Source organism: Pongo abelii, chromosome 10 (genome assembly GCF_028885655.2).
Source record: "Pongo abelii isolate AG06213 chromosome 10, NHGRI_mPonAbe1-v2.0_pri, whole genome shotgun sequence".
NCBI classification, from domain to species: domain Eukaryota; kingdom Metazoa; phylum Chordata; class Mammalia; order Primates; family Hominidae; genus Pongo; species Pongo abelii.
Genome location: NC_071995.2, coordinates 62897845 through 63035124, shown reverse-complemented (window position 1 = coordinate 63035124; position 137280 = coordinate 62897845). Strand labels below are relative to the sequence as shown.

At 40.6% G+C, this 137280-nt stretch overlaps 3 long non-coding RNA genes and 1 pseudogene across 4 annotated transcripts; 2 read left to right on the top strand and 2 right to left on the bottom strand.

Annotated features, from left to right (window-relative positions):
• The first annotated feature begins 34409 nt into the window (after nt 1-34409).
• LOC129049143 (uncharacterized) lies at nt 34410-40413 on the top strand. The gene is made up of 3 exons (XR_008511971.1): nt 34410-34576; nt 39378-39521; nt 40106-40413. It is a non-coding gene; the product is annotated as an uncharacterized LOC129049143 (long non-coding RNA).
• A 14395-nt stretch (nt 40414-54808) lies between these two features.
• Nucleotides 54809-121487, top strand: LOC129049142 (uncharacterized). 2 transcript variants are annotated; one of them, XR_010135787.1, is made up of 4 exons: nt 54809-55479; nt 106142-108205; nt 110187-110499; nt 120091-121487. It is a non-coding gene; the product is annotated as an uncharacterized LOC129049142 (long non-coding RNA). The 2 variants fall into 2 exon arrangements; XR_008511968.1 differs by lacking the exon at nt 120091-121487 and having other exon boundaries at nt 110187-114033.
• Nucleotides 72784-98084, bottom strand: LOC100939768 (uncharacterized). The gene is made up of 2 exons (XR_008511970.2): nt 97784-98084; nt 72784-75750 (listed from the first exon to the last, which is right to left on the bottom strand). It is a non-coding gene; the product is annotated as an uncharacterized LOC100939768 (long non-coding RNA).
• On the bottom strand, nt 117529-117621 carry LOC112135993 (U6atac minor spliceosomal RNA; annotated as a pseudogene).
• Nucleotides 121488-137280: the final 15793 nt, after the last annotated feature.

Sequence of the window (137280 nt, the reverse complement as noted above, 5' to 3'; positions counted from 1 at the left end):
GGGCAACGTATTTGCCTCCCTCCTCATGTTCAGCTTGCACAACTGTTGAAATTACCTGACTTTTCTTGAAAGTCCAAACCAACTAGAGGTCCATGGGATGGCCAAAAACAAACAAACAAACAAAAAAACCTACTGAGATGACAAATAATCCACAAAATCCACAGAAGGATTACTAAAAGTTGACTCCCTGTAAGGTGAGTACTCAGCTTCCTGCTCCAGAGGACATGACAATGGCGAGTCCAGCACTGAGCATGGTCCTGAGCCTGGCTCAGGGGCATGACTGGGAGAGAAGAGTGAGAAGAAAGCAGAGGGCCCAAGCCACCTATAACCCAGGAGAAGAACACGCTACATAATTTGAGGGACCCAGAGTAAAAATGAAAATGTAGAGCTCTTTGTTCAAAAAGTATTAAAATTTTCAAGATGGTGACAACAGAGCATGCAACAAACATGAGGCCCTTCTCAAAGCAGAGCTCTGTGCAACTGCACAGTTCCCACACCATGAAGCTGGCCCTGCCCAGGAGCAAGTTCTTAGGTCCATGCATGAGAAGTTTGGGTAAAATAGAAAACATCCTCCTCTCCTTAGGCACTGGCCTCTTCCCTTGCCTTTCTCTTGGCTTCAGCCCCATAGCTGACTGTAAGAACTCAGGCCTTGAGAACGAAATAGTTATTAGCCAACAAACCGGTTATGTCAGTGACCATTTACCGAATTTCTTCTGAACTAATATTGCAAACACAAAATTAGGGAAGAGAGTAGAGGACAAATTGGGGGGACAAGTATTTATTTGCTTTATGTTTTAGTCCAGTCAAATTGTTTGAACATCAGTTCCTGCTTAGGAAAGGAGTTTGTAGCTTTAAGTTTATAGCTCACAAGGGAAAGATATTTTTCAGAATTCTGTGAACAAGCTATTTTAACCCAAAAGATAATTTGGGGATATTCCAACTTATAGTTTCTGCTCTTTATTAGAAGAAACACACAGAAACCTGGCTGAGTTGGGATCTTAAGCCTTGTGACAAAAAATAAATTCATCCCCAAACATGGAAGCTTAATTCAATGAGAAGCCATATGACAGTCTTCAAAAACCCCCAAAACAAATGTCCCAAAGGCCTAAATTAGTCTTGCCTCATTTCAAGAAAACACCCAAAATTAAAAAGCAAATCTGCGATTTTTTTTTTTACTCTGTGAAGATGACCATTTGCTCAGAGTTTGCATTTGAGCCTAAAACATAACACGCTTGAGGAAAGAACAAAGGCATCCCCTGCAGAAGCAAAGTCACCCATGGCACCAAGTCTACTGGGCACCTTGTCGAAAAATGAATCCTTGGCTGTGTCACATGAGCTAAACCTAAGTATTTTACTGGAGTTGTAAAGAATAAGTTTTTGCTTTTCTGTCACTTGAATATTCTGCCCTGGCTTGTTTATTTGGATTCCGTACTACCTCGTTTCTAATCCAAAACCAGGCTGAAGAGGTGCTTCAGGGTAATGAACTGAGGTGGGCCTTAAGGCTACAGTCACCTGGCTCCACATTTAAGCCAATCTTGAAATAAGGATGTGAACACAGGTTATGCCACGACAACCCATATTGATGCAACTAAGGATGTACTACAGAAAATTACTGCAGCAATTGTGCCTTTAGAAGAAAAAGAAGGGTCAGGCACAGTGGCTCACGTCTGTAATCCCAGCACTTTGGGAGGCCAAGGTGGGCAGATCACAAGGTCAGGAGTTCAAGACCAACCTGACCAACATGGTGAAACCCTGTCTCTACTACAAGTACAAAAATTAGCTGGGCATGGTGGCATGTGCCTATAACCCCAGCTACTCAGGAGGCTGAGGCAGGAGAATCGCTTAAACCCAGGAGGCAAAAGTTGCAGTGAGCTGAGATCGTGCCATTGCACTCCAGCATGGGTGACAGAAAGACTACATCTCAAAAAAAAAAAAAAAAGAAGAAGAAGATAAAGAGGAAGAAAAAGAAAATGACCTTTGAAACAGACCATCAGGGTGAAAGTGTCCACCAACGCTTTTAAGTGTGTGTCAAGCCAAGGTCAACATTCCGCAGATGTGCCTTATTGAGAGTCTCTGCAGAATGGAGTAATAGGAGAACTCATAAATTGGCTTTCTGCTAAGGAATGTTAGCCCAGCACAAAAGTAGTTTTTGAAACTTTTTAGAGAAACTCTCTGTGGAAATTTCGATTCACAGCATCTCTGTGAAAGGATTCAGCAAATCTACAGAGAAACTGAGGGCTAGGGTTTGCTGAAGATCACAAAACCACTTAGAAGGAGTAACAGCCCTAGTGTGAAGATTCCAAAATTGTGTCCTAGAAACACTGGTTGCTCAGAATATTAATAGGAGTTAGGTGAAAACAGGATTCTGGGGTCAAATATGTCTAGAAGATGAGGAATTATACTAAGTTGAGGGATGTCTTTACAGCAGCACTCCTCAGAGCCTTTACTGTGTGACTGTGTGCCATCATCTGTCAGAGGGGACTGGTCTGCAGCACCCTCAAACTTACTTCATCAAAGAGACTGTTCACCCTGAATTTATTTGAATGCTGTTTATATGCATGAATTTAAGTGAGCTGGAGTTAATTTATATCAGCTCGTGAGAGAGAATCTTGTTTAATTTTTAGGAAACTAATAAGCCAGTTGTTAAACTCGGCAATTATTAAAAATTAAATTATATGAATACAAATAAATAATTTTAAAAAGAATAATTTAGGAAATTTCATTCCTGAAGCATTTCCCAGAAATAAAATTCTATGCAGCATGCTTTGGGAAGCACACTCCTAGATAAGTAGTTTGAAGTCCTTAAAGTTGGGTCTTTAACGCACTCTTTTTTTCTCTCCAGAATTTACACTGTCTCTTTGAAGCTAATTCAAGGATGAGTGAAACTTGTCACTTATAAGATAAAGAATTTCTGGTATAAAGTAAATCAGTTGTTTTTACATAATTTATTTATCTTACCCCTAAATGAATTGATCTGTTTTTATTCTAGCTTTACTTACACATAGGAGCATTAGAAAACACCTCAATTTCTGCAAACTTAGGTATAAGTTTACAATTTATGGAATTAAACAAAAGGATAAATGGATCCTTATAATGATTTTATTTTTGAGACATTTAAGTAACATCCAACATCTAGGGGGCCCATGTGTGAATTACCTGTCAAGTACTTTTTTAAAGTCAGTTGCCTTTGGTATGCTTTCATGGTGATTTTGTCAATTCCTGATCTCCAGTTGCTTCTTAAATATTACTCAATTTTAAATCAGGGATGGAAGTGGTGATCAGAAAACAAAAGGTCACCAACTAAAGACAATAGGGAGCACAGATACCAGTAAGAACAGCAGATAGGAATAAAGAGACGAACCTTCAACACTTCCTCTCACAAGCTGATGGTTCTTACTCTAGATTCCCCAAAATGATGCACCTTAAGCTAGATTCCCCTTGCCTGTCCCCCTCTCTGGGCCCTCTCTTTATTCCTAACAATTGGCTCTTAAAATGATCTGAACACATCAAGCACTCTGATAGAGATGGAGTAGCTAACATTTCCTTCACTTTGCTACCAAATCTGTGCTGTTCTTGGGTGACCATGCCCTTAAATTTGAGTCTCTTCAAACAGTAATTAACCTTCCCTGGGCACAAAACAGGGTGGCCCTAGCTCAGTGTTAGTGCTAGGATAATAAGGGAATATGTCTACTTTCAGCCTTTGTAGAGCTCACCAGTCAAAGTAATTAATAGTAGTAGCAGTAGTAATTAGCTAATACATGCCATTTGTGTATGCAAGGCTTTGTTGAATGCTCTTTATATGCATGAATCTAAATGAGCTGGAATTAGTTTATATCAGCTCATGAGAGAGAATCTTGTTAAATTTTTAAGAAACTAATAAGCCAGTTGTTAAACTCAGCAACTATTAAAAATTAAATTATATGAATACAAATTATAAAATCAATAAATTACAAATGAATAAAAATTAAATTATATTAATTATTTTAAAAAGAATAAAAATACTGAAAATGAACTTCTTCCTAATTATTTTACTATTATATGAGGTTATTTACATTTATTGTATTTATATAAAGGAAACATTACATCATGGTTTCCAAACCAACTGGACACAATAAGAAATACACAATAGGCATTTAGGGCCCACCTGGATATTCTGGGATGAGCCTCTCTTCTCAAGATCTTTAATCACATATATCCTTTGCTATGTAATGTAATATTCTCACATCCTAGTAATTAGGACAAATGTATCTTTGGAGCCACATTCAGCCCACTACAGTCATCATCATCAATGACCCAAAACCTATGCATTGATTTAGGACTTCAGTAGGATTGCTGTCCTCAAGAAACCTACAGCCTACAGAGAGAGACAGAACTCATACCATTAAGTCAATCACAGGGAATACAAAATGATGCAGCCACTTTGGAAAACAGCTTGTCATCTTCTTAAAAAGTTAAGAAACTAGATGTTTGTGAATAAGATCTTGAGAAGATAGATTTACCATAAGAACCAGCAATTCCACTCCTAGGCTTATACTCGAGAAATCAAGGCATATGTACACACAAAGACTTGCATATGAATGTTCATAGCAGCACTATTCATAATAGCCAAAAGGTAGAAACAGCCCAAATATCCATTAACTGGTGACTGGATGAACACAATATGGTATATCCAAGGAATGGAACACTATTCAGCAATAAAAAGGAACGAGATGCTGATATATGCTACAACACGGATAAATTTCATGCTAAGTGGAAGAAGCCAGACACAAAGACCACACTTTGTTATGATTCCATTTTTATAAAATGCCCAGAAAGGGCAAATCTATAGAGACAGAAAGTAGATTGGTGGTTGCCTGGGGCTGGAGGGGCAGAGGGGAGCAGGTAATGACTGCGAATGAGCATCAGGGATCTATCTGGGGATAATGGAAATGTTTCAAAATTAGATTTTGGTGATGATTGCACCATTCAGTAGACTTACTAAAAATCATTGAAATCTATACCTAATATGGGAGGTTTTCATGGTATGCAAATTATATCTCAATAAAGTTATTTTTTTTAAGTGAATGATAGCCTAAGACCATATATGCAAAGGATAAGTGAGTGATGCAAAGGTTGAAGAGAGGATATGAGTGTGCAGTGTGTATGTGTGTGTTTTAGTCAGATCTAAAATTTTGTTATATTTTCAATTCTACTAATAAAGCAAATCATCAGACATAGCATGGTATTGGGCTGGAAGACAAGCACAGTTGAGGAGAGGACCTGCCCAGGAGTATACAAAGAAAGGTAGGTTTTAGCCCCAGCCTCCGTGGCTCACAAGTCATCCTTTTCTGCATCCCTTTCATTAACTTTCTGCTCATCCTCCCTTGACCTGCAGCCTGGACACCTAGGGGTCCTGTGGCCTAGTGGACTCACTGAGCCTAACTTGGCCTAACACAACACATCACACAGAACAGTGGCAGTAGAACACATCACACCTCTCCATTCCCCCAGACGCAGCTCTCAGCCAGGCTTGCTGGGTCTCCTCCATCGGGTGAGGGAGGCTCTGGGAGACCAGATCTGCTTAGCCTGCTGTGGCCTGGCTCCAGCTACCCATAGCAGAATCATATCGCCTTTCCATGACCCTTTGGAGCCATCCCACAATATTCCCTATGGGTTTTCTCTCAGGAAGGCTGAAAGGAAGCTCTGGGATGTTTGTTTTGCTCTGATACACTATCAACATTGTCAAAAATGTTTCTTAAAAATGATAACTTTCTACATATTTGAGAATCAACCAGGAACCCTAACCTAAACTTTGTGTAACCCCCATACTCCAGGGGGTATTTCTCATAAATGAGAAAAAAATTACTTGTAAAAAGTAAAAAAGAATGAATCCCCCCATCTTTGAGAGTTTGAAACTTTTCAACTAAATAGGAAACATAGTGGAGATGGGCATGAAGTCCCCTTGTGCTGTCATATCTCTCTACATCTCAGGGCGTTGTAGAAAGCAGACTCAAAATAAATGCTTATTGGATTGATTCATTCAAAAGAACCAATAAGTACATTCCTCTTTTCTAAAATTCCAGACTCATATAATCACCAGCCAACTCCTTTTTGGAAGTCAAACAGGAAAAAAAATCATTCATTGAGAAAAAAAAAATGTATAGTTCCTCTAAGAGACAGTCCTTCTGAAAAGGAGCTTATACCTTGCTCTAGGTTGGTGTTTTCACATGTAAATGATTTCTTATATCACTCTAGAAACAAGCAAAAATGCCAGTGGTCTTAGCCTTTCTGCTAAGGTAACAAAGAAAAGTCTTTGGAGATGAAGTCTAGAAATTTTTCTTTCATATAACCACTAGGGATATTTTTGGATCTCTGAAAAGCCTTAAGATAGACTTGAGAAATTAGATACCTACAGTCAAATTGCAGGATTACAGGCTAGGCTTGGGTTCTCAAGTCACATGTCATAAAGATGTGAAGGCCATGATTTGGAGAAATACAGTTTATAACATATACTCTAATAATAATCTTTCTGAGGCCCCAAAATATCATGGTAACTATTTCATAAGGTTGCTAAGGGAATAACATGTGACATGCAGAGACTTGCACACAGAAAGTAGTATCCAATAAGTGGTTGTGTTAATGCTGGTTATTACTCCTTATAAAAAAAGAGGAGGCCGGGCGTGATGGCTCACGCCTATAATCCCAGCACTTTGGGAGGCCGAGGGGAGTGGATCACCTGAGGTCAGGAGTTAGAGACCAGCCTGGCCAACATGGCAAAACTCTGTCTGTACTAAAAATACAAAAATTAGCCAGGTGTGGTGGAAGGCACCTGTAATCCCAGCTACTCAGGAGGCTGAGGCAGGAGAATCACTTGAACCCAGGAGGCAGAGGTAGCAGTGAGCTGAGATCACACCATTGCACTCTAGCCCAGCTGACATAGCGAGACTCTGTCCCCACCAAAAAAAGAAAGAGGAAAGATAAATAGCAACAATCATTTGAAAGGACATTCAATCTCCTAAGTTAGTAATAAGGTAAATTCAAATTCAAACCATTATGAGATACTACTTGCCAGCCACCTTAGCATAGTACCAAATATTAGAAAAATGTGGGCGGGGCACCATGGCTCAAGCCTGTAATCCCAGCACTTTGGGAGGCAGAGGCAGGAGGATCACCTGAGGCCAGGAGTTCAAGACCAGCCTGGCCAACATGGCAAAACCCCATCTCCACTAGAAATACAAAAAATTTAACCAGGCACAGTGGCAGTCACCTGTAATCCCAGCTATTTGGGAGGCTGAGGCACAAGAATGGCTTGAACCTGGGAGATGGAGGTTGCAGTGAGCCGAGATCATGCCACTGCACTCTAGCCTGGGCAATAGAGTGAGACTCTGTCTCAAAAAAACAAAGAAATATGAAGCAATGGGAACACTCATCCACTGCTGGCAGGAATATAAACTGATACAACCAATTTGAAGAGGAGTTACATATTATCTTGAAAAGCTGAATATACACATCCTCTATGAACCAGCAATTCCACTCCTAGGTATACACCCTACAGAGATTTTGCATATAATGCCCCAGGAATCACGAGCAAAATGTTTGTAGGAGTGTTATTTATAATAACAGAGATAAGTACAACCCAATTGTCCATCAACAGGACACTGGATAAGTTACATACAGCAAAAACCAATGAACCACAGCTGTAGAAATCAAACATCGGTGAATTCTGGAAACACAGTACTTAAGTGCAGAAGACTCCAAAGAGTACGATTCTGTTTTCAAAAAGCAGCTGTAGCAAAAGGCAACCATAGGTGCTCATCCCCAGAGCTCTCCCTCTTGCTCTGAGTGACTCTAGCTTCTGCTGACTTTGGGGCTGGGATAGAGAAGGGCTGTCTTTCCCATAAGATGGGAGTGTGTCTGATCTGTACACCTTGCTGTCCACTGGCCTTTCCCAAGGCCCCTGCCTGGCTGCCCCTTCAAGAGTGTGCACACAGCACAGCCTTGCCAGAGTGCTTTGTCTGCAGCCTGGGAGTCAGTACACCACCCTACGGGGCCAGAAGACAAAGCCATGGGCCCAGACCCAACCCCCCCAGGGTTTGAGCACACAGCTCAAGGTTACCGAACTGAGATCTGAGCTCAAGTGAGGGAGGGGCCCCTACTCTCACAACACTGAAAAGAATAAAGTATGGGTTCGTATGCTGGCATGGGAGCTGGGCATGCCCCCTTCCACAAGTGCAGTCCAGGAAAGATGTAGCCTGTTTGCCAGCTGCAGCATCTGCCCAGTGAAGCACCATATCCCAGAATACCAGCAATCTGGGCACAGAAGGCTTAGGACAAAACTAGCTGGTTAGGCCTGCTACCGAGGCAGACACACCAAGAAGAAACTTGGTTGGGGAAGCACAGGCTGGTCTGTCCCCATAGCTGTCTGCTAAGCACAAAACCCAGGGCCTTGGGTGTCACGCCAGCTGCCTATCCTTGACAACACTGCCTTGTCTAGGGATCCTCTGCCCTTGACCCACTTCATCAACAGACTACCCCAACACATACCCTGCTACCCACCCTGACTATGCCAATCACAGAGGACCAGCTCCCTGGGGAGCTGCAGGTCTCCTAGTGACCTAACCTTTGGCTTGAGTTGCCCACAACGTAGGAGGGAACACAGCCTACCAGAGCCCCACCCCCTTGGGGCTAAGGAAATGTGGGTGTGGCACCAGTCATTCAAGGGGGCTCTTCCAAGGCCTTGTTGGAATGAACTTGACAAGAGAGTCATCTCTTGCCCTCCCATCTCCCCAAATGTGCTCCCCAGAACATTGCTGAGAATACAAAAGAGGTGCTAAGATGAGGAAGAGCCTACCTGCTGGCCCTTACTCTTAAGTGCCATTTACTGGATCTCAGTCTGAATTAGACCACCAAACAAAAATTTCTTCAGCACACTTCATATGTGAAACCTAATGCAGGAATCTAGCTACAACTAAAGAACCCATATAAGGCTTAGCACGGTAGCGCATGCCTGTAATCTCAACATTTTGAGAGGCCGAGGTGGGTAGATCACCAGAGGTCAAGAGTTCAAGACCAGCCTGGCCAACATGGTGAAACTCCATCTCTACTAAAAATACAAAAATTAGTCAGGCATGGTGGCATTAGCCTGTAATCCCAGCTACTCAGGAGGCTGAGGCAGGAGAATCACTTGAACCTGGGAGGTGGAGGTTGCAGTGAGCCGAGATTGTGCACTGCACTCCAACCTAGGTGACAGAGCGAGACTCCATTAAAAAAAAAAAAAAAAAGAATCCATACAAGCCCTGGCCCTCTGAAATCACCCAGAAATGAAACCAACTGGCTACATACAACATACACCACAAACTCTCAAGGGAAAAAATATATATAAAAACAAAAAACTCCACCAAAACAACAGCAACTTCAAAAGCTAAAGAAACACCAGCCCTCTCAGGTAAGAAAGAACCAGCACAAGAACTCTAGGAATTCAAAAGTTCAAAGCGTTTGTCTCCAGATGATTGCAGTAGCTCCCCAGCAATGTATCCTAACAAGACTTAAGTGGCTAGAATGACAGAAATAGAATTCACAATCTAGATGGCAAGGAAGTTCAACGAACTTCAGGAGAAAGTTGAAACCCAATCCAAGGAAACCAGTAAATGAATGATACAAGAGTTGAAAGATGACATACCCATTTTAAGAAAGAATGAAACAGAACTTCTGAAATTGAAAAATTCAGTACAAGAATTTCAAAATATAGTTGGAAGCATTAACAATAGACTAGAGCAAGATGAGGAAAAAAATCTCAGAGCTCAAAGACCAGTCATTTGAATCAACCCAGTCAGAAAAAAAAATAAGGAAAAAAGAATTTAAAAAAATTAACAAAACCTCTGAAAAATATGGAATTATGTAAAAAGATAAAACCTATGACCCACTGGCATTCCTAAGAGAGAAGGAAAAAGAGTAAGCAACTTCAAAAACATATTTGTGGACCTAGTCTCCCCAAATTCTCCAACCTCACTAACGAGGTTGACATGCAAATTCAAGAAATTCAGAGAATCCCTGTGAGATACTGTGCAAGAGGACCATCCCCAAGACACATAGTCATCAGACTTTCCAAGGTCAATGTGAAAGAAAAAAATCTTAAAGGCTGCTAGAGAAAGAGATCAGGTCACTTACAAAGGGGACTCCATTAGTCTAAAAGCAGACTTTTCAGCAGAAAACTTACAAGCCAGATAAGAATAGTGACCTACTTTCAGCATCTTTAAATCTAAGAAAAGAAATTCCAACCAATAATTTCATATTCTGCCAAATAAAGCTTCATAAGTGAAGGAGAAATAAAATATTTCCAGATGAGCAAATGCAAAGGGAATTCATTGCCACTAGACCAGGCTTAGAAGAGATCCTTAAAGGAGTTCTAAACTTGGAAAGAAAAGAATACCTGCCACCATAAAAACACACTTAAGTACATAACCCATAGACTCTATAAAGCAACTACACAATTGAGTCTACGAAACAACCAGCTAATAACATGATGACAGGACCAAAACCTCACATGTCAGTATTAACCTTGAATGTAAATGGTCTAAACACCCCACTGAAAAGACAGAGAATGGCAAATTGGATTTAAAAAATGAGAGCCAACCATCTTCTGTCTTCAAGAGACCCATTTCACATGTAACTATACCCACAGGCTCAAAGTAAAGGGATGGAGAAAGATCCATCATGCAAACAGAAAATAAAAAGAAAAGAACAGGGGTTGCTATTCTTATAAAACAGACATGACACCAACAACAGTTTTAAAAGATGAAGAAGGGCATTACATAATGATAAGGGGTTCAGTTCAACATGAAGATTGACCTATCCTAACTATATATGCACCCAGCATTGGATCACCCAGATTCATAAAGCAAGTACTTCTAGACCTATGAAAAGACTTACACAGTCACACAATAATAGTGGAGAATTTCACTGGAGGTTCCAAGATGGCTGAATAGGAACAGCTCCAGTCTACAGCTCCCGGTGTGAGCGATGCAGAAGACGGGTGATTTCTGCATTTCCAAATGAGGTACCGGGTTCATCTTACTGGGGCTTGTTGGACAGTGGGTGCAGCCTACGGAGCATGAGCCAAAGCAGGGCAGGGCATCACCTCACCCAGGAAGCACAAGGGGTCAGTGAATTCCCTTTCTTAGCCAAGAGAAGCCGTGACAGATGGTACCCAGAAAATCGGGACACTCCCACACTAATACTGCGCTTTTCCAACAGTCAGCAAATGGCATACCAGGAGATTATATCCCGTGCCTGGCTCAGAGGGTCCCACGCCCACGGAGCCTCGCTCACTGCTAGCACAGCAGTCTGACATCGAACTGCAAGGCGGCAGCGAGGCTCGGGGATGGGTGTCCGTCATTGCTGAGGCTTGAGTAGGTAAACAAAGTGGCCAGGAAGCTTGAACTGGGTGGAGCCCACCGCAGCTCAAGGAGGCCTGCCTGCCTCTGTAGACTCCACCTCTGGGGGCAGGGCATAGCCGAACAAAAGGCAGCAGAAACTTCTTCAGACTTAAATGTCTCTGTCTGATAGCTTTGAAGAGAGTAGTGGTTCTCCCAGCACGGAGTTTGAGATCTGAGAACGGACAGACTGCCTCCTCAAGTGGGTCCCTGACCCCCGAGTAGCCTAACTGGGAGACGCCTCCCAGTAGGGGCTGACTGACACCTCATACAGCCGGGTGCCTTTCTGAGATGAAGCTTCCAGAGGAAATATCAGGCAGCAACATTTGCTATTCTGCAATATTTGCTGTTCTGCAGCCTTCGCTGGTGATACCCAGGCAAACAGGGTCTGGAGTGGACCTCCAGAAAACTCCAACAGACCTGCAGCTGAGGGTTCTGACTGTTAGAAGGAAAACTAACAAACAGAAAGGATATCCACACCAAAACCCCATCTGTACGTCACCATCATCAAAGACCAAAGGTAGATAAAAACCACAAAGATGGGGAGAAACCAGAGCAGAAAAGCGAAAATTCTAAAAATCAGAGCACCTCTTCTCCTCCAAAGGAATGCAGCTCCTCGCAGGCAACAGAACAAAGCCGGATGGAGAATGACTTTGACAAGTTGAGAGAAGAAGGCTTCACATGATCAGTAATAACAAACTTCTCCAAGCTAAAGGAGGATGTTCAAACCCATCACAAAGAAGCTAAAAACCTTGAAAAAAGATTAGACGAATGGCTAACTAGAATAAACAGCTTAGAGAAGACCTTCAATGACCTGATGGAGCCGAAAACCATGGCACGAGAACTACGTGATGCATGCACAAGCTTCAGTAGCTGAAGTGGAAGAAAGGGTATCAGTGATTGAAGATCAAATGAATGAAATGAAGCGAGAAGAGAAGTTTAGAGAAAAAAGAGTAAAAAGAAACAAACAAAGCCTCCAAGAAATATGGGACTATGTGAAAAGACCAAATCTACGTTTGATTGGTGTACCTGAAAGTGACGGAGAGAATGGAACCAAGTTGGAAAACACTCTTCAGGATATTATCCAGGAGAACTTCCCCAATCTAGCAAGGCAGACCAACATTAAAATTCAGGAAATACAGACAATGCCACAAAGATACTCCTTGAGAAGAGCAACTCCAGGACACGTAATTGTCAGATTCACCAAAGTTGAAATGAAGGAAAAAATGTTAAGGGCAGCCAGAGAGAAAGGTAGGGTTACCCACAAAGGGAAGCCCATCAGACTAACAGCAGATCTCTCGGCAGAAATTCTACAAACCAGAAGAGAGTGGGGGCCAATATTCAGTATTCTTAAAGAGAAGAATTTTCAGCCCAGAGTTTCATATCCAGCCAAGCTAGGCTTCATGGGTGAAGGAGAAATAGAATCCTTTACAGACAAGCAAATGCTGAGAGATTTTGTCACCACCAGGCCTGCCTTACAAGACCTCCTAAAGGAAGCACTAAACGTGGAAAGGAACAACCGATACCAGCCACTGCAAAAACATACCAGATTGTAAAGACCATTGATGCTGGGAAGAAACTGCAACAGCTAATGAGCAAAATAATCAGCTAGCATCATGATGACAGGATCAAATTCACACATAACAATGTTAACCTTAAATGTAAATGGGCTAAATGCTCCAATTAAAAGACACAGACTGGCAAATTGGATGAAGTCGGGACCCATCAGTGTGTTGTATCCAGGAGACCCATCTCACATGCAGAGACACGCATATGCTCAAAATAAAGGGATGGAGGAAGATCTACCAAGCAAATGGAAAACAACAAAAAGGCAGGGGTTGTGGTCCTGGTCTCTGATAAAACAGACTTTAAACCAACAAAGATCAAAAGAGACAAAGAAGGCCATTACATAATGGTAAAGGGATCAATTCAGCAAGAAGAGCTAACTATCCTGAATATATATGCACCCAATATAGGAGCACCCAGATTCATAAAGCAGGTCCTTAGAGACCTACAAAGAGACTTAGACTCCCACACAATAATAATGGGAGACTTTAACACCTCACTGTCAACATTAGACAGATCAACGAGACAGAAAGTTGGCAGGGATATCCAGAAATAGAACTCAGCTCTGCACCAAGTGGACCTAACAGACATCTACAGAACTCTCCACCCCAAATCAACAGAATATACATTCTTCTCAGCATCACATCACACTTATTCCAAAATTTACCACATAGTTCGAAGTAAAGCACTTCTCAGCAAATGTAAAAGAACAGAAATTAAAACAAACTGTCTCTCAGACCACAGTGCAATCAGACTGGAGCTCAGGATTGAGAAACTCACTCAAAACTGCTCAACTACATGGAAACTGAACAATCTGCTCCTGAATGACTACTGTGTACATAACGTAATGAAGGCAGAAATAAAGATGTTCTTTGAAACCAATGAGAACAAAGACACAACATAACAGAATCTCTGGGTCACATTTAAAGCAGTGTGTAGAGGGAAATTTATGGCACTAAATGGGCCATTAAGAGAAAGCAGGAAAGATCTGAAATTGACCTTTTAACTTCACAATTAAAAGAACTAGAAAAGCAAGAGCAAACACATTCAAAAGCTAGCAGAAGGCAAGAAATAACTAAGATCAGAGCAAAACTGAAGGAGATAGAGACACAAAGAATCCTTCAAAAAATCAATGAATCCAGGAGCTGTTGTTTTAAAAGATTAACAAAATTGATAGACTGCTAGCAAGACTAATAAAGAAGAAAAGAGAGAAGAATCAAATGGACGCAGTGAAAAATGATAAACGGGATATCACCACCCCTTTATCATCCCCACAGAGATACAAACTGCCATCAGAGAATACTATAAACACCTCTACGCAAATTAACTAGAAAATATGGAAGGAATAGATAAATTCCTGGATACATACACCCTCCCAAGACTAAACCAGGAAGAGGTTTAATCCCTGAATGCACCAATAACGGGCTCTGGAATTGGGGCAATAATTAATAGCCTACCAATCAGAAGTCCAGGACCAGATGGATTCACAGCCGAATTCTACCAGAGGTACAAAGAGGAGCTGGTACCATTCCTTCTGAAATGATTCCAATCAATAGAAAAAGAGGGAATCCTCCGTAACTCATTTTATGAGGCCAGAATCATCCTGATACCAAAGGCTTGCAGAGATACAACAAAAAAAAAGACAGTTTTAGACCAATATCCCTGATGAACATCAATGCAAAAATCCTCACTAAAATACTGACAAACCAAATCCAGCAGCACATCGAGAGGCTTGTCCACCATGATCAAGTTGGCTTCATCCCTGGGACGCGAGGCTGGTTCAACACAAGCAAATCAATAAACGTAATCCATCATATAAACAGAACCAAAGACAAAAACCAGATGATTATCTCAATAGATGCAGAAAAGGCCTTTGACAGAATTCAACACCGCTTCATGCTAAAAACTCTCAGTAAACTAGATATTGATGGGATGTATCTCAAAATAATGGGAGCTGTTTGTGACAAACCCACAGCCAATATCATACCGGATGGGCAAAAACTGGAAGCATTCCCTTTGAAAACTGGCACAAGACAGGGATGCCCTCTCTCACCACTCCTATTCAACGTAGTGTTGGAGGTTCTGGCCAGGGCAATCACGTGGGAGAAAGAAATAAAGGGTATTCAATTAGGAAAAGAGGAAGTCAAATTGTCCCTGTTTGCAGATGACATGATTGTATGTTTGGAAAGCCCCATCGTCTCAGCCCAAAATCTCCTTAAGCTGATGGGCAACTTCGGCAAAGTCTCAGGATGCGGGGTCAGTGTGCAAAAATCACAAGTATTCCTATACACCAATAATGGACAGACAGCCGGGTCATGGGTGAACTCCCATTCACAATTGCTTCAGGGAGAATGAAATGTCTGGGAATCCAGCTTGCAGGGATGTGGGGGATCTCTCTGGCGAGGACTGCAGACCACTGCTCAATGAGGTGAGGGAGGACACAGGCAAATGGAGGAACATTCCGTGCACATGGATGGGAAGAGTCAGTGTTGAGATGGCCATACTGCCCAAGGTAATTTATAGATTCAATGCCATCCCCATCAAGCTACCAACGCCTTTCTTCACAGAATTGGAAAAAACTACTTTGAAGTTCATATGGAACCAAAAAAGAGCCCACATAGCCAAGACAATCCTAAGCCAAAAGAACAAAGCTGGAGGTATCACGTTACCTGACTTCAAACAATACTACAAGGCTACAGTAACCAAAACAGCATGGTACTGGTACCAAAACAGAGATATAGACCAATGGAACAGAACAGAACCCTCAGAAATAATACTACACATCTACAACCATCTGATCTTTGACAAACCTGACAAAAACAAGAAATGGGGAAAGGATTCCCTATTTAATAAATGGGTGCTGGGAAAACTGGCTAGCCACGTGTAGAAAGCTGAAACTGGATCCCTTCCTTATACCTTATAGAAAAATTAATTCAAGATGGAATAAAGACTTAAATGTTAGACCTAAAACCATAAAAACCATAGAAGAAAACCTAGGCAATACCATTCAGGACATAGGCGTGGGCAAGGACTTCATAACTAAAACACCAAAAGCAATGGCAACAAAAGTCAAAATTGACAAATGGGATCTGGTTAAACTGAAAAGCTTCTGCATAGCAAAAGAAGCTACCATTGGAGTGGGCAGGCAACCTACATAATGGGAGAAAATTTTTACAATCTACCCATCTGACAAAGGGCTAATATCCAGAATCTACAAAGAACTTAAACAAAATTTACAAGAAAAAAATCAAACAACCTCATCAAAAAGTGGGCAAAGGATATGAACAGACACTTCTTAAAAGAAGACATTTATGCAGCCAACAGACACATGAAAAAATGCTCATCATCACTGGCCATCAGAGAAATGCAAATAAAACCACAATGAGATACCATCTCACACCAGTTAGAATGGCGATCGTTGAAGAGTTGGGAAACAACAGGTGCTGGAGAGGATGTGGAGAAATGGGAACGCTTTTACACTGTTGGTGGGAGTGTAGACTAGTTCAACCATTGTGGAAGACAGTGTGACAATTCCTCAGGATCTAGAACTAGAAATACCATTTGACCCAGCCATCCCATTACTGGGTATATACCCAAAGGATTATAAATCATGCTGCTATAAAGACACATGCACACATATGTTTATTGTGGCACTATTCACAATAGCAAAGACTTGGAACCAACCCAAATGTCCATCAATAATAGACTGGATTAAGAAAATGTGACACATATACACCATGGAATACTATACAGCCACAAAAAAGGATGAGTTCATGTCTTTTGTAGGGACATGGATGAAGATGGAAACTATCATTCTGTGCAAACTACCACAAGAACAGAAAAGAAAACACTGCATGTTCCCACTCATAGGTGGGAATTGAACAGTGAGAACACTTGGACACAGGGTGGGGAACATCACACACCGGGGCCTGTCATGGGGTGGGGGGAGAGGGGAGGGATAGCATTAGGAGATATACCTAATGTAAATGACGAGTTAATGGGTGCAGCACACCAACATGGCACATGTATACAGATGTAACAAACCTGCACATTGTACACATGTACCCTAGAACTTAAAGTATAATAAATAATAATAATAGTGGAGAATTTCAACACCCCACTGACAGTGTTAGACAGATCATCAAGGCAGACAACTAACAAAGAAATTCTGGACTTATATTCAACACTTGACCAGGTGGACCTAAAAGAGATCTACAGAATATTCCACCCAACAACCAGAGAATATACATTATTCTTATCTGCACATGGAACATACTCTAAGATTGACCATACACTCAGCCACAAAGCAAGTCTTAATCAATTTTTTAAAAATCAACATCATACCAAATGTACTCTCAGACGACAGAGGAATAAAAACAGAAATCAATAACAAATCAATACTCAAAACCACCCAATTACATGGAAATTAAGCAACTTGCTCCTGAATGACTTTTGGGTAAACAACAAAATAAAGGTAAAAATCAAAAAATTATTTGAAGTTAATGAAAACAGAAACACAAATACCAAAATCTCTGGAATGCAGCAAAAGCAGTGTTAAAAGGAAAGTTTATAGCACTAAAGGCCTACATCAAAAAGTTAGAAAAATCTCAAATTAGCAATCTAATATTGCACATAGAAGAACTAGAAATACAAGAACAAACTGACCCCAAAGCTAGCAGAAGAAAAGAAGAGCAGAACTGAATGAAATTGAGACACAGAAATGCATACAAAGGATCAATAAACCCAAAAGTTTGTTCTTTGAAAGGATAAACAAGATTGATAGACGGCTAGCTACATTAACAAGGGAAAAAAAGAGAAGTTCCAAATAAGCACAATCAGACATGACAAAGGTGATATTGCAACCAATTCCACAGAAAAATAAAACATCTTTATGACACCTCTATGCACACAAACTAGGAAATCTAGCGGAAATGGATAAAATCCTAGAAATTCATGACCTCCCAAGATTGAACCAGGAAGAATTTGAAACCCTAAACAGATCAATAATGAGTTCCAAAATTGAATCAGTGATAAAAAATCTACCAACCAAAAAAAAAAGCGCTGGATGGATGGACTCAGCCAAATTCAACCAGGTGTACAAAGAAGAGCTGGCACCTATCCCACTGAAACTATTCCCAAGAATCGAGGAGGAGGTACTCCTCCCTAACTGATTCTATGAAGCCAGCATCATCCTGATATCAAAATCTGGCAAAGACACAACAAAAAAGAAAACTACAGGCCAATATCACTGATGAACATAGATGAACAAATCATCAACAAAATACTAGCAAACTGAATCCAGCAGCACATCAAAAAGTTAATTCACCATAATCAAATAGGCATTTTTCCTGGGATATAAGCTTGGCTCAACATACACAAATCAATAAATGTGATTCACCACACAAACAGAATTAAAAACAAAAAACCATATGATCATCTCAATAGATGCAGAGAAAGCTTTCAATAAAATCCAACATCCCTTCATGATAAAAACCCTCAATACACTAGGCATCAAAAGAACTTACCTCAAAATAATGAGAGCCATCTATGATGAACTCATAGCCAATATAATACTGAATGGTCAAAAGCTGGAAGCATTCACCTTGAGAACTGGGACAAGACAAAGGATGCCCACTCTCACCACTCCTATTCAACATAGTACTGCAAGTGCTAACCAGAGCAATCAGGCAAGAGAAAGAAATAAAAGGCATCCAAACAGTAAAAGAAGTCAAACTATCTGTCTTCACTGACAATATGATTCTATACCTAGAAAATAATAAAGAATCTGCCATAATAATCTGACAACTTATAAACAACTTCAGTAGTTTCAGGATACAAAGTCAATGTACAAAAATCTGTAATATTTCTATATACCAATAATGTTCAAGCTGATAGCCATATTAAGAATGCAGTCCCATTTACAATAGCCACACACACACACACACACACAAATACCTAGGAATACATCTAACAATACAAGGAGGTGAATGACCTCTCCAAGGAGAACTATCAAACACTGCTAAAAGAAATCAGAGATGATGCAAGCAAATGGGAGAACGTTCCATGTTGATGAATTGGAAGAATCACTATTGTTAAAATGGCCAAACTGCCCAAAGCAGTCTACAGATTCAATACTATTCCTATCAAACTACCATCATTTTTCACAGAATTAGATTAAACTACTCTAAAATTTATATGGACTCAGAAAAGAGCCTGAATAGCCAAAGCAATCCTAAGCAAAAGGAACAAAGCTGAAGGCATCACACTACCCAACCTCAAATTATACTATAAGGCTACAGTAACCAAAACAGCATGATACTGGGATAAAAACAGCACATAGACCAATGGAACAGAATAGAGAACCTAGAAACGAAGCCACACATCTACAACCATTTAATCTTCAACAAAGTCAACAAAAATAAGCAATAGAGAAAGGACTCCCTATTCAATTAATGGTGCTGGGATAACTGGCTATCAATATGCAGAAAAATGAAACTGAATCCTTACCTATCACAATATACAATCAAAATGGAAGAAAGACTTAAATGTAAGACCTCAAACTATAAAAATCCTAGAAGAAAACCTAGGTCTAATATCCAGGATCTACAAGAAACTTAAACAAATCAACAGGCAAAAAACAACCCCATTAAAAAGTGGGCAAAGGACTTTTGAACAAATGAACAGATGCTTCTTTAAAAAAGACATACAAGTAGCCAACAAACATATGAAAAATGTTTGTTGCTCAGCATCACTAATAATCAGAGAAATGCAAATTAAAACCACAATGAGATACCATCTCACACCAGACAGAATGGCTTTTATTAAAAAGTCAAAAAATAACAGATGTCGGTAGGACTCTAAGAAAAGAGGAGAAGGCTTATACACTGTTTGTGGGAATGTAAATTAGTTCAGCCACGGTGGAAAGCAGTTTGGAGATTTCTCAAAGAACTGAAAATATAACTACCATTTGACCCAGCAATTCCATTACTGGAAAAGAAATTGTTCTACCAAAAAGACATATGTACCTGTATGTTCATTGCAGCATTATTTACAGTAGCAAAGACATGAAATCAACCTAGGTGCACATCAATGGTGGATTGGATAAAGAAAATGTGATACATATACACCATGAAGTAGTATGCAGCCATGAAAAATACGAAATCATGTTCTTTGCAGCAACACAGATACAGCTGGAGGCCATCACCCTAAGTGAACTAATGCAGAACAGAAAACCAAATACCACGAGTTCACTTATAAGTGGGAGCTGAACACTGGGTACACATAGAGATAAAGATGGGAACAATAGACACTGAGGAATACAAGAGCAGCAAGGGAGGCGGGCAGGGGTTGAAAAACTACTATGCTCAGTACCTGGGATGATGGTGCAATCAAACTCTAAACCTCAGCATCATGTAATGTACCATGTAACAAACCTACACATATACCCCCTAAATCTAAAATAAAAGTTGAAGAAAGAAAAATAGTACATGAGAAAGTAACAGATGATGTGAAAAATACAGAGCAAGAAAATTTCATTTACACAAGAAGAATAAGTTCAAGTGACCTATTGTACAACATGGTGACTATAGCTAATGTGTTGTCCTTGAAAATCACTAAAAGAATAAATTTTAAATGTTCTCGCCATAAAAAAAAAAAAAACAATAAGCATATGAGGTTAAGAGAGACAGCTAGGCATGGTGGCTCATGCATGTAATCCCAGCACTTTGGGAGGCCCAGGCAGGAGGATCACTTGAAGCCGGGAGTTCAAGGCCAGCCTAGGCAACATAGTGAGATCCCATCTCTACAAAATAAAAATAAAAATTAGCTGGGTGTGGTGGTGCATGCCTGTAGTACCAGCTATTTGGAAGGCTGAGGTGGAGGATCCCTTGAGCCCAGGAGTTTGAGGCTGCAGTGAGCCATGACTGCACCATTACACTCCAGCCTGGGTCATACAGTGAGACCCTATCTCTAAAAACATAAAAACAAAAAATAGAATAAGAAAGAGAGAGAAGGAGATCAGAAATAGCAAGAGGTAAGATGGGGAGGAGCAGTTTGCTTCATTAAGAAGGTGATACAAGCAAAGGTTTGAAGGCATTGAGCTAACTGAGCAGTGAGTTCTTGGGCATGCTAGGCATAGAGAACAGGTGGCGAAAAGGCCCAGGGGCCTTTTCCAAAGGAAAAGTGGGGAGTCCAATGTGGTTGGAGTGGCTTGAGCAGGGGAGGAGCAGGAGATGAAGCAAGAGAGGTAAAGTTTGGGAGTAAGCCTCAAAGGCCATCACCAGGACTAAAGCTTTTTTACTATTGGCAAAATGAGATCCTTCAAAAATAAAAGTCACATCATGTCTCCCCACTGCTTCAAAGCCTATAAGGGCTCTGCATGTTGCCAAGCACAGGATTCGCTGTGATTTATGTAGCAATTTCCCTGTTGTTGAAAGCCCTAAAAAATATAAGTCGTATCATGTCTCTCCACTGCTCCAAAGCCTGTAAAGGCTCCCCAGTGTTAAAACAACAGGGAAATTGCTAAATAAATCACAGCACATCCTGTGCTTGTTCATAGCAGGAGTTTGGAAAATATTTAGAGAAAAAATGAATATAACGGACTGCTATACAACCATTAAGTGTCATAACCTCAAAGAATATTCAGTGACATGGAAAAATACTCATCATACCTATTAAAGGGAAAAAAATCACATGTAAGTTATAGCCCTAATTTTGAATAGATAGGTAGGTAAGTAGAGATGATAGACAGACAGACAGACATGAAGGTAGGTAGGTACATAGATAGATAGATAGATAGATAGATAGATAGATAGATAGACAGATAGATAGATAGACAGAGACAATAGAAAGATAACTAGATAAAACTATAAGGAAATACCATCAAACATGAAATGGTTTTAAGTTGCAAAATTATAGGTAATTTTCATAGTTTTTTTTGTATTTTGTATATTTCTGAATTTTCTATAATAATATATTACCTTTATAATCAGAAGAACACAATAACTGCAGTTTTTAAAGTACCATACCCACATGGTATTCTTTATGACTTCTTTGGCAAAACTCAGGAACTGTGTCCATCGATCAGAATTATTAGCTTCTTTCTTAGTTCCAGGGGAAAATGGAAGGTATTTGATATTTATTGGCTGAATCTAGAAGCAGGCAGCCTGCAGTTCATCAGTGTGGCTGTCACCAGTAGTTCAATAAATCCATTGGAATCACTACAGAAGAATTTCTAATGGGATCATGGAAACAATTTGGCTAGTAGAAAACAAATGATTAAAAAGTCATTACACTATCTACACAGGCGGGAGTCGAATTGCTTAATTTAACCACGAAAGTCACTACAAAAGACCAAAATAATTACAGTGTAAATGGATACCCAAAATAAGGGAGTCATTTGATTTTAATGATACCTTGAGAGAAAATTATGGTTGCAGGGTACATTTGCCAGAACCATGTAAAACAGCTCATTGGCACCCTTATTGGATTCAATTGACTACTGATTCAAATCTGAGGCACCCTATCCCCGTCTTGGGAGCCCCTTCTTGTTATTTTCATTTTAGTGTCTAGATCTGTGTCTTCAAATGCCTGAGGCTCACTTAAAACATGCTGGAGGACAGGTTTCCTATGAGACACATCTCCTTTTAAGTTCCTACAAGGCTCAATCTGTAGCAGTATTTCAGCCTTCTGTAGCTAAGAACATGTTGAACCACCAGAAAAATGTAATGTGGTCCATTGAGGTATAGGGAGTGATAAACAAAACAAAACAAAAAAAAGAGTTCATAAGGGAAGCAAAAGTGGATTTCAACAAAACATTTGAAAAGCTCCCAGAATCTTGCTTTCCCTCTCTAAAGGGAAGGTTCTGTGTACACTACTTCCCAAGGAGCTGAGGGATGTCCTTGTACAATAGTACCTTCAAATTCAAAGTATCCTACCTAGCAAAGGTGGTTGCAGATGTAAATTGTTGATCATTTACTTAATCATGTTAACAGGTATTTATTGAGTTTCTACCATGTTCCAAGTTTAAAGATGAGTAAGACCCGGCATTAACAAGTGAATAGGAGGGAAAGCAGGTAATTCGCTAGTATTCCGTGGGATACATGTGTGCAGAACGTACTGTGGAAACACAATGAAAAAGCATCTGATTCTGGCCTGAGCCAGGGTGGGCAGGGGTGGTCAAGCCTGCCTTCTCTACAGGAAATGCTTCAAGTTAATTCCTAAACAAATTAGACAGGTGGAGAAAAAGGCATTGAGGGTGGTTTTTATAGTGTCCAACAAAAACATTCCAAAAATAAGCTGGCTTTTATTGTTATTATTGTTTTTGTTTTGTTTTTACGAAAACAGTTTTTTCCTCTAATGATAAATGCAATGCAAGGTAATAATAAAATTTTTGTGTTTCACTGCTTGGAGGTAATAAGTATTATACTCCAAAGGTTTTAATCAGGGTTTTTACCCTGTAAGTAGGATTGTCTCATAATTTTTTCAAACAGCCAGGATTCTTATAGGTGCAGTTAACTGAAACAGAAAGCAACAAATTTTTATATGAAATTCACTATTCACTATTTTGATAAAAAGACAGTAGAGTCTCTTCTGGCAAAGGCGAGAGGTGAGTTTTGGTGCTCTTATGATCATATCACTAATAGAGATGCAGGAATGTAACACCCTTCCCTGACCACCACATCCTCATCACAAAATTTCTGGAAAAACCATACTCAGAAGAAATAATAGACACATTGGAACCAAAATCCCACTTTACTGACATCTGTGCAAATCCCTAATACCCCAGTAAAAGGCTTGTTCGGACTCGGAAGCTTAAGTAGGACTTCCTGCTTTCTTTCTCTGTTCCGTCCAATATTTAAATGTTGTTTGAGTGTGATTTCCAGAAGAAAGGAACTGAGACAAAGACAGAGAGAGAGATAGGGAAGGGGAAAGGAAAACAGGCAGTGGTTGTAAATTCCACAAAGTAACTGTCGTCTAGTTTACCCACCCAGATGTTTGCTGCAAAAAGATTAGTCCGGGTATCGCTAGCTGCTGTAACTAACACACCCACAAATTTAGAGATGTAATCCAATATAAGTTAATTTCTCACTTATATTGTGGTCTAAAGCAGATACTCCTGGTGAATGGGTAGCTTTCCTCCACATAGTGATTCAGGGACCCAGGCTCCCTCCTTCTGGCTCTGCCTCTAGATTTTGATATTTCTAAAATCACAGTTCACAAGCAGTATATTAATTTTGATTAGTATTTTAGCTAATGGGAGGGCAGTTAAGAACATGAGAAAGTTTGTTGATTAATGAGAGGAAGCAACATGATAGAGTGGAAAAGACACAGGTTTAGAGACATAAATGATATTAATCCCTAATGTCTACCAAGTTCTGGCTCTGCCAGGCTCTGTTCCAAGTGCTTTTCCTGCATTAACTCGTTCATTCCTCATGACAGCCTATAAAATTGCCTAATCTAGGCAGTCTGACTTCACAACCTGTGCTCTTAACCACTACAGGTTATTCTTTCTCTAAATGAGTTTGGATTCAGGTTCTCCCCTTTAAAACATATGCACCTTTGCACAAAGTTTTTAATTTTTCAGAGCCTATCTCCCAATCTCTAAAATCAGCTGCTATTAGGATTAAATAATGTGAGGTTGATAACATCATAATAGGTGCTCAGAAAATACTAATTTATTCATTCATTCAACAAATGTTTTTAAAGCTCTGACTATGCACAAGACACTATGCTAAGCACTAAAGTCACAATTGATGAATAAGCCTATAAAGTGTATGCCCACATGGAACCTAAAGTATAGTAGAAAATACAGACATTTTAAAAAGCAAATGGATAACTAAATAACTAAAACCAAGTAAGCTCTGTATAACAAAAGTCCAGGGTGATGGACCCAATGTAATCTTGTTGGGGTTGAGCATGGGGTGGGGCGGGCAAAGTCCAGAAAAATGGTTTGGAATCCCATTATTAAGTCTAGGCTTATAGGGAAAGAAACCAATAAGCATGGAAGAGGTTAACCGTTAACTTACTCTCCCTGTGTTTTCAAACAACTGTATTTATTCATTACTAGATTTCTTATTACCTAATTTCTGAGTCTCTTAAAACCAGGATTTATATCACCAATTATTTTAAATATAGAGGGGATTACAGAAAACAGTCGGGTCCTCTGGCTTATCAGGACAAGCCTCCAGGAGAACTGTGGGCATGAACGCCCTCTGGAAGAAATGTTGATAATGGCATGAAACCAATGTTTTGTATTAGGGCCCTGGATTAAGCATCTCAAATAGAAAGAGGGGCCCAAAAGTAGCCCCATACACTTTGGGAAATGCCTTCAGGCAAATAGAGACTTTCTGAGATAGAAAAGGGTCAAGAACACTGGGAAACACAGGGAGCGATAATATGGGTGTGTTGGGGAGACACTGCCACCGAAATATCTTTCCATCCAGCTCTGGGGATAATGGACATAGAATTCCACCCCCTTCCTCACTCCACCACCCACCACAGCAGCAATGTGCACAGGTTCTTGGGCGTGATCTGGATTCATTCGGCAGCAAAAGGGTGACAGTTCAGATTTTCAGTGGCTGTCTTGATTGAAAGCTACAAATCAAAGAAGAGTTTTCTGCTACTATCACTAGAATTGTTACCCACCCCTTCAATTGTCCTCAACCAAGAAGGGTTGGCCAGGGTTGCTTGAAATAGTAATATGACTTACATGGTAAACACTTTTCTGAAAACTACAATAAAGAAGTATCAGGCATTTCTTCTTACTGGTCTGAAAGTTATAAACCAAAAGACATGGATGAATCATCTCAAAAGAACATAATACGCTCTTGAAATAATTGTACTGAACAAAGTATTCTGGGGTCAAAATTAAGGAAAAGGTTATCCTTCCCCATATTTTCCTTTCCCTTCTCAATTCTTCCCTTCCATTTCTGAAGAATTTAGTCCTAAAGCCATTAGGTGGTGCAGACCCAGGTGGGCTCCCATGCTGGTAGTGGGAGGAGGAAGGAGCTCCAGCCCAAGTGTGATGAGAAGAGATCCACACATTGGGGCAGCACCGAGGGGCTTTAGAGCCCAAGCAGGGTGAGGAGGTTGTCCAGATGAAGGTGGCCTTGAGTAGGATGTCAGAGCCCAAGCAGGCCTCCACAGGTGGGGGCAGACCAGCACACAGTGCTGGAGCCCACGTGAAGGGCACGTGGCGTTGGTGTTAGACTAGAAGCAGAGGTATGGATGTGAACTTGATGTTTCCATACGCAAAGCAAGATACAAAAATAAAGATGAAGTGTGTGTGTGTGTTTGTGTGTGTGTGTGTGCATGCACGTGTGTGTGTGTGGCTCTTTGGAGAAATGGCTGATTCCTGGGTTGGCATGGGAAAAAAATAAGATGAGCCTGAAATATCTTATGTCAGAAAAACAAAGAAGTACTCGAAGAATGATGAGGATGTGTCAAAAGGACACAGAAGCCAACTGAAAAGGATACAATGACCAAACTGGGGACAATTAAACGTTTTTAAAAAGAACGTTTAAAAAAGTACATTATAATCCACTAAATAAATAGCAAGGAAACCATGAGTCTATACAGATTAAATTAATAAGTTAATAATTTGATGATGAATGGGATACTTACATAGTCTCAAAGTGCCTATCCCCAAAATACTTACCATTACAAGTAACGATAGAGCAGAGAAACCAGGCACACCCCTTTCTTAAGTGATGTAAATGAGCATTACCAGTCACAGGACAAATCAAATTCCTGTGCCATCTGACAGCATGGAAGGAGAGGAACATGCCTCACTCCTCTGACTCCCTATCCGAAATGAATAACCAAAACCTGATCACGAGAAAACAACAGAGAAACCCAGACTGAGACCATTCTGCTAAATAACTCGCCTACAATCTTCTAAAGTATAAAGGTCATGAAAGTCAAGGAAAGACTGAATGAAGCCGAAGAGGCATGATAACTTAATGCAAGGCATGATCCTGAGTAGGACCGTTTTGCAATAAAAGGCATTATTGGGACAGAAGTTTTGATGGTAGTTAACTTCCTGAATCTGATGGTTGTACTGTGGCTGTGTAGCAGAATGTCCTTATTTCAGGCAATACACGCTAACATATTCAATGATTCATGGCCATCAGGTCAACAACTTATTCTCAAATGTAAGGAAACAGATTCAGGAAAAAAACAAAAAGATTTTTATGCCATAGTTGCAACTTTTCTGTAAGTTTGTGATTGAAAAATATTTTAAGTACACTTTTAAAACCAGAACAAATATATCCTATGGTAACAATGGAATACCTGACAGCAGGGCTCTCCTGGAAATGTCAGGGTGTCTGGAAGCTCAATCCACTGTGGGTTAAGAAAGAACCTCCTGGGGGCAGGTCCTTTGGTCCTTCCAACAGCAGCTGGACCTTTCCACTTGAAGTTTCAGCTTGAAGTTTCTCACCACCATGGAGGTTAGGCCCAGATGATTTACATTTGTTATTAGCATGGTTTTTCCAGGCTTGAATATTCATCCTATGCTTAAGAGAACTGAAAACACACAAAAGGCCAGGCACCTATTCATTGAGCTTCCTTTCCAGGGTGGCGCTGAGATGTTGCCAGCTGCTGACATCTGTAAACTGCGTCTGTTTAGTGGCTCACTGTTCAGAAGCCGATACTTCTGAAGGACAATGACAGATGGTTGGTGCCAGGACACCAGGGGAAAGCAGTTCCTTCTCTTTTTTTCACTCAATGAGTATTTATTAAGTATTATTGTTATGGTCTGAATGTTTGTGTCTCCTCGAAATTCATACATCAAATTCCAAATCCCCAGTGCGATGGTTTTAGGGGGTGCAGCATTTGGGAGGTGATTAGATCATGAAGGTGGAGATTTCATGAATGGGATTAGAGCCTTTATAAAAGAGACCGTAGGCCGGGTACGGTGGCTCACGCCTGTAATCCCAGCATTTTGGGAGGCCAAGGCGGGTGGATCACCTGAGGTCAGGAGTTTGAGACCAGCCTGACCAACATGGTGAAACTTTATCTCTACTAAAAATACAAAAAATTAGTCGAGTATGGTGGCGAGTGCCTGTAATCCCAGCTACTTGAGAGGCTGAGGCAGGAGAATTGCTTGAACCCGGGAAGTGGAGGTTGCAGTGAGCCAAGATCATGCCACTGCATTCCAGTCTGGGCAACAAGAGCGAAACTCCATCTATAAAAACAAAAAACAAAAAACAGGGAGCTTTCTTAACCCTTTCCACCAACCAAAACGCAGTGAGAAGACAGCCATGAGCCCAGTAGGGATTAGGAAGCCAGCCAGGCCTCACCAGATGCGAAATTTGCCACCATTTGAGCTAAGACACTTATTATGAGCCAGACGTTGTGCTCAAAGCAGGGAATAGAGCAGTGAATAAAAACACATCCCCTGTCCTGAAGGGGAGCAGAGCCCAGGGCAGTTTGTAAAGAAAACATTTCTTTAAATTGAAGTGTAACATATACACACAAACACGCACAATGATCATATTGCACAGTGAATTTTCATAAGCAGAACACACCTGTGTAACCAGCCCTCAAATCAAGAAAGAGAATGCTGCCAGCACCCAGGAGCCTCTTCACTCTTTCCAATCACTGCCACCCTCCCAGACTCCAGCTGAATTTAGCCACCCTTCTGACTTTTAACAAAACTTAGTTTTGCTGAAAGCAGTTCACTTTAAAAGGAGATGTAAACTAGAAGAACTAAGTACTGGTTCTTCTAGGACAAAGTTTCTCCTCATGGGGGCCAGGATCCCACAGAGTCAACATGATTCCCCTGTACAGTAACCTGATTCTGCTTCTCTGGAGGGCTGAGTTGCTGATCAGTGGGTGGGAGTTTGTGCTTTGCCTGTCATAGACCTGGATGATAATTCCTGTGTGAGTTCGAGCAGGGCTGCTAAGTACAGTTGTTCGCGGGGAATCCCTACTTAAATCCAACATCACCCCTTTTCCCAGGCCAGATGCATGCAACATGCTGGGACACCATGTGTCCATCTCACACAGGAGCTGAGGGCAGCCCTCAGGATGAGGGCTGTTTGCGTTGAAAAAAAGTGAGTGGAGTGGCGCAGTGGGCTTTACCCATGGATCCAATGGCAACTCATGGGGTTGCATGTTTCTCAGGTGTCCCAACAGGAGCCCGGCCCCTGCTTCTTTAACAGGAGGCCTTCAGGGATGCCTCCCCATGTTCCCAAGGTGCTGCTGCTCCGCTGGGGCTGCTCATTTAAGTTGGCAGATCCCACTTCTGCCTTAGAGACTCTCAGGCTACAGTACCCTTTGATTTGTGTAACATAAAGTCCCACAGAACACAAGAAAAGTAGGTGTACATTCTAAGCTAAGCCAGCTAAAGCATTCTTTGTTCTTTTTAGAAATTTTGAGCCATCGGAGGGCTGTTGAACCCCTCTCATCCTGAGGGCTGCCCAGGGGCAAAGTTCATTACTTAGGGTGGTTGTATAATAGTTTCTTCCTCACATCCTCCTCATTTTGGCCTGGTCCTCCCTGGACTTGTCTTCTCCCTTCCCTTCTTTCTTTTTCCTCTCACTCTATTACTGTTGTTAAGGGTTCCACTTTGGTCTCATCCTTGGCAATCATGTGGAGAACAGTAAGAAAGGAAGCTTTACCCTCAGAAAGAGGCAGGGAAAAGAAGAGGGTTCCTACGGATGGCATGCATGACACATGCCGTTAGCAAATAAAAACTAGAGACACATATTCGTCTACAGAAAACATTTTACATAAAGTTTTCCTTTTAAAGTGAATTTTGAGGAAATTTCCAGAAGGGATGACTAAGAGTTGTGTCGACTGGGAAAACATGAGACAAACTTAAAACTATAGATTATTAAATTTGAGGGTGTTTCCAGAACTCAGAGCATTCTAATGGGTCATCAACCCAGCATCATTTTACAGATGAGAAAGCAGGTCCAGAGATCCTACCAGATTGCCAAAGTTTGCATAAGTGGTTGGTGGCAGGGAGCCACATCTTTAGGCTCCCAACACTGTGCTCTTTCCCTCATGATTCTCCTTGTAAATTGGAAAAACACACAGCAGCTTCATCCTAGGTGTCCTGCTCAAGTGGCAAGCTCCAGCAAGTTGAGAAATTAAGAATTACTGTTTTGTTTGCAAAAGCGTGCATCAGAACTTAATCCAGCCTTCAGAAAACACAATACAAAAGAACCTCTTCTTTACTACCTTAAATTAAGGGTAGTACATTTAGTGAGGTTTTCCTAACTCGCTCATTTGGGAAGTGTTGAAACTTCTCAGAGGAGTACCATCTTTTTGTCTTCTTGTGGTTTGTTTGATATTCATTATCCTCTTTCTTCCCCTATAATCCTTTTCTCTCCCTCCTCTGACTCCACCCCTCCACCCAGTCCCAGTTCCATGTCAAATATGAAGGATCTTAAAGGGAACTATCACAGTCACCAAGGACTTATCATCACCAAGATTGTTCCCATATGGTGTCTACAAAGAGAAAGGGTGAGGCTACAGCTCTTGTGTCCTTAACAAGGATGATGTGGAAGCATGACTCCTTTGACTCCTCATTCCCTGTTCCTGGGATGAGTTTGGCTGACTAGAACCAAGAATTTCTACTCCCCTGGCTTCAGTAAATCTAGTCATGTTTTTTCCATTTCTTCAGCTGCATTTCAAGAGCAGTAGGATTCAGAGATTTGAAAGGCTTAAAGATGTATTTTATCTGATCCCATGCCTACAAAATTCTGCTTCTATTTACCTTTGAGTTCTTGCCTATTCTTACTAACTTAATTGTTCCTTTTGTGTCTATAAACCACATTTGGTTGTGTTTTTTGTTTGTTTGTTGTTTTTTATTTTCTCTTTCTTCTAGTTTGTTAGTTTGTTTAGTTTCTACGATGGAAGAAATTTCATCTAAGGTCCTAATGACAGTTCCAGAACTAATCTGTCATTTGTTTCCAAGATGTTGGAAGAGGTGTCTCACTCCATTCTCACCCTTCAAGCTGGCCTCTCAGAATGTCAGTGGGGATTTTCAGAAGCTTCATCTATTAGCCATGCATTGATCTGGAATCTGAGTGTTTGCTTCTAAAGTGATGTACTGCCACAGAGGTAGGGAGACAAGAAAGGATAATCACAGGAAACATCAGGTTAGGATGGCTCCAGCCATCCCCTCCAACACTATCCATATGGCATTGGTTCCTGAAGCATCCTGTCCTCAGCTACAACATGACAACTATTAGCAAAGTTTTGAGTGTGTTTCTTTTAAAGAAAGAAGTGCTTTACTGTTTGATTTCTTCCCAGGATCTTCATTGTTTGGCCGACTGTGTTTAGAGAAGCCAGGAAAGCCCAGCTGCAAGAAGGAAGATTTGTCTGGCTCTCCTAATTGCTTGCCCAGTTACCGGAGCATTACAGCTCATGCCAATGGCCACACTATTGAAGAGCCAGCCAAAAATGGACATGAAAGGAGAAAGGACACATAAAAGCAATTCTGCTCTAGTAAACTGCTTCATGGCATTCAAGGAGGGGAAAGGCAAACAACTCAAAATACAACCTTAAAATGTGCTCAGCAAGAAACAAACTGCACACTGGGGGCCTCCGGAACTTTGTTCGGATGCAAAGTTCAGTTATACGCTCAATTAATGAGTTACTAGAGCCCAGGCTGAGTTGGAAGAGAATAAATACTCTTGCCCTATTGAGTTCAGCTCTGAAAAAGATTTATCATATATCCGATGGATTTGCCACATGTCGAGAAAGACTTACTTTAATTTCATGAATTCTTTTCCTTTTTCTATCCACACATAAAAAATATGTAATTGTGGTGATGGGAAAATATCTGCAACAATTTTAACATATGTGAGATAGCCCAAGAGGTGTATCATATTTAAATGGTTTCAGAATTTCATTAATCCACCTTCTAGGAATGTGATATTTTACAGATTGTACTTTTGTACAGTACAAAGACAGGCAGCTAATTCTTAACAGAACCTTAAAAGCCATCTCTCTTTTTCCAACATGCTCCTCACATTTCTTTAGTTGTTCAAACACAGAAAAGTAACTTATCAGATGCTCAGCTCCTGGTTTCTTATCCAGGTCCCCTTCAGAAAGTAAGTAATCTCTACTTGAATAAATTTACAAGAGACAGGATTCAGGGCCAGAGATCATATTAATTGACTGGGCAAGAATGGCACCTGTTCAGTTTCTCCTTGATAGATTTACTATAAAAACTTCGATTTCAAAGATATAAAATATATATCACTGAATTGAAATATCTGTGCAGGGCATATCAGACAAATTCCTGCAATGAATTTCCAGGATGACCATGTACTGCTGCCCCCTTTACCTAAATATTAAATAAAAATGCCATTCCTCTAGGCAAAAACATCTGTGACCCATGAGCTCCTGTGCTTCTGAGCTAAGTGCTGTGGTGAGCTCCGCATGACTTATTGAATCAGGGCACAGTCCCGAAGGAGTATCTTCCTGCTCTGACCTGACTGATTAAGGCTCTGCCAACAGAACAAGCATAGATCTGAATGTAAATGAGAAATGTTTCACCATAACTCAGGACTAAGTGTAATCATCGTCAGGAATTTAAGACAGCAAAGGAGAGTATAGCTCATCACTGTGTCACTAGGTAGAACCATACTCCAAGTAATCCCTCAAAATCTTTTATTTAAAAAAAGTTAGTAATTATCAAGTGCCTCCAATGCCAGCAAAAAGAAGTATTGCATGCATCTTGGCTAAAGGAGCTAAAACTTTGATGGAAAAATGAGCTATATAAAAGTTTCACACAGTTACACGCTCTTGCTCCACTTTCATGAACGTTCTTCCTGTAGTCCTGCTGATCCCTGACTCACTCCACTCCAGAGGTGCCCGGTCTCCCTGCTGTGCGCCTGTCACACCCCATCTTAGCTATTGCTGTTCCTTCTGCCCAGAATGCTCTTCCCCCAGATGTCCAGTTGGCCACCTCCTACAGATCTTTCCTGGAGCTCACCTTCGGAATGAGGCCCACCCTGACTACTCTGTTTAAAATGGCAACTACCTTCCAGCCCCACAGTCTCCTTCGCACTTATCCTGCCCTTCTTTCTCTTTTTTGGTAACATTTATGGTCTAACACAGTAGGTAATTTACTTCTTCACTATGTATGTTGGTTCTTTCATTTTCCCCCCACTAGGATGTAAACTTCACAAAGGCAGGAACCTTTGTTTTGATCACTGATATATCCCTAGTACTTGGTAGAGTTTTCATAAATGTTTGTTGAATGCATAATCAAATTCCCCAAAGAAGGAGAAGGCCACATCAAAGACAATCATAGAAGAGCGAAGAATATCTCTTAGAAACTCTCATCCATAAGAGGTAGACGCCTCTTCCCTGCAGAGGAAAGAAAGTGAGCAAAGCAAAGAGGTCAGGATGAAGGGCCCTGTTCTCCCTCAGGGTTGAAACTCCCTAAGGGAAGAGGACCAGGGGCTGTAGAAACCCCAGGAAGTTCTAGCAGAGAAATCCTGGCACAATTCTTAGGGCACAGCACAAGCAAAGAACTCTCCCTACCCACAGGCTCCTCAGGCTTCCTCGCCCAAAGAAGGAGAAAGAGAAGGGGTGAGAAATACTAAATGCAAATACCCAAAAGAGACTGAGGTAGACCAAAAGTAGCTATTTTAAAAAATAAAAGAATTAATTAGTTTTATTGATTGATAATTTTAACGTTTTTCTTACCATCAGCAGGAATGAGACCTATCATAAGAAATAACGGAAACTTAATTTTTAGCACATCTGAGTAGTAAGGTGTGAACTCTCCTCCCCTGCTGCATTTGGTTATGTCTGCCTCTACAGCTAGGCTTTGAACCACATTAAGAAAGGCCCCCTGTGCTAGGAGTTCATAGCTGTACACAGTGCCTGCAATGTGGTGGGTGATAAATACCACTGGATGATGGGATAGGTGGTCGACTTAATGAATGAATCAATAAATTCATTCCATATAGGCTCTGGAGTCAAACTGCCTAAAGTCAAAGCCTTGCTCTGCCAGAAACAGTATGCACAGTGGAATCATCAAGACCATGTCTTCATCCTCTTGTGGCTGGATCATTTATTGAGATACTAATTTCTATTTTATCGTCATCATATTTTTCTCTAGCCCACTCTAAGCCACCCATCTTTAAGGGACTGTGAAAAAGTAATGGTGAGATATTAGTAGCAATGACAGGCTACTGGGGGTATGTTTTCCATTTTCTGAACACCACACAAGTTTCTTATACAACCCTGGGGAAGGTTTGTGGGGCCCTCCTGTCTAAGCATAAATTTCCTTCTGACCAAACATATTAGATGAGGGGGGATGTATTGTTTCTAAAATTTGACTTGATATAAATAAAGTCATGCCCTTGTTGCTTGCCCACCATAAACAAGAATTTACATCATGCATTATTATTTAACAAAATTACAATTCTAGAAGCACAGTGACCCCAAAGTTCCTCCAAGGACCTTCTTGATGAACAATTCCAAATGTCTGTTGGAAGTTGAGTGAAGGGGAACACTGGATTCCATTTAACCTCTTTCTAAAGCCAGCACAACATGCTTCTGGGAGAAGTCTGAGAAGAGCTCATCTATCCAGATTACTAGGAGTGCCCCTCCAGACACCCAAGGTCAGTGTTGAAGGGTCTGATGCCTACAGGATGGGCTTCTAGGGTGAACTCTCCTGTTGCCAAGTTGAGTGCTTCCCAAATAGGTCTGTCCCCAAAGAGCAATGTTGACATGTATTTGTTTTTCAAACTTAAGCCTGAATCCTATAATCATGTCCCCACATATCTAAGTTTTAGGAGTTCAACTGAAAATTGTGCTAAACTTTTTGAAAAGTCATTCTCTGCATAGAAATGGATTTTCCCTTCTTCCCAGGGCTCAAATGGGCATGAAAAATTATTTTAATTATGTAAGTGCTTTACACTTGGCCTAAGACCAAACCTGGAAAATGAGTTTCCTTTCCCTTCAATTAATAATTACTACAGTCTGATTCATCTTTTAAATTACTTTCTTTTTAAAAAAATTCCCCTTTGCCAGTACTTTTTCCTTTACATTTTCCTATGCGTGTGTTTGCATATGAAATGCCAACAAAGATGAGAACAACCCCTTCACTGTGTGAGTGCAGTGGAAGTACCATAATAATTTTCTTTTGAGTTTTTTCTTTTCTTTCTCTCTTTCCTTTGTTATCCTTCATGCGTAAAGCCCTCTCATGTAATTAACAGAATGCTTGTGTTTCAGAATATTGAACATAGCTGTACCTCATAGGTGCAGATGAAATAGGGCATTTGGGATTGGCTGTCACATCTCCTAACTGTATCCATTTGCTTTCTTTCATATGCATGTGAACTTTTGTTCTGAAACTTGTCTTGGAACAGGAGTTTGGGATGAGGTAATCAGAAGTCTGCCCAAATAATTACAGCCCCCAAAAGAAGAAGTGGATGATGGAAAGGGTGGTTTATTGTCTCCTCCCCACCCAGCCTCATGCAGCCCTGTGGTTAGAGAGTGAAGAGGACCAGAAAGTGATGGGGCAGTTCAAGAAGAACCTCACATGGCTGTAAATAAGCAGAGTCGTTTGGGGTCCCCAGTGGTAGGCAGCAGAACTTGGGACCACTTGGGGACCAAGAGGATGGGAAGCATGGAGCATTTGGAGTCAGCCTGTTGGCAAGACTATTGGCACTTCATGATGATGACAGGGCATAATGCTTCTCCAAATGATGTTCTGAGCAGAAAAGAAGCATCCCTTTGAAAGTTCCACGAAGTAACTGTAGGGAGATGAGAGTGGGACCTATTGAGCCAGAAGTAGTTTGTATTATACGTGTGATACATGTGCATGAATATATAATAAATAAGCAGCACTTTATCCAGTGAACTTTCTCATTATCCAGAAATAACAATAATCTATTTTGATGACAGAGAAAAAAATTCCTTTTAAAGGAAAGGAATAAAATCAGAAAGGTTTCCCCAACATACAGCAAATCCAGAACAAGATATTGAATCCACGTCAGATCTCCTATCGCTCTGTTTCTCACTTGATGCATTATTCCACACTTTCTCTTTTGTTGGAAAGATTTTTCCCCTGAATGGTCTTCCTCATTAAAGCCTTCAAAAGTGCATTTCTGGGGATGCTATAAAAAAAGAAATAAATAAACCTGAAGGGGTACATCCAAGGACATTTATTGCAGCTTTATTTAAAGCTACCAAAAACTAGTAAATCTGAGTCTTCATGAATAGGGGCATAATTTAATACATTGGAGTATACAATTAGACCTATAGTAATTAATCTGGGGGAAGTATCCATGATATATTTTATAATTATATATGCAAGTTGCAGAGGAATGTATGTAGTTTTAGTAAAACATAAAACAATAACACAAAGTTCTGCTTACAGCTCCACATATTTGTATAAGCATAGACAAAAGCATAAAAAGAATACACATCAAGCTGTCATCATCACCTCCAGTGGATAGGCATGAAGAAGGTGGACATTTGTAACTTATTCTTTTTATATGTTTACATTGTTTTATGGTTACAATAGGCACACATTATTTTGGCAATTTTTTTAAAGTTTTTTTTAAATGCACACACTTTGTTAAAAATGGGGCCATGATGTTAACTCCTCCAAAGTTTAATTGCCAACATCAGGCATCCTAAAAATTCACATCTTTTTAGAATGTTAACTGTAATTCACACTGCAAATGCATTCCAATGCTAACTGCCTTGGATGAGAACTTAACATGATGAAAGCTTCTCTGTTAAATTTTCTTTTGAAAAGTTGCCATCACCAATGAAAGAGTTTCAAATACAGCGGCAGGAACATAACTAATCAGAGGCTTACTCTGTCTGTGCATTTGCTTCCTGGGTGTTTGGAATTTAGTGTTCCAAGTGGGAACTGGATTTTGTTTTTGTTTCTTTTAATAACAATTTTATAGGGAACAAGTAAGGGTAGGCCTAGGGCAAGCTGATATTTTAAAAGAAAGGGGAAAAAACCCAGCCATTCAACGCCAAAACTATGAATCAAATAACAATGACTGGCAGTCACATTTTTGGCAAGAATTTCTTGAGCACTCCCAGTATGTCAGACACTGTGTTTGATATTGAGAATATAGAGGGATAAAGACACAGCCTATGCCCTCAAGGAACTCACAACTGAGTGCAAGAGATGGACAGGATCTTTATTTGTCCTTGGTCAGCTACCTTTCTCATTCTCATTAGCGACCATTTCAAATCTTTACGGGCCCAACTTCCTCTAGTTCCTTTTATCCAACTCACATCTTCCCTCCTCTTAGCAGATAGCTTACTTAATGCTTAACCAAAAAAATGAGTGATCAGGGTGAGTTTCCTCAACATCTCACCCCACAATCTACAAGCATCTCCATCCTCTCATCCTTAACTTCTTTTCATCCAGCCTCAGAGGTGAAGTCTCTCTCCTCCTGTTTAAAGCCAGCCTGCCTCTGGACCTTGATTGTTCAGTGATCTCCCACACTCTCTCCCATAGATTCAATGTGTCCTTCTCTATTAGCTCCATCTCTTCAGCCTGTAAGTAGGTTCAACTTTCTTCATCCAAAAATTATCCTCTTTAAGACTTACATTTTCTTCCAGTTTCTGCCTTATTTCTTTTCTTCTCTTTATATTAGCTAGTATAGGCAAGGTTATGTCACAGTGACACATAACCCCCAAAATTCAGTGATCTAACATTAAAAAGCTAGCTTCTTGCTAATGGTGCACAGGATTCTCTTACATGTCCATTGTAGTACCATCACTCAGGGACACAGGCTGATGGAGACTCTGCCACCTGGAACATCAGTAGTCACATGGCAGGCGATTGGAGAATTACGCACAAGCTCTCAAATGCTTCAGTTCTATTCATATTTCTGAAGTCACATGGCCCCAATTTAAAGAAGAGAAATCCAAGTTTTAAAGAAGTCAAGTAGAATGGCAATCATTAAAAAGTCAGGAAACAACAGGTGCTGGAGAGGATGTGGAGAAATGGGAACACTTTTACACTGTTGGTGGGACTGTAAACTAGTTCAACCATTGTGGAAGTCAGTGTGGCGATTCCTCAGGGATCTAGAACTAGAAATTCCATTTGACCCAGCCATCCCATTACTGGGTATATACCCAAAGGACTATAAATCATGCTGCTATAAAGACACATGCACATGTATGTTTATTGCGGCATTATTCACAATAGCAAAGACTTGGAACCAACCCAAATGTCCAACAATGATAGACTAAGAAAATGTGGCACATATACACCATGGAATACTATGCAGCCATAAAAAATGATGAGTTCATGTCCTTTGTAGGGACATGGATGAAATTGGAAATCATCATTCTCAGTAAACTATCGCAAGAACAAAAAACCAAACACCGCATATTGTCACTCATAGGTGGGAATTGAACAGTGAGAACATATGGACACAGGAAGGGGAACATCACACTCTGGGGACTGTTGTGGGGTGGGGGGACGGGGGAGAGATAGCATTGGGAGATATACCTAATGCTAGATGACGAGTTAGTGGGTGCAGTGCACCAGCATGGCACATGTATACATATGTAACTAACCTGCACATTGCGCACATGTACCCTAAAACCTAATGTATAATAATAATAAATTAATTAATTAATTAATTTAAAAAAAAGAAGTCAAGTAACTTACCGAAGATTATATGTCCATTATGGGATGGAACTATTTCTCAAATCAGATGGCTTGATTTCAAATCCAATATAGTTTCTGCAATACTACAGTGGAAAAAAATTTTAATTATATAACTGTCTTAGATGAGTTTTAATTTTTTTAATTGACTTAACAGTTTTGCCTTAACCTGAGTGAACCAGATATGAATATAAGGTGCTTACTGACAGCAGTAGATGAAAATGTTCTTTTCCATTACAGCTCCATACATGTGATACAATCTCAACCTAAAAGAGATAATATTGAGTGAGGATGGAGTTGATCCAATTTTAAAGCCTACATTTGGTCCAGCCCAACTATGAGTATACCTTAGCAGTGCTAAGGATAACAAAGGTGATAGTGGGAGTCTATTTAATAAAATGTTCTGCTCCATGAAAATTTAGAGAAAGAAGAAAAGGAGGAAAGCAGTGAAGAGGGGAGGGAGGATGGAGAAGAAGGCAGGCAGGAAGTCAGGAAGGGAAGGAAGGAAGAAAAGGAAAGTTTTATATCATTTACTGCATCTAAGAGGGTAAAATTTCATCACTTATAATCAACCAATACCAAATCCCACAAACTTGAATTAAGAGATTCATTAGTATGGACAGTTAACCTATACTATCTTTAAAGGGCTGTAGATTAGAACAGAATTAACAAAAATAAGCCTATGGATTCAAAAATAAGTTGAGAAAGAAATATGTAGGATCTGGCAGCATAGAAGTTGGTGATGATCTTGATGAGAGCAGTTTTGGCAGATGGTGGAAACGGAAGCTGGAAAGATGCAAGCTGAAAGAAGAATGGCAATGAGGAACAGTATGTGCCTGCAAGAACGACATTTCAAGCGACTGGTATTTTCAAGATCAAGGAGGATCATTTAACAATGTTGAAGCTTTGTGTTGGTAAGACCTTTTGTTTCTTTTTTTCTATTTATGTGTATGGGTTTGGGGGACTTTGTGCTTTGTTTTGTTTCGGGTGCTCTAAAGTCACCATTTGGTCTAATAGTGATGAAAAGTTATCTTCAAATTTGTCCCCTGAACAACTGAGCCTTTTACATAATCTGTGTCCTATTTCTCTGTCCTGGAAAATATCACCTACTAATCTAATATCATCGAGATTTGTTTTTGAGCTCAAACATGGTAACCAATATAGAATTTATATAGGAACTCTTCTCTGAATCTACAAAACCTCTAACAAAGTCACTTTATCTGAGAGCCTCAGTTTTCTTACTTGGATGAGGCCATTAATATTGGCTCTTCCAGGTTTACCTTATGTTAAATTTATTGGGTTAAAAGTTTCTGATTGTTTTGATGTCACAGAGACCAGATTCTGTTGTTGAGTTGTGCCTTTCACATCCATTCAGTTGGGTTTTTTTTCCATGAAAGTTACCAAGGAAACCAAACACCTGGAAGTGAAGGGAGTTTGCTTCTCTTCACTGCTTCGCCTTTTTCTTTTGCCTAATCTAGACTCCTTTTTTCTAACCTAGGCTGGTAAGAACTCAATCTATGGGAAATGAGATACTTGTGACAGGAACCTGATAAGAAGAGAAGTCCACAATATGTTCTTTCTGGAGGAATATAAAAGTCAATAAATACCAAACCAGCAATGATGACAGTAGCAAGCTGGATGTCACAGAGTTTTTTTAATCCAAGTAATACAGATTTCTCTGAATTCTCACTCAGCTCAGGGCTTTTAATCTACAGAACACAGAAGAATGTCCCCAAACAATTCAAGATGTTATACAATGATAATTTGCTTAATCTTGTTGGGAAATAAAAGTAAATTACAACTGCCAATTTCCTATTATGGATATGATGGGAACCCATTACCAGATAGACTGAGACAAGGAAGATTGAATTTAAGAAAAATTCACAAACAATTATTCCCAGATGCTGGCATTATAAACTGAGACAATCTTTCTGGTTGGCAATACATATCAAAAGGCTTTACAATGTTTATATATTTATTTAATCTAGTAAATCTATTCTGGAATTTTGTCCCAAGGAAATAACCATGGCATGGACCAAAATTTAGTTTCAAGGATGTTCATGGAAAGAAATGTTGATAATTGAAAAGATCAGAAATGGTTTTAATATTAAGCCATAAAAATGTGAATTAAATAGATTTTGATGTTATAGAATGCTATTTTTAGACTCTTGACTTTTTTCCATGATCTCATCTCTTTGTCTTTTTGTTCTACTTTTTGGGAAGATTTCCTCAACTCTACCTTTCAATTCTTCTGTTACATTTTTTATTTCTAGGTGAGATATTTTAGTTCCAAAAGTTTATTCTTGTTCTCTGATTATTCCTTTATAAACAGCATCCTTGTCTTGTTTCAAAGATACAATATTTTATCTATCTCTTAAATATTAACTTGGGTGTTTTTTAAGTTTTCTTTTGCTCCCTTCATTATCTCTATTTTGTCTGTGTTCTGTTTTTCTGTTTGTTTTGGTTTCTGAATTTTATGTTAAGGACTTTCCTCACATAACTGATAATCCCTGACTAAAAGTTCTTGTTTAAATACTGATTAGAAGACCTCTGGGTGTGGGGATGGAGCTTGCCCATTGGTACACTTTATTGAAGGGTCATTGGGTGGCACCTAGTCATATGTGTAAATTCCTTTCCTTGGACAGGTCAGATTTCCCTCCAATATCCTTGTTAGAGGTTTAATCCTGGCTGCTATTATCCTGGAAGCCAAGGTGGGGACTCAGAATTGTGCCATTAAGCTTGGTGACTTTTCATTGTTCCCAATTTTAGTATGATTCCACACCACCCCTTAGCCCTAATGTACCTGAACCCAAAGGTCTCTCCAGAAAGTAAACTTCCCATCTTATGCCAAGGTGGGAAAGAAACAGTTGTTTGTATGCATGGGGTGGGAAGATGATCTAGTATTCTGAATTCTTGTTAAAGCCTGAGCCATGTGTCTCTAACTCCAGTGAAACTTAGTAGCTCTGATTCTACAGCGGAATTTGTCAGAAAGAATCAGCTGACTTTTACTGGCTTCCCCACTATGGGCTTAGTCTTTGGCCTTTCCTAGTTTTCTAAGTGAATTGTTGTACTCCTTAAAACTCATGTCTAACAATCATTTCTGATTACTCAGGATTCTACAGTTCAACTGCATGGTTCTTCTGCTTTTAGCTGGACTCCTTCAGGCACCTGCAGTCAGGTACAAGCCTGGAAGGCAGGTGTGCCCATCTTGGCAGAGTTCACCCACATTCTTGCAGTTTTGACTGGTACAATTGGACTGATTCGTTGCTAGTTACGTGTTCTCCCATCCTTCATCATACTAGCCCAGGATTATTCATGGCAGAGGCAGGGCTCCCTAGATTCAAAACAGAAATAAACAGGCCTTTTGAGGTCTAGGCTTGATATGGTAATATTTACTTCTGTCCATTTCTATTGGTCAAAGCAAATGACAAGTACAGTCCACATTCAAAAAATGAGAAATATACTCTACTTCTTAATGGAAGGATCTGCAAAGTCACATTACAATGGGCATAGATGAAGGGAAGTGAGAACGATGGTTATTGTTGCAATCTATCACGGTTACTTCTGATGGGTCAATTTTTCAGTGCCCAAGATGCTGAATTCTCTTGCCAGCAGTTGTTTATGCCTTGATTTTTGTTGTTGTGGGTTTTGCTTCTGTATGTCTTTATTTATTCATCTGTTATATAACCAATGTTTATGGACCTACTATCATGCCAGGCCCTGTCCTAGGTGCTGAGAACGCAGAGAATGCAGACATGAATAAAATTGTCAAAATCCCTGCCTTCATGGAATTTATATTCTAGCGGAAGGAGAAAATAAACAAAATATGTAAGCACATTTATGGAGAAATCAGAGTAGGAGTATAAGCAGTGTGCATTCATTAATGGATCATAATCATCATGCTGCAACATTTGGGGAGTAAGTAGAAGTAAATGTATATGTTCAGTCTACAACGTTTAACTTGCAATTGTCCCAATGAAATATCATACTCCAATCAAAAATTATGCCATGGGAGGATATTTTACTTCCAGTCAAGATACATTAGAAATCTATACTTTAAGGCACCTTCCTTTACTCTCATCACAAAGCAATGATTGATGAAATATAAAAAGAGAAAATAGAGAAGGCCTATCCAAATTCAAATAGAATATAAACATTTTTGTGAGCCATAGACAAAACAGAAACACAAACCAAAAAGTTGGATGAAGCTGTCGATCCAATGGGACCTGAGATGTGTTTACTGCTCAAATCTAGGGACTGGAGCAAGATTTTCTGCCAAAAAAAAGACTAAAAATGTTTCCATTAATCACTTTCTGTTTCTATTCCTTACTTATAGCCCCTTACCAATGGCAGTGAAAGAATGAAGATGTAGTCCCAAACCCAGGACCAACTTCCCTACTTCCTTGATGATAGGATTTACTCTCTCTTTAGTGTCACCACAGGGCTGGAGCCCAAGCCCTCAACATAAGACCTGGCTCTGTATTAGCAATCACATCTGTATTAGGCAACCACAAAATGACTACTGAGGGTAGGGTTAGCCCAGAAAGAAAGCAAGACCAAGGAATAAAAAGAAAGAGGAAAACAACAATGCAAAATGAACCTACATGCCAAAATTCCAAAACACATGAAGAAACCTCATAACCAGTTAAAACCTACAAGCAGGAGATAAAATCCATCCAGGCAAAATAAAAATGGAACTATGCGAAAACAACTTTAATATAAGTATATTTGTGGTCCTCAAAGAGATAGTGGAATTCATAATAGCTATAAAAAAAAACAAGGAATTTGAACCAAAAATAGCCAGAAATGGAATCAGAATAGATGAATAAGAGAAAGAACAATTAGAAATAAAAGGATGTGCAACACTTGCAGGGAATTAAAGAAAGCAAGAAAAAGAATTCTAGAATCGGCATATCAGTCAAACAATTGATATTTATTGGGCATGCCAGACACTACTCTAGCCACTTGGAAATATTAATGAACAAAACAGGGGGTCAAAATCCCTGCTCAATATAAGCTACAGCTTACACTCTCTCAAGAAGAGAAAGACAAAGGGCATATCAGGATCCCTTCTAGGAAATAGATGACACACTTAACAGGCATGAATGCACATAATTCGATGACTGTTAGATGTAATAAAGCATGCCCATGCTAGCAACCAGAGGAAATCATCACCACAGAGGCTTGAATGAGCAAACCACAGTATGGCAGAGAGATGATAATTGAAAAGTTCCCACAAACTTAGGAAAAGACTGATTTTTGAAGCCCTGGTAATAAGTAGCCACCAGAACCCATTTTTAAGACTGTTCAAATGATCAACAAAAACTCACTTCAGTGAATGTGCTTTTTGCAAGCCAACTACTGTCAGGCCCTCATTCTGAAAGTCAGGCAAACAGGGACAGACACACTCCAATAAACATGCCTCTGAGAGTCAACCAATAAACAACAGCCTTGCCTACTAACAATGCATGTTCTCACTCATAGGTGGGAATTGAACAATGAGAACACATGGACACAGGAAGGGGAACATCACACACCGGGGACTTTTGTGGGGTGGGGGGAGGGGGAGGGATAGCATTAGGAGATATACCTAATGCTAAATGACGAGTTAATGGGTGCAGCACACCAACATGGCACATGTATACATATGTAACAAACCTGCACGTTGTGCACATGTACCCTAAAACTTAAAGCATAATAAATGTTTCTACAGATGATGTCAACCATTTGAGCCTCTGAAAATGTGCCAACCTTGAGTTCCTTACCTCAAGTTGAGCCCTGTGTGAGATCAGGAGTTTTCTCTGGTTGGTGACACTGTGCTGAGCAGTCTAGTCTTCTTTAACAGACCAATTTAGGGAAATACACCAAACTCTCTTTCTTCCCCACATGCAATATTTTGACAGTGTCACCTATAGCTGAACTCAACTAGAAGCCAGAGAGCAAGGGAGATTTGTTGATATATACCATAGATGTCAGCTTCCCAGAGCACAGGACAGAGAGGATAAGGGTAAAGAGTGAATCTAAAGAAGTGAAAGAAATTTTGAGCACAACAATAAACATAATAAGTAAATGATATATAAGTTAGAAGGTAACGGAATAGAGAAAGTGGGATTGTCAGTACTGGGGAAGGAAATGGGGGGAGATTGAAGTTGTTGAGTTTTTTTGTTTATTGCTTTTTTGAGACGGACTCTCCCTCTGTCGCCAGGCTAGCGTCCAGTGGCACGATCTGTGCTCACTGCAACCTCCGTCTCCTGGATTCAAGAGATTCTCCTGCCTCAGCCTCCCGAGTAGCTGGGATTTTAGGTGTGAGCCACCATGCCCAGCTAATTTTTGTATTTTTAGTAGAGACGGGATTTCACCATTTTTGCCAGGCTGGTCTTGATCTCTTGACCTAATGATCCCCACATTGGCCTCCCAAAATGCTGGGATTACAGGCGTGAGCCACCATGCCCAGCCCGAGATTGAAGTTTTAAATGGGGTTTTCATGATAGGTTTTATTAAGAAAGTCACATCTGAGCAAAGACTTGAAAGAAGAGAGTGACTTTGTCCCTTATATATTTGGGGGAACAGCAGTCAAGGCAGCAGGAACAGCCTAGGTAAAAGCCCTAAGGCATGCCCATCAAACAGCATGGCTGGAGCCACATGAAAGAGAGGAAGAGGAATAGCAAACGAGATGAGAGGTGAAACCGGGGACCAAATCAAGTAGACTTTTTAATGAAAGGATCTGGGTCTTGCATTTGTTTTCTAGGGCTGCTGTAACAAAGTATCACAGACTGGATGTCTTAAACCACAGAAAGTTATATTCTCACAGTCCTGGAGACTAGCAATCCAAGATCAAGGTGTTAGTAGACTTGGTTTCTACTGAGCCTCTCTCCTTGGCTTGCAGATGGCTGCCTTCTCGCTGTGTGTTCACATGATCATTCCTAGGTCTACATGTTATCTGCATCCTAATCTCCTCTTCCTATAAGGACATCAGTTACATTAGATTACAGTCCACCCATCTGGACTCATTTCATCTTAATTACCTCTTTAAAATACAGACAGATTCTGAAGTGCTGGGGGTTAGGACTTCAACATATGAATGTGAGGTGAGAGGGCATAATTCAGCCCATATCAGGCTTTTACTTTGAATATGAGGAGCCACTGGATAGTTTTGAACAGACGAGTGCATAATTTGATTTATGTTTTAAATGATCACTCTGTCTGCTATGTGGAGCTTAGACTGAATTGGGGTGAGGATGAGAGTGAAAAGCAGGGAAGCTTGTTAGGGGGATGTTTCAATAATCCAGGTAGAAAGTGATAGTGACTAGGTCCAGAATGGGAGCAGTAGAGGTGATAGTGAGAGTCAAATTCAGGATATATATAGAAAGTAAGGTCAGTGGGATTTCCTGAGAGTTAGGATGTGGGATATGAGAGGATGAATGGCATCAAGTATAATGCCAAGGATTTTACCCTGAGCAACTGGAAGAATGGATCCCCTAAATGGACTTTGGGAAGGCTACAGGAGGAAAAGCTTTATGGGTAAGACATAAGAGTTAATTTGAGGCTTATCAATTTTGAGATGCCTACTAGACGTTCAAGAGGATATGCCAATAAGCTGCTTGATATGGGTGTGGAGTTCAGGAAGGAGATCTGGGCTGGAGATATAATTATGAGAGTCATCAGAAGGTAAGAGGCATTTAAAGCTACGAGACTAGATGAGATTAGCAAAGGAGTGGCTGTAGAAGGGAGAAGAAACCAAGGTTTGAGTTCTGGATCACTCCAATTTTTGAGGTTAGAAGAAAAGGAGGAATCTGTAAAGTAGACTGAAATGAAGCAACCAGTGAAGAACAAAGAAAATGGAGAGGATGTTGGGTGCTCAAAACCAAGTGAAGAAAGTTTGTCAAGAAACAGGAGCAACCAATTGTGTCAAATACTGCCAAAAGTCCATGTTCAGGTCATTGTTATCAAGTCATCGTAAGACCATTTGATATTGCCCCACAGCTCCTAAATAGTCTATTCTATTTATTCCCTTATTTCTCTGTGTGTTTCAATCTGAGTCATTTCTATTGACCTAATTCACTAATTCTTTCCCAGATGTTTCAAGTTTATGGATGAGCCCATCAAAAAACTTCACTTCTGTTGCTGTTTTCCATTTCTTTTCATGTATTTCCACTGATTTTTTCTTATTGTTTCTATCTCCATGCTGAATTTAGCCATCTTTTCATGCATAGTGTCCACCTTTTAAAAATCTCTGTCTAACAGTTCTAACATTTGTGTCATATCTGAGCCTGGTGCTGTTGATTACTTTGTTTCTCTTAACAGTGTTGGGGTTTTTTGCTCTTTGTTTGCCTTGTAATTTTTTGCTGAAAGCTAGACATCTTATATAGGATAGTAGAGACAAAGGCTACCAGTCTACTAGTGCCTACTGTTTTTGTGCCTTCTTTTCCTTCTGCAGGTTTTAGGCCTGTGTAGGGGCATGCATTTTCTTCTGCAAGAGAGGGCTAAATCAATCCAGTCAGGATTTGAGCTGAGTTTGCGACTTGTTGCTACAGTTACCTTCAATGTGGCACGAGCTTTAAATTTCTCTAGTATTCTTGGTGTTTAGGGTGGCTACTGGTTTGCTGAATGTTTTCTGAATGTCTGTTTCACACTCAGCTTTAGGTCTTCCCTTTTCACTGCATCTCAGTGCTATTATTGGTTAACTGGTATTTGTTAGCCTAGTTTGATGGGTGGGAGTGGAATAGGAAAGGAGGGAATCTCAGTTGTTCTGCTTAATTCTCAGTCTTAGGTAGGCACTATATTCCTGGGTTTCTGGTACATAATCCTACCCCACTCTCAGATGACATTTTGCCCCTCCCCCAGAAGGAGAGGTTTTTTTTGCAGTCCCTTTTTCACAGTTGCAATGGGTTTCTCCAGTGCCCTAAAAGCGATAGTGTAGTGACTTAAGAACTTACTCCACATGAGAGACAGAGGGAAAAGGACTTGTGCCTTTTCTACAGGGGCAACTGTTCCTCTTTCTCAGATCTGTACCATGAGGAAGGGTTTCTCAGAACCCTCATCCTGCCTCCAATCTTTTTGTGAGCACTTGATGGGGTCTGTGGAGAAGAGCCTAAGTGGCCACGAATTTCCATTGTGTTTGTGGCCCCCTGACCTTCTATACACTCTAGCTAGTCCATATTCAGCCTTTAGTTCAAAATTTTAGCCAACTTCTACTTACCAATAGGATCTGCCCCTATAGCCAGTGCCTGAGACTCATTTCTCCTGGGAGGCACCGGGTGTCTGTTCAGATTTAAGGTGAGTTGATTTCCTGTGACTTCTGTCCTCTGACAGGTTCAAGAAAAGTTATGAATTTTAAGTTGGCATTTTTTGTTGTTGTTAGAGTGAGAATGATGCTCTTTCCAGCTTCCTACTCCCTAAGCAGAATCCAGAAGTCCTGTTTTATTACTCTTTAATGTGTGACTTCAGGGAAATTATTTGTTCTCTTTGGCTCTCAGTTATGAGAACATATTGCTAGAATATCTCTAATGACCCTTCCAGTGCACATGCTCCGTGGCTTCAATAAGCAAAACAGCTTCTAGAGAAGCTGCATTTTTATCCTTACCTCATTGCTCCCTACCACAGCTGCATCAGCTAACTATATAGAAAGCAATAAGATATGAGAGAATTTGAACTCAAATTCTATGTAATAATTTCTATCAGGAGTAGATTTAGAATCACAATATGTTCTGACTTCCTAGATCATCCTCTAGTTGCTCCAAGAGAGCAAACCAGTTTTAGTTCAATGAGTAGTTCACGGATTCTGGAACTCATTTTCCTCTTAGTTAATTGTCACCCTTAACATTTTTTTCATGCTGAACTTTGAGGCCCCTTTAACAAGTGCTTGGATGGCTCCACTACTCTCTCATGTTCCCTTCCTCCTATGATCTCTGGAGAGTTTGAAAAAGCCTAGAAGCTCCTGCCAGGAAGTGTTTGTGTTTCCTTGGTTCTATTGCTCAAATTGTGGAGTGCTTTAATCTTGAGGTAGCTAGTGGGAAGGCATGAAGGATAAACCTCTCATGTGCCAAATCCACCAACTCACAGTCTCTCCGAGCCCATCATCACAAGGGGAAGTCTAAAAGGTGATCTTTCCCTCCTTGAATAGTCCAACTTGAACAAAAAGTTTTTGTCCACAAACCAGTCCAGCCAGAAAATAGCTTCATCCACTTCCCAAACTGTTGACTCTTATGTGGCAATATACACATGGCGTTGATGAATCCTTGGCCTGGTATTTCCTCTACATCTCATACAATTGATTACTGGATTTTACAGGCCAGAGTTGGCTACTACATAGAAACAGCATCCTAGGCTCTGGAGAGCTTTGCCTCATGCCTGTTCAACTTCTCTGTTACTATTTATTTTTATGTCTCACTAAAGCCCCTTCTCTTCTGTAACTGATGACTTTCCAGGCTTAATGTTTAGCCAAAGGAATTAACAGACAACCCAAAGCAATGATTTCACTGCTGTGGACTCAATACACTGCCATTTCACTGGAGAATACAGAATTTTATGGTCTCTCTTTTCTAGATTTCATTCCAACAGAGTGTGAAATCCAGTTGTTAGGTGGCAGGAAGCTGAACTGGGCTCAGAGATTTGGACAGAGCGACTGCTTGTTGGCAGAGTTTCACTACCTGGAGAACGAGGGAGCTACACACTTTCCCTTTAAAGGGGCCTTAGTGAAGAGAAGTTTTATAAAATGCTTTGACACTCAATTTGTTTGGCTTTTCTCTCAATCAGTCCATTATGTGCTGAAACAACGTTTCCTTTCTTTTGATTTACGTAACTTGTTTGAGATTTGTAAATTTCCTGGGCCAAAATTTTGTGACCTATTTAAGCTTTTTTTTTTTTTCTATGCTATCTCCACCCCTCAATTTCACTCCTCACCCTCCAAATTTAGATCTGTCAAGGTAAAGATGATGGCTGCTGAGTGGCAGGACATCCTCTAACATTCACAGGAAACGCTTGAAAATGGAAGGAGATGGAAGAATCATTGAAAGATCAATACGCTTCATTTCAACTTAGAATGGGGGTAGTAAATATTTGCTCTGTCTAATCTAAAGTGGGGACTCTGGAATGCACCCTCTTTCATGAGACCTTGCAACATGTTTTCATAATACAGCCAGAGAGAACAGGAGGAAGGGGATAAGATCACATACATTTCCCAGCTGAAGTACAGGAAATGGGCTACACCACTGGGACACTCAATTCTGAAATGTGCAGAGTGGAGCCCTAGGGTGAGACTGGGAAGATAAAGAGGAGAAAAGATGAGAGGGAGGAGCAAAAGAAGAAAAAAGGAAGAAAGCACTTTTAGTGCTTACCGTGGCCAGACAATGTAATGCACTGGCATTCATCATCATGAGATAGTTCGGTCTGGGCTTGAAAGTTAGGCTTCCTTAATCAAACCTTGGCTCTGTTTTCACCAGCTGTGATGACTTGAGCAAGTTACTTAGCCTCTTTGTGCCTCAGTTTCCTCACCTTGAAGGGTTGATGTGAGGTTTAAATGAGATAAGACTGGGAAAGAGCACAGAGGAACCAATTGGTAGAGCAACAATCAATATATGCTGGCTATAACTACTGATTATCACCTTTAAAGAAATAATTCACCACGGAATCAAGGAGAGAGGTTTTTCTATATAGGACATTGGCTGCTCATTCATTCTTATTCAATAAATATTTACTGGAAACTTTCTATAAGATAGGTCCTTGTCTAACTTCTAGAGATATAGCAGTGAACAAAACAATCAAGTCCCTGTTTATAAGAAGACTTCTTTCTACCGCTCTGTAAGGCTGGCTCCTCAGAAGAGAAATGCTTACATATTCCTCTGAAATAAGACAGGTTTCTGTGAAAGAGAAGGAGGCTGCAGACCTACATTTCAGAGTCAACGTAAGATTGAAGTATTCAGCTGTTTCTTAAATGATTATTTACTGAACACAAACTCTAAGCATCAAAGATATAGCAACAAACAAGAGAGACTTGGAATCTCCAAGGAATTTGCTAACAAAATACTATATACTAAAGGTAATTTTAAAAAACAGTAGCATAAAAATGATTTATCTAGATCTATACCGTCCAGTATAATAGTGACTAGCCATGTCTGGCTATTTAAATTTAAAAGAAATAAAATTTATATTTATTTCCTGTGTTGCACTGGCCACTTTTTAAGTGTTCAATAGTTTTCTATTGGACAATGCTGGCAAAAGCTTAACTACATTAAGGTACGATATATTTCACATGGGATAATATTTAATACTTCTATAACACTCACTGATTTCCAGACAGTTTTCTAAATGCTTTATGTATATTAATGCCTCCAAACTTTACAGCATTCTTCTGAGGCAGGCACATTATTCCCATTTTGCAGATGAGAAGGCTAAGGCACAGAGTGGTTAAATAACTTGACCAAGGACACACAGCTAGTAGATTACTTCTTCAATTATAGCTTTCTGTTATAGCTCCTGGTCTACAAAGAGTCTTGGCTGTACTGCAGTATCTGAAAGGTCACCTTCTCAGTGGTGCCCTAACAAGACTGTCCGTTGGCTTCTATCCTGTAGCTCTCTCTTGTATGGCCCTCATATTAGTCCTTTGAGACCTGGTTCTCCTACTTTCCAATAGCTAGTTCTCACCACTCCTGTAACCTTTTGATCTTTTTTTTTTTCTTTTAGGATAACAAGAATTGGTTTCTATTACTTATGACCAAAAAATCTTGGCTGATAAACCTTCATCAATTCAAAACTTGTTCAGGACTCTCCATAGCTTACAGGAGTCCCAAAGCCACACTTTGAATTTAAGGTTTCCCATAATGAGCTACAATCCAATTTCCCATCCTTTTCTCCCAAATGCTCTCCTACACAAACCCAGGCCATTCCTTCCAAGAACCTTAAGAGTCTGGACCTCTCACCTATCTAGTTTACCTAGTGCCTGGGAACATGCTTTATGCTTTCCACATATACCTTTCATGTTTTCTCAGATTATTCCAAACCTGTCAACTCTTTTACCTCAGCTCAAATTTCAAGACCTCAGGAAAAGCTTTCCAATAACAATCTGCATCAACCAATCTCTCTGTTCTCCAAATTCCTGTAGCCACATGATAGGGGTATGATTCATTTGGCTGCTAATCATATTTCTTCTTGCAACATTCCTGTTGAGCTTTAAAACCTGCTGAAGCCTGCTATCTCCAGTGTATCTGATTTAATTTATTTGGACAGTGGCCTAGACATCAGAATTTTCTAAAGCTCCCCATGTGATTCTAATAGGCAACCAAGGTTGAGAACCAACAGTATAAACTGAAAACTCACTGAAGGCAGGGACTAGTTGTTATTTGTCTTTGAGAGTTGAAGAGGAAAGTATTCCAGCCAAATAAAATAAGATGACTCATGCCTGTAATCCCAGCACTTTGGGAGGCTGAGGAGCGCAGATCATCTGAGGTCAGGAGTTCAAGACCAGCCTGGCCAACATGGTGAAACCCCATCTCTACTAAAAATACAAAAATTAGCCAGGTGTGGTGGCACATGCCTGTAATCCCAGCTACTCAGAGACTGAGGCAGGAGAATCGCTCGAACCCAGGAGGTGGAGGTAGCAGTGAGCCAAGATTGTGCCACTGCACTCCAGCCTAGGTGACAGAGCAAGACTCCGAATCAGAAAAAAAAAAAAAGATGTGCAAAGACCCTAGGGTCAGATGGACTGTGCAGAGTTCCAAGAATTGAAAGATCATCAACAAAGCTGGAGCTCAGAAGCTGATGGAGAGATTTCAGATGAAACTACAATTAGGAACATGAAACATTTTTAGAACTACACTGCAGCTTGAGACTCTTCCTATCCAATCTTTCTTCCTTCCTTCCCTCTCTCCCTCACAGGGGTCTGACCAGCATCTCTGAGTAAAGTCTTTCCTCATCTCCTTCAGCTCCTTCTCCTCCCTCCCCACCAAATTCCTTGCATATCTAATCCTGTCTTGGCATATGCTTCTCACAAGAAGTCATAATCAGGTTGCCATTTTGGAAAGATCACTCTGCATGCTGTGTGAAAATGAACTGGAGGAGTGTCGGAGTAAATTTGGGAAGATTTAATAGAAGGTAATACCAATAAACCAGGAAAGACTTAGTGGTGACTTGTATTGGGGCGTGTCAGCCCAGGCTCACATTACGCATGAAAGATACTGGATTTAATGAGGGATTTCAAGTTTCAGATCCCACCTGCCTCTTGCCTGAGATAGTGCTCCTCACATCCTACCAGAGTGTCTCAAGATCTAAAAGGAGCAGAAAGTATATCTGGAAGGTTTCCATACCTGCAGCTAAACCAAGTTGAGGAAAACAGGCATTGACACCATTGAATTTGGGATGGTTTCCTATAGCTAGTTTTTTTTTTTTTAATCGACTTTTATTTTCAGTTCCAGGGCACATAGGCAGGATGTGCAGGTTTGTTACATAGGTAAATGTGTGCCACAGCAGTTCACTGCACAGATCATCCCATTGTAGCAGGATGAGCCGCAGACAAAACCCCTCAGACACCGAGTTAAAGAAGGAAGGGCTTTATTTAGCTGGGAGCATCGGTGGACTCATGTCTCAAAAACCGAGCTCCCTGAGTGAGCAATTCCTGTCCCTTTTAAGGGCTTACAACTCTAAAAGGGTCTGCGTGAGAGGGTCGTGATGGATTGAGCAAGCAGGGAGTACGTGACTGGGGGCTGCATGCACCAGTAATCAGAAAGGAACAGAACAAGACAGGGATTTTCATGATGCTTTTCCATACAATGTCTGAAATCTATAGATAACACAAGCAGTTAGGTCAGGGGTTGATTTTTGACTACCAGGCCCAGGGCGCAGTGCTGGGCTGTCTGCCTGTGGATTCCACTTCTGCCTTTTAGTTTTTACTTCTTATTTCTTTGGAGGCAGAAACTGGGCATAAGACAATATGAGGGGTGGTTTTCTCCCTTACCATCATCACCCAGGTATTAAGCCCAATATGTATTAGCTGTTCTTCCCAATGCTTTCCCTCCCCCACACATCCCTCCCCTGACAGGCCCCAGTGTGTGTTGTTTCCCCCATGTGTCCATGTGTTCTCATTGTTCAGCTCCCACTTATAAGTGACAACACATAGTATTTGGTTTTCTGTTCCTCTGTGAGTTTGCTGAGGATAATGGCTTCCAGCTCCATCCACATCCCTGCAAACAACATGATCTCATTCCTTTTATGCCTGCGTAGTATTCCATGGTGTATATGTACCTCATTTTCTTTATCCAGTCTATCATTGATGGGCATTTGGGTTGATTCCATGTCTTTGCTATTGTGAATAGTGCTGCAATGAACATATGTGTGCATGTATCTCTATAATAGAATGATTTATATTCCTTTGGGTATATGCCCAGTAATGGGATTGCCTACAGCTAGTTTTAAAACCATCTACAATTCAGATCGTCTTCAAGGTTTTAGCAGCATGAGGTTTTTCAGTGACTGAGATTATAATATTGCAGTTGGACCACTGTAATCATAGAAACGTCAGCATTCCTACTGCTAACATGGTATTTCAAGAGCTATAAAACTTACAGCATGCTGCAATGTGGCATGCAAAGTTAGCCACAAAGTGTATACATTTCCTAAAAAGACTCAATCACTCCATTCTTAAAAAGCAAAAATGGAAATGTAAGTAAAACTTTGTTTAGAATTCATTTAATTTAAAAAGGGTAATCTCTATTACACGATCAGACTTGGTGAATGCAAACCTTCACATAAAGAAGCAAGGATTTTCTATAGGTATTCCATCAGACAGCCACTTTAAAAAGTACGTTTGTTGGACTTCTAGAAAACCCAATTGCTTCTCAATTTAGCGTTTCCCCTTGAGAGCATTAAAAAGAGCATTTTTATAGGCCCTTATTTTCTTTCTTGGGGGAAAAATATCATCACTATCCCTGATTCTTAAAGATAATAGAGGTACTGAATTTAATTTCCAAAAAAAAAAAAGATGGGAAATGAGGGCAAAAATCCTGACACCCAATGTTCCATACTAATGCTATTGAGTTATTTCTTATTCCCATCAGAAAGTGGACTTTAGAATGAAAACTGAGCCTGCTGTTTTATTTTTCGTTCACATTCATGTGGTGGCAGCATCTTAACTGGTGCTGCTGTAGTTGAATGAGAAGCAAATACATATCAAAGCTCACTTTCCTCATGGGTAGAAAGCTATTTGACTAACAAATTTCAGCGGTGCCTTGGTGACACAGAAAGAAAAAACCCTCCAAGGATTCTGGAGGAAGTTAAAAGGCAGGAGGTCAGGCTTCCACCTGCAGGTAGAATGAGTGTTTGCCATTTCCTGAAATTCCTTGAGACCACCCACTGGCATGAAGGACGGTGAGCAAAGCCTGGGGAATGAAGACTATCTTTCAGAAGGTGCTTCCTGGGAGATTTAAGGGACAAAAAGAAAATAATTTGTTGGTTTGTATGTCAGCTAGCAAGGCTTTTGATCATTCAGATGGGACATTTCTGCCTGGAAGGGATCAATCTTTTTTTGTTCCAAAGACTAACACCAACAGATACAAATCAAAGGAGGTATTCTTTCAATAAAGGAAATTGCAGAAAGGATGCCTAGGCTTAATTAAAATATAACCTTTTGTTTTACGGACTTTTCTGTCCCTTGCAAAAGGGAATGCACTCTCTGAAGAAGCATATGCCAGCACTGGCGAGATACAGTTCTTCAACAAGTAAAGATCTGTCTACATTCGGGGCACGTCTTGGGGAAGCCTTGAAGGGAATCGTGCCTGGAGTCCCATCTGACTTAACTCATCATCACAGTCCTTCATCACAACATAATGAGTGTTATTACTTCCTCATGTGGCCTGTGGGCTCTGTTAATTAAAGAATGGAAAGGTAAGTAGTTCCAACATTTTGCTTTTAATTAATCAAAAGATGTGTTTTCCATCTTTGTGTTGCTGGGCAGCAAGTAAAGTATTTAGTCTGCCTTTCAATACCCAGAAGAGTTTCACGAAAAAACTCAGCTGCTGTTTTGGGACTGCATAGACTACATAGAAGATGACTGACTTTTTCTTTTCTTTCTAAAGTTTAAATTAATTGTATTGGCCAGTCTGCTGCCTATAACATAATAGTATTTAGAGAAAAAGAAAGTATTTTCCCATATCATCTCATCAGTACAAATAAAGCCTTCTTAAACAAAAAGTTTATATCTTAGAGTTTCTTGGGCATTTACCATAGTGCTAGGTAATTAGGAGACACTCAGCACAAGGAAAGAAGCGGAACTTACATTTATTGAGTGCCTGCTATGCCAAAACTGGTGCTCTTTTTGTTATATTGTCTTGCCTTTCTGCTCATTTGACTTATTAAAACTTCTATCATTAGGGTCATTCCTCCACATTAAAACACTCTCTGCCTTTTAAATAGAAACATATACCTGGAGGCAAAACACATTAATCCTTGAACAAGCATCATACCTTAGCGAAGACAGTACCTCAGGGAGTGTACAGGGCACTAGTATATTTCCTTTTGGAGGGAAGTTAGAAAAAGCCCTGAAGCTGGGGTAGCAAATCGGTTTTCTCTAGTGTGCCAGCCCTATACAATTAGTGTTGCTGCTCCCTGGAGCTCTGCTTTGAGAATCAGGCAGGAGGCAGAGTCTTAGCTCTGCAGGAAAGAGAATTGCAATTGCCTAATGATGTCAGACCTGCTGCATGCTTCAGTTGCTAAAAGGAAAACTTCAGACAAATTAAATTTAACAGGGTCTAACTGAACAAAGAACAATTCATGAATTGGGCAGCCCTCAAAACTAGAACAGGTTCAGAGAAACTTTGGCCTGTAATGTGGTCAGATAGCATTTATGAACAGAAGATGGAAGTGAGGTACAGAGCTCCATTGATTACAGCTGGTGTTTGCCTTATTCAGCATTTGCCTTATGTGAACATGGTCTTTTGAGTTGGCTGCCTGTGACTGACTGAAGCTCACCTGCTGTGATTGGCTGTGATTCATTTGTGACAAAAGTATATGCCTAAGTTATGTTTTCAGTTAGTGTGAGTACTAAATTACATTGCATTTCATTAGTAAGGACTCAGGTATGGAGGCACTCTCAGGTCAAATTTAGTTTAACAATCCCCCCAAATGTAGTTTAACGATGCCACCTCTCAAAACCTGGGGCATTGATACCACTCTCTGCCACCATCATAAACAAACTTATTTGGTCTCAGCATGAAATTCACAAGTTATGACATCACATCAGTTGTATAATTCTTTATGTTCTTGATGATCTAGTCAAAGTGAGACCATTCGACACTCAGTGGATGGCTGCATACAAATATTTAAGACTTGAGAGGATATGGTACACCAGGGGACCTACTATGATGACTATCAGAAGGACAATACCAAAAATACCAAAAGCCTGAGGTGTACTCCCTAACAGGAGCCTCTGAAAACCAAATCAATTTGATCCAAATCAAAGTTCAGGCAATAGAGGTGTAGCAGGACAAGATGCAGACAAAACCCCTCAGACACCGAGTTAAAGAAGGAAGCGGTTTATTCGGCCGGGAGCATTAGCAAGACTCCTGTCTCAAGAGCTGAGCTCCCTGAGTGAGCAACTCCTGCCCCTTTTAAGGAGGGCTCACAACTCTAAGGGGGTCCGCTTGAGAGGGTCGTGATCGATTGAACAAGCAGGGGGTACGTGACTGGGGGCTGCATGCACCGTTAATTACATCGGAACAAAACAGGACAGGGATTTTCACAGTGCTTTCCTATACGATGTCTGTAATCTATAGATAACATAACTGATTAGGTCAGGCATCGATCTTTAACTACCAGGCCCAGGGTGTGGCACCGGGCTGTCTGCTTGTGGATTTCATTTCTGCCTTTTAGTTTTTACTTCTTCTTTATTTGGAGGCAGAAATTGGACATAAGACAATATGAGGGGTGGTCTCCTCCCTTATTCCCCCCACTTTGAGAATCTCACTCAATAGTGGGTGTCAGGCCTCTGAGCCCAAGCTAAGCCATGGCATCCCCTGTGACCTGCACATATATACCCAGATGGCCTGAAGTAACTGAAGAATCACAAAAGAAGTGAAAATGGCCTGTTCCTGCCTTAACTGATGATATTCCACCACAAAAGAAGTGAAAACGGCCGGTCCTTGCCTTAAGTGATGACATTACCTTGTGAAATTCCTTTTCCTGGCCCATCCTGGCTCAAAATTCCCCCACTGAGCACCTTGTGACCCCCACTCCTGCCTGCCACGGAACAACCCCCCTTTGACTGTAATTTTCCTTTACCTACCCAAATCTTATAAAACAGCCCCATCCCTATCTCCCTTCACTGACTCTCTTTTCGGACTCAGCCCACCTGAACCCAGATGATTAAAAAGCTTTATTGCTCACACAAAGCCTGTTTGGTGGCCTCTTCACACGGACGCGAGTGAAATTTGGTGCCAAAACCCGGGACTGAACCAGAGACCTTCAGGTGATATCTTCCGTGCTTTGACTAAGGCCATGTTAATCATGCGCTGATTTTCAGGGCTATCTGGATCAAAAGGAGTGTACATACGGTAAGCCTCACACAGTCTTTCAGAGAATTGCGCTGGACTCTACTCTTCCTTGGATGACCTCAGAGACCTTATTTACATTTGTAGCCTTTTGATCCCCTTTCTTTAGATCTTCTATTAATGCCTCATGGTACCATCTTAGCCTCTCCATGTCTGGTCCCTCGTTCGGGTCCCACTGGGGGTCTGTTCCTGGCAGCTGAATTCTTACATATTCTTGAGGGTTTTGGTACTTGGCTGGGATGTGCTCCTCTAGCGACTTAGTTGCTCTGTGGAGCACCCTTCGCCTTTCATCCGTATCTTTACAAGAGCAGCTGGTGGCAATCAGCCCAAGTAGGATTATGAGTCTGTATGATAGTTTGGAGCAGGTCAATTAAAGCTTGAAGCTTTTCAGTGTAAGATGGTGTATTATTTTTCTAATTGAGGAGGTCAGCAGAGGTGAAAGGTTGATACACAAACGCACACCTTTCCACCATGCGTCCATTCTCATCTACCCCAGTATAATGCTGCTCTCTCAGGGGCATTTGGATTCCAGTCTTGGGCTGTAAGTGAGCTGCCAAGGGAGGAGTTTCTCCCATGGCTTCACTTCCTCTTTTGTCTACTCTGGGTGGTCTAGGGGTGTGGCTATCTGGTGGAGGTGGAGGTGCTGTGGGCTCAGGGGTGCGGAGCCCTTCTCAATAAGGAGAGGGTACTGCTAGTACCAATTCCTGCCATGATTCTTTTGGTGTTGGGTCAGACAGGACTTTTGGTGCCAACTTCCCTCGGCAGGTGGAGCCAGAACCTTCCTTAACTAACTGTCCCTTTGCTACTAGTACTGCTTCTGCCTGTCCTCTTAACCACTGTGGACAGTCCAAAACTAGCTGTAACCAAGAATCTACATATGGGAAGTGATCTGGGTGCCCTGGTTTACAGGTTACCCTGTGCCGTACTTTCGAGACAAGCGACCTGTCCAGGCTTCCCTCAGATGGCCAACCCACCTCTAATGCTGGCCAGTCTATCTCACACAAAGTTCTGTTTTCCTGGTGTCATGGTGACTCCATAGTCTCCCGTAAATCCCTTTCTGAAATTTTTCAGCATGGTTCCTAGTGGGGTGGGCTTACTTTGTGCCTGACCCATGTTTCCTTGAGACAAAACACCACACTCACACCACACGCACACCACAAAACAAAGAACAGGTTAAAAGGGCACACACACTTTTACAGTTTACACCAAACCTGAATCAAAACCAAAATCAGAGTATCAGGAAATCCAAGCCAGGTCAAAATCAAAACCAAAGTATCAAGCAATCCAAGTCAAGTCAAAAACAAAAACCAAAGTGCCGGTACAGGCACGCCGTGGGTGATCAGGCCACACTTCCTCTCAAATGGAGTGGGCAAGTTCCAAAGACTAGTCTTACCAAGTTTCAGATGTCCAGGCTCCAAATGCCAGTTCCTTCCCAGTGTTCAGCTGCTGTGTTGATCCTCCACAGGGGCCTGCCACGCACTGCTCTGGCAAGGCATTCCACCGGGGCAATTGCCTACCCGGGAGCACTCTCAGGATCCATGTCGCTCAAGCTGGCCAGAGTCCCCCACAGGGATGCTCCACAGGGCAGGCCTAAGCCGCCTAAGGGGCTGCCTCAACCATCCGTTAATCACCTTGCTTCCTGGTCAGGGAACCAAGAAATGTAGCAGGACAAGCTGCAGACAAAACCCCTCAGACATTGAGTTAAAGAAGGAAGCGGTTTATTTGGCCAGGAGCATCGGCAGGACTCCTGTCTCAAGAGCCGAGCTCCCTGAGTGAGCAATTCCTGTCCCTTTTAAGGGCTCACAACCCTAAGGGGGTCCACTTGAGAGGGTCATGATCGATTGAACAAGCAGGGGGTATGTGACTGGGGGCTGCATGCACCAGTAATTAGATCGGAACAAAACAGGACAGGGATTTTCACAGTGCTTTCCTATACAATGTCTGTAATCTATAGATAACATAACTGATTAGGTCAGGGGTCAATCTTTAACTACCAGGCCCAGGGTGTGACGCCAGGCTGTCTGCTTGTGGATTTCATTTCTGCCTTTTAGTTTTTACTTCTTCTTTATTTGGAGGCAGAAATTGGGCATAAGACAATATGAGGGGTGGTCTCCTCCCTTATAGGCAGCTCGAAAGCATTTGAGTACTGTTGGTCATAGTCTTTGTTCAGGAGGTGATAATGATTAAGAACTGCAGTTTGCTGATTTAAAGAGGTATCCAATGTTGTCATTACCTTGTTAACACAAGTCATAGTAATCTGGAGACCCATTAGAAGAGCATAAAGGTTAGAACACCTTAGAAAAGCCAAGCTTACCTGCAAACCAATGGTTTGCTGCTCCTATAAACATGTCATATGTTTCTTTCCTCTGAGAAATTTCCTTTATGTATTTGATGGCAGTGTCTAAAGAAACAGGATCTAAAACTGCATGATATTTTATTAAGTGTTTTCAGAAGATGACTTCTACTCACCTGAACCTCTTGGGGAACTAGTTGGTCAAACCCAAGATTTTTCTCAATTTATGGATTACTTTCAAATTCCATACTACCAGTACCCCACTAGTACCAAGAGTGAGCCCCCAGGAATGCCACTGAAATCTTTCCTCAGTAGAAACTAGCTTATCTTCATAAACCCAACAATTGCTCTGTTTTTTTAACTACAGCATAAGACTTAGCTAAAGCCATCCACAGATTATGGCCCCATGGATTTTCCTATAAGTAAAGGGAAGGGACTGGGACAGCAGGAAATTGGGAAGAAAGGGAAAAGATAAGAGTTTCATGATGGCAGAGAAGTCTTGATCCACAGTCTTAGGAAAGCTGTTGAAGTCTAGGATGCCATCTGCTTCTGGGGGAAATCTTCCCTGGTCAGCTTTACCTTAGAGTCTCCAATAGGTATACAGTTCCAGGAGTCTGGAGGAGCTCTTTTGATTTGAGAGATGTAGATCCAAGACTTGAGACCCTGATGGTTTGCTGCAGAAAAGAATTTGATATGGTCTCTTCCATTGGAGCTTAATGGCAGCCTTTCTTTGATGTCCTTTCCAAAGACCCAATGTCTAGGTTCTAGGTTGTGAAGAATTTGATTGTCCTCAGTCAGTGAATCATGAAAATCTTCCTTTACCTGCTGAAAATACACTTTGCTTTAAAAAAACCTTGAAGCATTTAGTCATATCAGAGTTTAGGAGATGGAGAGGTCCTATTATTAGGGGCATAGACCTTCCATGGACTATTTCATAAGGGATCAATGTATGTTTTTCACTGGGGGTGGATCTTATTGCCATCAAGGCCAATAGTAATACCTTTAGCTAAGGCAATCCAATCTATTTAGTTAACTTTCCCAATTTCAGTTTTAAGATGCCATTTTTCCTTTCAACCTTTCCAGAAGACCAAGGGTAATAGGGACAATGATAATGTCATTGTGTTCATAACACCTTATTTGCTTTATAACTTTTCTAGCAAAATGGGTGCCTCTATTGCCGGAGATTTCTCCAGGAATATAAAGGAAACACATTTCTGATAATCTTTTAGCTACTGTTATAATATTGGCCTTCCTGTATAGAAAGCTTCTATGCGACCAGAGAACATAGACCATTGCAAGAACACATTCATATCCCATGGAAGGTGAAAAATGGATAAAATCCCTTTAAAAATGTTCAAATGGCCCATCAGGTAGCAGAAATTTACCACCTGAATGTTTTATTGTCTTCTTGGGATTATGGATTTGACAGACCAAACATTGGTTATAAACCATTTTAGCAATTTTTGAACAGTCACCACACCAATAATTTTCCATAATTTGGATCATTTTGTCTACTCCATGATGAGTTATAGAGTGCAGAACTTTTAATAACGAAAGCTTTAAGGACTCAAGAAGGACCAGATGGCCATCCAAGCTCTCCAATAGACTATGCTTAATATCGGATTTACATCCTCTTAAATACCAATTTTGTTTCTCCAATTCAGGTACACAGCACTGTTTATTAAATAGGTTATCAGGCTGGATGCGGTGGCTCAGGCCTGTAATCCCAGCACTTTGGGAGGCCGAGGCAGGTAGATCACTTGAGGCCAGGAGTTCGAGACCAGCCTGGCCAACATGGTGAAACCCCATCTCTACTAAAAATACAAAATTAGCCAGGCATAGTGGCATGCACCTATAACCCCAGCTACTCAGGAGACTGAGGCAGGAGCATCACTTGAACCCAGGAGGTGGAGATTGCAGTGAGCGAAGATCGGTGCCGCTGTACTCTAGCCTTGGGCAACAGAGCAAGACTTTATCTCAAATAAATAAAAAAAATTATCAGAGATATAATTTGACTTGGATCAGTCTTATGGTGTTCATTTAAATTGCATATCATAACAATTTCAGTACTGGCTGATTTAGCATGAAAATCTGCCAAAGAATTTCCTTGGCATTTAATTAATTATTGTTCTGCTTGATGTTGGATTAGCAGTTTTATGAACCAGATTCTTCATTAGAGTTCTGGAAATTCTTACCTAGTTTAATGGTATGATCTTAAAGTTACCAGAAACTTGTTGGAGTCCTTTCTATGAATCTCCTTGAAGACAAAACAATTTAAGTGTACAGTTTCCTAGGAAGATACCAGAGTAAACAATTATCCTTCTGTGAATGACAAAAACATATAATTTAAGTGGCCATTTTTAAAGATCTAATGAGAGTTAATTACAATGATTATGCAATTGACAAGGAAATTTGGTTATCGCTGCATACAACATTTTAAGATAATAACTAGAATTAAGACTGATAGTGTTATACCAGGACTATTAGATTTCTATGAATTTCATAGAATTTCTGAAGTACATATTAATAAAATAATCATACAAATATAACTCAATGGAGGTTAAGCATTACTTATTTGACAATGCTTCCCATATAATTTAATACATAAAATAAGCCCAATTAGTTTAATATCTCTCTCTCTACAAGGAGAAGTTTCCAGATGGAAACGTCCAAAGGGTCCATGTAGAAAATCCCAAAATCACAGGAGAGGAGGCCAGAAGTCCGTCATAGACTGACTTTGTCACAAACCACCATCTATTCTTCCAAGGGCCTATCCATTCTTTCCCAAAACAAAGTTTGTGTCTTTTCGCTAGAATATTGAGTGGGTGGAGCCCATGGAAGTCTAGGACAAGCATTTTGTATGCCTGGACTCAACATGGATACTTCTAATCTTGCCTTATTGTTAGAGACTGGTTTGTTATTTTCTTGTTTGTTTGTTTGTTTTCAAGATTGAACGACAAACCAATCAGTTGTCTTCTTGTTGTTGTTGTTGTTGTTGTTGTTGTTGTTTTCCAAGAAAGAGTTTTGGGGCATACCAAAGATCATGACAACAAGAAAGAGGTGGACAGAGTTGGCAGATCATATAGCCAGCAGGGGTTTGAGAAGAGGGGTTTTAATCAACTGAGAAGTTCCCAACAGAGAGAGAGGTTTCCATCAGATCAAATAGAAAAAAACAGAGACCAATAATTCTTACAAGTATTTTTCTGGAAATAGTCAATTAGACACGAGGATCTTTAAGACTTGATTTTAAATCCCTACCAAAGAAATATTCAATTTTTTTAATTTCTGAGAGATTAGTTGATTATTGTCTCAGGAGTGAAGACTTTGGAGGCTGCCTCTAGTCAGGAATCAGTCCAAGCTAAAAGGAATGGGTCCGTCAGATGCCTGGTGTAAAAATTAATACTTTATTTTCCAATAGCCTAGCTGTTTATAATAAAGGCAAATGTCTTAGGGCACAGGGTTCTTTCATTTGGGACTCTTTGGTTTTGGTTTAAAATATATACAAGGAGATCTTCTTGGTCCCTACAGCTGTTATAGCTACTATAAAGACATGTGCCTGTTCACCTTTTGTAAAGAGTCTTTTAGAGTGGCAATTTTGTATTCATTTAATCTTTTGGAAGGCTCTGAATACCAGTTTAAAAAAAAAAAGGATTCCTTTGTTTCTGAAGCATTCTGGATCCTCTTTTCTAATGCAGCTCATAAGTGAGCTTACCTTTGGTAAGGTTTATCTTTTTTTTTTTTTTTCTTAGAAAAGTACAGTTCTGGGTCCAGAGTTCTTATACATTAAATTGGCTAGAGTTCCAGATGCAGGAGTTCTAGACTCCTTGGATCCAGAGGAACCTATGATTCTCTGTCTTATGGTTACCTCACCTACCTACTGAACCCAGTTCAGTTTCTGTCTGACCCAGTCAGACACCTGAGGCCTCCCTACAGAAACCAGTCCTATTTCTGTCATGACTTCCAAGCCCAGTCCAAATTTTAAAATGTCCAAATTAACTCAGAAAGTTCAAAATACAAGTTTGTGGAACTTGAAATCTGAAAGAGAATTCAATCACAATCTCAGTTGCTACAAGAGATCAATGGGCATAGTTGGGCCTGGTGGGTACCTTCATTTGGTCACTTGGTCCTCCTGGGAGTCACTAAGGTTCTACCTCAGATCCCATTTCTGACACCAATCTGTTAAAAGAAAAACTTTAGGCAAAACAAAACAAAACAAAACAAAAAAGCCCGAAACTTATAAGATTATCTCTGCAAGAGAATCTGTCTGTGAGGGTGGGGAAGAAGACCACACAGCCTCTACTACTATTCACTCTTCTGCCAGATTTATTTTCCCTTAGGTATGTCTCACACTGTGTGTCCAGTAAGGAGTCAGGCCATGTTCCTGCCCACTGAATACTCTGGCTCAACAGCCCATAACACAGCTGTAGCAGGCTGGTTTGTATAAAGAACATGTCTCTAAGAAGAGCTAGGTGATAATAAGTGTATAGAGTAGAGGCTTTTTCAACCCTTTGTGTCATGGGACCCTTTGGCGCTTGGGTGAAGCTTACAAAATGCCTTGTCAGAATAATGTTTTTAAATGTGTAAAATAAAAGATTACAAAGGCATAGGCAAGTTAAAGTTAAATTTTATTTTTTAAAGACAGCAGTGTAAATGAAGACTGTTGGTCTTCATTTGAATAGGAACTTAAAATTTTGGGATGGTCCTTATCTTACCTCTTTCCATATAGCAATAAACAAACCTTCACATACCAATAAAAGAATACTAGAGAGCAACACAGATGTCTATGTTGACCTCAGTGTTTGGTGCTCAAATAACCACTAGGCAGAGAGCTGCCCAACTGTTGACCAACTATATCACTGAGTATCTGCAGACAGATAGACCTTGATCCATGGCAGTCTAACTGCAGGTTTAATAACAATCCCAATATCAATGTTGTGATTAGCAAAAATAATATTTTCAGACATCTGAAACAACTATAATGTGATATCACAATATCTTTGATTTCTATTGGCAGCAAAGCCATTGATACTCCCTAAACTTCCATGGTTTGTTCTTGTGGAAAACCCAATTAGTATCCCCAATTTTTCACTGCTTCTTGATTCACACTTTTTGGATTTTGTAAAGACTTTATCTTATTTTATATATTTATATTTTTTGAGACAGGGTCTCACTATTGCCCAGGCTACAGTACAGTGGCATGATGACAGTTCACTGCAGCCTCAGCCTCCTGTGCTCAAGCAATCCTCCCACCTCAGCCTCCTGAGTAGCTAGGATTACAGGTGTGTGCCACTACGCTCAGCTAATTTTTTTTTCTTTTTTTGTAGAGACAGGGTTTAGCCATGTTTCCCAGACTGGTCTTGAACTCCTGGGCTCAAGCAATTCACCCTCCTTGGCCTCCCAAAATACTGGGATTATAGGTGTGAGCCACCATGCTGGGCCAGAAAACTTTATTTTTTTAGAGCAGTTTTGGGTTCACAGAAACTCAAAACGAAGATATTCCATACACTCCATGCCCCCACATGTGTATAGTTTCCCCCATTATCAACATCCCCCACCAGAGAGGTACATTTGTTACAATCAAAGCACCTACACTGATACATCATAATCACCCAAGTTCATTGTTTACATTAGGGTTCACCCTTGCTGTTGTATGTTCTCTGGGTTTGAACTAATGTATAACAACATATATCCACCATTATAGCATCATACAGAGTATTTTTACTGCCCTAACAACCCTTGTGCTCTGCCTGTTCATCTTTTCCCCACCACCTTCACTCCACTGGCAACCACTGATTTGTTTACTGTCTCCATAGTTTTGCCTTTGTATTCATACTTTTTACTTTGTGACTTGGCAATTCCTCCTGCAAATGTAGAATGTATTCCTCCAACCCCAGGCTTTGGACTCAGCCACGTAACTTGCTTTGGCCAAATAAATATGGGCAGAAGTGACCACATGCCAGTTCTGAGCCTAGGACTTAAGAGGCCTCATGTTTTTTCATGGCTCTTAATGTATTTTCCTTTACCATGGGAAAAGCATGCCCAGACTGGCCCACTGGTCTAAGGAGGATGAAAGATACTTGGCACAGAACTGCCTAGCCAACCTACAAAACTGCAGTGAAAGACAGTATGAACCAGCTGAGCCCACTCTAGATTAAACAGTTCCTCAATGCATGAGGAAGCCTACCTGAGATCTGAAGAGCTATTCCAGCCAACCTATACATAGATGCATAAGAAAGAAGGACGGGCGTGGTGGTACCTGTAATCCCAGCTACTCAGGAGGCTGAGGCAGGAGAATAGCTTGAACCCACAAGGCGGAGGTTGCAGTGAGCCAAGATTGCACCCCTGCACTCCAGCCTGGGTGACAGTGAGGCGAAAAGAAAGAAAGAAAGAAAGAAAGAAAGAAAGAGAGAGAGAGAGAAAGAAAGAAAGGAAGGCTTGTTTTTGTATGCAACTAAGATGTTTGTGATTATTTTTTATGCAGCAACAGCTAATATGCTATATTTATAACTTAAGGAAATACTAAATTTCAGTTAGATCCTTTGCAATCTACTGCAGTGTTTTCCCTCTCAAGTTCATAAACCCTTCTAAAGCAGAGACAGTTGTCCCGTTTATCCACTGTGTCTTCCATAACATCAAAAAATTAAATTATCCATTGTCTAAACACAAAAACCAGAGATACTCTGGTGATATAGTAGGAATCTTCTCACCTTGGTGGACCACCTAGGCAGTTCTGCGAGCAGAAGTAGATGCAGAAGTACCTCATTTGGTGGAGACATAGAGTAAGAGAAGCTTGTTTGCAGAAGCTATAAAGCCAAGAAGGAAGAAATAACAGGATAACAGCAACAACAACAAAAACTAATTAAATCCCTGTTGCTGATACGTTAGTAGATTTAAGTGTGTTACAAAATATTCTTTAAATTATTGTACATGTTTTTAAATGTTTGTTAGATACAAAAGTTAAATGAAGTCAGCATTAAACAAAATATAAAATTATTGTGACTATTGCTATCCAGATTAAAAACAAAAACAGAAGCAAAACCAAAAACCTGAGCATTAAGAATCTGTCACTATGTCTTTTATCCAAATAAGTTATAATTAAATTTCTAGATAATATTGACATGGTAGAATTGGGATGGAGAAAAGCAGGAAGAGAGTTTTATGATTCTAAGAGTATATAGAATTCTTACCTTGATTTAGGGGAAGATATAGATGTCTATTTTCTTAAGTAAAAAGCATATTTTAAAAAAACACAAAACTTGGAACAAAGTGAAATAATAACCAAAACAATAAAAACAGATATATCAGTAATTGCAATAGGTATAAATGGATTAAATTTCCAGCTCAAAGATGGAAATTGTCAGAGGCTTCCAAGATGGCTGAATAGGAACAGCTCCAGTCCACAACTCCCAGCAAGATTGATGCAGAAGGCAGATATTTCTGCATTTCCAACTAAGGTAACTTGTTCATCTCATTGGGACTGGTTGGACAGTGGGTGCAGCCGACAGAAGGTGAGCTGAAGCAGGACAGGGCATCACACCTCACCCCGGAAGCACAAGGGGTCAGGGGATTTCCCTTTCCTAGCCAAGGGAAGCCATGACAGACTGTACCTGGAGGAATGGTACACTCCTGCCAAAATACTGCATTTGTCCCACAGTCTTAGCAACCAGCAGACCAGGGGATTCCCTCCCATGCCCGGCTCAGTGGGTCCCATGCCCGCGGAGCCTTGCTCACTGCCAGTGCAGCAGCCTGAGATCGACCTGCAAAGCTGCAGCCTGGCAGGGAGAGGGGTGTCCACCATTGCTGAGGCTTGAGTAGGTAAACAAAGCTGCCAGGAAGCTCAAACTGGGTGCAGACCACCGCAGCTTAGCAAGGCCCACTGCCTCTCTAGACTCCACCTCTGGGGTCCAGAGCAGAACAAAGGGCAGCAGACAACTTCTGCAGACTTAAACGTCCCTGTCTGACAGCTCTGAAGACAGCAGTGGTTATCACAGCACGGCGTTTGAGTTCTGAGAGCAGACAGACTGCTTCTTCAAGTGGGTCCCTGACCCCCGTGTAGCCTGACTAAGAGATACCTCCCAGTAGGGGCCAACAGACACCTCATACAGGCCCCTCTGGGACAAAGCTTCCAGAGGAAGGATCAGGCAGAAATATTTGCTGTTCTGCAATATTTGCTGTTCTGCAGCCTCTGCTGATGATACCCAGGCAAACAGGGTCTGGAGTAGACCTCCAGCAAACTCCAACAGACCTGCAGCTGAGGGACCTGACTGTTAGAAGGAAAAAAAGCAGGGGTTGCAATCCTAGTCTCTGATAAAACAGACTTTAAACCAACAAAGATTAAAAGAGATAAAGAAGGCCATAACATAATGGTAAGGAGATTCAACAAGAAGAGCTAATTATCCTAAATATAGATGCACCCAATACAGGAGCACCCAAATTCATAAAGCAAGTCCTTAGAGACCTACAAAGAGACTTAGACTCCCACACAATAATAATGGGAGACTTTAACACCCCACTGTCAATATTAGACAGAAGGATAACAAAGATATCCAGGACTTGAACTCAGCTCTGCACCAAGTGGACCTAATAGACACCTATAGAAATCTCCACCCAAAATCAATAGAATATACATTCTTCTTAGCACCACATCATACTTATTCTAAAATTGACCACATAATTGGAAGTAAAGCACTCCTCAGCAAATGTAAAGGAACAGAAATCACAACAAACTGTCTCTCAGACCACAGTGCAATGAAATTAAAACTCAGGATTAAGAAACTCACTCAAAACCACACAACTACGTAGAAACTGAAAAACCTGCTCCTGATTGACTACTGGGTACATAACAAAATGAAGGCAGAAATAAAGATGTTCTTTGAAACCAATGAGAACAAAGACACAACATAACAGAATCTCTGGGACACATTTAAAGCAGTATATACAGGGACATTTATAGCACTAAATGCCCACAAGAGAAAGCAGGAAAGATCTAAAATCGACACCCTAACATCACAATTACAAGAACTAGAGAAGCAAGAGCAAACAAATTCAAAAGCTAGCAGAAGGCAAGAAATAACTAAGATCAGAGTAGAACTGAAGGAGATAGAGACCAAAAAAACCCTTCAAAAAATCAATGAATCCAGGAGTTGCTTTTTGGAAAAGATCAACAAAATAGATAGACAGCTAGCAAGACTAATAAAGAAGAAAAGAGAGAAGAATCAAATAGACACAATAAGAAATGACAAAGGGGATATCACTACTGATCCCACAGAAATACAAACTACCATCAGAGAATACTATAAACACCTCTAGGCAAATAAACTAGAAAATCTAGAAGAAATGGATAAATTCCTGGATACATACACTCTCCCAAGACTAAACCAGGATGAAGTTCAATCTCTGAATAGATTAATAACAGGTCCTGAAATTGAGGCAATAAGTAATAGCCTACCAACCAAAAAAAGTCCAGGACCAGACAGAATCACAGCCAAATTCTACCAGAGGTACAAAGAGGAGCTGGTACCATTCCTTCTGAAATGATTCCAATCAATGGAAAAAGAGGGAATCCTTCCTAACTCATTTTATGAGGCCAGCATCATCCTGATACCAAAGCCTGGCAGAGACACAACAAAAAAAGAGAATTTTAGACCAATATCTCTGATGAACATCAATGCGAAAATCCTCAGTAAAATACTGGCAAACTGAATCGAGCAGCACATCAAAAAGCTTATCCACCATGATCAAGTCAGCTTCATCCCTGGGATGCAAGGCTGGTTCAACACATGCAAATCAATAAACATAATCCATCACATAAACAGAACCAATGACAAAAACCACATGATTATCTCAATAGATGCAGAAAAGGCCTTCGACAAAATTCAACACTGCTTTATGCTAAAAACTCTCAATAAACTAGGTATTGATGGAACGTATCTCAAAATAATAAGAGCTATGTATGACAAACCCACAGCCGATATCATACTGAATGGGCAAAAACTGGAAGCATTCCTTTTGAAAACTGGCCCAAGACAAGGATGCCCTCTCTCACCACTCCTATTCAACATAGTGTTGGAAGTTTTGGCCAGGGCAATCGGGTAAGAGAAGGAAATAAACGGTATTCAATTAGGAAAAGAGGAAGTCAAATTGTCCCTGTTTGCAGATGACATGATTGTATATTTAGAAAACCCCATCGTCTTAGCCCAAAATCTCCATAAGCTGATAAGCAACTTCAGCAAAGTCTCAGGATACAAAATCAATGTGCAAAAATCACAAGCATTCCTCTACACCAATAACAGACAAAAAGAGAGCCAAATCATGAGTGAACTCCCATTCACAATTGCTACAAAGAGAATAAAATACCTAGGAAACCAACTTACAAGGGATGTGAAGGACCTCTTCAAGGATAACTACAAACCACTGCTCAACGACATAAAAGAGGACACAAACAAATGAAAGAACATGCCATGCTCATGGATAGGAAGAATCAATATTGTGAAAATGGTCATATTGCCCAAGGTAATTTATAGATTCAATGCCATCCCCATCAAGCTACCAATGACTTTCTTCATAGAATTGGAAAAAACTACTTTAAAGTTCATATGGAACCAAAAAAGAGCCCGCATAGCCAAGACAATCCTAAGCCAAAAGAACAAAGCTGGAAGCATCACACTACCTGACTTCAAACTATACTACAAGGCTACAGTAACCAAAGCAGCATGGTACTGGTACTAAAACAGATATATAGACAAAACAGAACAGAGGCCTCAGAAATAACACCACACATCTACAACCATCTGATCTTTGACAAATCTGACAAAAACAAGCAATGAGGAAAGGATTCCCTATTTAATAAATGGTGCTAGGAAAACTGGCTAGCCATAGGCAGAAAGCTGAAACTGGATTCCTTCCTTACACCTCATACGAAAATTAATTCAAGATGGATTAAGGACTTAAATTAAGACCTAAAACCATAAAAACCTTAGAAAAAAACCTAGGCAATATCATTCAGGACATAGGCATGGGCAAAGACTTCATGACTAAAACACCAAAAGCAACGGCAACAAAAGCCAAAATAGACAAATGAGATCTAATTAAACTAAAGAGCTTCTGCACAGCAAAAGAAACTACCATCAGAGTGAACAGGCAACCTACAGAATAGGAGAAAATTTTTGCAATCTACCTATCTGACAAAGGGCTAATATCCAGAATCTACAAAGAACTTAAACAAATTTACAAGAAAAAACAAACAACCTCATCAAAAAATGGGCAAAGGATATGAACAGACACTTCTCAAAAGAACACATTTATGCAGCCAACAGACACATGAAAAAATGCCTATCATCACTGGTCATCAGAGAAATGCAAATCAAAACCACAACGAAATACCATCTCACACCAGTTGGAATGGTGATCATTAAAACATCAGGAAACAACAGATGCTGGAGAGGATGTGGAGAAATAGGAATGCTTTACACGGTTTGTGAGAGTATAAATTAGTTCAACCATTGTGGAAGACAGTGTGGCAATTCCTCAAGTATCTAGAACCAGAAATACCATTTGACCCAGCAATCCCATTACTGGGTATATACCCAAAGGATTATAAATCATGCTGCTATAAAGACACATGCACACGTATGTTTATTGCGGCACTATTCACAAAAGCAAAGACTTGGAACTAACCCAAATGTCCATCAATGATAGACTGGATTAAGAAAATGTGGCATATACACACCATGGAATACTACGCAGCCATAAAAAAGGATGAGTTCATGTCCTTTGCAGGGACATGGATGAAGCTGGAAACCATCATTCTCAGCAAACTATCACAAGGACAGAAACCCAAACACCACATGTTCTCACTCATAGGTGAGAGTTGAACAATGAAAACACATGGACACAGGGCTGGAAATGTCACACACCAGGGCCTGTCCAGGGGAGGGGGAATGGGGGAGGGATAGCATTAGGAGAAATACCTAATGTAAATGACGAATTGATGGGTGCAGCAAACCAACATGGCACATGTATACCCACGTAACAAACCTGCACGTTGTGCACATGTACCCTAGAACTTAAAGTATAATAAAAAAATCCAACAAATAAAAAAATTTTAAAAAAAGTCAAACAGAGAAAGACAAATGCTGTATAATCTCACATATATGCGGAACCCAAAAAAGTCAAACTTATAGAAACAAAATATAATGGTGATTAGCAGGGGCTAGGAAGTCAGGGAAATAGGGAGACATTGGTCAAAGGGAACACAGACTATAATTAACAATACTGTGTTGTATATTTGATATTTGCTAAGACAGCAGATATTAAATGTTCTCACCACAAAAAAATGATAACAAGGTGAAGTAATAGATATGTTAACTGACTTTATTTTGGTCTTCTCACAATACATACATACATCAAATCATCACATGGTACACCTTAAATTCATACCATTTTATTTGTCAACTATATCTCAATAGAGCTGAAAAAAATAAAAATAAATCTTGACAGTAATGTACATGTTATTTAAATAGTTTTAGAGTCTTTGTCTCATTTAATTTTTAAAAAATGATGGAAATTGTCATTTTGGAGTGTGTCTGTATGTGCTGTTTAAAAGAGACATATCTTGCCTGTATATTAGAAGGCACAACCTGTTCTCTCCATTCCTCATTATGCATGCAAATGCAGGCAAGTTTCTTAACCTTTCTGTACATCAGTTTTCTCATAAAATGGAAAATGGTATGTCAGTTAGAATGACTTTGCTACACATAGTAAAGCGTCTCCCACGGAAAGATTAAACAATGAGAATGTTTATACTCTTGCACAAAAATTTAATGATAGGTGATACTTCAGTGTATCTGCTTTGTCCTCACGCTGGCTCCTCTTCTGACCCCAAGGTTACTCCTTTTCAGGCATCCTGTGCAGGTACGACCATGAACAGCAGCAGAAGGCCTGTCTCTTTCCAGGGTATTTGTTAAAGAATAAAGAAACCTTTCTCAGAAACTTCTCAGCAACCTTCTCATCACCTTTCATTGGCTAGAATCTTATCTGTTGTTATGTCCAAGAAATTCCTTCCAAGGGCAATTGCAAAACAATGACCTTTCAGAATTACCCCTATTGCTGAAGGATGGAGACATGGAGACATAAGTTCTATTTGGGAAGTAAACACTAAAAAAAAAAAAAAAAAGAAAAAAAAAGCACTATCAGCAAGAAAAAAAATGAAAAATAGCTGTTATATGTTATATAGGCACCCAACAATGTCTGTTACAAATGAGGATAGTATAATCATACATTTCCCACAGAGTTGATGTAAGCACAATATGTGAAAGTTCCTAAAAAAATATCTGGCCCAAAGAAGACATTTCATGAATATTATTCTTACTTCTACTTTCCCTTTCTTTCGCTCTTTTCCTCTAATTTCAGTCTGCCTTCTTTCTCTCTCCTCCATTTATTGGCTTAAAGGATTGAAACCACAGCATGTTAACCAGCAGCCTGGGAAAAGTCCCATGGTGCTCACCTCCACCCCTGTGCTGACAAACTGTAGGTTACCCTCAAAAACCACAAGGCTAATGTCCAACTGCCTTCAGGGCACTCCCTGAAGCTTGGAGAACATTTAAATAGCATAGAAGATCTAATTAGCAGCAGCCTAGGCCTCATGAGCATTCTTTACACCACCATCCAATTACCCATCCTGTGCAGTCCATTTGGGTGCAGGTTTTGGTAACCGCAGCTTTTCTGTATTTAGTCATCATGATAATTTATGCTTAAATATTTTGTAGGTTTGTTGTATGACTAAAGTAACTACAAACACAGATAGTTCAGTTTCAAATGAAAGCCCTGTAATTCATATGCACACACATAGTTTTGTGGAAAGGCATGGTTAATATTGTACATATAGTCATTTAAAATGCTAAGTGTATCAGATGACAGCAAAGTAAAGAATCTTCTTATTTCCCTTCTCCTGGTGGCTTTCTGTAAACTGACTCCATAGGTTTTGGAGGTTGGTTTTGCTAAAATAATAATAACAAATAATAGTTAACACTTATTGAAAGCTCACTAGAAGCCAAACACTTTTCTGTGTGCTTTACATTTACTAACTAATATAATTTAATTTAAATATATTTACTTAACTGGAATGAAGAAACTGAGACATCAAGATTCAGTAACTTACTCAGGATCAAGCAATCTTACTCCTAAGCCTACTCTCTTAACTATGTTGTAATGAAAACCCCACTGTTTAAGAAAGCTGGAGTAGGTTTGCAACATAAAATGGACTAAATGATGGTCTGAAAAAGGGTTACCCAGTCTCCCTTTTCCTCCTCTGCTCCTTACACCTGGAAAATATTTAGTATTCACCACCCCATCATAGGCTCCTCTGTCCGTCCTTCTCTTGCCCCTAGTTCAATTTGTCATGTTTAAAAAAAAATTGAGATACACACACACACACACCAAGTACTGTCCCATTCTGTAGCATCTATCCTGGAGAGAACAAAGCCTTTGAGGTGACCACTAGGGAAGCTATGTTACAGGAGATTTACATCTCAAGGACAGCTAGAAAGGCACATTCACCCTACTTTTCCCAACCAGAAATGAGCTGATTTAATATTTGGCCATACTAATTTTGTGAACATAGATGCATAGCATGGGATGAAGAGATCCTAGATTCTATTCCCACCTCCACCATCACTCCAATGTCCCAACATTATTACTTCTGCCATTTTTTCCAACCTAGAATGTTTTCCTGCCTCCTCTCCATTCATGCCCTTCCTTTACTTTCAAATTACTTATTTTTATATTATGGCACAGTATTTAATTTTTCCAGGAAAATTGAAAAGATGAACCTAAATATTGTATTGCATTAAGGAATAGGGAAGAAGCAGAACTTCAAGAGCCCCTGTGAGTCTCATATCACTCTGGTCACTGACATTTACAATTACAGGCAATCTCAAGTAACAAAATCATGTGCTACCACACTGCCCAACTCTAGTCCCCCAGCCCTATGTTATCACATCTTGCTTCACTCACTTACCTAAAGCAAGCAATGTTCTAAACAGTTCTGGGTAGCAACCAATTTTTTTAAAGTAGTCATCTCAATAAAATGTAAAAGAATTGCCTGTTACATACTTAAAAGACACTGCTGAACTCTTGGATCTAGGTGAATAGGTTTGTAGTTGCTAATTAGAACTAAGTTGCTCTGCAGAAGAAAGGCTGGTTGAGGGGGTAGCAGAGGGTGTTGTAGATTCCAGTACAAGGAAAACAAGAACAAAAAAATTAGATGATGCCCAGAGGAAGAGCAGAGATGCATTCCATTTTGACTTCAGGATTGGAGAGCTGAAAAAGAGGAATAATAGTGGAATGAGCCATGCAATGCTAATTGCCCTCATCCCTTACAAAATATTCAGTAAAATGAATATTGCTGGCTATAGTAGTTTTTTTTGAGACAGAGTCTCACTCTGTCGCCCAGGCTGGAGTACATGGCACAATCTCGGCTCACTGCAACCTCTGCCTTTCAAATTCAAGCAATTCTCCTGCCTCAGCCTCCTGAGTAGCTGGGATTACAGGCACACGCCACCACGCCTGGCTAATTTTTGTATTTTTAGTAGAAACAGGGCTTCACCATATTGGTCAGGCTGGTCTCAAACTCCTGACCTCGTGATCCACCCACCTCAGCCTCCCAAAGTGCTCATAGGTGTGAGCCACCGCACCTGGCCTTATTGTCTGGATAGTAGGAAATATTCTTTAAGATGACTGCAAAGAATTGTTGATACCTGCTTTCAAGCCAAAACAGGATGAAAACATACTTCTCAGGAACAGATGACTTATTATTACATGTATTATAATAAAAATAATACTTTAATCTCTTTGCGATCTCTTTGAAGATCTATCTTTAATTCCTTACTTGGCCTTCATTTCCTTCTACCTCCACTACACCTTTATTCTCTTTTTTATTTTAAAATATTTCATTGATGAATAAAAATTATATATTATTCAAGTTGTACAACATCATGGTTTGATATACATAGTGTACTGATTACCAGTTACATTAACTGACACATACATTAGTTACCATTTTTGTGTGTGTGTGTGTGTGTGTGGTGACATTAAAATCTGCACTCAGTAAACAATATAATATTATCACACTTAAAGGCTATTTATTTGTAACACCTGTCCCCCAGAAACATGCATGCATGCACACCCACACGAAATGTGATCCTGAGCTTCTTGAGGACAGGAACCCTTATTAATTTGATTGTGCCCAGTCCCCAGCATTTCACCTGGAACAGAATAGATACTCAATGTATGTTTACTCAAAAATATGAAAAAAAAACGAACTTAAATAAAGCTTTTAACTTTATACAAAGGGCTTCCACAACCAGATAGAGAAAAATAAACTTTTATCTTATTAAAGCTGATATGGTTTGGCTGTGTCCCCACCCAAATCTCACCTTGAATTGTAATAATTCCCACCTGTCAAGGGTGGGGCCAGGTGGAGATAATTGAATCATGGGGGCGATTACCCCCATATTGTTCTTGTGGTAGTGAATATGTCTCACAAGACATGATGGTGTTATAAATGGGAGTTCCCCTGCACAAGCCCTCTCTTGCCTGCTGCCGTGTAAGACATGACTTTGCTCTTCTTTTGCCTTTTGTCATGATTGTGAGGCCTCCTAACTATGCTGAATTGTGAGTCCATTAAACCTCTTTCATTTATAAATCACCCAGTCTCAGGTATGTCTTTAGTAGCAGCATGAGAACAGACTAATAAAAAGCTATTGTATTTCAGAGTTTCTCAGTTATAGCAGCTTAGTCTTTACTCTAAAGACTAGAATATCACAGTCCATCAGAAAACTATTTTTTACTGAGGCCAGACATCTTGAGGTCTAAAACATTCAGATTTATGCTGCTGGGGAGAGAGTAAAGAAACCATGGTAGAGGTATCCAGAGCAGTAGGTGCCTCATCACTGACTTGGTTATAAATGCTTAGCCACTCATTCTTGCTGTGAGTATTCTTCAGTCAACACTGCCAGTTTCCTGGGGTCTCTGAAAAGTGCATCCTCAGTCATTTCAACTCAAAGAAGTTTGGATGCCTCCTGTGTTAGATGTGGCTGGAACTACATCAAACAACAGTGATAAAGAATGTTTCAGAAGGATATAGTCTAACCAGCTCTTAGTATTTCTGAGGAAGGACAGGAAAAAAGGAAAGGTTATTCCAGCCATTATTGTGATTGCTCACAGATTTTCCATTTACTATACAAATTTTAATGTGAGCCTATTATATAAAATCAAATTAAAGCAGGAAACACATAATCTGAACAATTCTTTGTCAGCTCCAGAAAGGGCTTATACAAGAATACTAAGGAAAGAAGTAAACAGAGTGTTAGTTGTTATTTAAAAATTACCAGAAAACCAGGTGTAATAAGACCCTGAAAAGCTTTTGATGACACCTTGACATGGCTTGGCAGCCCTTCTTCTCAAGTCCCAGAGGAACAAAGTGATTTTGTGTAAAAAAATTAGAAAAGATTAGTCAGAGGCAACAGCAATATAGGGTGTTTTGTAAACACCACGTATCATTCTAATTCAAAGGAACACAGATAGGAAAGGTAGGATAGGATTTACAAGGTCATCTTCCATTGAATTCAGAGTTTTTCTAGAAGACTATGAAAAGTTCTGCTGCTTTAAGATGGAAGCTGATAACTGAGGGAGGAGACTTATGAAAACAATATTGATAATAATAACAATTTCTAATGCTTATAAATTTGTGTAATGTTGGCATTATTTCTTCCTTAAATGTGAGAATTCACCAGGGAAGCCATTTGACCCTGTAATTTTTTTTGTGGGAGGGTTTTACAATTTCTAATATAATTTCCTCAACAGATACAAGGCTATTCAAACTTTCTATTTCTTGTCAGATTTGTTCATTTGTGTTTCTCAAGGAGTTTGTTCAAAGTCATTGAATTTATTGGTGTAACACTGATGGCAATATTCCCTTTTCTTGCTCTAATGTCTATAGCATCTCTAGCAATTCCTCTCTTTCACTTTTTTTGTTTGTTTGTTTTTGTTTTCGTTTGAGATGGAGTCTCACTCTGTTGCCCAGGCTGGAGTGCAGTGGTGCTATCTTGGCTCACTGCAGCTTCCACCTCATGGGTTCAAGCGATTCTCCTGCCTCAGCCTCCTGTGTAGCTGGGATTACAGGTGCCTGCCACCATGCCCGGCTAATTTTTTGTATTTTTAGTAGAGACGGGGTCACCATGTTGCCCAGGCTGGTCTCTAACTCCTGAGCTCAGGCAATCTGCCATCCTAGGTCTCCCAAAATGCTAGGATTACAGGCGTGAGCCACAGTGGCTGGACTAATTTTTGTATTTTTAATAGAGACAGAGTTTCACCATGTTGCCAGGCTGGTCTCAAACTCCTGACCTCAGTTGATCTGCCCACCTTGACCTCCCAAAGCTCATATCTGGGATGACAGACGTGAGCCACTACATCTTGCCTTTTTCACTTTTGATGTTGAGATTTTATGTTTTCTCTCTTTTTTCATAATCATAATTTTTAAACAAATTTATTTTTCTGATTAACCAACTTTTGGCTTTGTTTGCTCTCTTCATTTTTCTATTTCATTGAATTTCTGCTCTTTATTATTTATTTCCTTCTACTTATTTTGTGTTTAATTTGCCTTTTCTTTTAGTAGGTCCTTAAGGTGGAAGATGAGAGTATTGATTTTAAGCCATTTTTTATCCTAATACAAGCATTTAAAGCTATAAATCTCCCTTTAAGCACTGCCTTACTACATCTTGCAAATTCTGACATGTTGTATTTTAACTATAATTGAGTTCAAAATATTTTCTCTTTTTCCTTGTGATTCCTTCTTTGAAATGTGTTGTTAAATGTACAAATATTTGGGGATTTTTCTAGATATCTTTATGTTATTGTTTTCTATTGTGTTCCAAGAACATACTCTGTGTAAATTCTGTATTTTGAACTCTATTGAGACTTCTTTTCATGGTTCCGCACGTGTTCTATCTTGGTAAATGTTCTAAGTGCATTTGAAAAGAATAAGTAGGGGAGGAGCCAAGATGGCCGAATAGGAACAGCTCCGGTCTACAGTTCCCAGCGTGAGTGACGCAGAAGATGGGTGATTTCTGCATTTCCATCTGAGGTACTGGGCTCATCTCACTAGGGAGTGCCAGACACTGGGCGCAGGTCAGTGGGTGCGCGCACGGTGCGCGAGCCAAAGAAGGGCGAGGCATTGCCTCACTCAGGAAGTGCAAGGGGTCAGGCAGTTCCCTTTCCTAGTCAAAGAAAGGGGTGACAGATGGCACCTGGAAAATCGGGTCACTCCCACCCAAATACTGCGCTTCTCCGATGGGCTTAAAAAATGGAGCACCAGGAGATTATATCCCGCACCTGGCTCAGAGGGTCCTACGCCCACGGAGTCTCGCTGATTGCTAGCACAGCAGTCTGAGATCAAACTGCAAGACTGCAGCGAGGCTGGGGGAGGGGCACCCGCCATTGCCCAGGCTTGCTTAGGTAAACAAAGCAGCTGGGAAGCTCGAACTGGGTGGAGCCCACCACAGCTCAAGGAGGCCTGCCTGCCTCTGTAGGCTCCACCTCTGGGGGCAGGGCACAGACAAACAAAAAGACAGCAGTAACCTCTGCAGACTTAAATGTCCCTGTCTGACAGCTTTGAAGAGAGCAGTGGTTCTCCCAGCACGCAGCTGGAGATCCGAGAACGGGCAGACTGCCTCCTCAAGTGGGTCCCTGACCCCTGACCCCCGAGCAGCCTAACTGGGAGGGACCACCCTCTAGGGGCAGACTGACATCTCACATGGCCGGGTACTCCTCTGAGACAAAACTTCGAGAGGAACAATCAGATAGCAGCATTCGCGGTTCACGAAAATCCGCTGTTCTGCAGCCACCGCTGCTGGTACCCAGGCAAACAGGGTCTGGAGTGGACCTCTAGCAAACTCCAACAGACCTGCAGCCGAGAGTCCTGTCTGTTAGAAGGAAAACTAACAAACAGAAAGGACATCCACACCAAAAACCCATCTGTATATCACCATCATCAAAGACCAAAAGTAGATAAAACCACAAAGATGGGGAAAAAACTGAGCAGAAAAACTGGAAACTCTAAAAAGCAGAGCGCCTCTCCTCCTCCAAAGGAATGCAGTTCCTCACCAGCAACGGAACAAAGCTGGACAGAGAATGACTTTGACGAGCTGAGAGAAGAAGGCTTCAGACGATCAAATTACTCCGAGCTACAGGAGGATATTCAAACCAAAGGCAAAGAAGTTGAAAACTTTGAAAAAAATTTAGAAGAATGTATAACTAGAATAACCAATACAGAGAAGTACTTAAAGGAGCTGATGGAGCTGAAAACCAAGGCTTGAGAACTACGTGAAGAATGCAGAAGCCTCAGGAGCCGATGCAATCAAATGGAAGAAAGAGTATCAGCGATGGAAGATGAAATGAACGAAATGATGCGAGAAGGGAAGTTTAGAGAAAAAAGAATAAAAAGAAATGAGCAAAGCCTCCAAGAAATATGGGACTATGTGAAAAGACCAAATCTACGTCTGATTGGTGTACCTGAAAGTGACAGGGAGAATGGAACCAAGTTGGAAAACACTCTGCAGGATATTATCCAGGAGAACTTCCCCAATCTAGCAAGGCAGGCCAACATTCAGATTCAGGGAATACAGAGAATGCCACAAAGATACTCCTCGAGAAGAGCAACTCCAAGACACATAATTGTCAGATTCACCAAAGTTGAAATGAAGGAAAAAATGTTAAGGGCAGCCAGAGAGAAAGGTCGGGTTACCCTCAAAGGGAAGCCCATCAGACTAACAGCGGATCTTTCGGCAGAAACTCTACAAGCCAGAAGAGAGTGGGGGCCAATATTCAACATTCTTAAAGAAAAGAATTTTCAACCCAGAATTTCATATCCAGCCAAACTAAGCTTCATAAGTGAAGGAGAAATAAAATACGTTACAGACAAGCAAACGCTGAGAGATTTTGTCACCACCAGGCCTGCCCTAAAAGAGCTCCTGAAGGAAGCGCTAAACATGGAAAGGCACAACCGGTACCAGCTGCTGCAAAATCATGCCAAAATATAAAGACCATCGAGACTAGGAAGAGACTGCATCAACTAATGAGCAAAATAACCAGCTAACATCATAATGACAGGATCAAATTCACACATAACAATATTAACTTTAAATGTAAATGGACTAAATGCTCCAATTAAAAGACACAGACTGGCAAACTGGACAGTCAAGACCCATCAGTGTGCTGTATTCAGGAAACCCATCTCATGTGCAGAGACACACATAGGCTCAAAATAAAAGGATGGAGGAAGATCTACCAAGCAAATGGAAAACAAAAAAAGGCAGGGGTTGCAATCCTAGTCTCTGATAAAACAGACTTTAAACCAACAAAGATCAAAAGAGACAAAGAAGGCCATTACATAATGGTAAAGAGATCAATTCAATAAGAAGAGCTAACTATCCTAAATATATATGCACCCAATACAGGAGCACCCAGATTCATAAAGCAAGTCCTGAGTGACCTACAAAGAGACTTAGACTCCCACACATTAATAATGGGAGACTTTAACACCCCACTGTCAACATTAGACAGATCAACGAGACAGAAAGTCAACAAGGATACCCAGGAATTGAACTCAGCTCTGCACCAAGTGGATCTAATAGACATCTACAGTACTCTCCACCCCAAATCAACAGAATATACATTTTTTTCAGCACCACACCACACCTATTCCAAAATTGACCACATACTTGGAAGTAAAGCTCTCCTCAATAAATGTAAAAGAACAGAAATTATAACAAACTATCTCTCAGATCACAGTGCAATCAAGCTAGAACTCAGGATTAAGAATCTCACTCAAAACCACTCAACCACGTGGAAACTGAACAACCTGCTCCTGAATGACTACTGGGTACATAACCAAATGAAGGCAGAAATAAAGATGTTCTTTGAAACCAACGAGAACCAAGACACAACATACCAGAATCTCTGGGATGCATTCAAAGCAGTGTGTAGAGGGAAATTTATAGCACTAAATGCCCACAAGAGAAAGCAGGAAAGATCCAAAATTGACACCCTAACATCACAATTAAAAGAACTAGAAAAGCAAGAGCAAACACATTCAAAAGCTAGCAGAAGGCAAGAAATAACTAAAATCAGAGCAGAACTGAAGGAAATAGAGACACAAAAAACCCTTCAAAAAATTAATGAATCCAGGAGCTGGTTTTTTGAAAGGATCAACAAAATTGATAGACCACTAGCAAGATTAATAAAGAAAAAAAGAGAAGAATCAAATAGATGCAATAAAAAATGATAAAGGGGATATCACCACCGATCCCACAGAAATACAAACTACCATCAGAGAACACTACAAACACCTCTACGCAAATAAACTAGAAAATCTAGAAGAAATGGATAAATTCCTCAACACATACACTCTCCCAAGACTAAACCAGGAAGAAGTTCAATCTCTGAATAGACCAATAACAGGAGCTGAAATTGTGGCAATAATCAATAGCTTACCAACCAAAGAGTCCAGGATCAGATGGATTCACAGCCGAATTCTACCAGAGGTACAAGGAGGAGCTGGTACCATTCCTTCTGAAACTATTCCAATCAATAGAAAAAGAGGGAATCCTCCCTAACTCATTGTATGAGGCCAGCATCATCCTGATACCAAAGCCTGGCAGAGACACAACCAAAAAAGAGAATTTTAGACCAATATCCTTGATGAACATTGATGCAAAAATCCTCAATAAAATATTGGCAAACCGAATCCAGCAGCACATCAAAAAGCTTATCCACCATGATCAAGTGGGCTTCATCCCTGGGATGCAAGGCTGGTTCAACATACGCAAATCAATAAATGTAATCCAGCATATAAACAGAACCAATGACAAAAACCACATGATTATCTCAATAGATGCAGAAAAGGCCTTTGACAAAATTCAACAACCCTTCATGCTAAAAACTCTCAATCAATTAGGTATTGATGGGACGTATCTCAAAATAATAAGAGCTATCTATGACAAACCGACAGCCAATATCATACTGAATGGGCAAAAACTGGAAGCATTCCCTTTGAAAACTGGCACAAGACAGGGATGCCCTCTCTCACCACTCCTATTCAACATAGTGTTGGAAGTTCTGGCCAGGGCAATTAGGCAGGAGAAGGAAATCAAGGGTATTCAATTAGGAAAAGAGGAAGTCAAATTGTCCTTGTTTGCAGACGACATGATTGTATATCTAGAAAACCCCATTGTCTCAGCCCAAAATCTCCTTAAGCTGATAAGCAACTTCAGCAAAGTCTCAGGATACAAAATCAATGTACAAAAATCACAAGCATTCTTATACACCAACAACAGACAAACAGAGAGCCAAATCATGAGTGAACTCCCATTCACAATTGCTTCAAAGAGAATAAAATACCTAGGAATACAACTTACAAGGGATGTGAAGGACCTCTTCAAGGAGAACTACAAACCACTGCTCAAGGAAATAAAAGAGGATACAAACAAATGGAAGAACATTCCATGCTCATGGGTAGGAAGAATCAATATCGTGAAAATGGCCATACTGCCCAAGGTAATTTATAGATTCAATGCCATCCCCATCAAGCTACCAATGACTTTCTTCACAGAATTGGAAAAAACTACTTTAAAGTTCATATGGAACCAAAAAAGAGCCCGCATCGCCAAGTCAATCCTAAGCCAAAAGAACAAAGCTGGAGGCATCACACTACCTGACTTCAAACTATACTACAAGGCTACAGTAACCAAAATAGCATGGTACTGGTACCAAACAGAGATATAGATTAATGGAACAGAACAGAGCCATCAGAAATAACGCCACATATCTACAACCATCTGATCTTTGACAAACCTGAGAAAAACAAGCAATGGGGAAAGGATTCCCTATTTAATAAATGGTGCTGGGAAAACTGGCTAGCCATATGTAGAAAGCTGAAACTGGATCCCTTCCTTACACCTTATACAAAAATTAATTCAAGATGGATTAAAGACTTAAATGTTAGACCTAAAACCATAAAAACCATAGAAGAAAACCTAGGCATTACCATTCAGGACATAGGCATGGGTAAGGACTTCATGTCTAAAACACCAAAAGCAATGGCAACAGAAGCCAAAATTGACAAATGGGATCTAATTAAACTAAAGAGCTTCTGCACAGCAAAAGAAACTACCATCAGAGTGAACAGGCAACCTACAAAATGGGAGAAAATTTTTGCAACCTACTCATCTGATAAACAGCTAATATCCAGAATCTACAATGAACTCAAACAAATTTACGAGAAAAAAACAACCCCATCAAAAAGTGGGCAAAGGACATGAACAGACACTTCTCAAAAGAAGACATTTATGCAGCCAAAAAACACATGAAAAAATGCTCACCATCACTGGCCATCAGAGAAATGCAAATCAAAACCACAATGAGATACCATCTCACACCAGTTAGAATGGCAATCATTAAAAAGTCAGGAAACAACAGGTGCTGGAGAGGATGTGGAGAAATAGGAACACTTTTACACTGTTGGTGGGACTGTAAACTAGTTCAACCATTGTGGAAGTCAGTGTGGCGATTCCTCAGGGATCTAGAACTAGAAATACCATTTGACCCAGCCATCCCATTACTGGGTATATACCCAAAGGACTATAAATCATGCTGCTATAAAGACACATGCACACGTATGTTTATTGTGGCATTATTCACAATAGCAAAGACTTGGAACCAACCCAAATGTCCAACAATGATAGACTGGATTAAGAAAATGTGGCACATATACACCATGGAATATTATGCAGCCATAAAAAATGATGAGTTCACGTCCTTTGTAGGGACATGGATGAAATTGGAAATCATCATTCTCAGTAAACTATCACAAGAACAAAAAACCAAACACCACATATTCTCACTCATAGGTGGGAATTGAACAATGAGAACACATGGACACAGGAAGGGGAACATCACACTCTGGGGACTGTTGTGGAGTGGGGGGAGGGGGGAGAGATAGCATTGGGAGATATACCTAATGCTAGATGACGAGTTAGTGGGTGCAGCGCACCAGCATGGCACATGTATACATATGTAACTAACCTGCATATTGCACACATGTACCCTAAAACCTAAAGTATAATAATAATTAATTAATTAATTAATTAATTAAAAAAATAAAAACAAACAAACAAAAAAGAAAAGAATAAGTATTCTGCAGTTGTTTGGGGTAGGGTTCTATAAATGTCAATTGAATTAAGATGATTGATAGGGTGATTCAGATTTTCTATATTCTTTCTAAATTGTTGTCTATTTACACTATCAATTACTGAGAGAAAAATATATTAAGATCTCCAAATATAATTCTGGGTTTTTCTACTTCTTTATTTCTATCCTTTTTTTTTTTTTTCAAGATGGAATTTCACTCTTGTTGCCCAGGCTGCTGTGCAATGATGTGATCTCGGCACACTGCAACCTCCACCTCCCAGGTTAAAGCGATTCTCCCGCCTGAGCCCCCCAAGTAGCTGGGATTACAGGCGCCCACCACCATGCCCAGCTAATTTTTGTATTTTTAGTAGAGATAGCGTTTCGCCATGTTAGCCAGGCTGGTCTTGAATTTCTGACCTGAGATGATCTGCCTGCCTCGGCCTCCCAAAGTGCTGGGATTACAGGCGTGAGCCAATGTGACCTATTTCTATCCATTTTTGCTTGATATATTTTGAACTTCATACACATTTAGAACTATTTTCTTCTTGATGACTTTCCCTTCTATCTTTATAAAATGTCCTTTTATTTGGTAATACCTCTTGCTTGAAAGTATTTTATCTGACTAATACAGACACATCAGTTTTCTGTCTTTAAGTTCACTTCAAAATCCTTACTTCTACAGTATTCAACCTATGTTAAGCCCATCTAATAATTGTTTGATTCAGACATTCTATTTTTCAGTTCTAGAATTTCTATTTTGTTCTTTTTAAGAATTTGTCATTTCCCTTCTGAAATACCCAATCTTTGCACCCATTATATCCATTTCCCCACAACTTTTAAAAATATATATGCAATAGCTGTTTTAAGGTCCTGTCTATTCATTTCAATAACTGTGGATTCTATGGGTCTGTTTCTATTGACTACCTTTTCTTTTGGTTATAGATCCTATTTTCTTGTTTCTTAGCATTTTCATAATTTTTTATTATATTCCAGATATTGTGTATAAAAGAACAGTAGTGGCTGAAGTATAACATTTAGATTTGTTTTAATTATTTCCCCCCAGAGAGTGCCATCTTTTTCTCTATCTGGTAATTGGGGTGAGGAATGATCATTCATATTTCTTTTAGAGTCGAGTAGATCTGGGTCTGGGTTTCAGTTTTAATTAAATTGAAATTACATGTGATTAGCCCAGCTCTCAACTTCCTAAGTCATAGCCCTTTTATGTTTTCAGTAGCTGAACTGGGAGAAGCTTGGTTACAGTCTCATATATTTTTGGTTCATCTTTGGATTCATCTCCAGGAAAAGACCTGAAATTCAAACACCACAGGAATGCATATGACTAAGCAATTTCTCTCTTCTTACCAGCCCTTCCTCCACTGTAACTTTCTTAGCAAAATTCATGGTTGGGGAGGGTTTAGGGAAGAAATGCTGAACCCAATAATCTGGTCTGGCTTTGGGGGCTTTTTCCAGACTCTTAATTTATCTTGACAGTCTAACTTGGTCCAAAGCCCACCTTATTTCCCCTTCACCCTGTCAAGTTTCTCTATCAGACCTACCTACCCATAACCAGACCAGGAAGCTGCCCCAGGCTTAAAGCTGCCTTGGCTCTCTGCTCACTTATAAAGGGCTCTTTCTCTCTGGAATTCAGTTAATCAAGGCTTCCTTGTCTGAATACCACCCCTGGCTAGCCCCATAGAAAATACTTTTATTTTTAGATTTTTGTTTTTGGGGTTTTTTTTCTGTTTCTATGAGAAAGAAGGTCTTTTGTGTTCTTATCCATCCTCCCCCAAAGCAGAAACCCCCACAAAGCCTGAGTTCTTAACCATTATTTTGAAGTGTTTCCCAAACATTAAAAAAAAATTTAGAAATGGAAAATCAAATGTGTGCTGGACAGTAAAAGGAATATAATATATTTTTGTAGGTAATATTACTTCAAGCATGAACAAAAACTACTATTTTATTTTAATTTAATAATTCTAAATGTCCTTTTGTCTACCTAACATGTATCTATTCTACCATGTGGAGCAATTCCATCCACAGCCCTCCATGGCTCTGCAGAGTCATTATCTTTCTGCAATATTCTAACCACATTTAAATAGGTTAACTTGTACATGACACGAATCTGCTTTTTATATAGAAAAATGTTTTTATATAAATTTCATACTGGTTTAAATTTTTATCCAATTAAGATTCTGATAATGAACTTCAATAAAAGCCTTCGGCATAGTGTTAGAGACTGGCAATTTTTACATGAAAATCACTTTTTTAAAAAAAAAAGAGATGAGGTCTCACTTTGATGCCCAAGCTAGAGTGCAATGGTGCAATCACAGATCACACAGCCTCAACCTCCTGGGCTCCAGCGATCCTCCCACTTCAGCCCACCGAGTAGCTGGGACTACAGGTGCATGCCATCATGGCTGGCTAGCTTTTCTCTTTTTTGTAGAGACAGGATTTCGCCATATTGCCCAGGCTGGTCTCAAACGCCTGAGCTCAAGCAATCCTCCTGCCTCAGCCTCCCAAAGTGCTGGGATTATGGGTGTGAGCCACTGCGCCCAGCTGAAAATCACCATTCTTATATCTTTACAGTCACCTATCTTCTTCCAAAGATGTATCAATCTACTAGGGCTGCCATACAAAACATCACACACTTAGTGGCTTAAACACGAATTTATTTCCTCAAAGTTCTGGAGGCTAGAAGTCCAAGATCAAGGTTCTGACTGATCTGGTTTCTGGTGGGGGCTTTCTTCTTGGCCTGCAGACAGCCACCTTCTCACTGTGTCCTCACATGGCCTTTCCTTGGTATGTGTGCACAGAGAGAGAACAAACTGTCTAATGTCTTTTTTTTTGAGACAGAGTCTCACTCTGTCACCCAGGCTGGAGTGCAGTGGCGTGATCTCAGCTCACTGCAAGCTCTGCCTCCTGGGTTCACGCCATTCTCCTGCCCCAGCCTCCCGAGTAGCTGGGACTACAGGCGCCCATCACCGCTCCTGGCTAATTTTTTTTGTATTTTTAGTAGAGACAGGGTTTCACCGTGTTAGCCAGGATGGTCTTGATCTCCTGACCTCGTGATCCTCCCACCTTGGCCTCCAAAGTGCTGGGGGTGTCTCTTCTTAAAAGCACAATAATCCTATGTGATCAGGACCCACCCTTATGACTTTATTTAACCTTAATTTCTTCCTTAAAGTCTCTACCTCCAAATTCAGCCTCACTGAGGTTTAGGGCTTCAAAATAACAATTTTGGGGAGACAAAAATATTTATCCCATAACAAAATGTTTTCCATAAATGCTGTACTAATTTACATTCCCACCAGCAGTGTATAAATGTTCCTCTTTCATCACCCCCATGCCAACATCTATTGTTTTTTGACCTTCTAATAATGGCCATTCTTGCAGGGGTAAGGTAGTATCTCACTGTAGTTTTAATTTGCATTTCTCTGATGATTAGTGATGTTAAGCACTTTTTCATATGTTTGTTGGCCCTTTTGTATGTATTTATCTAAGAAATGTCTATTCATGTCATTTGCCCACTTTTTGTTGGGATTATTTTCTTTTCTTGCTGATTTGTTTGAGTTCCTTGTAGATTCTGGATATTAGTCCTTTGTTGGATGAATAGTTTGCAAATATTTTCTCCCATTCTGTTGATTGTCTGTTTACTCTGAAGATTGTTTGTTTTACTGTGCAGAAGCTTTTTAGTTTAATTAGGTCTCATTTATTATTTTCGTTTTAGTTGCATTTGCTTATAGGACTTTAGTCATGAATTCTTTGCTTAGGCCAATGTCCAGGAGAGTTCTTCCTAGGTTATCTTCTAGAATTTTTATGGTTTCAGGTCTTACATCTAAGTCTTTGATCCATCTTGAGTTGATTTTTTGTATAAGGTAAGAGATAGGAACCCAAAGTTTTATTCTTCTGCATATGACTATTGAGTTTTCCCAGCACCATTTATTAAATTGGGTGTCCTCTCCCAAATTTATGTTTCTGTATGTTTTGTTGAAGATCAGTTGGTTGTAAGTATTTGGCCTTATTTCTGGGTTCTCTATTCTGTTCCACTGGTCTATGTGTCTACTTTTATACCAGTACCATGCTGTTTTGTTAACTATTGCTTGATAGTATGCTTGAAGTCTGATAATGTGATACCTCCAGATTTGTTCTTTTTGCCTAGGATTGCTTTGGCTATTCAGGCTCTTTTTTGGTTCCATATGAAATTCAGAATTTTTAGAGATGAGATCTAGATACTGCTCTTTTTAAAGCTCCCCAGGGGATTCTAACATGTGGTCAGAGTTGAGAACTACTAAATTAAATAAAGCTATGACAGATTGGAAGGATAACCTTTATAGACTCATGGTTTCATGAGATCTAGGCAAATTCAAAGCAACAGCATCCAACAGGAAAATAAAATGGACACTAATATAAATCTTTACTCACAGAAAGGAATGAAAGGGAGTGAGTAAATCCAGCACCTTCAACTCCGATATCCAGGTTCTCACATTGGGACCTACTCAGCAAACAACTTGACCCATGGAGAATGAAGAAAAGTCAGGAGGGCAGGCAATGGCCTACCTGAGGGTGGCATGGAGCCAAAGAAACCCTCACCCCCAGGCAAGGGAAGCAGTGAGTGATTGTGCAACCCCCCCTGGGAAACCACACTCTCTCATGGGTCTTTGTAACCTACAGATAAGGAGATCCTTCCATGAGCCCACACCACCAGGGCCTTGGGTCCAATACACAGAGCAGTGTGGAGTCTTGGCAGAGCATCTGCTCAGGTACACACAGAACTGTGTGGAGTCTCGGCAGAGCATCTGCTCAGGCACATACAGAGACCCATGAGTTTTACATACTCTGGCCCCAGGATACCCAGCAAGGTGGGAAATCCATCCATACATATCCCTAGGAAGGGGGGCTGAATCCAGGGAGCCAAGCAGCATCATTCTGCAGGCACCACTTCCACAGCACCTCACAAGTTAAGACCCACTGGCTTGGAATTCCAGCCAGCCAACAGCAACAGCCTGGAATCTGCCTGAGACAGGTCCAAGTAACCAGGGGGACAGGTGGCAACCATCTCTGCAGTTCAGTAGACTTAGCCATTCCAGCCTGCTGGCTCTGGAGAATACAAATGGTCCAGAGAAAGAAGGGTCCCCCACAACATACCACAGCCACTTTGCCAGATCATGGCCAGACTGCTTCTTTAAGTGCGGCCTCAATCCAGTCCTCCTCACCGGGTGGGACCTCCCTGCAGGGGCTTCAGCCACTCCAGCCAGGGTCTATGGGAAGAATTCTGATCTCTCCCTGGGATGGAGCTCCAGGGAGAGGGGCAGCCACCATCTCTGCAGTTTGGTCAACTCAGCCATTCCAGCCTGCTGGCTTTGGAGAATACAAATGGTCTGGATAAGGAAGGATCCACCTCCAATACAGAACACCTGCTCTACCAAAAAGCAGCAATACTGATTCTTTAAGTGGGTCCCTGATCCTATATCCTCCTAACTGGGTGAGACCTCCCAACAGGGGTCTCCAGGACACCTCCTACAGGTGCATTCAGGCCAGCAACAGGTCAGTACCCCCCTGGGAAAGAGCTTCCAGAGGAAGGAGCTGGCTGCCATCTTTGCTGTTCTGCAGCCTTCACTGGTGAAACCTCCAGGTATGGGGAAATCCAAGGCAACTAGGGTCTGGAGCAGACCCCCAGCAAACTGCAGCAGCCCTGCAGTAGAGTGGCCTGTTAAAAAAGAAAAACAAACAGAAAACAACAACAACAACATCAACAAAAAAGACCCCACAAAACCCTCATTCAAAGGTCAGTAACCTCAAAGATCGAAGGTAGATAAGCCAACAAAGATGAGAAAGAATCAACACAAAAACACTGAAGACTCAAAAAGCCAGAGTGCCTCTTTTCTTCCAAATGACTGCAACACCTTGCCAGCAAAGACACTAAACTGGGCTGAGGCTGAGATGGCTGAATTAACAGAAAACACACTGAAGTGCACAGACCAGTGATGCTATGAAGCAACTACATAAATAACTCTGAAAAATAACCAGCTAGCAGCATGATGACAGGATCAAATTCACACAATGATACTAAACTTAAATGTAAATGGGCTAAATGCCCCAGTTAAAAAGCATGGAATAGCAAGCTGGATAGTCAAGACCCATTGATATGCTGTCTTTAAGAGACCCATCACATGTGCAAAGACATACACAGGCTCAAAATAAAGGGATGGAGGAAAATTTACCAAGCAAATGGAAAACAGAAAAAAGCAAGGGTTGTAATCTTGGTGTCTGACAAAACAGGTTTAAACCAACAAAGATGAAAAAAAGACAAAGAAAGGCATCACATAATGGTAAAGGGTTCAATTCAACAAGAAGAGCTAACTATCCTAAATATATATGCACCCAATACAGGAGCACCCAGATTCATAAAGCAAGTTCTTAGAGACCTACAAAGAGACTTACTTAGACTCCCACACAATAATAGTGGAAGACTTTAACACCCCACTGCCAATATTAGACAGATCATTAAGACAGAAAATTAACAAAGATATTTGGGACCTAAACTCAGCTCTGGATCAAGTGGACCTGATAGATATCTACAGAACTCTGCACCTCAAAACAACAGAATATACATTCTTCTCATCTCCACATGGCACTTACTCTATAATTGATCACGTAGTCAGAAGTAAAACACTCCTCAGCAAATGCAAAAGAAATGAAATCATAATAGTCCCAGACAGCACAATCAAATTAGAACTCAAGATTAAGAAATTCACTCAAAACCACACAACTACGTGGAAATTGAACAACCTGCTCCTGAATGACTCCTGGGTAAATAATGAAATTAAGGCAGAAGTCAAGAAGTTCTTTGAAACGAATGAGAACAAACAGACAGCATACCAGAATCTGTGGGACGCAGCTAGAGCAGTGTTAAGAGGGAAATTTATAACACTAAATGCCCACATCCAACACCTAGAAAGATCTAAAATCGACACACTAACATCACAATTAAAAGAACTAGAGAACCAAGAGCAAACAAACCCCAAAGCTAGCAGAAGACAAGAAATAACCAAGATCAGAGCTGAACTGAAGGAGATAGAGACGCGAAAAACCATTCAAATAAATCAACAAATCCAGGAGCTTGTTTTTTGAAAAAATTAATAAAATAGATAGACTGCTAGCTAGACTAATAAAGAAGAAAAGAGAGAAGAATCAAATAAATACAATCAGAAATGATAAGGGGGATATCACCACTGACCCCACAGAAATACAAACAACTATCAGAGAATACTAGAAACACCTCTATGCAGATAAACTAGAAAACCTAGAAGAAACTGACACATTCTTGGACACATACACCCTCCCAAGACTGAACTGGGAAGAAATTGAATCACTGAATAGACCAATAATGAGTTCTGAAATTTTGGCAGTAATAAATAGCCTACCAACCAAAAAAAAAGCCCAGGACCGCACAGATTCACAGCTGAATTCCACCAGAGGTACAAGGAAGAGCTGGTACCATTTCTGCTGAAACTATTCCAAAAAATTGAAAAGCAGAGACTCTTCCTTAACTCATTCTATGAAGCCAGCGTCATCCTGATACCAAAATCTGGCAGAGATACAACAAAAAACCAAAACTTCAGGCCAATATCCTTGATGAATATCAATGCAAAAATCATCAATAAAATACTGGCAAAACAATTCCAGCAGCACATCAAAAAGCTTACCCACCACAATCAAGTTGACTTCATCCCCAGGATACAAGGTTGGTTCAACATATGCAAATCAATAAATGTGATTCATCACATAAACAGAACTAAAGACAAAAACCACATGATTATCTCAATAGATGCAGAAAAAGCTTTCAATAAAATTCAACATCCATTCATGTTAAAAATTCTCAATAAACAAAGTATTGAAGGAACATACCTGTACCTCAAAATATTAAGAGCCATACATGACAAACCCACAGTTAATATCATACTGAATGGGAAAAAGCTGGAAGCATTCCCCTTGAAATCTGGCATAAGACAAGGATACCCTCACCACTCCTATTCAACATAGTATTGGAAGTTCTGGCCAGAGCAATCCGGCAAGATAAAGAAATAAAGGGCATCCAAATAGGAATAGAGGAACTCAAACTAAACCTGTTTGTTGATGACATGATCCTATATCTAGAAAACCCCATTGTCTCAGCCCAAAAGTTTCTTAATCTGATGAGTAACTTCAGCGAAATCTCAGGATACAAAATCAGTGTGCAAAAATCACTAGCATTCCTATATACCAACAATAAGCAAGCAGAGAGCCAAATCATGAGTGAACTCCCATTCACAATTGCTACAAAAAGAATAAAATACCTAGGAATACAGCTAACAAGGGAAGTGAAGGACCTCTTCAAGCACTACAAACCAGTACTCAGAGAAATCAGAGAGGACACACACAAATGGAGAAACATTCCATCCTCATGGAGAGGAAGAATCAATGTTGTGAAAATGTCCATACTCCCCAAAGTAATGTATAGATTCAATGCTATTCCCATTAAACTACCATTGACATTCTTCACAGAATTAGGAAAAACTATTTTAAAATTCATATGGAACCAACAAGGAGCCTGAGTAGTGAAGACAATCCTAAGCAAAAATAATAAAGCTGGAGGCATCATGCGACCCAACTTCAAACTATACTACAAGGATACAAAACAGCATGGTACTCATACAAGAACAGACATACAGACCAATAGAACAGAGTGAAAAACAGAAATAGGGGCTGCAGTGGCTCACGCCTATAATCGCAGCACTTTGGGAGGCCGAGATGGGCAGATCACTTGAGGTCAGGAGTTTGAGACCAGCCTGGCTAACATTGTAAAATACGGTCTCTAGTAAAAATACAAAAATTAGCCAGGCATGGTGGCAGGTGCCTATAATCCCAGCTACTCAGGAGGCTGAGGCAGGAGAATCATCTGAACCCGGTGGGCAGAGGTTGCAGTGAGCCGAGATCATGCCACTGTACTCCAGCCTGGGCTACAGAGCGAAACTCTGTCAAAAAAAAAAACTCAGAAATAAGAGTGCACACCTTCAACCATCGGATCTTCAACAAACCTGACAAAAACAAGCAAAGGGGAAAGGACCTCCTATTTAGTAAATGGTGCTGGGAGAGCTGGCTAGCCATATGCAGAAAACTGAAACTAGAGACCTTCCTTATACCATATACAAAAATTAACTCAAGATGGATTAAAGACTTAAATGTAAAACCCAAAACTATAAAAACCCTAGAAGAAAATCTAGGCAATACCATTCAGGACATAGGCACAGGCAAAGATTTCATGACAAGGATGCCAAAAGCAATTGCAACAAAAGCAAAAATCGACAAATGGGATCTATTAAACTAAAGAGCTTATATCGACAGGGTAAATAGACATCCTATAGAATGGGAGAAAAATTTTGTAATCTATGCATCTGACAGAGGTCTAATATCCAGCATCTATAAAGAACTTAAACAAATTTACAAGAAAAAAAACCATTAAAAAGTGAGCAAAGGACATGAACAGACACTTCTCAAAAAACATACACGAGGCCGAAAAACATAAGAGTTCAACATTACTGATCATTAGAAAAATGCAAATCAAAACCACAATGACATACCATGTCACTCCAGTCAGAATGGCTATTACTATTATTATTATTATTATTGAGGCAGAGTCTTGCTTTGTTGCCCAGGCTGGAGTTCAGCGGCATGATCTTGGCTCACTGCAACCTCCACCTCCCAGATTCAAGCAATTCTCGTGCCTCAGCATCCCAAGTAGCTGGGATTACAGACGTGCACTACCACGCTCAGCTGATTTTTGTATTTTTAGTAGAGACAGGGTTTTTCATGCTGGCCAGGCTGGTCTCCAACCCCTGACCTCATGTGATCTGCTCATCTCAGCCTCCCAAAATGCTGGGATTACAGGTGTGACCACTGCTCCTGGCCCAGAATGGCTATTATCAAGAAGTCAAAAGACAACAGATGCTGGCAAGGTTGTGGAGGAAAAGGAACACTTTTACACTGTTGGTGGGAGTGTAAATTAGTTTAACAATTGTGGAAGACAGTGTGGCTATTCCTAAAAGACCTAGAGACAAAAACATCCAACCCAGCAATCTCATTACTGGGTATATACCTAAAGGAATAGAAATCGTTCTATTATAAAGTCACATGCACACATATGTTCATTGCAGCACTATTCACAATAGCAAAGACATGGTCTCAACCTAAATGCCCATCAATGATAGACTGGATAAAGAATATGTGGTACATATACACCATGGAATACTATCTAGCCATAAAAAGGAACGAGATCATGTCCTTTGCAGGGACATGGATGGAGCTAGAAGCCATTATCCTTAGCAAACTAACACAGGAACAGAAGACCAAATACCACATGTTCTCACTTATAAGTGGGAGCTAAATGATGAGAACACATGGACACATGGGGAGAACAACACACACTGGGGTCTGTCGGAGGACATGGGGTGGGAGAAGGGAGAGGATCAGGAAGAACAGCTAGTGGATGTTGGGCTTAAATACCTACCTGATGAGATGATCTGTGCAGCAAACCACCATGACACACGTTTACCTATGTAACAAACCTGCACATCCTATACATGTACTCCTGAACTTAAAAGTTGGAAATTTAAGAAAAAAAGTCTTTGTGACTAATGAAGATTTTTTTCCTCTATTTTTATTTTTGTCTATTTTTTGAGATGGAGCCTCACTCTGTCATCCGGGTTGGAGTGCAGCGGCACAATCTTGACACACTGCAACCTCTGTCTCCCAGGTTCAAGCAATTCTCCTGCCTCAGCCTCCCAAGTTGCTGGGAATACAGATGCACACCACCATGCCTGGCTAATTTTTGTATTTTTTTAGTAGAGACGGGATTTCGCCATGTTGGCCAGGCTGGTCTTGAACTCCTGACCTCAGGTGATCTGCCCACCTCAGCCTCCCAAAGTGCTGCAATTACAGGTGTGAGCCACTGTGCCCAGCCTCTTCTGTTTATTAACAAAGATTTGTTGAGCCTATGATGTGTTAGGCTTTATGGAAGATACTCAGAATCCAAAAATGTAGTAATTTGACCAAGTGGATTTACAGAAACAAAATGAAACATAAATGGAAACTTGGAGGCATCCAAGTTTCTAAAACTAATTAAGTGGCTTACACCTCCTGGCAAGTAGAATCTCCCAAATTGTGGGATACTCAGAGACTCATCTGCAGTCTCAAAGTCAAAGCTTGGTGGAAAGCATGGTGGTCTGTTTAAATAACACACTCCTCCCAGGGCCTAACAACACTGGTTGCCTCTGGGGAGGGAAAATGGGAGCAGAGGGATAAATAAATGTGGGGGTTTTTTCATCCATTCAAACAACATTGAGCAACTACTATGTGTCTGTAGCTCTTTGAGGTCTTAATAACTGTGTGGTCTTGGGCACTTTTAAACTTTTTGGACCACAGTTTATAATTAATCCATCAAGGATAATGGGTGTTTAGTAATTATTAATTCATTTCCTTAATACTTGTAAATTTTAAATTGTAAGTTGCTCCAAGTATAAAATTCAGGCCTTATTCATCTATAAAGGGAATAACGGAAAATTCAATTCGACTCCTCAGATACTCTGTGGATACTTGAGTATTTCTGAAAAAGACATCTCTTCTGAGATGGAAACCAGGTCCCTGACCCTGCAATTTGGTCTTTCATCAGGGTCCTGCTCAAGGGTCATACATCAAGTCCACTCCAAAAGCAAAGGCTCCTAACATTTGTGGCACTGAGTGCTCCATGTAGCTCAGGTTTTACACATTCACATACGGAGACTATCTCCTGCCAGGTCCCATGCCTATCAAGCTTAGGCGATGAGCTGAAGGAGAGGGCCTCACGATACGTGGCAGCAGGCGTGTATTTTCCTAAATGCCAAGTCTCCACCAAAGCCTGAATTCAGTCTCGAGAGCTTAGCCAGTCCCTGATTCCTCCTTTGCACCACAGTCAAAAAGGGCACCCAGGTCCTTATGAGACTCAGAGGACCAGAGCCAATTACAGCTGGTGGACGGCACCCTACACCTCCTAGCAAGTAGAATCCCCCAAACTGTGGGATACTCAGAGACTCACCTGCAGTCCCAAAGTCAAAGTCTGGTGGAGAGCACGGTGGTCTGTTGAAATAGTACACTCCTCCCAGGGCCTAATAACACCGGTTGCCTCTGGGGAAGGAAAATGGGAGCAGAGGGATAAATGTGGGGTTTTTTCTTCCATTCAAACAACATTGAGTATCTACTATGTGCCTGTAGCTCTTTGAGGTTCTAGAGACACTGAATGAACAAAAAAAAAATGCAAAAACCTTTGCCCTCATGGAGCTTATTTTCTATCGGGGATCAAGATGATAAATAACATACATTTTTAAATGTCAATGTTACTTATAAATGCTAAGTGATAAATGTCCATCATACAGCATTGCATTTACCTGTTTACTGATCTGTCTCTTTCACTACAATGGGAACAACTGGAGGGCAAGAATCAAACCTGTTCTTGACTCCGGGCCTTTGCACTTACTGTTCCCTTAGCCAGCACACTTGTCCCCAAGTGCAGCAATTACACAAAGCAGGGGGGAAATTTAACTGGCAGAATAAATGAAGGCTATGCCTAAGCATGTGTTCCAATAAATGTTTTCAGGAGCACTTTCATACATGTGCGTACATGTGCACAAACAAGTGAAACGATGAGCTATGTGGGGATAGACGCAGAATAGCCCCACAGTGGTCTCTCAAGAAAGATGAGAGGCATCATGCAGGGGCTGTTCTGTGGGTGTGGGGGTGCAGGAACAGAGTGCAGACAGGCTTCTGCCCTGACCCTCAATGTGGAAGGGTGAGAACGAGAGATGAGCACACAGCTTTAGTCTGAAAGCCTCTCTTGCTTCCTTTGTTTCCAGTGCCATGACTTAAGGAGTGAAGAGAGGGCATAGAGAACAAGCAGAGTGTGCAGGGCATATGCTGAGACAGAAACTGGATCTGAAACAAGTTGAATACTTGCAGGCAGGAAGAAATGGATCGCACCAAACCAAGGTTGCTCTGGGTCTCCACATTCCCTCTGGTTCAAACCTTATTGTTAAGTCGGATTCCCATTCATCCTCCTCTTCCCTGTCCTGTTCCTGTTCTGAACACAGGCTTGAGGATGACTTATGTTCCTCTCCCAGCTAAGCTCTCAGAAGGCAGGAGTTGGGCTAGGAACTCACTCTGGACAGCAGAGCTCTCCAAAGATTTTGTAGGAAGAACTACTTTTTATTTTCTTAGTCATTAAAAAACAAAAACAAAAAAAAACTCAGAGTCATTTGTACATATTTTCAAAAAACACAGAAAATCATATTTTTTAAAAATCATAAGGCTGGGTGTGGTGGCTCATGCCTATAATCCCAGCCTCGGGAGGCCGAGGCAGGTGGATCATGAGGTCAGGAGATCAAGACCATCCTGGCCGACATGGTGAAACCCCCTCTCTACTAAAAATAGAAAAATTAGCCAGGCATGGTGGCACGTGCCTGTAATCCCAGCTACTAGGGAGGCTGAGGCAGGAGAATTGCTTCAACCAGGGAGTCAGAGGTTGCAGTGAGCCAAGATCATGCCACTGCACTCCAGCCTGACAACAGAGGGAGACTCTGTCGCAAAAAAAAAAAAAAAGAAAAAAGAAAAAAATCACTCATAATCTACCACCCAGGAATACCACTGTTAATATTTTAGTGTACTTCCTTCAAGTCTTTGTTTTTACACAATTAAATTCATTTTGAATATATAATCTGCAATTCTGCTGTTTTTATGTAATATACTGTTATGAGCTTTTTCTCATACTATTTTCAGTTCTTCCAAATTTCCATTGTTGTTGCTGCAGAATAATCTACCATTTATCTATTCATTCTATTGTTGGACAATAACTTTCCTAGAAGTGTTGTGTGGTCTTGGATTCTGTGCCAACTGAGACAAGGGCCTGGGTGGAATGGAAGGTGCCAAGCCTGACAATACCTGCATACCAACAGGGAGTCTGGCAACCATGAGAAGTAGTGTGAGGGTGGGGACCGAGGAAATGTAGACGCCATCTTGGAGTCCTACCACGCAGAGCTTCAAGATCTGCTGGTGGATGTCGATGCATTGTTGGAAGACTCCAGTCAGATCTAGCACTGAACTAGGTATAGTAATAGTATAAGAAATGCTGTATGATGACAAAGCTGAGAAAGTGGGAGAGAAAGCAGTTAGGCAGCCACACTCTGAGGTACTCCAATGAAGGCTGTAGGAATTTACTTTTCTATTAGTTTCATGTACTTCTTCAACTTTAACTTTGGAGGCATTCCTGTATTTATGAGAACCAATTAAATAGTACTGACTTGGGAGCACTTAAGCACCACAATGGGAGAGCCACAGTGCAGTTATTTTCACGGTGGAACGGTGGGCCAAGGTGACCTAAGGGTCTTCTCCCTGAGTCCTCATAGGTTGCTAGTTAACAGTAGTGACATCTCATGCACCATTTACATTGTTTTCATTGTGTGGGTTTTTTGTTGTTTTTTATTGTATTAAAAACTTGAATTAGTTAAACCTGCAGCTGTTTTTGTATAACTTGTGAGTCAAGAGTAGTTTTTACAAAAAGAAGAATATGAGACACACTGTATGTGTCCTACAAAGCCCAAAATATCTACTATCTGGCTATTTACAGAAAAGTTTCCGGACCCTCAGCTTAAGAAATAAATAAACCTCAAATTTCAGTAGCTTTGCAAAATAAAGTTTTTTTCTTGTTATTCAGTTCAATGCAGATGTTCCCAGCCTAGAAGTGATACATATTATCTCACTTCTGTGGCAAGAAGCAGTCACATGCTCACATTTGCAGCAAAAAGGCTGGAAAATGTAGCCTCTTGTCTGGACAATGACCCTCAAGGACACTTTCCCTTCTTTATTGTGTGTCAGAGCTCAGGCCTCCCCTATAGAGGGGGAAGAATGTATTTTTGGTGGACAGATAGGTCTCTCTGCCAAGGTTCAATTACATGTATGTATATACACTGTTAATTTTTAAAGTAAGTATGTGTTGTTAATTTCAATGTAAATTCCTTGTGTTTTTTTAACCTACAAGAAGCTTGCCTGCCAGGAGTTTTTTAGAAACAAACTACTGAAAGGCTGGGGAGGGGGCTGTAACTTATTGCAATTAAGGAGAAGTCAGACAAGCATTAACGTGTGAAAATGCTGAACAAAAGCACAGGAACAGAAGATGGCTCAGTCTCTGTGGTCTTTCACTCTGTTCCAAATAAAGGCACACCTAATATACTTCTCCCACATGAGAGTCTCCTGCCCTTTCTAAACTGTGGGAGCAGAAAATGAAGAAAACCCTCAAAATTTTTTGATGTAACTCTAATACCACTCCACCTCTGCACAATTCTTCTCTTACACAAACCACAATTATTGAAAGCATTTGACTAATGCTTGGGTACAACCATGGTGCCCTGCTTGCTCAGTGACTTCTAGACTAAACAAGGTTCACTGTTCCAGAAGCAGACAGTAGTTGGAAAAACCTTTTACTCCCCAACAGCTGTAGATCATAATACCTTCATACCTGTGTGCAAACCTTCTTTCCCTACATGCAGTTATGATTTAAACAGCCCTTTCATTTTAGAAGGAGATCACAATAGGAGAGCCCCTCTCTGCCAGAGATGAACTAAGGCAGTGCATATGAGGGCTTCAAAATCTATTTAGTGTGCTCTAAATGTAAGGAATCAGTATTTGGATTTTTTAAGTGCAGGAGGTGTGTGTTACAAACTTTCAGGTTGAAAAAATCAGATGCATTCACACATGCCCTTAGCTGACTGCATTTTATGGCAAAGATACAAGGGGAATAAAGCAAGCCAGGAAATTATTCCTACCCTGAATACCATGTAGTGACAAATCAGTTCTTCTCTTGAGGGATTTGAATTCACATCACTCAGAGAGGCAACAGTCTAAACTGGTAATGAGAGAGAGAAAAAAGGAAAAAAGGTCACAAGAAAAATGGAATGAGTAGAGTAGGGCCCATATGTCAGAGAAGCTTAAGCCTGAAGGATCTGTATTCTAGAACCATTACTGGGTCTGCTTTCAGTGCTGCTATTATGTCTTGAGAAGGTTGAACAACATTCTACAGAGATTTTAAAAATTGCATGAATAATTGTGTCTTACAAATGCAAGGTTTTTTCTTCTATCATGATATATTAATTTTAACCCTGCTGTGACATCCTCCTATATCTTGTTCTATTTTTTGCTGCTATAACAGAATACCCACAGAAACTAAGTAATTTAAAAAGAAAAGAGACATGGTTCTGGAGGTTAGGAAGTCCAAGATTAAGGGTCTGCATCTTGTGAGGGCCTTCTTACTGTGTCATAACATGGGGGAAAGCATCAAAAGGTGAGCACACAAGACCGAGAGAAAAATGAGAACTGAAATTAATCTTGTATCAGGAACCCATTTTCACAATAACAGTATTAATCCATTTATGAAAGCAGAGCCCTCATGACCCAGACACTCTCAAAGATCCCATCTCTCAAAACCATCCTAATGGTAATTCAATTTCAATATGAGTTTGAGAATATTCAAACCACAGCACTGTGCTATTTTATTACATTTGTTTTGATATTTATTTTTATTAAGCTAGAATTTTAATATGGTTAAATCTAAAAAAAGAATGATTTTTACTAATTTTTGAATTTTATAATTGTGAAATCAATACTTTCTCATGGGAAAAAAATTAAAACTCTAGAAAAAATTATGAGCAGGAAAATAAAATTCTACTGACCCACCCACCACCCTATTATCCTTCATTTTTGTTCTCCAGAAGCAATCACTGCTATGAGTTTCTTGAGAAGCTTCTCAGAAATGTCATCTGTGTACTGCTCTTCATTTTAATCTAATTTCTCCTAGATACTGAGACAGTGGTTTGGTTGACTCAAGGAGGTCCTGGTGACCTCTTGCCTTTACTTGGCACAATCTGAAGGCATCCAGTTCTCCCAGAACAGCATTCTCCACTTTGCTGACCTTCAGTAAAATTGCAACATGAATCAGTTGTCTTGGACACTCTTCTTCATTCTTCTTCATGCCCTAACATCCCATCACTCCTCAGGACACCTTTTGCCACACCCAGACTTTTCCTGCCCAAGTAATAATCCATGTTCAAAAAACTGTTCTGTACTCTATATTCCATCAAATCTTTCAATGAGATTAATACCAGATTGTGAATAAATGGGCTTTCTTTATAAGCAGGTTACCTTTTCTAAAGGATATTTTTATTTTATTTTAAAAAATCAAAGAAGAATAAACTTATAATAGTGGAAATTACAGTTGGTAGTCAACAAATATTTGTTGAGTGGCTTCTTTGTGCCAAGCATGAAGTTATAGGGCAAAAAACGTTTAGATTGGAGGAAACCAATATCTACTATGAGTAGATTCTTGAGCCTGTTCCAGAAAGGCACAGCATGACTCAAATGGTTGCTGAAGAATAGAGGACAAGGGAAATGATCCAAAATAATAGTAACAGGTACTCCATGAGCTGAAACTTGTGACTTCTCTTTGTTTTTAGTTACTGTCTTGTGGAAAATTTTGCTGTTTTGACTCTGTCACAGAACAGATGGAACCATGATTTATGATTCACAGTTTATGAAGCTGACGTAATATTCTACCACACTTTGCGGCCCATCATGTTTCCCACATTTGCAATATTTTTTCTTCTGGGACACTTGTCACAAAAGGATCACTGAGACGTTGGGATGAGAGTGGTTCCGCCTTTATAAAGTAGGGAAACTAGTGATATCACAAGGGTCATTCATGCATCCAACAAATATGTATTTGGCCGCCTAATGTGCCAGGTACTGCTCTAGGGACTAAGGATCCAATGGACAAGTCAGATAGGTCTTTACTCTGTGAAGCAGAAAAATAATAAACAAGTAAATAAGCAAACAAATGACAAGATCATTGCATAGAAGTGCTTTGAAGAAAATAAAAATCAGGTAATGTTATAAAGAGTGACTGGAGGCAGACAACATTAAATAGATTGGTTGGCGAGGCATGGTGGCTCACACCTGTAATCCCAGCACTTTGGGAGTCCAGGGTGGACAGATCACTTGAGGTCAGGAATTCAAGACCAGCCTCGGCAACATGGTGAAACCCTGTCTGTACTAAAAAAAAAAAAAAAAAAAAAAAAAAAAAAAAAAAATTAGCCAGGCGTGGTGGTGAGCACCTGTAATCCCAGCTACTCAGGAGGCTGAGGCAGAAGAATCACCTGAACCCAGGAGGCAGACGTTGCACTGAGCCAAGATCATGCCACTGCACTCCAGCCTGGGTGACAGAGTGAGACTCCATCTCAAATAAATAAATAAATAAATAGGGTGGTCAAGGAATGCCTCCCTCAGAGGTGTCATCAAAGCTGACGCTTAAATGATGAGAAGAAACTGGTTCTTCAAAAGTCGTAAGGAAGTGTGTTCCAGATAGAGGGAACAGAAAGTACAAAGCTGGGAAGAAGTTTGGGATGCACAAATGCAGACTCGAGGCAAGTGGGTTGTATTCACCAACCCATCTTTTTATCCCTCCCACCCCTGCTTTCATGGAGCTGTTGATGCTGACACCACTGGGGTCATGGGCCAGGATGTTGGCTTTATGCTGTTTAGTGCATCAAATTAAATACTTCCTGGCTCCAATTCAGAAGCTTTAGTGTGGCTCTGGTGGTATTCTGTTTCCTATTTCACATTACAGTTCACAAGAAGTCAACTGGCAGAGCGATCCCAAGGGAATACCAGCCTTGAAACATGGGAAACAACCCAAACATGAATGGCAAAAGATCTTCAGTAAGAGGTGGTGGTGATTTTCCTCCAATTAAATTTGTTTGTAAGGAAAACTCTATTGTTTTCTAGGTAAATCTGATGATATAGTCACAGCAAAAGTATAGTATATTCATGGCAACACATTTTACGAACTATTATTCCAGTATCTATGTGAAGCAATAAATTATTTGAATTATAGTGTATACTCTTCACTAATACTCTAAGTCCATCATTTCTTATCTATAATTCTGGAAAAAAAATTTATTTTGAGACAAGATCTCACTATGTTGCCCAGGCTGGTCTTGAACTCCTAGGGCTCAAGTGATCCTCCCATCTCAGCCTTCCAAGTTGTTAGGACTACAGGCTACAATTATGAAACTTTTTTAAAATTTTGAAAAGTAAATATTTTTCATATTGCATAATGAGGCTACTTATCATCTTTATCACAATTAGTGTCAATTTTCATACCCACCTAATGGCAGAGATATTAATATCTTAATTAAAAGATATTGCTGTAGCACTCACCAGTGGTATTACATAATGTATATCTACCATTTTACCTACATAAAATCAGAAATATGAATTCTGACCAGTGTGACCAACATGGCGAATCCCCTTCTCTACTAAAAATACAAAAAAATTGGCCAGTCATGGTGGCCAGTGCATGTAATCCCAGCTACTCAGGAGGCTGAGGCAGGAGAATTGCTTGAATCCAGGAGGCGGAGGTTGCAGTGAGCCAAGAATGCGCCCCTGCACTCCAGCCTGGGTGACAGAGCAAGACTCCGTCACAAAAAAAAAAAAAAAAAGAAAAGAAAAGAAAAAGAAAGAAAAAAAAGAAATACAAGTTCTGAAAAATATCTGGCACAAAGTGTGCAAAAGCAAACTTATGCTCATGAATTTCAGGATATTTTCATAATTTTAATCTTAACACAACCACCCTCAGTGGGCCTGCCAATATTTTAATGAGTAAATGGTCAAGAGAAAAAAAAAATGACTAACTAGGCAGTACAAGATAGTGAGCTAGGCTTAGCTTCTCTCACTGATGTATATTATATCCATTGTAATTGTCCACCAAATTCTAACCTGCACAAGAACACGGTAAATGTACAGTATATTTGACAACACACTGTGAACTTTTATCCCAGTGTCTATGTGAAGCAATAAATTATTTGGGCCATAGGTATGTCCTAGTAACTGTTATATCCCCAGCACATAGCAGTAACTGGCACATAGTAGACATTCAGCAAGTATTTATTGAATAGTTGGTCCATTGTTAATACTTGGCCACAGTGATGTCCACTGCACTTGCTGTCTTAAATGACAACTACACAGCAAATCCTGATGCAGTTTCTTCTGAGTTTTCTGCCGATTCAAGGTCAGGATATCCTTCAAACAGATGTTTGCCATTCCTGAGACTCGCATGACACTCTGATGGCAAAAAGAAGCTGGTTTCCTGCCAAGGCCCAATTTATACTTTCTGGAGAGTCTGCTAGCTCTATTTTTCTAAATAAACACTCAATTGAACAGTCCCGTGACTCTCTGATCCAAATAAATACTTTGAATCATTAACAGTCTCCACCAGCAACGCTAATGAATTTGAATTCATTTTTAGTCTCTTTCTACTCAGAACTTATCCCCTTCTTTTTTTTTTTGCCCTCCACAGCTTCCACAAAGACTCTTATGATCATCCATTTGATCCTCATGTTTGTTCTTCTATTGACTGAGCCAAGAGCATCAGCAGGAACTACAGCCTTCCCAGATGCTGTGGCTACAGCTCCTTCCCTTTCTATCTCATTCTGCGGCAGATCCAGGAAAGTAAAGCCCTGCTAGCACAGTCTCCCATAGATGAACCACAACAGTCACTTACTCCTTTGAGCTGAGAGGAAATGAGAGCTCTGTCTGCTATAGTCAACCTGGCTTGACAAAGAACTTAAGCTCAGCTCTGAAAGCCAGGGACCAAGGAGCCATGCAGAATACAGAGAATAAAAAGGGGTACATTTGATATGTTGTATGATCTATGAAATAGCACATCTGGGTGTTTATTTAACTGACAACCAACAGATAAGTTTTTAAGACACTTAAGGGCATTAGAAAACATGATTCCCACTATATAGATTCTTAAGTGAGTGGGGTTGAGAAGTGTTTTCAGGTTTAACAGCAAATATCTGCTGGGTTCTTTGAATCTTATTTTTTTAAGTGCAGAAAACTTAGAAAGTACAACAAAGCATTTTAAAAAGAAACAATTCCTGCCTCTCAAGCTACAGATAATGTCTTTTATCTTTTTCAAAAAATATAATTTTTAGGCTAGCCTGAAAAAAAAATCTGTATGGACCCCAAAGGGTCTCCTTGTGAATGAAAATGCTGCTAACGGGAGTTTTGTGTTATGTGTGGGCAGTCACAGTTTTCAAGAGGACCATGAAGGAAAGTTTCAACTCCTGAGGGTTCCAGACTCCCTGAGAGAGGGAAAAAGGAAAACTTTGGGGTTGATGATCAGAGCTTCACGCCTCAAACACTTGAACAATCTTGCCTCATTTCCTGAACCTGAACTTATTCAGAAGTTCAGGTGCTTCTCTAGAACTCTAGCAAGCTAGTTATGAAACTGAATTATCATAGCAATGTTTCCACTGGAAGGTTGGTGGAAAGCCCTGTCACCTAAGGAGGCAAAAAATGTCCTCCCATTTTGATCTGGAAAGAACCCTTAGCCAAGCTTGGAAGGATCATGGTGCTTTCTGGAGCCATGGCAGCATAGATGGGGTTCGAAGGTTTGTATACCTCCATTGTTTGTGCTATATAGGCAGGCATGAGACTAGGAAGCAGGTCACATATATACAGAGCAGCAAGCTCAAGCACTGGCTCAAGCAGACTGGAAATAGAAACGCCAACCAAGTTTGTATAGGAAATGTGGGCAGAAGTGGTTAGAGGCCCAGGAAATTTCTTTCCAGCCTATTCCAAATGTACAGTGACAGGAACAAGTATAGGACCTCTCTTCATATAGAAAGATAAAGAGAGTGTCACACATTAGCATGCCAGGGAGGCTGGACAAGGCTACTCTGCTTTGTGGAGCTGTGCCTTGTAAGAGAAACTCCTAGAATCAGAGCCCTGCAGAAGCAGCAACCACCAGTGATAGGGAAGATGGCTGGAGCCGGGGCAGAGCCAAGAGGAAGCAGCAGCAGCAGCAGTAGCCACATGGAAACCATGGGGAAAACAGAAACCAGAGGGAAGAAGCGTAGCCCTCCCTGGCCACACACATGGGTAGGCTGCAATAGGCCAATAAGGCTAGCGGGTAGTGGGCTGGTGGAGTGGATTGGATCACAATTCCCAGTCACAATAATAAAAACCAGTAGGGGATTGATCCCATGTGTGACTATGGCTGATGAGACTTGAGAATAAAAAAGAGTTTCTTGAGGGAAAATGTTTGGTTCCAGAGCAGGAAGGTCGCCTATACCAAAGATAAATACTGATACTTTCCACATCCCTAATTCCAAGACTATTCTTTAAATCCCATCAGCTCACCTGGAACTTCTGTGGTCCCCACTGCCTGCCCAATGTGACAGTCAGCAGAAGCTTAGCTCCAAACCCATGCCTGTGACGTTGGACTCCAGACTTGATGGAGTGTACGTATCCAATGGCAACTCAAAGGGGAAATATTAAGAGTGAGAAAAAGGAGATTCTCCAACCAGGGACTATTATCTCCATGCCTCTTGGATATTGCTTATTAAACTAAAAGGTAACTGACCCAAAGAAAATAACCCATCCCATCCTTCTCTCACGATACTCGACTTTTATACCCTTAAATGAAGGATTCTTTAAGCATAGCCAGAGTTTGGATGTAGGGGAGTATGTGTGTGTGTGTGTGTGTGTGGTATAAGCAGACCTGAGACTAGGAAGCAGGTGATATATGCACAGTATCAAGCCCCAAATCTGGCACTGACTCAAGCAGATTGGAAGTAGAAACGCCAAGCCAGGTTGTATAGGAAATGTGGGCAGAAGAAGTGGTTAGAGGCCCAGGAAATGTCCTTCCAGCCTATTCCAAATGCACAGTGGTATGAACAAGTATAGGACTTCTCTTCATATTAGGACTTCTCTTCATATAGAAAGATAAAGAGAATGTCACACACTAGCATGCCGGGGGGGCTGGACAAGGCCACTGTTCTGTGTGGGGTTGGGCCCTGTGAGACAACCTCCTGGAGTGGGAGCTTAGACTACACAGCCAGGGGCTTCAGGAAAGCAAGATGATAGAAGGCCAAGCTGGGTGCAGGAATGAATGAACATAGGAAAAGAGGCCATTGAGAAGGATGTTGAAGGATACCTTTGGTCGCAGACTGCTTCCTGAAATCCCAGGCCTATCTGCAGGTCTCGTGTGTCTCAACAGGACACCTCAACAACTTACGGCTCCAGGATCTTGGGACAGAGGTCCATAGCTCAGAAGGTAATGGTTACCATGACAAAAAATTCACCATCAACAACAAAGATACACACACACACACACACACACACACACACACACACACAAAAGACCTCTTCATTTCCAGTATCTTACCATCACCCAAACAACACAAACACCACCAATCTGGGCAGTCTTTGAAATGCTTTTTATTTTCCAGCAATACTCCTACAACTTTGACCATTTAAAAACAACCACCTGCTCTTGACTGTGACATGCTAGCAACATTGAGGTAATTATGGCCTCAGCTCCAGGCAGATCCATTTCAGGGGAGTTCCTGCCACCACTCACTGTCTCTCCAAAAGGAGACCTGAATGGAGAAGGGAAAGGCTGAAGGCTGTGTCTCCCTCTGATCTAAAAGTTCAGACTTTAGAGAAGGGCCATGCTGTATTCTGGAGTTGGCATGTCAGTGCCCTAGTTCTTTCTACAAACAAGCTTGCCTCCTCCCTTCACTCAAGTCTTGGCCAATTTTACTTAGAATTCTAAAGGTAGAGGGACCACCTCCTGACATTTCTGAGAAACATGCTCAGGCTATCTTCACAGCTCCACTCAAACCCACCTGTGTTCTGGAAGAGGGGCTGCAAAATCACTCTCCAGGGATTTCATGCTAGAGACAGAGGCCAGCTGAGACAAGTGTCCGCTTTCACTGTTTCTGCTCCTTCAGGAACAGGCTGCATTTGATGGCCCCAAAAGATGCTTTCCTTGCCTAAAATTCCAGAGAAAACTGGACTGAAGCAAGATTTGGCTTCTTGGTTTGACACATGTCCAATTACTCCACAACCTTTATGCCTCAGTATGTGCCCAAAACTCAACAGCAGTGAACATTGACCAATGTGTGCCCTGGGTCACTGCGGTGGAAGCAGGGACATGTGGAACAAATAGTGCAACACAATCTCACTCTGGGGAAAAAAAAATATGTGCTGCAAAAAGTCAGTGGAGGACAGCATTTTGGTAGATTTTTTTTTTAGTCATTTAGTCAATAAATGTTTTCTCAGACACATGCTGGGCCCTAGAGATAGCATGCTGAACTTGACAGATAGTCCCTGCCTTCACCTAGCTTACTGTTAAGCTCAGGTTTGAGGATCCAGCTGATCTGACTTCAAATCCCGTGGCCTACATTTGCAGAGCCTCCTCAGCTATAAAATGAGGATGACAAAATTATGCAAACGGTTATCATGAGAGGTAAATCAGATAATCCATGTGAAGTATTTAGCCCACTGCCTTGCTCTAAGTGATGGCTGTTGTTAAGATCATTATTTCATAGGTCACTGGAGGCCTGCTGGAAACTGTGCACCGGACACCAGAATGAACTTATCTGTATGAAGAGCCTTTGGCAGGCAACCAACCCAGAGTCTCAAAGGACTGCATCCCAGCTACAGACAACAGAGCCCCAGAGCTCTCAGCTGAAGCTCAGCATTCACAATCACACAATGCCCAGAAGAACCCAAGCCCCACCACTGCTGGCAGGCCACTGCCCCAGGCAGCAATAAAGGCTCCCAGAGGCCTTTTGTCAATTGTCCCCTGAACAGAACATAAACATCTCCATGCTGCCATTCAGTGGACATCCTGTTTACATGGTGAGTGGGGATCTTGGTTGCTTTCCCTCTTCTCTTTTTAAAGGCTGTAATTATGTTTACCCAAGTCCAGCAGTAGGTGCCAGGAGGACTGTGAGTTGATTTCCCTGGCTAACACTGCAGACGGCTGGCGGCAGCCCCACTGACCCCTGCATCCGAGGCAGAGAGCCAGCCCTACATTCTCCTTACAAAGACAGCCATTCTCACTGAGCAGTTTTCTTTGCATGCATGCTGGGATGCTCTGGATAATTGGCTAGCCAATGCCAAGATACGTCAGCACTATGCACGTACCGGATAACTGGATAATGAAGGGAAAGGAAGGGTACAGAGCTCTGTAGTTAGAATGCCTCCTGGGTACCATGCAGTGTACCATGAGCATTTCAGATGCAGGTAGTCCCCGGCTTATGACGGTTAAACTTACAATTTTTTTTTTTTACTTTATGATGGTGCAAAACTGATGCACATTTAGTATAAACCATACTTCAAGTACCCATACAACCATTTTGTTTTCACTTTCAGTACAGTATTCAATAAATTATATGAGCTATTCAACACCTTATTATAGTAGTCTTTGTGTTAGATGATTTTGCCCAACTGTAGGCTAATGTAAGTGTTCTGAGCAAGACTAACGTAAGTCCAGGTTAAGGTGCAACATTCAGAAGGTTAAGTATATTAAATACGTTTTTAACTTACGATATTTTCCATTTATGATCAGTTTATCAGCATGTAACCCCATCATAAATTGAGAAGCATTTGTATATTGTTTTGGTCAATCCCAGTACAACCCAGAGAGTTATGTATTGTTACCAGATTTTTACAAATGAGGAATAAAACATGAGGTCACTCTGCTGGTAAGTGGTAGAACTGGAATTTAAACTAGATCCATCAAGTTCTGTAGTCTATGTTCTTTCTACTCCAGAAAAAAAAATGAGATAACATTTTATGCATGCCCAGATGAGTTGTTTTGACTCAGTGATTCCCAGGTGTTTTCATCCCTTTCCCATCTGTTGTAATATATTTTCAAACATCAACCCAATGCATTATTATTTTTTTTTAAATGGAGTCTCACTCTTGTCGCCCAGACTGGAGTGCAATGACACAATCTCAGCTCACTGCAACCTCTGCCTCCCAGGCTCAAGTGATTCTCCTGCCTCCACCTTCCAAGTAGCTGGGATTACATGCTTCAGAGGAATAAAATAGAGCTCAGAGAGCAGCCCAGGCCAAAAGGGAGCAATGTGCATGGAAGTATGAGTCAATGCTCACAACAACCGAGGTCCCAAGAAACTGTGCTCATGACACACCTTATCTTCAGGGTCCCTATGGTCCCTCTCAACTCATGTGAACTCTGCTCACTCCTAGCAGATGGTATTCTCTCTCTCTGACTTCCTCTCAAGATGTTTCAGGCAACCACTAAGGTGGCCTCCAGGGATCCCTGCCTTCTGGTACTTACTGCCTGTGTAATCCCATCCCCGTTGAGTGTGGGCTGGATTTAGTGACTAGCTTCTAGCAAATAGAAATAGGCAGAAGTAAAATCACTTCCAAGATTAGGTAATTAAAAAGATCATGGCTTCTGTCTTAGTCTCTCTCTCTCTCTGTCTCTCTCTCTCTCTCCCTCCAACCCCGCCACCACCCCTTATTCTGCAGAAGATAAGCTGCCATATTGTAATAGCTCTATAGAGAGGCCCATAAATCAAGGGACCAATGTTCCCAGCCAGTGAGGACCTGAGCCTACCAACAGCCATGTGAGTGAGCTTGGGAGCAGATCCAATCCCGGTTAAACATTGAGATGACTCCAGTCCTGGCCAATACCTTAACTGTAGGTTTGTGAAGAACAGGAAGTTATAGCCAGAACATATAGATTCCTAACCCACTGAAGCTGTGAGATAATGTTTGTTTTAAACTGCTATGTTTGGGAGTAATTTGTAACACAGCAATAGCTACCTAATACTCAGAGTGAGGACAGGTCCTAAAGGGAAAGAGGGAACAGTGTGGAAGAAGACCCCAGTGTGCAGTTCGCCAAGGTAATCTCCTGTCACTGCTATCCAACCTCTGTAGACCCCAGGCGGGCTGACTGTAACCTCACGCTATAGCTTTAGAGATCTAGAAACCTTCAGAGAGATTTCCCAGGACAGCATTCACAGTTTGGCTGCAAGCTGCCATCACTCATGATGGGAGAGCCAGGACAAAGCAGGATAGGGCAGGCTGTGACCCTGGTCCTCAAGAATGGCCAACAGTAATAATACTGTGACTGTAATGTGACCAAGCGCAGAGGAGAAAAATGTGGGCTGCAAAACAGCTGATGCACAAATCCAGAGGTCTCATCCACTGCGGTCAGTAGAGGCATCATTGTGACTCATAGCCAGTCCCCTGGCCATTTTGGCTGATAATGGGGTGACACCATGCAGCCCACCAGAGTAGGAGGCTGCCAAGGTTAGGACAGCAGTGGACCTGAAGTCATAAACAGGAAAAGAACCCCACGAGGAACATTAATTCTATAATGTGACCCAACACGACAGGTCTTGAGGAAGCCTGTGGTTTGGTGGGCTCACAGTAGCCCTAGTACTCACCCCACACATACCACAGGATTGCTCATTGCAACACGGCAAATCTAGGCCCTTCAGTGTTGTGGGACTGAAATTCAGAATGTATGCCTCACTGTGGTCAGGAACTATGGCTGGATGAATAACAGCCCCCAAATGTGTCCCTATCCTGATCCCCGGACTTGTAAATGTTATCATATCTAGCAAAAAGGACATGAAGATGTGATTAAGTTAAGGATGCTGAGATAGGGAGAGTATCCTGGATCATCTAGGTGGGCGTGATGTAATCACAAGCTCCTCTTGAGAGCGGAACAGGAGGACTTCGAGTCAGAGGAGGAGATGTGATGATGGAAGCAGAGATGAGAGTGATACACTCAGAGGATGGAGGAAAGGGTCGCAAGCCAAGGAATACAAGCAGCTGCTAGATGCTGAAAAAGGCAAGAAAGCGGTTCCTCCCGAGAGTCTCCAGAAGGAACCAGGACTGCTCACACTGTAACTTTAGCCCAGTGAAACTGATTTCATGGTCCTGACCTCCAGAACTCTAATAGAATAAATTTGTGTTGTTTTAAGCCACGAAGTTTGTGGTAACCTGTTGCAGCAGTCACAGGAAACCAATTCGGAACCATCAGGAACTAGTCAGAAAAGAGCGTGGAGGTGGAGTCTCAATTCTTGAGGCCAAGCAGAATTGTAGGAAATAAGGATTGCAAACCAACAAAAATTCATGTTCTAGAGAACCCACATTTGAATTATCTTCATTGTTGAAGTTGAAGGCCATGGGCCATCATTGCCTATGTCCTTATTTATTATCTTGTCTATATCAATAGTATTTGCCCAAAGAAGCTCTCAAATTCACATTTTATTAAAGGATATGAATGAATGAAGAATGAAACATACAAATGAAATTTCACCATAAATGCCAGCCAACAGCTTCTTAGGGCCATTATTTGTTGCAGAGATTTTATTCGGGAGGATTTCAAATCAAGACCAATCACTTCCTTCTCTGCTAAATTACTTTTACTGTGATTTATAGATTAAATGTACACAGACAAGTATATAAATGTATACAGAAAGCAGGCTTTTGCCTAAGATTTGCTTTATGGCACAGGTAAACTTGTAAAAACGCTCTGTTACATGTTTAACTACATAACAATTCCAGACTTGCGTAGGTCAAAAATATATCACTCAGAAGGAAAAAGCTAAGCAACAGACTTAATACTATACATTTGTAGCTAATATGACATATAATATATATTTGTAGCTTATATATGCTAATATATTTATAGCTAATAATCTTATATGTGAAAAGTTCATCCAATTATGAAATTATTATTGAAAACAATTATCATGAAAATCAGGAAACGTTATGGACAAATATACAGTCCTGACCAGATTATTCTTTGAAACTAAAAAACCCCGATTAGCAAAGAGAGAAAATATATAATCCTTCTAGAATTCAAAGGAAATGGTAAATTGAAATGGGAAATTACATTTTTAAAACCTCAGGTACATGGAGTTGGTCATATGCCTCAGTTGTGGCAGGCTGTCTCATTAATTTGTCCAAGACTCATTTTTTCATTTTATTTTTACCCATTTTCATCCACTCCACTCCCCTAACCTTCCTCACCATAGACACTCTAATGTGTGCCAATGTATGTTCTTGGATAGCTATCTGCATTAGCTTCCTGTAGCTGCTGTAACAAATTTTCTCAAACTTGGTGATTTAAAGCCACAGAAATTTATTTTCTTATAGCTCTGGAAGGCAGAGGTCTCAAAATCAAGGTGTTGGCAGGGTCATACAACCTCCAGAGGCTCCAGGGGAGATTCCATTCCTTGCCTCTTTCAGCTTCTGGTGTCTCCATGTGTTCCTTGGCTTGTGGCTTATAATAATACAGTTTATAAGTTTATCTATGCCATAAAGCTAATCTTAGCCAAAGGTCTGCTTTCTGTATACATTTGCATACTTGCTGTGTACATTCAACCTGTAAACCACTCCAATCTCTGTCTGTCTTCACACAGTCCCCTGCCTCTATTGTGTGTCTCTTATAAGAACATTTGTCATTGGATTTTAAAGTCCCCCTAGATAATCCAGAATGATATCGTCTCGAGATTCTTACTTAATTACATCTGCAAAGACTCCTTTTACCCAAAAAATCACATTCACAATTTGGGAATGTGGTCATATCTTTTGGGAATGTGGACATACCATTCAACCCACTGCAATATTCTTAAAAGCCATACAGTGATTTTTGTGTATGTGTGTTATTTTTCATAGTAAATTGTGCTAAAAGTCTTATTCTACTTTTTATCACAGATGCTTCTTGACTTATGGTGGGGTTACATCCTGATAAACTTGTTACTGTTGAAAATATTGTGAATTGAAAATGCATTTAATATACCTAAACTACTGAACATCACAGCTTAGCTTAGAACACTTACATTAGCCCACAGTTGGGCAAAATTGTCTATCACAAAGCCCATTATATAACAAAGTGTTGAACAGCTCATATACTTTACTGAATACTGTACTGAAAGCAGAAAACACAATGATTGTATGAGTACTAGAAGTATGGTTTCTACTAAATGTGTATCAATGTCCAACCATCACAAAGTCAAAACATCTAAGTCGAAACATCCTATGTTGGGGATCATCTGTATTTTTACTTATCACTATGTTTTTGTCTATCCATAGTGTTCCTATATACCTGGTGTATATTCCATAGTATGTACCCCATCAAATTTTGTTTATTCAACTTCCTAGTGATAGACACCTAATTTCTAATCTAATCTAATCTAATCTAATCTAATCTTTTTATGTGGTCTGCTACCACATAAAAGGTAGCAGGGGACATAATTTATTATGGCCCTTTATGGATATGTTGCAGGCGTTTCTCTGGTATATATTCCCAGGCGTCAGTTGGATGGATCATACAGGATATAAACACACCGTTGGTTTCTCTAAGTATTGCCAGATTGTGTCTGTACCACTTAACTCTCACATGCCTTTTTTTCCCCTAAATTCTTGCCAACACTTGGAATCATTCAATTTTATAGTATTTGCTATTCTGATGTCCATAAAGTGGTATCTTACAATTGCTTTAGTTGGTCATGTTGGTATTGGTCATATTGGTATTGTCAGTTTTTGTTCTAGATTGTAATGGGGGTGCCTTTATTGTCTTCTCTCTTTGTTCCCTTTAATTGGACAGGAATTAACTTTTCTAGTTTGTTTACAGACCCTTAGCCCCAAGGTCAGATATTTGTCTGTTGGCCCTTAGCCCCATACTCACTCTCCTATATTCTCCTCTGGAAGACAGGTAAGCAGAAAGCCACATTCCCCAGACTTCCTTGACAGCTAAAGTTAAATTTGGTTCTGCCCATCTGGGGGAACTGCGCCTGACTGGCAAGTAGAAACAAGGTTGGGGCCATTGTTTCTGACAGTGCCTCAGCTGCAGCAGCAGAGGTAGGTGGCTCCTGCTCAATGCCAGCCCTGTGGTTTCAGTGGCACTGGTGGACAATGGCTCCATGGTTCCAGCAGTGACCCCAGTGACGGTGGTTCATACACTCTCTCCCAGGTATGCTAGCAGATCCCTGAGCTCTGGGTAGAACACCCTTTCCCTTTTTCTCCTCCAAACATCTTTAGAATCAGCACCCCATATTAAATCCCTTTCAGTTTGAATGATCGAAAATTATTTCTGTCTTCCTGACTGGGCACTGACTAACACATTTCCAATATTCTTATCATCCTCCTAGAATGACCTTTTGTCCTACAGCAGCATTTCAAAGCATGTCCTTGCAAGATAAACATTCTTAGACCTTGCATCCCTAAGAATATCTTCATTTTGCCCCTTGCATTTCAGTGATAATGTATCTGGGTATAAAACCCGGGAGCAACATTCTCGTGCTTTGGAAGTATGGCTGCACTGTCTCCTTGCATCAGGTGTTGCTATTGAGAAGTGTGATGACAGCTTATTCTTGTTCCTTCCAAGGTCATTTGCTCTTGCTCTCAGGAATCTTCTTTTAAGTTCTTAAATTTCCTGATAATGTAATGTATCTAGGTGTTGATTTTTTTTTCTTATCTCTACTGTACAACACTGGAGAAGCCCCTTCAATCTAAAGCTTTTATCTGTATTTCTGTGTAGATTATCATTAGTTCAAAATAGTTCTCCACTACTGTTTATTGTTTCTCTCTCATTCTGAGACTTTACCTTTTTTTTTTTAATTGAGACAGGGTTTCACTCTCTGACCTAGGCTGGAGGCCGGAGTGCAGCGGTGCATTCACTGCTCACTGCAGCCTCGACCTTCCCATCTCAAGCGATCCTCCCACCTCAGCCTCCTGAGTAGCTGCGACCACAGGCATGCACCACCACATCCAGCTAATTTTTCATTTTTTTATAGAGATGGGGTTTCGCCATGTTTGCCGAGGCTCATTCTGAGATTGTTATCATGTTGACATTTCTATTTCTATATTCCATATCATTTAATTCTCTTTTTTATGAAGAACTTATCTTTTTTTTTTTAATTTTTAGGCCTGAGGGCCTCTTCCATCCTTGTCAAGGGTAGTGCTAACCTTTTGTCCTTTCAAAAACACTGCAGTCCTTCTCTTTCTTACTGCTGCTTAGGAGTTTGAGACTTCCAGGTCATTGATTAGTTAATCCAAAGTTTACATTCTGCTCTTCAATCCCTTTATTGAGTTCTTCATTTCATCTATTGCTTTCTTATTACCCAATTCTCTAGTTGAATATTCTTTGTGAAGCTCATTTCTTTTTGCTATTTCTGATATTTTTATCTTTTCCCTCCTTTGTGGCTATTTATGTTTGTTTTATATTCTTATGTCTCTGGTCCACTAATTCTAACTTCCTTTGCTATAGGTTGTTCAGCTTATCTTCATTTTATAGCAATCAAATTCCTCTATTTATCCATATTTTTCCCCCATGATGTATTCAGCATATCTGCTGGCTTGGCTAGCACAGTGGCTCTGGACGGAGGGGCCAATCAAAGTCACCTAGGTCTTAGATTGATCCTTTCCTCAGAGTTTAAATAGGGGTATGGAGAAATGTGACCAATCCCTCGAGGCCATTTCAAACTTCACCTCCACTAGGACACACAGCTGCAAATATCCCCAGCCAGGTGCCTCTGCCCTCCAAGAACCCCCTTTCCTTCCACCTGGGATACTGCTCTGCTTAGAAGGTGACATCCCTCACTTGAAACTTCCTGGCCCACTGGGTGGAGACAGTGAGAGGAGGGAGGAGAGAATTCTCAGGAGCCAGACCTTCTACCCAGCCCTAGGAGTCACTTCCCAACAGCTGGGCTCTCACAGAATCACACTAAAGCCAGGCGGTTTCCACTGTGTTCCTGCCTCCACAGAATCTACAGGGCAGGCAGTGAACACCTTCCTACTTATTCTCTTTCAGTTTATCCCAAAATACCACTTTTGTCATGTCACTTCCTTGCCTAAACACCTTCCGTGGGTCTCCTTATCTATATTTAAAAAAAAAAAAAAAAAAAAAAAGTCCAGTATACAAGGCCTTCTCCAATTTACCCCTTTTTTTCCTCAATATCTTTTTCTATTTGGCATCCTCAAATTTACTTTGCTGTCCTATCTTTAGGTAGCTATCACAGCATTAACCTCTTATTCATAGCAGAGGCATAAAATTATACCTCTTAATTGATTGTGCTAGCCCATAAGCCAATGGTATTTTTTAAAATGGCAAAATAATTGTTCTTGGTTCAGAAAAAGAAAAAAGTCTCTTTCATATGCAAAAAGAGGGCACAAGTTACCATCACTTGTACATGTGTTAAGCATTTTCACAATGTCAGAGAAAGGTCTGCAATAGTGAGTGAGCCAGACTCACTTATTTGATCTTTGAATCAAGGTTTCACATTTTTAAGATGTCTTAGTAGTGTGCGGCTAAGGAACAGGCTTAGGAAGGTTGATCTCATGATATTGACCCCATGAGCAGTATTTCAACAAACAGGAGCTAGCCTGTGGGAAGCATGAAGGCACTAAAGGATGATGTAAGCTGTTTAAGTCTCCAATCTACTACCTTGAGTTTTGGCCTCAGGACCAACGTAGCAATATGCAATTATGATCCCCTATCCTCAATCATGAAAATGTGTCAGTTCAATGGGAAGTAAAATGGGCTTTTAAATAAAGAGGGCTAGATAAACTCATGCATCACAAACAAAACACATGCCTGCTTCCAAACAGAGAAGTAATTGAAAACGTCCAGGCAATTGGACTAGCTTTCTTTTCATGTCTCCACCATTTGTCTTTGGAACCTGAGTCAGTTCTATGTCAGCCCAAGTGGCCTGGAGAACATAAGGGCTGCCAACCAGGACACTAACTTTTTAAAGGTCTGTTTATGTCTGCATAACTAACAATGCTTATGTGTACTCAGGAGGAAATGCCAAGCTAACAAGGAAGACCACGAGTCCACAAAATTTTAATTTCTAGTTTTAGGAGAAATTAACTTCCACATCCATGTTTTTGTATTATGAATTTGCATGACGACTTTAAAGTTTGCCATGGTATTTATGGTAATTTCATTACAAACCACATTTTCATCTTTTAATTTCTTTCCTTTTTATAATTATATAGCTATAATTAAAAGGTATTACAATGACATGCTATCCTCACTAAAAGCCTGGCCTGCCAGACTTATTATATCCAAGATATTTCTCTAGCTTTATTTCTTTTCTCTCATTTTAGAAGAAGGGGAGGGGAGGGAAGGAAGGCAGTGGAGACTTCGGTCATTATAACCTCAAATCTTTTCATCAGCTTCTCTTTGTTCCTTCAAAAAAAAAATAGGATTTTTCCAAACAGTCCCCCAACTAAATGAAACGTTTTGATGTAATAGTTTCCATGTAAGCTTCTCACCACATCTGAAGTGATGCTCACACAGACTCACTAAGAGCATGCAAAAGACTTAAAGGATGGCTGAGACCTGGATTAAATTCTGTCTTCCAGGGCGAGTGCCAGCAGCCTCTGCCCCCATGGCTGGAAGGGTCTCACAGGCTTAACACGAAGGCTGAGGCACCTCTTACCTTTCTCTTTCAGAACATAGAAGGTACTTGTGTATAAAGACTTTCTTCCATTCCATTGACTTATCACTCACAAGTCCAAGAAAATAATTTGGAGGCAGGGAAACTGAGAGTCTAAGGCCAAGCCTCAGCTGAGAAGAGTGCAGTGAATTGATCATTAATTACACTCAATATCTTCAAAGAATGTTGAAACTGTGCAGCCAAGCACAGTCATTGCCCTCAAGGAGTTCATACCTGAGCTGGAAGAAGGATGCACATCTACTGTTTGTTGCCAAACTACTATTCATCTTTCCATTAGAGAACCAATGTTCTCCCACCCATGACACCCTGGTGGGACTATCCATCACTGAATGTCACCTACTTTGAAGCCAAACACGTTGAGCCAGACCAACAAAATTACTTCAGGTAAAAGAGTCCTGGGGCAATCAGCCACTGTTTTTATAATTGCTGCTATAAACATGGCCTCACATTGGGCCTAGATTACCAGACTCCCTCTTCTCTCACAAAAGATTCTTCTTGGGATCCTTTAGGATCTTTTCTTGCTAGTGACCTTCATTGAGATCATCTCAATTCGCTAGAAGGTTGTCTATCAAAACAGTAGGGGTCGAAATCTTGATTCCATTCCTCATGAAAGGACCCTCATTCCCTCTCCACAGTGATCTTCTGTCAAATCACAAGGAAAGGTCCTCCTTCCCTGGGGCACTTCTAGGGCAAGAGATAACAAGTTGCCTTAGATTCAGAGTGGTTTCTCACAGAAGTAACAGAATCTCCTCAAAATGATTTGCTGTCTTCCCCTAGACCAATGCTTTGCTGCCTTAGCTCCACATTGGTGTTATGGACTGAATTGTGTCCTCCCAAAATTCATATGTTGAAGCCCTAACACCCAGTGTGACTGCATTTGGAAATAATGTCTTTAAAGAGGTAATTAAAGTTAAATGAGGTCATAAGGGAGGAGCCCTGATCCAACAGAACTAGAGTCCTTATGAGAAGAGGAAGAGACATCAGAACTCTCTCTCCATGCACACAGAAGAAAGACCATGTGAGGACACAACACAGAGACAGCCACCTGCAAGCTAAGAAAAAGAGGCCTCACCAGAAAGCAACCCTGCCAGCACCTTGGTCTTAGACTTTTATCCTCCAGAACTGTAAGAAAATAAGTTTCCATTGTTTAATCCACACAGTGGCATTTTGTTATGGCAGCCTGAGCAGACTAATACACCTGGAGAGATCTTGAAAACCAGTGTCCAGGCCATGCCCCATACCAATTAAATCAGAACCTTCCGGTCAGATCCAGGCATCAGAATGTTTTAAATCTTCCAAGATAATCCCAATGTGCAGCCATATTATATACAAAGAGGCTACTATTAACTTTGAAATAGCAAATTTTCTTTCTCTTTCCATTTTACTTAGCTGACATTCCCCATCATACAATAAGGATATTATATATTTTCATATTTACTGCATGTATTTGTCTCAATTTGCTGTTTGCTTTTATGACTTTGCCATATATACACATATATAGGTATGTATGTAGATGTATGCACACATATATGAATGAATATGAATATGAATGTATGAATATATGAATGTGTGTATATATGCCTAATATACATATATGTATATATAATACAAATGTGTGTACACACACATACATAAATACATATACCTCCTTTAGTTTTCTTTTAATAGTGGAAGGAGTGAGCAGAATTGCAACTCAACAGAGCTAATAGCAGCAGGTATTCTGAGTGACCCCTTGATACTATGATTCTTACATCTAGAATGATAGCGCAAGTTCATTCATGGAAGCTCTGGTTCATTTACATGCTTAATGTTGACTTTGTGCCAGACATTATACCAGGTGCTAGGGACTCAGTAGTGAATAAAAATACACCCAATCCCTGAACTGATGAAGCCTAGGAAGACGTGAGTAATTGTTTCCATGCACAGCAAGGTCTGTGCTCTGGAGAAAAAGATGTGGTCTCCAAGAGGGTGCAACCAGGCACATTAACAGCCTCTGGAGTCACAGCAGGCTTCTCTGAGGGCACCGTAGGCATCCCTTCCTCATGTGGGGTTCTTTATTAAGAATGTTTTCTTCACTGCAAAGCAGTTTAGAGCTCACCATATGAAGGGAGGGTGGACTAACTCTAAGCTCAAAGATAGACTTCCACCATGTGTGCTTGTAGTGCAGTGTTTAGCACCATAACTCACTTTAGAACAGGCCTGATCACCATCATGCCTTAAATATGCATTCCCCACTGGTCTCTAAGGAACTCTTCCGTGGCTTGACCAACCACAGAGCCATTCACTTTTAAATTATCTATGGAGAGCCATGAAGCAGAATCACTCCAACCTGATAATTTTCTGTTTGTTTCCCAGAATTCTGGGATTCTAAGAATTCCGGGATTGTTTTTTGTTTGTATTTTTTTAAAAAAAGCATATACACTAGAGAGAAACTAATTATGTCTAAAGAAAATTGTCAAACCTTTGTGCACCCTGAGAGTCAGATCCTCTTTCAACTTTAACATTACTTGATCGCCTGCTGTGAAGTAAATACCGCTCTGTGAAGTAAACATGTGCTGAGAACTGAGATCTAAAACCTTTTAAGACTTCTGCTGTTCCTGCCTATAGCAAGGAGCACATTTTCTTCACTGCTTGAAGTGGAGAAAATGGCTATTCCCAGCCATTCCTGAAGCTCCCATGGGGACTGAAATCCAGTAATGCTGCTAAATGAATGAAAGAAATTAGGGTACCTGGGTTCCCAGATGTCCTCAAATGGGGTTTAGGTCAGGAAGAAGTTGCCATAGAACTCAGGACCTACTTTGCTACTGGTGGTGACATGTGTAAATGTGACCACTTCTTTTTACTCCATAGAAATTTTTAAGTGTCCAAACTGATAGATTGTTCACCAGCAAACACTGAAATCTCTTGCTCTAGTCATAGGGCGAGGCTTTGGAAAAATTAAGAACAGAACTCAGAGCTCCTCATATTTCCTAGTAATTTCCAGTGGACTTTACATCCTGCCCTCAAAGATTTTCTTTGAAGAGTTATGATTTCATAATCTGACCCACCAAAGGCTGTGAACAAGATCATATAATGATGCTCCATATCCAACAAGGAGTGATGGGACCACAACTATTGGCAAATATGCATGAGATTTTCACCCAAATCATCACAGAGAAATATTGTAGAACGTGTACTGTTACACACAGAGACACACACACACACACACACACACACACACACACACACACACCCCAAAGGCTTTGGTTTGTCTCCCAAGCCTTGTGGAGGCAAACTAGCTGAAACTTGAATTTTAAGGCCTGGGATTCTCATGCTACCCTAAATAGCTGACAGGGACTTGGATGTAAAGCAACAGTCAGACTAAAAGGATAGCTTTCTATTGACTCAGTTCACCCCCAAATCACTCAAGTATTTTTTATAACTATAGGGCTGAACTCACACAGAAAACAACTGCAAATATGATAGCCAATGGTCTCACCTTGGTGGCCATGGCTATTCCTCACTGAATCAAGGGAATGCCCCAATTTTCTCATCTAGTTTCTCATCATTTAGTTTGTACTTCTCAGATATGTAGGATTTCTAGTGTTTCCTTCTTTCCTCTTCCTCTTTTTCAAGTTCTTTCTTTTCTAGGATTTAGTAAATTTCATTCTCTTTCCTTTAAAAATTTTTTTTCAATCCAAAATGGATTTTTTTTTTCCAAGGTGGCAGACTAGAGGCAGTATTAGCATACCTCTCCCACCTGGAAGGACAGAATAGTGTGTAGAGTTTCACACTGTGATTTTTTTTCCCCCAAGAACCAATGCAGGAACTTAACAGAAAAACCTAAAGAATCCACAGATTCTTTGAAAAAAGTGGCAGGCTACAGCCTACTCCATGAGACTGGTGAAAAACTGTAAGTCCTGAGTGTGACAGGGAGAGAGTCAGCCTCCAGAGTACACATCCCTACCAAGGAATCTGAAAATCCAGACCATGAGAGAAGGCCTTAACCCTACCTGAACTGGAATGGATTTAGAGAGCAACATGAACTATAAAAATGGAAGCAGCAGCAGAAAGTGACTTGCAGGCATTCCCAGTTTCCAGCATGAACCAAGGGAAGACATTCCTGACTATATCTTATAGGAGCCATTGGAGAAGTCAGCCAACAAGCTCAGGGAGGGGTTACAGGGTGAAAGAAGCTCCCAACTAAATTTTGTGGTATGATCTCAAGTGGGGAAGAACTCCTTTGACCAGAACAGTGGCAGGGGGAAAAGGCAGGGAGCAGGAAATGCACTGCAGACACAAGTGAACACAGGAGCTGGGCACTGGCCTTGTGGGCAGGCGGGAAGGAGCGTAGCCTGAAAGCTGAGGTTGCTATCTCTGTGGGGAAGCTGATGGCCTGGGGCAGATCTCAGCTCTGTGTGCAGACTGCCTGGATCTAAACCTGCTGCTGTTAGTGGAGCACTGTGGGAGTTAGATTGGCCTCACCAACTGTGTGGGAGCTGGGTGAGGCTTACTGCCACTGGCTACTCCCCACTCCCTTTGCAAACTCTTCTGTGCAGCAGAGGCAGTTCTATTCCCCTCTGGAACATTATCCCTGCAGCCTGAAATCACCCTGCAAACCCTCACGGAAGGGCCCTTCTGAAGGAGAGTCAGAGCTTTAGACCCTCAGATCCATCTAACCCTGCCCCCACCTGGTTGTGCCCCTCCACATGCCCTGGTAGCTTCACACAAAGGACATAAACTTCTGGGAGCTTTATAGCCCTGCTCATTGCATGAGAAATCAGAATACTTCCCCCAAAAAACTTAGGGCAAGCTCAAATCCCACTGCTACTACTGTGGCTGGTGCTCTTCTGCAAGCGCCACCTCTTGGCTGGAGCCAACTGACACAGTCCATTATGGCACCTCTAAGTAGAATAACACTGCACCCAGTAAGGAGAAATCAACTGCGTGACCTCAGCTATTACCAGAGGGCCTAAGCCTGTCCACGTAACAAGTTCACTAAAATTATAACCAGCATACAAGAAAGCTAGCACATTAAGCCTATCTATAACCAAGGAATCTCACAGAGTCTGCGTCACTCCCCTGTCACCATCATCAAGGCTTGTGCTGGTATCCACTGCTGGGAGACCTGAAGTCAGGTCACATCACTGGATCACTTGCAGACACTAGTCCAGAGTCAGTAGCCCCACTGGGTGGCTAGACCTAGAAGAACAATAACAATCACTGTAGTCTGGCTCTCATAAAGTCCCGTTCCTAGGAGAAGAGGGAGAGCACCACATCAAGGGAACACCCCGTGGGACAAAAAAAATCTGAACAGCAGACCTTGAGTCCCAGATCTTTCTGCTAGTGAGGAGTTTTTTACAGCAGAGACACAATTGCAGTGCTGGGCACAGCAGGGAAAGTCTACACTTCTACCCCAACAGGCAGGCAGCCTCTGTGATCATGAAGGGTCTTGGAGAAGGGGTCCTTGTCCCCTCCAGTACACTACTGCACACACAGCTGGGGCTTCTCCCACAGGAATGCAGCATGTATGCACCTATAGATGGCCTTCCTAGAACAATTCAGGTGACAGCATCTTCACAGGAGGAGCACTCCCCAGATTCAGGTTTGCACGAAAGGCAGTCACAACTCCTCCCTACTTGGAACATAAACATTTCTACAGATGAAAAGAGGTGCTTGTCTGATCTGAATAGCTGAAACACTGGGACAGGAGTGAGGCTGGAAAGTGGATAGCTTTCCTGCTGGCCTGGCAGGGGAGATGAGGTAGCTCCCACCCATCACTCTGATAAAACCTCAGCACATCAAATTGAGAACTACCCTAGCCAACTTCATCAAGACTGGAACTTCTTCCCACCATTAGGTATTACATCTACCCACCTGCTTTAGCTACAACCAGTGCCTACCCAGGGATATCTCTCCCCCTTGCCTGAAGCCTAAATCATCAACTCACAAAATAAAATAGTGGAGGAAACTTAAATAAATAAAAGAAGTATACATAATGGGCAGGTGCAGTGGTTCACGCCTGTAATCCCAGCACTTTGGGAGGCCAAGGCAGGTGGATCACAAGGTCAGGAGATCAAGACTATCCTGGCTAACACGGTGAAACCCCATCTCTACTAAAAATACAAAAAAATTAGCCAGACGTGGTGGCAGGAGCCTGTAGTCCCAGCTACTCAGAAGGCTGAGGCAGGAGAATGGCATGAACCCAGGAGGTGGAGCTTGCAGTGAGCTGAGATCACGCCACTGCACTCCAGCCTGGGTGACAGAGCGAGACTCCATCTCAAAAAAAAAAAAAAAAAAAAAAAAAAGTATACACCATGAGAGAATAAAATAAGCTTCAAGAGATCCTTGTTATTCCAACCCCATAGGAGATAGTAAACTTGCCCACACACCAAGTACATAACTACTATAACTAGCATCTGGAATAGCCAGAGCACAAAGACTCTCTATGACTAAGGAACTCATACAGAGAGAGTCTTCACCCCTAAAAGCACCAAGAATCAAATTAGGCTATAATAAACTATAAACATTAAAGTCATATCCTTCAGAGGGAAAAAAAGAAATTGAAAAAAAAAAAAAAAACCCACAGTCAGCCGGGTGTGGTGGCTCAGACCTGTAATCCCAGCATTTGGGAGGCTGAGGTCAGCCTTGAATGGATGTTGCAGTGAGCCGAGATCACGCCATTGCACTACAGCCTGAGCAACAGGGCAAGACTCCATTAAACACACACACACACACACACACACACGCACACACAGTCAAATCAAAATTAAATTCAAGAACAATTTGAAGAAATAGTCTACCCAAATAAGAAGGAATCAGAAAAGTAATTCTGGTAATATGACAAAACAGGGTTCTATAACACCCCTAAAAGATCACACTAGCTTCCCAGCAATTGATGCAAACCAAGATGAAATCTTTAAATACCAGATAAGGAATTCAGAAGGTTGATCATTAAGCTACTCAAGGAGATACCAGAGAAAGATGAAAACCAACATAAAGAATGGAAAAAGAATTCAGGATACGAATGAACAATTTTCCAGACAGACAGCTATCATAAAGAAAAACCAATCAGGACTTCTGAAAATGAAAGATACACTTAGGAAAATACAAAATGCAGTGGAAAGTTTCAACAATAGACTAGAACAAGTAGAAGAAAGAATTTCAGAATTCAAAGACAAGGCTTTCTAATTAACCCAGACAGACAAAGATAATGAAGAGAGAATCAAAAGAAATCAACAAAGTCTGCAAGAATATGGGATTCTGTAAAATGGCCAAAACTAAAAATAGCTGGTGTTCTGGAGGAGGAAGAGAAGTCTAAAAGTTCAGAAAACTTATTTGAGGGAATAATTGAAGAAAAGTTCCCCTGGCCTTGCTAGATATCCAAATATGAAAAGCTCAAAAACACCTGGGAAATTCATTGCAAAAAGATCATCATCAAGGCACATAGTCATCAGGCTATCTAAAGTCAACATGAAAGAAAGAATTTTAAGAGTTGTGAGACAAAAGCATCAGGTAGCCTATAAAGAAAATCCTATCAAACTAACAGATTTCTCAGCAGAAACCTTACCAGCCAGAAGGGATTGGAGTCATATCTTTAGCCTCCTTAAGCAAAATAATTGTCAGCCATGAATTTTGTATTCATCAAAACTAAGCTTCAGAAATGAAGGAAAGATAAAGTCATTTTTAGACAAACAAATGCTGAGGGAATTTGCCACTACCAAACCAGCACTATAAGAAATACTAAAAGGGGGGGGAGGAGCCAAGATGGCCGAATAGGAACAGCTCCGGTCTACAGCTCCCAGTGCCAGCGACGCAGAAGACGGGTGATTTCTGCATTTCCATCTGAGGTACCGTGTTCATCTCACTAGGGAGTGCCAGACAGTGGGCGCAGGTCAGTGGGTGAGTGCACCGTGCGCCAGCCGAAGCAGGGGCGAGGCATTGCCTCACTCAGGAAGCGCAAGGGGTCAGGGAGTTCCCTTTCCAGGGGTGACAGACGGCACCTGGAAAGTCGGGCCACTCCCACCCGAATACTGTGTTTTTCCGACGGGCTTAGGAAACGGTGCCCCAGGAGAGTATAGCCCGCACCTGGCTCAGAGGGTCCTACGCCCACAGAGTCTCGCTGATTGCTAGCACAGCAGTCAGAGACCAAACAGCAAGTCGGCAGCCAGGCTGGGGGAGGGGCGCCCGCCATTGCCCAGGCTCGCTTAGGTAAACAAAGCAGCCTGGAAGCTTGAACTGGGTGGAGCCCACCACAGCTCAAGGAGGCCTGCCTGCCTCTGTAGGCTCCACCTCTGGGGGCAGGGCACAGACAAACAAAAAGACAGCAGTAACCTCTGCAGACTTAAATGTCCCTGTCTGACAGCTTTGAGGAGAGCAGTGGTTCTCCCAGCATGCAGCTGGAGATCTGAGAACGGGCTGCCTGCCTCCTCAAGTGGGTCCCTGACCCCTGACCCCCGAGCAGCCTAACTGGGAGGCACCCCCCAGCAGGGGCAGACTGACACCTCACATGGCCGGCCAGGTACTCCAACAGACCTGCAGCTGAGGGTCCTGTCTGTTAGAAGGAAAACTAGCAGAAAGGACATCCACACCAAAAACCCATCTGTACATCACCATCATCAAAGACCAAAAGTAGATAAAACCACAAAGATGGGGAAAAAACAGAGCAGAAAAACTGGAAACTCTAAAATGCAGAGCACCTCTCCTCCTCCAAAGGAACGCAGTTCCTCACCAGCAACGGAACAAAGCTGGACGGAGAATGACTTTGACGAGCTGAGAGAAGAAGGCTTCAGACGATCAAATTACTCCGAGCTACGGGAGGATATTCAAACCAAAGGCAAAGAAGTTGAAAACTTTGAAAAAAATTTAGAAGAATGTATAACTAGAATAACCAATACAGAGAAGTGCTTAAAGGAGCTGATGGAGCTGAAAACCAAGGCTCGAGAACTACGTGAAGAATGCAGAAGCCTCAGGAGCCGATGCGATCAAATGGAAGAAAGGGTATCAGCCCTGGAAGATGAAATGAATGAAATGAAGTGAGAAGGGAAGTTTAGAGAAAAAAGAATAAAAAGAAATGAGCAAAGCCTCCAAGAAATGTGGGACTATGTGAAAAGACCAAATCTATGTCTGATTGGTGTACCTGAAAGTGACGGGGAGAATGGAAACAAGTTGGAAAACACTCTGCAGGATATTATCCAGGAGAACTTCCCCAATCTAGCAAGGCAGGCCAACATTCAGATTCAGGAAATACAGAGAACGCCACAGAGATACTCCTCGAGAAGAGCAACTCCAAGACACATAATTGTCAGATTCACCAAAGTTGAAATGAAGGAAAAAATGTTAAGGGCAGCCAGAGAGAAAGGTCGGGTTACCATCAAAGGGAAGCCCATCAGACTAACAGCGGATCTCTCGGCAGAAACCCTACAAGCCAGAAGAGATTGGGGGCCAGTATTCAACATTCTTAAAGAAAAGAATTTTCAACCCAGAATTTCATATCCTGCCAAACTAAGCTTCATAAGTGAAGGAGAAATAAAATACTTTACAGACAAGCAAATGCTAAGAGATTTTGTCACCACCAGGCCTGCCCTAAAAGAGCTCCTGAAGGAAGCGCTAAACATGGAAAGGCACAACCGGTACCAGCCACTGCAAAATCATACTGAATTGTAAAGACCATCAAGACTAGGAAGGGACTGCATCAACTAACGAGCAAAATAACCAGCTAACATCATAATGACAGGATCAGATTCACACATAACAATATTAACTTTAAATGTAAATGGACTAAATGCTCCAATTAAAAGACACAGACTGGCAAGTTGGATAAAGACTCAAGACCCATCAGTGTGCTGTATTCAGGAAACCCATCTCACGTGCAGAGACACACATAGGCTCAAAATAAAAGGATGGAGGAAGATCTACCAAGCAAATGGAAAACAAAAAAAGGCAGGGGTTGCAATCCTAGTCTCTGATAAAACAGACTTTAAACCAACAAAGATCAAAAGAGACAAAGAAGGCCATTACATAATGGTAAAGGGATTAATTCAACAAGAAGAGCTAACTATCCTAAATATATATGCACCCAATACAGGAGAACCCAGATTCATAAAGCAAGTCCTGAGTGACCTACAAAGAGACTTAGACTCCCACACATTAATAATGGGAGACTTTAACACCCCACTGTCAACATTAGACAGATCAATGAGACAGAAAATCAACAAGGATACCCAGGAATTGAACTCAGCTCTGCACCAAGCAGACCTAATAGACAGCTACAGAACTCTCCACCCCAAATCAACAGAATATACATTTTTTTCAGCACCACACCACACCTATTCCAAAATTGACCATATACTTGGAAGTAAAGCTCTCCTCAATAAATGTAAAAGAACAGAAATTATAACAAACTATCTCTCAGATCACAGTGCAATCAAGCTAGAACTCGGGATTAAGAATCTCACTCAAAACCGCTCAACTACGTGGAAACTGAACAACCTGCTCCTGAATGACTACTGGGTACATAACGAAATGAAGGCAGAAATAAAGATGTTCTTTGAAACCAACGAGAACCAAGACACAACATACCAGAATCTCTGGGATGCATTCAAAGCAGTGTGTAGAGGGAAATTTATAGCACTAAATGCCCACAAGAGAAAGCAGGAAAGATCCAAAATTGACACCCTAACATCACAATTAAAAGAACTAGAAAAGCAAGAGCAAACACATTCAAAAGCTAGCAGAAGGCAAGAAATAACTAAAATCAGAGCAGAACTGAAGGAAATAGAGACACAAAAAACCCTTCAAAAAATAAATGAATCCAGGAGGTGGTTTTTTGAGAGGATCAACAAAATTGATAGACCGCTAGCAAGATTAATAAAGAAAAAAAGAGAGAAGAATCAAATAGATGCAATAAAAAATGATAAAGGGGATATCAACACTGATCCCACAGAAATACAAACTACCATCAGAGAATATTACAAACACCTCTATGCAAATAAACTAGAAAATCTAGAAGAAATGGATAAATTCCTCAACACATACACCCTCCCAAGACTAAACCAGGAAGAAGTTGAATCTCTGAATAGACCAATAACAGGAGCTGAAATTGTGGCAATAATCAATAGCTTACCAACCAAAAAAAGTCCAGGACCAGATGGGTTCACAGCCGAATTCTACCAGAGGTACAAGGAGGAGCTGGTACCATTCCTTCTGAAACTATTCCAATCAATAGAAAAAGAGGGAATCCTCCCTAACTCATTTGATGAGGCCAGCATCATCCTGATACCGAAGCCTGGCAGAGACACAACAAAAAAAGAGAATTTTAGACCAATATCCTTGATGAACATTGATGCAAAAATCCTCAATAAAATACTGGCAAACAGAATCCAGCAGCACATCAAAAAGCTTATCCACCATGATCAAGTGGGCTTCATCCCTGGGATGCAAGGCTGGTTCAATATACGCAAATCAATAAATGTAATCCAGCATATAAACAGAACCAAAGTCAAAAACCACATGATTATCTCAATAGATGCAGAAAAGGCCTTTGACAAAATTCAACAACCCTTCATGCTAAAAACTCTCAATCAATTAGGTATTGATGGGACGTATCTCAAAATAATAAGAGCTATGTATGACAAACCCACAGCCAATATCATACTGAATGGGCAAAAACTGGAAGCATTCCCTTTGAAAACTGGCACAAGACAGGGATGCCCTCTCTCACCACTTCTATTCAACATAGTGTTGGAAGTTCTGGCCAGGGCAATTAGGCAAGAGAAGGAAATCAAGGGTATTCAATTAGGAAAAGAGGAAGTCAAATTGTCCCTGTTTGCAGATGACATGATAGTATATCTAGAAAACCCCATTGTCTCAGCCCAAAATCTCCTTAAGCTGATAAGCAACTTCAGCAAAGTCTCAGGATACAAAATCAATGTACAAAAATCACAAGCATTCTTATACACCAACAACAGACAAACAGAGAGCCAAATCATGAGTGAACTCCCATTCACAATTGCTTCAAAGAGAATAAAATACCTAGGAATCCAACTTACAAGGGATGTGAAGGACCTCTTCAAGGAGAACTACAAACCACTGCTCAAGGAAATAAAAGAGGATACAAACAAATGGAAGAACATTCCATGCTCATGGGTAGGAAGAATCAATATCATGAAAATGGCCATCCTTCCCAAGGTAATTTACAGATTCAATGCCATCCCCATCAAGTTACCAATGACTTTCTTCACAGAATTGGAAAAAACTACTTTAAAGTTCATATGGAACCAAAAAAGAGCCCACATCGCCAAGTCAATCCTAAGCCAAAAGAACAAAGCTGGAGGCATCACGCTACCTGACTTCAAACTATACTACAAGGCTACAGTAACCAAAACAGCATGGTACTGGTACCAAAACAGAGATATAGATCAAGGGAACAGAACAGAGCCCTCAGAAATAACGCCACATATCTACAACTATCTGATCTTTGACAAACCTGACAAAAACAAGAAATGGGGAAAGGATTCCCTATTTAATAAATGGTGCTGGGAAAACTGGCTAGCCATATGTAGAAAGTTGAAACTGGATCCCTTCCTTACACCTTATACAAAAATTAATTCAAGATGGATTAAAGACTTAAATGTTAGACCTAAAACCATAAAAACCCTAGAAGAAAACCTAGGCAATACCATTCAGGACATAGGCATGGGCAAGGACTTCATGTCTAAAACACCAAAAGCAATGGCAACAAAAGCCAAAATTGACAAATGGGATCTAATTAAACTAAAGAGCTTCTGCACAGCAAAGGAAACTACCATCAGAGTGAACAGGCAACCTACAAAATGGGAGAACATTTTCGCAACCTACTCATCTGACAGAGGGCTAATATCCAGAATCTACAATGAACTCCAACAAATTTACAAGAAAAAAACAAACAACCCCATCAAAAAGTGGGCGAAGGACATGAACAGACACTTCTCAAAAGAAGACATTTATGCAGCCAAAAAACACATCAAAAAATGCTCACCATCACTGGCCATCAGAGAAATGCAAATCAAAACCACAATGAGATACTATCTCACACCAGTTAGAATGGCAATCATTAAAAAGTCAGGAAACAACAGGTGCTGGAGAGGATGTGGAGAAATAGGAACACTTTTACACTGTTGGTGGGACTGTAAACTAGTTCAACCCTTGTGGAAGTCAGTGTGGCGATTCCTCAGGGATCTAGAACTAGAAATTCCATTTGACCCAGCCATCTCATTACTGGGTATATACCCAAAGGACTATAAATCATGCTGCTATAAAGACACATGCACACGTATGTTTATTGCCGCATTATTCACAATAGCAAAGACTTGGAACCAACCCAAATGTCCAACAATGATAGACTGGATTAAGAAAATGTGGCACATATACACCATGGAATACTATGCAGCCATAAAAAATGATGAGTTCACGTCCTTTGTAGGGACATGGATGAAATTGGAAATCATCATTCTCAGTAAACTATCGCAAGAACAAAAAACCAAACACCGCATATTCTCACTCATAGGTGGGAATTGAACAATGAGAACATATGGACACAGGAAGGGGAACATCACACTTTGGGGACTGTTGTGGGGTGGGGGGAGGGGGGAGGGATAGCATTGGGAGATATACCTAATGCTAGATGACGAGTTGGTGGGTGCAGCGCACCAGCATGGCACATGTATACATATGTAACTTACCTGCACGTTGCGCACATGTACCATAGAGCCTAAAGTATAATAATAATAATAATAATAATAATAATAAAAAGGATACAAAAAAAAAAGAAATACTAAAAGGAATTCTAAATCTTGAAACAAAAGCTTGATATGCACCAAAATAGAACCTCCTTAAAGCATAAATCTCACATAAAACAATAACACAGTGAAAAAAACAAGGTATTAAGGCAACAACTAGCATGATGAATAGAATAATACCTCATACCTCAATACTAACATTGAATGTAAATGGCCTAAATGCCCCACTTAAAAGATACAGAATGGCAGAATGGTTAAAAAAAAAAAAAAAAAAAATCCACCAACCAAGTATCTGCTGTTTTCAAGAGACTCGCCTAACACATAAGAACTCACATAAACTTAAGGTAAAGGGGTGGAAAAAGATATTCCACATAAACAGAAGCCAAAAGCAAGCAGGAGTAGCTATTCTTGAATCAGACAAAACAGACTTTCAGAAAACAAGAGTCAAAAAAGATCAAGAAAGACATTATATCATGATAAAAGGATTAGTCCAACAGGAAAATATCACAGTCCTAAATATATATGCACCTAACACTGGAGCTTCCAGATTTACAAAACAATTACTACTAGACTTAAGAAATGAGATAGACTGCAACACAATAATAGTGGGGGACTTCAATACTCCACTGACAGCGCTAGACAGGTCAAGACAGAAAGTCAACAAAGAAACAATGGACTTAAACTATACCCTAGAACAAATGGACTTAACAGATATTTACAGAACACTCTTCCCAACAACTGCAGAATATACATTCTCGTGTGCTTCTTGTCAGCACATGGAATGCTCTCCAAGATAGACCATGTGATAGGCCACAAAACAAGTCTCAATAAATTTAAGAATATCAAAATCATATCAAGTATCTTCTCAGACACAACACTGGAATAAAACTGGGAGTCAACTCCAAAACGAACCCTCAAAATTATAAAAATACATGGAAATTAAATAATCTGCTCTTGAATGATTTTTGGGTCAACAATGAAATCAAGATGGAAGTTTAAAAATTCTTTGAAATGAATAATACTGATACAACTTATCAAAATCTCTGAGATACGGCAAAAGCAGTGCTAAGAGGGAAGTTCATAGCATTAAATACCTACATTGAAAAGTCTGAAAGAGCGCAAATTAACAACCTAATGTCACATCTCAAGGAACTAGAGAAACAAAAACAAACTAAACCCAAATATAGCAGAAGAAAGAACAAAGATCAGAACAAAACTAAATGAAATTAAAACAAACCAAAAAAAGATACAAAAGATGAATAAAACAAAAAGCTGGTTCTTTGAAAAGACCAACAAAATTGATAGACCATTAGCAAGACTAATCAAGAAAGGAAGAGAGAAAATCCAAATAAGCTCGATTAGAAATAAAACTGGAAAGATTTCAATTGACGCCACAGAAATACAAAAGATCATTCAAAGGTACTAAAAACACTTTTACACACATAAACTAGAAAATCCAGAGGAAATGGATAAATCCTGGAAACATACAACCTTCCTAGATGAAATCAGGGAGAAGTAGAAACCCTGAACTGACCAATATCAAACAGCAAGATAGAATCAATAATTTTAATATTGCCAACAACAAAAAAGTCCAGGATCAGATGGATTCACATCTGAATTCTACAAGACACTCAAAGAACTGGTACCAATCCTACTGAAACTATTCCAAAAGACAGAAAAAGAAGGAATCCTCCTTAAATCATTCTATGAAGCCAGTATCACCCTACTACCAAAACCAGGAAAGGATATAACAAACAAAGAAAACTATAGGCCAATATCCCTGATGAACATAGATGCAAAAATCCTCAGCGAAGTACTAGCTAACTGAATCCAGCAGCACACATCAAAAAGATGATACATCATGATCAAGTAGGTTTTATGTCAGGGATGCAGGAATGGTTTAACATAAGCAAGTCAATAAATGTGATACATCACATAAACAGAATTATGAACAAAAACAGACACAGAAAAAGCATTTGATGAAATCCAGCATTGCTTTATGATTAAAAACAAAAAATCCTCAACAAAATAGGCATAGAAGAGACTTACCTCAAAGTAATAAAAGATATATATCAGCAGTCCCCAATCTTTTCGGCACTAGGGACCGGTTTTGTGGGAGACTGTTTCGTGAGGTGGGATGGGAGTTTCAGGATGAAACTGTTCCACCTCAGATCACTGGGCATTAGTTAGATTCTCATAAGGATTGTGCGGCCTAGATCCGTCACATGCGCAGTTCACAATACAGTTTGTGCTCCTATGAGAATCTAATGCTGCCACTGATCTGACAGGAGGCAGGGCTCAGGTGGTAATGCCTGCTCACCAGCCACTCACCTCCTGCTGCGAGGCCCAGTTACTAACAGGCCGTGGACCAGTACGGTCTGCAGCCTGGGGGTTGGGGACCCCTGCCATATATGACATACCCACAGCCAATATCATACCGAATGGGGAAAAGTTTAAAGCATTCCCCGTAACAACTAGAACAAGACAAGAATACCCACTTTCACCACTTCTATTCGACATAGCACTGGAAATCCTAGACAGAGCGATCACAAGAGAAATAAATGAAGGGCATCCAAATTGGAAAAAAAAGAAAGTCAAACTGTCACTGTTCAGCAATGATATAACCATATACCTGGAAAGCCCTATAGACTCATCCAAAAATCCCCTAGAGCTGATAAATGAATTCAGTAAAGTCTCAGGTTACAAAATCAATGTACACAAATCAGTAGCACTGCTATACATCAACAATGACCAAGCTGAGAACTTAATCCCTTTTACAACAACTATAAAAAAAAATAAAATACCTAGGAATATATTTAACCAAGGAGGTGAAAGACCTCTACAAGGAAAACTGCAAAACACTGCTGAAAGAAATCACAGATTACACAAACAAATGGAAACATCCCATGCTCATGGATGGGTAGAATCAGTATTGTGAAAATGACTATACTGCCCAAAGCAATCTACAAATTCAATGCAATTCCCATCAAAATACCATCATCATTCTTCATAGAACTAGAAAAAACAATCCTAAAATATGTATGGAATCAAAAAAGAGCCCATATAGTCAAAGCAATTCTAAGCAAAAATAACGAATCTGGAGGCATCACATGACCCAACTTCAAATTATACTACCAGGCTATAGGCTGGCTGTATTTACCAAAACAACATGGTACTGGTATAAAAATAGGCATGTAGACCAATGGAACAGAATAGAGAACTCGGAAATAAAACCAAATACTTACAACCAGTTGATCTTCAACATAGCATACAAAAACATAAATAGGGGAAAGGACACCCTATACAATAAATAGGGCAAGCCACATGTAGAAGAATGAAACTGGATACCCATCTTCATCTTATACAAAAATTAACTCAAGATAGATCAAAGATTTAAATCTAGGACCTGAAACCATAAAAATTCTAGA